A 126,536-nucleotide genomic window follows, 5' to 3' on the forward strand; every position below is an offset into this window, starting at 1 on the left:
TTAATTGGCGCAGTCGGTAGGATCGTCGAGTCAGTGCGCGTACCAAGTAATATACTCCGTAGATCGACTACGTAGAGTACGCGAACTAATAAACTTTCAAGTTTTAATCGACGATTCACAAGAACCGAGGACAGCGGACCACACACGGCGCATCCAGAAATCGATGACAAAAGGTGCCACCATCGTCGAAATGCATATGTAAGTTACACATTTCTTAACGATTGGTTGTTACATTCCTGTGTGTTCCCAAATCATCCAAAATTTTCCATCCTAGGAAAAACCGGGGAATCGAAGCCCCAAGAGTTGCCTCTCGCATCGAGCTGAGAGATCGCAATAGACATTTAGATTATTTAGAAGATATTTTAGAAGATAACATGGAGCGCGAAGCTTCCCTTGATAATTTTTCAATTGCACAAGATGCATTATTAGATAGGATTTTGAGAGCTTTAAAATTTGTGCCGAACTTCGACGGAAGTGCGTGTAACTTAACTAGATTTTTGAACTTATGTGACACTTTAGTAGTCACTTATGCCAAGCCAAGTCCGGGTAATGATGTTACAAATTTAGCATTAATTAATGGAATAATTAACAAAATAACTGGCGCTGCCGCCAGAGCCCTATCAACAAATGGGGCCCCTCAAAATTGGAGTGGCATAAGAAGCACTCTAATTAATAGCTTCTCAGATCACAGAGATGAGTCTACTCTTTATACTGATTTGTCACAATTAACGCAAGGATCAGATAGCCCACATATATTTTATGAGCGTATACAAAATTTATTGAGTACAATCATTACATATGTAGAAGTTCATGATAAAATTGAGACCACTATTCAGGCTAAACGTAATTTATACAATAGCCTCGCGTTAAAAACGTATCTAAAAGGTTTGGAGGAACCTCTGGGCTCACGCATACGATGTATGAGACCAGAAACATTAGAAGTGGCGTTGCAATATGCAAAAGACGAGATGAACATAATTTACTTGCAAAACAAAAATACGAAGAGACAAAATTTTACACCTCAAATATCTAGCTCGCCTACTCTAAAACCTTATAGATACGATATTAATCCACAGTATCAAAAACCTTTTAACTTGCCAAGATTAAATAATGGTAAAATTTTTAACAATAATTCATATAAGCCTCACATGTACCAGCAGCAAGGTCCTTCAAGGACCCAACAAATGTTTAAAGCTTTGCCAAGGTCGAATATGTCTACGGGATTTAGAATTCCACCCCATCAACCAATACCAATGAAAAATCACCCTCAACCCATGAGTGGTATTAGTCACCCTGCTGCTCGAGTTTTATCACCTACTCAGACTGGACATGACTGGAGGATTCACGGTAATCCACCCCCTAACAATTACTTTAAAACTCGACAGATTAATAATAACGAATTAAATGACCCTTATCTCTATAGTGACTATGACAATGACGAATATCCATGTGACTTTCAACAATATGACCCTAACTACTTACCATATGACTGTTCAACAGCCGACGAATATAATATAACGGAGTATACTGAACAACCGGAAACCATAAATTCTGAAAACAACGTGCCAGAATCTTCCAAACAGGATTTTCCAAAGGATCGAAAGATAGTTTTCCCCGAATAGAGTTAAATATACAAAATCAAAGACAATTACCATTTATTCAAGTTCTAATTCACCCAGATCTCCCACCATTAAAATTTCTAATCGATACAGGTGCGAATCAATCTTTTATAAGACCCGAAGCTATAGATACTTACTTTCCAAATTTTCCTTTAAACTTCGAACCATTTATTGTTTCAAACGTGCATGCTACTACCAAGAATGATTATACAATATATATACCGTGTTTCAAAGAATTCAAAGACAATGCATGGATAAAATTATTCGTGTATAAATTCCATAATTATTTCGATGGACTAATTGGTTGTGATCTTCTTCAAAAATGGTCGGCAAAAATTGATTTAGAATCTAAAAAATTAATTACGAGGTTTGCGTCTAACCCCCTTCATATGTACATGTCCCATAGTGTGAATTTATGTGAAGCTATAATTCCAGCTAATTCTTCGAAATTAATACGTGTGCCTACTTCTATATCCAACGGTGATATATGTATTCAAGATCAAAAAGTCGGGAAATGTTACATAAATGAATGCATAACTACGGCAAATAATCATCACGCAATTTTAGAAATCTCTAATCCCACCAACAGTGATATTATAATTTCTTTGACGGAACCCATTAAAGCTCATATATTTAATGAACAAGTGTCATATGATACTTTTAATAACAATGCCCGAGCTCGCGACGTCTTATCGCGTTTGCGCATAGATCATTTAAACGCAGAGGAGACAGCTAATATAAAAAATATTTGTAGACAGTATTCAGACATTTTTCATCTTGAACACGAACCTTTGACATTTACTAATAAAATCAAACACTGTATTAATACGACCGATGAATTGCCTGTTCATAGTAAAACCTATAGATATCCATATATACATCGTGAAGAGGTTCAAAATCAAATAAAAAACATGTTAGATCAAGGTATAATTAGACCTTCTACCTCCGCATGGAGTGCTCCTATATGGATAGTGCCAAAGGAAAGTGACGCATCTGGAAAAGTTAAGTGGCGATTAGTCATTGACTTTCGGAAGTTAAATGATAAAACGATTGACGACAAGTATCCGATTCCAAATATTACAGACATTCTAGATAAATTAGGTAAATGCCAATATTTCTGTACATTAGATTTGGCTAGTGGCTTCCATCAAGTGGAGATGTCATCCAAAGACATTCACAAAACTGCATTTAGTGTAGAACATGGTCATTACGAATTCCTTCGAATGCCCATGGGCCTAAAAAATTCTCCATCTACTTTTCAACGTGTTATGGACAATGTTCTTCAAGGTCTAGTTAATAGAATATGTGTAATTTATCTCGATGACATTTTGGTGTTTGGTACCTCCCTTCAGGAAATGATGACTAATCTTAAAGAAGTATTTCAACGCTTAAGAGATTCTAACTTTAAAATCCAAATGGATAAATCCGAATTCCTTAAACGAGAAACCCCTTATTTAGGTCATATAATTACGACCGAAGGTGTTAAACCTAACCCAGATAAGATCAAGGCCATAGCAAATTATCCCATACCAAAAACAATAAAGCAAATTAAAGGCTTTTTAGGACTGTTAGGTTACTATAGGAAATTTATTTCTGATTTCGCAAAAATCACTAAACCTCTTACATCATGCCTAAAAAAAGGCGCTACTATTACCTTATCTCCGGAATATATCAAATGTTTCGAACACTGCAAAACTTTATTAATGAATGATCCTATCCTACAGTACCCCGATTTTACAAAAGATTTTATACTAACGACAGACGCATCAAATATCGCATTAGGAGCCGTTTTATCCCAAGGTTCAATAGGTAGCGATAGACCCATAGCATACGCATCCAGGACTCTTAATACTAGTGAACAAAATTATTCAACGATAGAGAAAGAGTTATTAGCCATAGTTTGGGCTACTAAGTATTTCAGGCCATACCTTTTTGGGCGTAAGTTTCGAATTGTCACCGACCATAAGCCTTTGCAATGGCTTATGAATTTAAAGGAGCCAAATTCCCGTTTAACAAGGTGGAAACTAAAACTCGCAGAGTACGATTTTACTGTAATATATAAAAAGGGTAAGTGTAATACGAACGCTGACGCGCTATCGCGTATTGAAATACACAATGACGAAGCTATGTCCTTAATAGTTAATACGTCACGGGACCCGCGTCGTCATAGTACCTCATCGACACTTACAGCAGCCTCACAGAATAGCAAATCTTCCTCATCCACTCTGACAGCACCTGAAACACGCGAATTCCAATCACCACAGAGTTCGTCGCATACTGAAACCGCTCATACTAGCTCTGAAAATCCCATTCTTGAAATTCCTATTAGCGATGACCCTTTAAATAAATTCCGCAGACAGATATTAATTAATATAGTTAATCACTTACCTAGAGTGAAGCCCGTCATTAGTAAACCATTCGAAAAATTCTCTCTCATTTCAGTTCAAGTTCATGTAGACAACCTAGAACAAGGAACTATCGACCTCATTAAAAAATATGTTGATCCAAATATCCGTACAGCAATTTTAGTCCAGCCAATAGATAGAATGCTTCATATTGTTCCTATTATTCAAAGAACTTTTAGAAGTTCCTCTATGAAAATATTACTCGTCAAACGGCAAACTGAGAACGTATCAGATTATCTAAACCAACAGGATACTATTAGGAAATATCACGAAGGTAAAACCAACCACCGTGGTATCAATGAGACATATAACTCTTTGTCACAACGTTATTTTTGGCCTAATATGAAATCAGATATAACAGAATATATAAATCGATGTTCAGTATGTAATTGTGCGAAATACGATCGCAATCCAATACAGCAACAGTTTAAAATTGTACCTCCGCCATCAAAACCCTTTGACATGTTACATGTAGATGTATTAACTATAGAACAAGAAAAATATTTAACTTTAATAGACGCATTTTCCAGATATGCACAAGCGTATCGTATTAGCGACTGTACAGCCCCTAATATCGTAAAATCATTGCTAACGTTCATCACCCATCACGGTTCACCGATGTCCTTGACTACTGACCAAGGAACCGAGTTTACGAATCAAGTTGTAACTGAATTTTTACGTCTTCACAAAATACACCATCATAAGATCGCTGCACACACCCCAAATGAAAACGGCATGATAGAACGTTTCCATAGTACTCTCTTAGAACATCTCCGAATATTAAAATTAAAACATAAGAATGAATCTGCCACCAATTTAGTACCTTACGCAATTTTAGCATATAATAGTTCCATACATAGTTTAACTAAATGTAGACCCTATGACTTAATCACTGGACATTACGACCCAAGAGATCCCACTGATTTAAATTTATCCGAACGTTTATTACAACAATATATGCAAAACCATCATAGTAAAATGGAAACAGTATATCGACTTATACATGACTCATCGTTTGCCGAACGCGAAGCGATTATGACGCAACGAAATACTCACAGAGAACCCGAAGTACAGTATGAACCCGACCAAGAGATATATGTACGAAATCCGATGGCAGCTAGACAAAAGCTAGCCACGCGCTATACACAAGATAAAGTCATAGCTAACTTACCTATACATATATATACTTCACGCAGACGCGGACCGGTAGCGAAATCTAGATTAAAACGACAAAAGACACATAAAGATTCTACTTTGTTACAGGTACCTAATACTGACTCTGACAACCCTAGCCCAAGCGCAAGAAATTCGACTCGACAGCCTTGACAATGGACCTGGCTTATTTCCCTTTAAATTAGGAGATACTAAAATCATTTCTCACCATCATGTTTTCCTGAAAGACATTAACATAGACCTAATAGAACAACAAGTTCTTGACTTGCAGACAAAATTGACTGAAACTATACATAGACTACCGAATGGTTACTCATTACGTTTCAAGAGCCAAACCGATTTTATTAATAATAAATTAAATAAAGTTATGTTACAGTTAAAATCATTCGAACCCGACTCCAGGGTTAAACGAGGCATCATTAATCCATTGGGTACTCTTATCAAGTTTATTTCTGGGAATCTCGATCATAATGACGCTCTGAGATATGAGACAGCTATTCATATTTTAAAATCGAATAATAAAGAATTAACTTCTAGTTTTAATCAACATATTTCACTTTTTAAAGAATATAGCATACAACAAACTCACGTATTAAATAATTTAACAGATAATCAAATAAAATTAAGTAAAGCCCTTAACTATATAATAAACATGTCTAACTCGGACAATCAAAGCGTAATTCGATACTCCCGCCTGTCGCTAATATTCAACATTATAAGCGATAACGTGCAGGAATTATATAATGAGATAATTAGAATAGAAAATATATTAGCTTTTAGTCGCACTATGTCTTTGCACCATTCTATATTAAATATTAATGATTTAAAAATAATGTTAAGAAAATTAAAAAATCTGTATGGCACAGATCAAATTTTAGATTTGGAGATAAGAAACTTTTATGATATAATTAGCTTAGGTTCATATTATATAGACAGGAAAATAGTGGTTGTCCTTAGCTTTCCTATTACCTTACCTTCAATATTCCAACTTTATCGATTGTGTCCTGTACCTAATATACATTCTCAGGTAATTATCCCGTCCTATCCATATGTAGCAACTAATACTAAAGAATTTGTGTACATAGAGACAGAATGTCCGAAGATCAACAGGTGGCACATATGCGAGCAAAAACTACGTCATCAAATGAAGAGTAAAAAGGACTGCATCTACGAAATTATCCATTCTCAAGAAATAGACAAATCATGTTCCTCAACGCCTATTACTATGTATAAAGAAGCTCTTACGGAACTAGACAGTCAGCACTATATAATATCATTCCCAAAACCTACAAAAGTTCAACTCGTCTGTTCCCACGAAAAATATGAAATACTTCACGGCAGCTATTTCGCAACAATACCTAAATCATGTATGCTAAAATCCGCAGAAATTACGGCCACCAACATCGACGACCGAGTTAAAGGAAGCGGTGTCGAAATCATTAATTTTCCTCGAATGGACAACATCATTCAACAAAATCAACCAGGTGTCCAACTTAATTCAATCGATCTCACGAAGTTACACAATATGCAAAATGGAATTACAATGAAAGCACCGGCGGAAACATATGATTCATCAAACATAATATACCACACAACGATTCCTTTGTACTTCGCTATGACCACACTCCTGGGCGCAGCTGTACTTTTCTTCGTACTCCGATATCGCCGAAATACATCTTCGAAGCCGATTTCAAAAACGGATAATAAGAACATGTCTGCGCAAGAACTTCGAGCCGCAACTTTTGCTATAGACATCAATAGCAAATAGTTGCTCATCTTACGGGGGAGATGTTACATATTCATTGCACTCCCTTTGCCCCGCAAACCCAATACAAGTCACCTCTTACGAAACTACGCTATATAAGGAAAGGGACAAGAGAACCAACAGCTTTTTGATCGGATACCTCATATCGGACCGGTCAAGTCTCACCTAGTTAAGTTTATTATATAATATATTTATCGTGCACCTAATATCGGGCCGATTAAATAATTGTAACTAGTTAAGTTCATTATTTGTAAAAGTAATTAATTAAAGTAATTTTAATATATTTTGGTTTTTTTTGGAATCCACCGCTGGCCCTCACTTAATTAGTGTCAAAATATTCCTTTGGTCTTCATGACCTTCATGACGGCTACATCACTTATGTGGTCATTGTTTTTACTCAGTCTGGTTTGACAAGGAGGAGGATTTGGGGAGCTAAACTACAAAAGGTGTTTAGATTGTTGGCGTGTTTTAAAAAAAACTATCGTGAAATGAAAGAAATTTGGCGTCAGAAAATGTCTGCGTCTGCGCTCTGTGAGATGAGCATAACTGTGCTTCAACAAAATATATTCCAATGTCGCCAATAGGACATAAAAATACACATAACACATGTATAATTGAATCTCACTTCTAAAATATCAAGACATAAAAATGGTCAAATGATTGCATCCTAAATATAATTTTCTAAGAAAATTCATCTTAATAAATGTAATTGCAGACAGTAATCGTATTTAATAAAATAGCTATAATAAAACATATAAAATGTATTATGTCAAATGTTTATCGATAGTCGTGTGTCTTCAGGGGTCGTCTCTAGAAATGCCAAGCGCCAGTTTTACCAACAATAAGTGAGCAAAATTGATTGATGATTCCACAAAATGAAACTATTTTGAGAAATATTGATTTCTCTTATTTGACATATCTTAAATGTAAATATAGACAAGTTTAAGTTGTGACCGCAAACTAATAAAATAAATTAAACTAAATAGCTTCTACTTAAATAAAAAAATGATTTGACAGCACCTTTCATATCCGCAATATTGCTTGTACTACTCGAATCCAAAATGGTGGAAGTTTGTTGTGCTTGGTAATTTGTTTAAATTATTGTGTATTCGTAAGTAAATCCGATATAATTATTAACACATACGGTATTATAATATCTCTCCTGTGGTTAATTATTTTAATGTTAATGTATTGCACTTTGATTAACAATATGGAATGATACCAACAATGACAGCACCGCACTCAATCATAAAACTCTTAAAAATTCGTTTATTTATTTTAATTTATAAAGTTTAAAATTATAAACTTATCAAAAAAACATTTTTATCTCTAGTTATTAAATAGTTAAATTTCACATATAAATTTTTATATATGACCAATAAGCGCGGGATTTGTATCGTAAAATCAACAACAATCACAAATATATGCATTTGTATTAGAAGGTTTTCCTGTTACATCTAAAACAAAACATCTAATATATACAAATAAAATGCATTATCTTGTAAGCCTAAACAATAATTATATTCTTTTCAATTTTAACATAACCTACAAACCCGGCGGGTGCGGTACAGGAATAAATGTTTTATTTTTTTTGCAGATGCAGGAGATGTGGCATTGAGTAATATATGTCTATAATAGGTGTATAATGGATGAAAAGGAAGAAGTTGCCGAAAGTTCCTCTGAGGTGGAGAAGGATGCTTCTACAGAGGAAACACAAAAAGTAGATGACCTGAAAAAAGAAACAGATAAAGGACCTGAAAAAAGTGATGATAAAACTTATACTGTTAGTGATCTAGAAAATGATGAACCTTATAGCAAAAGTATTGAATCAAATGACAGTAATGATATTCAAAGTACTGTACACAATAAACATAATGAAGTTGTCAAAAGTGATGATATTCAGAGTACTGTGCCGAACACAGATGAGAAAGTTGTTGAGAGTGATGATATTTTAAGACCTGTTCCCAACAAATTTGACGAACTCATTGAGAGTGATGATTGTAGAAATGCTGTAGCTAACATATGTGATGAACACATCAAGAGTGATGATTTTCAAAATGTTGTAGCTAACAAATGTGATGGAAGCATCAAAAGTGATGATAGTCAAATTTCTGAACCAATTTGTACTGGTGATAGTCAAAGTTCTGACCCCATTGCTAGTGAAGGCCAAATTTCTGAACCGATCAGTAATAGTGAATCTAAACCTGATGAACCTAATGTTATTGTTGATAAAGGTGAAGACCCTATTCCTAAAGAAGAATCTATTCCTAGCGATGAACCCATTCCAATTGAAGGTGTTAATTCCCCCAGTATATGTGAAAATATACAAGATCAAGATTCAGAACCTGAAAAGAAAGTAAGTGAAGAGTCAAAAATTACTGATGAAAGTGACATTAATAAAGTTGAAAGTGAACAAAATGTAGAAGAAAATGATAAAGATGAATTAAAAGGTAAGCAAATATAATTATCATTTCCTTTAAGATATTCCAATTAAATTAGTGTGTAACAAATAATTTTACCACTATAAAATTTGTTCCATATATTTTACCCTTGTATTTTAAATAAAAAATATGCTGGATTCAAGCTCGAAATCATTTATCATATTATACAAAGTATATACAGAATCAATAAAATTGGTATTGATGTTAAAAATTGTTTATATATCAATTGTTTTGGCAACCTATGTACAGATATAAATCTATATAGATTGCTGTATGCATCATATATCTAATAAATATATTTGGTAATTTTATAGAAATAGTCAATGAAATATCAGAAAAAGATTTAGAGTCTGCTGGTCCAAGTACAGAAGATACTAATCAAGATATAGACGAGACTAATCTAGATTCACTAACAGAAGTGTCTGAAACCAGCCAAGATAAGGTCCAGAAACCACAATTTGAAACCGCACCAAATGTTTCCATAGATGACTCACAGGATGACCATACAGAGGTAAAATTTTATACTATTTCTGGCTTTGTTTAGAGTTGTAGTTAATTATGGTTTATAGCTCTGCTACAGTAACACAGATGACTTGTAGCAATTTCAACTGGAATTAAGATTAAATAGATGAACTGATTTTAAAGACCAACTTATATTTTTTTGTATCCTTTTCCTTTATTTTCTAACTTAATACTAAAAATAGGATATTAAAATGTTTCCATTTGAAAGTTACATAAGTAACTTAATTTGATCTAGTAAAAAAAATTAAAATACAGGATTGCATCTGTCCACTGTCCAAGTGAACACACAATTTTTTTTGCCTATTTTATCTTATACATATATCTTACATTGTAAAGAAATAACTTTTTTCAATAATAAAAAAATATGAGGCAAATAAAATTTTACAATAGTTATCGGGTTATTCAAAATATAGCTAAGCTAAAGTCAATGCTACCCTGGAGGACCAATTATTAATTGTTTATAATTTCAGGCACTAGATCCCTTTGATGCCTTGTTAAAGGACACCAATGACCCTCCAGCTGAAACAAGTACACAAACTGTTGACGCATCTGTAAACATTGATGATGATGATGATCACAATGTTGATAATCACATTGAGACTGTTGATGGTGAAGATGATCACCAACCTGGTGAGTTTAATTTTGCAGATTTTTATATTAACTCTTATAATCAAAGTCATAAAATCTGATATAAGCCAAGAGGCTGATTGCAGATGGTCAATCTTAGTTCATTAATTATTTTTTACTTGTTTTTAGATTAAATGCTTCTCAGTATATAAAGGTTGTCTTTTTCTTTTTAAATATTAGATGATTCAGATCATGCTGAACCAGGTGCGGATGAAGAGGTGTGCTTGCTGCCCGACACTGAGAGAGAAATCTCTGAAGCAGACAAACAGGAGGCAGAAAAGGCATTGGCAGAGAAGCGTAGGCAGGCTGAAGGTAATTTATAATAAAGAAAGAATTATGTGTTATTTCCGAATTATTTAATTTAATTTAAGAAAATCTTGTTAATTACATATACATTGTAGTAAACATGTACTTAATTTAATTTTTAATCTTTAAGCGGAAGCAATGGCCACTCAACCCAAAGAAGAAAGTGGTCCCGAAAGCCATCCTGAAACATGTGAAGAAACCTCGCAAAACAACGATACAACAAAAACAGCAGAAGCTACAGTTGATGGAAATGAAAATCATGCAGGTACTTACTCTTACATTATTGTTTGATTCACTATAAGCGAGACATTTAACCTTTATTTTTTGTTTTGAAAATTTCTAATTAAAATAAATACTTATTATAACTGCTATATTACCATTGAAATATATTTGTTACAGAAAAAGAAAATGAAGTTCAAGACGGCAGCCCAGATGGGCAAGCTCTGACCGTTCAAGAAGTATCTTGTCCGGTGGAGACCACCTGTAGTGTATGTGATGAACAGCACATGTGCAGTTATCTAGCAATAGTTGATGATAAACAACAATATTTCTGCTCGAAATCCTGTGTACGATCTTTTCAACAATCATTTAACGAATCTACCGTATGCATATTGCAGGACAAATTTCTCATAGATGAAATAGTCCCTAAAGAACACACTTGCTCAGAATGTGAAGAACAAAAAATTTGCTATTTCTACTACAAGTATGAAGGGGATGATACATACTATTGCTCCTTGGCATGCCTGCACAGTATGATGGCCGACGAAGTAGAAAAATATTCATTTAAGAGACAGAAAATATTGTTGGATGAGAAAAAAAATGAGAATGTCGAATGCATAAATTGTCAAAATGTTGGAACTTGCGAGTTTTCGGCGACTCGGTATGGGGAAGCGATGTATTTGTGTTCGTCACAATGCTTGAAAAACTTTAACAAACTTGAGAACGGACGATATTCCATTAATAAAACGGCACAAGTCACACGCGCTAACCCCCCCCTGTTAAAGTTAAAAGTTATCAGTAATGCAACGGACAAATATTTAGGTGAGGCATACAAGATACAGGCCAAAACTCCGGCTTCTTTACAGACCGCTAGAGAAGAGAGAGATAGAACATTCCTCAGAATATGCAGGAATTGTTTTAAAATACTAAACGACAAAATGTTGACTTGGGAAACGATGGACTTCTGTAATAAAGTGTGTTTAGGTCGACATCAGAATAAAATTGGCTCGAAATGTGCGTATTGTAAAAATTCGGTTCCTCACCCGAGTCTAGGGAAGTATTGTGTTAGGTTTGGTTATGATATACGTCAGTTTTGTAATTCACGATGCTTGGAAGAGTTTAAAAAAGGTTTAAAGATATGTTGCTACTGTCAGCGGGACATATCGGTGGGGCACGAAGGTTTTCTGGCTCCCGTGGGAGATAAGGGGCAATTTAAGGATTTCTGCAGTCAGCATTGTATGGAAAAGTTTGATCAGATGAGTAAAAATGTGTCGCCTCAACCGGTTTTTGCTAAATGTGCTGTGTGTTCGTTGGAAAAGGCGACCACAATAGAAGTCGAAGATACAAATAGTGCCTGTCAGAGATTGTGCTCTGATCCCTGTTTTGCAGCCTTCAAGTTTGTCAACAATTTTTTACCAGGTATTTTCTTATTCTTTTTATCTAATTTTGTATTGTATTTTTCTATAAAACACAATTAGGGTCTGTTTCACAATGTACGGATAAGTTCCACATAAGTTCCAAATTAGGTATTTATTACTTATTGGTAGGATAAACACTATTGTTGCGTTTCACGACTGTCTGATAGTGCTATTCGTCACATAAAGTCCATCATAAGTTATGAGTCCGATGAATATCAAATAGCACAATTTATCTTCCAAATAATTTATGTGTTGCATAGCTATTGGGTACTTTAATCATACATTGTGAAACAGACCCTTAATCTTATTAAAATGGTTATATTATAAGATAGCTTCAATAAATTGACTATATAAGACGCAAATAATTTTCCAATTAGAACCCTTTCTTGACATTGATTTAGAGTTATCGTCTTTAACTTATCAGGGTAGCTATCAAAAGGATTTTTTTGAAGTTATACTTTAGGCGCGTTATGAAAAATTGATGAAATTTTACGATGCGCGCGCACCGTGACTCAAAATTAACAGAATGATGTTGCCCACGGAAGATGCTACGGCATTGGACATAATTTAAAAAGAACATTCGAATAATAATAGAATTTATGTATAATAATAAATATTTATTTATTTAATTTTTCAAATGTAAACTGAACTTTATTGACTATAATGACTTGAATTATTTTTTTTTTAATCTGCACATTTTTCATGAATGCTCCTGTAACCTGTTACTAGCTGATAATGTTGTTTGTAATGAAAGCTTTTGAATTGGTTCAGTAGTTTAGGGTATATTCATTACAAACAAAATCAGTCCTCTTTTATATGGTAATGACAAAAAACATAAATATTAAATGTATTTTCAGATCAGTGCCGATGGTGTAAAAAGTACTTTGAGCGAAATGTAAATAAGAAATATTTCACAATATACGATGACAGTACACCCATCCCTTTCTGTTCGAAGTCTTGTATCAACATATATATTAGTAATTCCCGACATATAGTACCATGCAATTGGTGTAAAGTGAAGAAATATAATTTTGACATGATCCAATGGTCACACGACAACCAAACAATTATGATGTGCTCACTCAGCTGTTTGAATTTGTATGAGGTGTCTGTTAATGCGGTGTCTTCAAGGAGGTTTGTTTAATTTTTGATATATCCAAAAAGCATGGAAAAAATTGTTGTCAAAGTATTTACTTTAGAATAAGGGAAATTGGATCACTTCTGTTGCTATAAGAGGTTAATCGAACGCGGCGCAATCATGGGTCCAATTACCGACCTGACCCACGTGCGTATAAACATATATAATACTAGCAGACCGTCCAAGCGTTGCTGTGGCTAAGGTTTTTGTGATATTACATAGTAGGAAACTATTCAAGGAAAACGGTAGGAGAACTTATGTGAAACGTTAGTACTTTTAACACAGCGCCATCTGTTAGAATTGTATCAAATAATAAAAAATATATTTGCAATAAAATAATATTGCGGTTATAAATTGAGATGTTAGGTATCCTATCTTTTAAATAAGATCAAACTGCACACGGTGTGCAAATTTGATTGATATCGGTTCGGTAGTTTAGGAGTCCATAGCGGACAAACAACTTGACACGTAATTTATATATATTAAGATATTCCTTTAATGAGCTATTTCACGCCTGCGCAGAAATGTATCTGACTAGTTTGTTAATTACCAGTGTAGTATATATGTCGCAGCCAACTAGCATAAGTAGCCGTTCAATTAACAGCCTAGCCTTTTAACTAAACGGCGCCGTTTAACTAGCGGCCTGAAAGATGTTCAGCCAGTTGATCGGTGACGTTCATTACTTGCCTAGCCAGTTGACTGTTAATTTAAATTTAATTCCACTTTCTGCCACTCTCAAACTCGAGACGAAACTCTTCAGTGTCAATATATAAACCACAACTTTGATGGTGTTTTACAAAGTTTCATGAAAAACAACAAGTGCAATAGAAGAGTGTAATGACAATAATTGAATTTGACTCAAGCAATTTAATTTTAAAACACATATTTTTTATGTCATATGTTTTTTTTTTATTTCTGCCAATTAATGGCTCTATCGTATGGCCTAAGCATTAGCCAGCCAGTTTATTAAATGTTGTAACAAACGCAACGGCTCAATATCTTTTAGGCCGCTAGTTAAACGGCGAAGTTTAGTTAAAAGGCTAGACTGGTAATTGAACGGCTGATTAAGCTAGTTGGCTGCTACATATACATATGATTGATAATTAAATGATGGTAATGTAAAAAATGAATATCTTAGTGTTTTTTAATATATAATTTTAAATAAAGAATTATTTCAGGAAAAAGTGTGACATGTGCAAACGTGTCGCGCTAGCGCAGTATCACTTGACAATGTCCGATGCTACTGTTCGGAATTTCTGTACATACCAATGTGTTATAAGTTTCCAGGTAAGTTCCTTACAATTCCTGGATATTATTTCTTGTTGGAAAACAACTAAACTTATTAAGAAAAAACAGGGAAGCAAATGTGAAAATCAGTTTGTGTGTACCCATATACATTGTTACATATTGAGTTTATCGACTGTCTCTATGACAAATCTAGACTTAAAAGGCTATCTGTCTCGATAATAGAACTACTAGCTCAGGAAATTATTTAAAACGATGGGAATATTTGTTTCCGAAAATTACTTTAATAACCTAAGTAAAAATACTTAATTCTTATGTAAACTTGAATATTCTATGTTTAGTACATCGAACATTAATTACACACCTAAGAAATAGATAATGACGAGAAAATATTATTACGTCTAATTTAGGATTATTGCCATTAAATTAATAATTGTTTTCAAGGTTAGAAATATATTTTTCTCATTATAGTATATTGAAGATTAAAATAATATTACAGGGTCAATATAAGGAGGCTGTACCAATGATCAGTGAACATGGTGATGCACAAGCTGTTCCCACTGGTACACCGAGGCGGTCTTATTCAACTAAAGTTACCGGTATGTTCTACTCTTTATTCTATAATATATTTTTAAAACGAGCAGGAGGCTCTTGATTTTAAGTGACACCCATGGACACACTGCTAGTAGGCTCGTGAGTGCGTAGCCGGCCATTTGGGAATGGTCCGTATGGTCATTTTTTGAAGGACCCTAAGTTATACTGGTTCAGAAGTAGACGGACAGTTGGTGGTCTAATAACTAATAGTCATATATTGGTGGTGCGTCTAATAACTAGGGTTGCCTGAAAGAAATCGTTTGTTAGCGATAAGGCCGCCCGTTGCCTAATAACTTATGTAACCTACTTACTTTGTGGTATTTTTCTATATGTATAATTATGTGTATTATGGCAATGAAGTGTAAATAAATAAAAAATAAAACTGTTAATTTTGAATATCATAATGTAAGTAAACGGAAGTTATTTTTTTTAAATATTCGAGTTAATTTTACACTAAGACAGACACAATTTGTTTATTTACTACGATCTTAAAATTTACACCATTTTTTTATGGTACTAATTTTTAATAAATTTAAAGTAATTTTTACGTATGTTCCTCTTGTTATACGAATAATTTATATTTACCTTACAGCGCAAACGAAAGCCCAAACCCGTTCCACATCGGGCATGCCCGTAATTTCGAACGTACAATCTTTGGCCACCCCCCCACTTGTTCCCACATCAACAAGGGCGAAATCAAAACGTCTCCAACAAATACAGGCGCCAGAGCCGGAACCGCCTGCCATTCCTAAAACACCACCTCCGCCCCCCAAACCTCCTACTCCACCCCCTCCACCGCCCCCCAAAATATTCAATCATGTAATTGTCAAAACGTTGCCCCCCCACGAAGTAGCCAATAAAGGTACTATGGCAAAACCTATGATGGTTTCAAAGGGTATTTCCTGCCGCCCTCATCCCTGTACTAAAGAATGTCAAACAGATTCTAGTCTAGAACGAAAAGTACTCATTCCAGTCCCTGTCCCGATATACGTCCCTGTTCCATGTGTTATGTGGTCTTTACCATTCCCTGTCCCTGTACCCATTCCTCTACCCATACCCACTCCGGTATTTATACCAACGACGAGGAATTCGGCTAAGGGTATCATGAAAGAGATTAATAAGATTCACGATAAAATGCCAACTGATCCGTTTGAGGCCGAATTACTGATGATGGCGGAAATGGTGGCTGGTGATAAGAAAAAGGATCAGAGTGATTCGGATACAGATGAGGAGAACGGTGAGTTAATTACTAGATTAATTAGAGTTTGACGACTCATTGGTCTAGTGGTTAGTACCCCTGACTGCGAATCCATGGGTCCCGGGTTCGATTCCCGGCTGAGACGAACATCGATGTGATGAGCATTTGGAGTTGTGCTTAGGTCTTGAGTGTTTAAATATGTATTTATATGTCTATCTATAATATGCATGTATATCCGTTGCCTAGTACCCATAACACAAGCTTCACCAGCTTAGCATGGGACTAGGTCAATTGGTGTGAATTGTCTTTAAAAAAAAATATATATTAACTTAAGTAATTAAATTATTTATAGTTATTCGTAGAGATTACAAGAACAAAAATTAAGTTAAAAAGTTGAATGTTTCATGAATGTAGAAAAAACATAAAGCTATTTAATTTGTTTTCAGAAGGTTTTAGTCCAGTTGCTGGTATCGATGGGAACAACGCGTTCGGTGAAGACGTGCTTCAAATGGCGTTAAAAATGGCGACGGAGTATGAAGAACAACCCGTTGATCTAGAGTCCGCCATGACAGCTAATACTATCACACCGAGCTCACATCCCGGCATGCCAGGTAAAATACTTTTCAAAATTGTTATACATTTAAATTTATCAAGATATTACATTTTTATAAATGAAAATTTTCCAAAATAAATAAGTAAAACACTACTTAAAATTGTTATGCATTTAAATTTATCAAGATATTAAATTTTTATAAATGAAAATTTTCCAAAATAAATAAGTGAAACACTACTGAAAATTGTTATGCATTTAAATTTATCAAGATATTAAATTTTTATAAATGAAAATTTTCCAAAATAAATAAGTGAAACACTACTTAAAATTGTTATGCATTTAAATTTATCAAGATATTAAATTTTTATAAATGAAAATTTTCCAAAATAAATAAGTGAAACACTACTTAAAATTGTTATGCATTTAAATTTATCAAGATATTACATTTTTATAAATGAAAATTTTCCAAAATAAATAAGTGAAACACTACTTAAAATTGTTATGCATTTAAATTTATCAAGATATTAAATTTTTATAAATGAAAATTTTCCAAAATAAATAAGTGAAACACTACTTAAAATTGTTATGCATTTAAATTTATCAAGATATTAAATTTTTATAAATGAAAATTTTCCAAAATAAATAAGTAAAACACTACTTAAAATTGTTATGCATTTAAGTATATTAAGATATTAAATTTTTATAAATGAAAATTTTCCAAAATAAATGAGTAAAACACTACTTAAAATTGTTATGCATTTAAATTTATCAAGATATTAAATTTTTATAAATGAAAATTTTCCAAAATAAATAAGTAAAACACAACTTAAATTTATTAAAATACTAGCTGACCTGGCTAACTTCGTTCCGCCCTACAACCTTATAATATCGTTGTTACTTTAATTTAACTTATTTTAGGATTTCATTAATGTTAAGTATTACATTAATACAACTTTTTTGCAAATACAAAAATGTTTTATTGCTTGCCATTGCGAAAGAATAATGGCAGTTTTACACATAAGGCATCTTCTCTCTAGCGTCAATATGGCGATACTGCATGTTAAGCACTTTCTGATATCCAACATCTTTTGATCAGGATCAAAGCATGGTTATGCATCTCCTCATTCACCTCAAGATCGGAATTTCTTGAACTGACACGAATTCGACGTAAATTGATGCATAGTTTTGTCAACAGATGGCACCATATGGTTTTTGCATTCGTAAAATTAATTAATTAATTTATTGTTATTCGATAACTTATCCGATATTTTATTGCTTATTCTGCTATTCGGGACGGAAACAAATCCAACAAATCAAAAACCATGGCAATCGGTCCAGCCGTTCTCGAGTTATAAGTGTTGTAACAAACACGACTTTCTTTTATATATATAGATGTTATACATATATAAAAATTTGCAAAAATAAATAAACCCTTGAAATTATATATTTACTCAGTTTATTGCTCTTTATTATCAACTCGTAAAATGAATATAGAGATCGTGCTTCAATGGATGTTAAGTATTTTACTGACATTTTTAGTATCTGTTATAACCAGTGCTATATTGAGCCAGTACAGGCTCTTAATTAATTAATATGGATTATTGCTTGTGAAAATTATGATCTAATGGTATAAGAATTCGTATGTATTTTGCTTTGTCAATATAATTATACATTTTTATCTGTACTACAACATTCATACAACTGTTATAAAAGCCGTTTAGAATGTATAAGAAAATATAGATAAAAACTTTAAACCATTTTTTCAATAACGTGTAAATAGTTCAAAGTTTCACTAATACATACAATACGTTGTGAATACGAACCTAAATATTACTTTTTGATATACAAGTGTCATAATTAGCGCTAACTCACGATTCTATGTCTTTCCGTGAAAGGTATCATAAATTAATCAAATAAACACTTGTACTCAACATTTTGGTCTGATGCGCATTAAGTTGGAATATCTTATCTGGAATTCATCGTAGTATGGGTCGCACACTTTTGCGCTTAATAACTCTAAAATAACGGCGTATGTCACATTCTTCGTAAAAATCAGCCGCCACAATCAAGATGGCTTGGAAAACATTATCCGGCAACCCACAGGCTTGGAAGGCGAAGGCATGCACCACCATCACATGATGGTGTTGGAGCAGCAGCGAGCCGTGGCAGCCCTTAGGGCGTCGCAGCCGGCCCGCAAGCGAGCCCCGCCGGCCCCTCCTCCGCGGCCTTCGCGTTCTTCCAAACGGAGGAGGGAACCCGCCCCACCAGCACCAGAGCCCCCGAGGGAACCCGCGGAGAAGCCCGACGCTAATATGTGCCTTAAGGTATATCTTACACAATATTAAGTATTTATTTATTTGCTCGGAGTATTATAGTAACTACAGGTTTCCTTTTAGGGGGCGTCCATAAATTACGTGAGGTGTTTAAGGGGGGGAGGGGGTCGAGTCAAATCTCATTTAATCTTACGTTGGAGAGAGGGGGGGTTCACTCGGCAAATATCACGCAATTTTTTTTCTGATTGAAAATAAAAACTTTGATAGAAAAAAAAACTCTGCAACTTCCCGCTAACTCCATATCTAAACGCTCAACATTTCACTTATTTTGTTTTAGTCGTAAATAAAAGCACGAAGCAATTTTTTTTTCTTTTTACAATAACAATCCAACGCGTTTACGTTGTGATGTCGTGAGATTACAGAGGAGGATTACAGGATTACATAAATTACGTGAGGTGTTTTTTTTAATTTCTGTACAGGGAGGTACAGAAAATTTAAAAAAACACCTCACGTAATTTATGGACGCCCCCTTATAAATAGACTATTTAGCATATATTTTTCAATCCCTGAGAACAGTGAACTGAAAAAACAAACTAGTAAACAAATTTTTGTATCATATTTTAGTTATACTAACTATAACATAACTGTAAAGTATTTGTATGAAAAATCTTAGTTTAATAAATTTTTCTTTTCTGTCTTATAAAATTAGACAAACTCAAATTAATTTTCTTTCGAAATAAATAATTTATATGATGAATGGTTTCCACACACATGGTTATACACAAAATGTATATTTTTTAGTATACATTTGGCGTGAACGCGTGGAAACAATGGGTGATGACAAAGAACGCTGAAATCGAGAAAAGTTCTATTAGAAGAAAACCTTTTAAGTCTGAAATACTTCAACTGACGGCAGATGAACTTAACTATTCGTTATGTCTGTTCGTCAAGGAAGTCCGGAAACCCAATGGCAGCGAGTACGCACCTGACACTATATATTATTTGGTTTTAGGTGAGTTATATTGTATTTTGAGTTCACGATTATGCCCCGAGAAAGTAAAACGAAACGTTATTGTGCTGTTTTTTTTAGTGTTTTTTTTCGTTAAATGTTATATTTTTTTACAAAAATCCCTAAGAATTTTCATCAAACACTTACGTTACTACATATATAGCTCGCATTTGATTTAGTATTACTAGTATCTAGTCTAAATACATTGTTTGAATTTCACGTAGTATCATGTCTTTTCATTGTCAACTTATGGCTTTAGTCTTTGTATTACTTTTATAGAAACAAAACTTTAGCTTTACATAGCTATATTTTCTAATATGATTATATTGATTATATTATTATGAGTATAATTTATAATATAATTTATTTACAGGTATTCAACAATATTTGTTTGAAAACGGTAGGATAGACAATATATTCACGGACCCATATTATGAAAAGTTTACCGATTGTTTGGACGAAGTAGCGAGGAAGTTTTCTGTTTTATATAATGATTCACGTAAGTATGTTAACTTGTCCAATCAAAGCTTGAACAATGCAAAAATGTAAAAAAAAATTTTTAATTCAGAAATGTATTGACAATTTCTGCCTTAATTTTTTTTTAATTACTTAAAGCGTTGCTACTCATCGTAATATGCAAAATGAAGTTCTGTTTTAGAGAAAGCACTCTATAAACGTTTATTTATACTGAATTATTATTAATTCCACTTCTTTAAATATTTCAGAGTACATAGTAACGCGAGTAGAGGAGGAACATCTCTGGGAGAGCAAACAGTTGGGTGCACATTCACCGCACGTTTTACTCTCAACGCTTATGTTTTTCAATACTAAACATTTTAATTTAGTGGTAAGATTAGTTTAATAAATTCCAAAACTGACATTTTTTTTGATATCAACATGTGCGTTGTTTCCCTAGGAACTTATTTATATAAGTAGATTGACGCCGAACAATAAAAAGAATTATACAAAAATATCGCAAATAAGGGAAAAACTTACTTGCAATCTATAAAAGTTTCTCTTAAGAAACGTTAATAATAAAAAATTACGACACAACTACAAATTTGTATCTTTGGCTATATCTTTAGTATAAATAAATTATTGTTTATATAAGATTAAAATCTATTAAAGCAACAAATACAATTAATTGACATTTTTATATTTAACAACTGTTAAATTTCCCATTTCAGACAGTAGATGAGCACATGCAACTATCCTTTTCTCATATAATGAAGCATTGGAAACGCAATCCTAATCAGCCGGGTCAAGCTAAAATTCCAGGCGCAAGAAATGTGCTTTTACGATTTTACCCACCTCAATCTGCACTCGAAGCGAATTCTCGGAAGAAAAAGGTCTACGAACAACAGGAAAATGAGGAAAATCCTCTCAGATGTCCAGTTAAACTTTACGAATTTTATATATCTAAATGGTAAGACATCGCTTTTCAATTAGATACGAGATCTGGCCAAAAATGATCGTATTTTAAGTTTTTTTTTAAATATATTTATTCATCAAAATGTATTCGAAAAACAAGGCTTTATTAAACATTCCGTGTTATTAGTTCTAATTTAGTTTTCTGTTACATAAGTTACGTTGTCTAGTAATATAATATTCTGGACAATAAAAAACATATACCTTATGTCTCGTTCAGTCCCGAATCTGTGCGCACGCGCAACGACGTGTTCTACTTACAACCGGAGAGATCGTGCGTGCCCGACTCGCCCGTGTGGTACTCCACGCAGCCCCTCAGCAGACACGCTCTTGCCAAGATGCTGCATCGTGTCAAAATGGTCAAGGAGATCAACATTGCGTTGCTCACCAGCTAAGGTATTCTAATCAGCTAATAGTACTCTAAAATAACTCTTTTTTTTAATTATTTTACTGCAATGGAAACAGTAATATAATAATTAAAGCAAACAAAATTTCTCGCAGTTATAACCGGCAAAAATAAGTTCTTTCTATATTTTTAACAGTCGTAATTTTAATAGAAAAATCTACTAGAAGTTAAACTGGCAATTACCATGAAAAGCTTGGTTTGATTTGTATGTGTTTTTTATTTACTGACAAAAAAAGGATACCCGTGTACTAACGTACTAACTAGAAACTTAAAGAAATGTATAAATAGGTCTACAGATGGACTCACATAAATGGAATTAATATGAATAAATAGTATAACTAAGAATGTTTATTACTTGTTCCAGATTACACTTACGAGTGTTTTGAAGGAGAACATTCGTGATGATTTGTACAATGTTACGTTTCGGATTCACTGACTGTGTTGCCAGAATATTGTTGTGAAAATTACAATGTATATTTTTTTAACTTTGTATATCAGCCAGCAAAACGGACAGATTAATTTAAAAGAAATTGTTGCTATTTGATAATTTTAAAGCGTTATTATTCTATGCGGGCTAAATTTTGACTTTCATTTTATTCATGACATCATATGGTTCATTACTATTGAAGAAAATCATTTGATAATCGAGGTAAGTTTGATTCAATTTTGACTATACAGTTACGATAATACGCTAAGCGATAATACCAACTAAATAATTTGGTTTACCAAAATTCTTCATGTATGTAATATATATTACAAAAATGTAAGTTGTAGGTTTGTTATAAGTAACATTATTCCATATATAGCAAAAATAGCACACCTTGTAATAAAATCAATTAAATATAATGGGACAGATTTTTTATTGAATAGATTTTTAGATAAAGAGTCAAGATTTCATATTATAATAATTTTAAGTATAATGATAATTTACTGTAAGTTACATTAGTGCTTTGTAAAAAGAATACAGATTCTCGTAAAACAGTGTTTTATTTTTATATACCTATATTTTGGCATGAGAAAGTTATGTTTTAAGTTTTTAACCTACCCAAATAATATATAAGATATATTAAATAATATATAAGGTATATTAAATAATATATCTGGGTAGAAAATATGATTTTTTTTTTGATAAAAATTGTCATGTTTGTTTTTGTAGTATTTTAGAGTTCGATTATTGTCGTTTATCAGCAAATTGATACCAAGGGAAATAAATACAAAGAATACTAATAATCCTTTGAATGACTTTCTACGAAACATTCAATAAAGGGTTTAGTTAACTTAATTTCGTTTACTCCGCCTTTTATTTATGCGGGTGCGGGGCGGGGTGGACGCGAAACGTTTAATATTGGGTACAGAAAGACGTTACGGCGCGTTACATGGGGGGGGTCAATAATCTCCAAAAATTGCGTGACGTAATGCTTGAACGCTCCCTATAAATAAGATAAAAAATAAAATAATATTATAGTATCGGCAAACTTTTTAGCAAGAGCTTAGAAAAGCCAGAAATGAAACAAGTTATTATTGTAGAGACATTTTTAAACTTGCCGCGATTTGATAGGTTTAACTTTCGTTTGCCAGACTCAAAATGTACTTGATGTACATTCACTTTTAAAATCTTATTTATTCTATAATAGTGTTTTGTTTTTTTATGTCAACACCGACGTAAAATGTTATCATCTATAAAAATATAAATATAGGGGTCGTTCCATGGCTTAAAGGTCTAGATACCAGGCCATAAACTCAAAAAAAAAAAAGGGGTCGTTCTTCTTTTAAACCTACAATTTGGTAATATAAAACATTAGCTCAATTTAGAAAATAAAAATAGAAAGCTTTCTCGTCAGTATATATATATTCTTAGAAATCACAAACAATAAATAATAAAAGTAACAAAACACTCAACCTAGGAAGTTTTATTCCTTACAAAACAATTTTTAATTAACTAAAATACCACAATGAAAATTATACGCAACCAGAAGACAATCTTTTACACAACGCCACCATAAATAATAAAATACTCCCGCGTCTGTCACGTCCGCGCGCCAATCGCCACATTTCCGGTGTTCCCAGTTCCACTCCTCTCTGTTATCCCTCACTCGGTCCGACTTGCTCTGTGGAGATTGTTTTATAAGACGGCCGTTCCTGACAGTGCGGCGTCCTCGACCGCAGCATTACTTGCACCACTAGCATCAGAGCCATTTCTCTCTTCATTTGTTTCATCCCTTGCAACCTGCTCATTATTGTCTAATGCAGTCTCTGAAACATAGAAGGAACTTGTAAGTAATTTACCTAGTTTAGTGTTATAGCCTGAAGCATATATCCTGGATTAGAGGGATGAAAAATGACATTTATCTCAATTACCAGTACTATGTGCGCAAGCGTGCACTCAAGCGCACACAGATAAGGTCTATCAAAAAGCAAATATTACAGAATTAGATAGCTTCAGAGTTAACACGAATAAAAATAAAACTCAGTATCTTGCAATACACTGTCGTAACGATAGCGGCTTCTAGTGCTCTCTTAAGCGACAATTTGTTAAAACAGAGACCCATACATTTTGCATGTTCTCTAAGTGGTCTAAACACATTAGCACCAGAAAAATTTGTAACAGAGACCCATACCTTTGTATGTTCTCTAAGTGGCCTAAACACATTAGCACCACAAAAATTTGTAACAGAGACCCATACCTTTGTATGTTCTCTAAGTGGCCTAAACACATTAGCACCACAAAAATTTGTAACAGAGACCCATACCTTTGTATGTTCTCTAAGTGGCCTAAACACATTAGCACCACAAAAATTTGTAACAGAGACCCATACCTTTGTATGTTCTCTAAGTGGCCTAAACACATTAGCACCACTGACATCACTCACCAGTCTCAAAAAAAACTGAGCACGCATCCGGCGTCCACTCGCCTTGCCACAACATCATATTTTCAGCTGCAGCTTGGGTCTTTTTCCCATAGGAACCAGCTAGTAGCTCTAATTCGTAACGGTGGCACGGTAACGCGCGAATAACCTTGTAAGGCCCGCGCATGCTGGAGTCCAGTTTGCCGGTGATTTGTGCAGTCTTGCTCACAAACACAAAGTCTCCGACAGCAAAAGTGAGTGGCTGCCGTCGACCCTCGTTAACGTAGGCATCATGGCGCTATTGATTGGTTGCAAGGAGTGCCGAAGCTCGTTGTCTGCGAAGAGTTAAAAGAGCCTCCCGATTGGGATTAGAGTTAGTAAGTGCCACATCTCGCACTAACGATCTGATGACTGGAGTAACTGCGTTAATACCGACCAGTAACTGTAGTGGTGACGTCTGCGTGGTACTTTGCTTGGAGATATTCAAAGTGAGCTGCATCCTCCACAGCACATCGGACCATTGGGAACCTTTGTTGCCTACTTCAACACGTAGCATGTTGAGAACTGTCCTGCAGTACCGCTCCGCTTGCCCATTTTCGCGGTGCATACCAGGCGTGATGAAATGTATCGAGCATCCCAAATCACTGGAATGTAGCGCTTTCGAACATTCTAGCGCGGTCACATACTATTGTAGACGGCGTACCAAATAATGACACCGCATTTGAAAAAACGCGTTTTAGCTCGTCAGTGTTTTGTCTGTACAGAAAGTAGCCCTCGGAGCCCTGGGAACTTTTTTTTTTTACGTGCTAAACATACAAGACAATGACTTATGTACTTATTTACAAACTGTCGCAAACTAGGAAACCAAAAGTGTCTTAATATTAAGTCAGTTGTTCTGTCAGTCCCAATATGATCATGTTCATCGTGGAACACCTTCAACAAACTGAGTCTGTGACCCTTAGGGATGTAACACAAGAGTCGCGGGTCTTCCCCAGACTCGGCCTAACCTGACCATGACCAATCAATCGCCCCAAGTATTCAATTTCTGAGTCTAAAAAGGTATTTTTTTTTTAAATTAATAGAAAACGAAAACCCTGCTGTATTTAATGTCTGTCAAACTTCTTTCAACGTGTCAAGGCCTTACTCTACTGAATTTGACAGTAATAAAACGTCGTCTATATACGTAAGGGCTTTGCCAGCATCTATTAATGTTTTTAAAGTTTTGGAAATGATTCTCTGATGAACAATTGGTGCATTGGCCAACCCGTAGGGCATTTTCAAATATTCATAATGTCCTTCAGGTGTCACAAGTAATTTTGTTATTATCAAACCTAGATGCCTCGCGGTTTCGCGTGTAAGACGGACCTGAACTACTAAAAGAACGAACGGTATTGTTAGATTGGCGGTAATCGTATTTAGGTTTTATATAAACAGATAAAAATTCAATCAAACCTTTTGAGTGTAATTTAGCATTTGCGGCCGCGGCTTTTATTTGGGGATCACTAATGCCTCTAACAACAATAGCGGTTTTCAGCTCATCAGATAAACCTTTAACGATATTAAGACGTAGCAAAGATTTACGCGCGTATTCCGCATAAGTAGAAAACTTATTAGAGTTTGTACTCATTACCTCAAATAATACAGAAGCCATGTCAACGTTACGTGGACATAACGATCTAAATTCTAGTTTAAAATTACTCCACGATCGATCATTTGTCACCCAATCGTTTAACCACAACTTCGCATCTCCTTTCAAACAACTACCTATCCGTCCTAAACATTCGTGATCATCCCAATTATTTAGAAGCCGGGCACGGTCAACCTCGTTGCACCAAACATCAAAGTCGTGTACATTTGGATCAAAAGGCGATATATAAAAGTTGTGAGACTTTGCTTTGAACAATGCAGTCAATGCTTCAACAATACCGCTCCCCTCCTCCTTTGCTTCACTGGTATTCATATCCAGTGTGTGTGGAATACTACCCTCAATAACCTCTTCAGCCATGCCTGAGCCTGGCTTACTAGCAGAACTCTGTACAGCCAAAGAAGTAGAAACTAAATGGCTCCCGTTCACAGGACGCGACGAACTCACGCTTTCTACGGATACAGGTAGTCTAGCTTCGATCACTTCTAATCTACTAAGAATCCTATCAAAAGCTACATAGCGTGAACTATCGCGGCGTTTACGAGAGCTACGAGGGCCGTGCGATACATAGCGACGCCTGGAAGACCGATCCCGGCGGTTTGATGAACTACTATAGAGGCTTCTACCAGGCGGCGTATAACGGGAATCTACACTATCGCGACGTGCTTTGCGACAACTAGAACGCCGTTTTTCGCGACTATGCCTTTGTCCCTCGAGTCGAGACGAACGACCAGACATTTTGCTTTTATAAGAAATAAAACTTACGGCCGAGATTAGGTTCCTCCAATACTGAACACTAATAAGTACTAAATTTAGATAACAAACGGTCTAAACGCGTGGTAATCCCACTTCTGATCTTAGAAATCACAAACAATAAATAATAAAAGTAACAAAACACTCAACCTAGGAAGTTTTATTCCTTACAAAACAATTTTTAATTAACTAAAATACCACAATGAAAATTATACGCAACCAGAAGACAATCTTTTACACAACGCCACCATAAATAATAAAATACTCCCGCGTCTGTCACGTCCGCGCGCCAATCGCCACATTTCCGGTGTTCCCAGTTCCACTCCTCTCTGTTACCCCTCACTCGGTCCGACTTGCTCTGTGGAGATTGTTTTATAAGAATATATATATTCTGATAGCAGAATTTCCATTCCATCGGAAAATGTTGTTGGCCGAGAAGATTACAGTTTTGTGTACGATTTTCAAGACCTGAAAGATAGATTAGACAAAACAATTCCAAACCTCCGTCGCCAAATCTTTTATTTTATTCTTTCGTATATATGAACTTTTGTAATAGGTTTAGAAAACATTAAAATAATACATTTGTATTTATAAAATATGTTTTATTCATGACCTTATTCGATTTACGAAGAAAATTTACGTTTCTGTCACATTTTCTGCTAATATAAAGTATGTTTTTCTATAAATAAGTAAAAAAACTATTAAAATTGCTGTAAAAAACATTAATAATCAGACCAGATTCGTTTGAAATTATAAAGATTTATTCTAGTAAGTCACTAAGCATGATTATGATTTTTTAAATATATTATTAGGTATATTATTTTTGATAATTATATGAAAGTATTATGTTAGTATATTAATGGATGCGATAATTTTTAATTATGTATAGAATAAAATGAATAATTTAACTACAATGAGGGTTATTTTACACATAATGCTGAATTTTTATAGGCAAAACTTATCCTTTTAATTTATCTCTAAATCGAAGTAGCATCTTGAGTAGCATCTGAGGACTTCCGCATATGATTTACCTCAAAATTTTGTAGAAAACAGACACACTAATCTTCTGACTCTTCAATTTTACAAGTAATAGTCAATTTTGTAAATTTGTAACTTGCAAGTTGCAAGTGGCAAATATGGCAATGTTGTTTTTTAGGCCTATTCTATATCAAAATCAACTGAAGAAAAAAAGACTATTTACTTTCTTTAATCTGTGGGTTGTGATTGTCGCTTTTGAATTCTGTGTTGTCGTTGCCTATCCCTCGACGCCGTCCCTGGACGTGCATGTTTCTAGTTTCAACTTTTAAGGGCTTAAAAAAGCAAAATTAATAGTGATTTAATGAAATTAATTGTGTGACACGATTCATGTAGGCATGTGATAATGCATAGTGTATAGTTACGGACATGGATGGCATGAGATCGTGCTCAAATTACGAGGCCGGTTTTGACGCGTGTGATCCGTTGGATTCAGTTTTCGAGTGGTCTAGGAGAGGGCCGGCAAAGGTGTTGCGGCGGCGTTGCCGCAGCGAGGGCATCGATCGTTCTCCTTACGAGGATGCAGCGCGCGAGTGCTCGCGCTCTGCAGACTTCGCAAATCGCCATCGCGTCCTTCCTAATAAAAGCCATTTCACTTTAAACAACAGCCACGAACATCGTCAGCACAGATTCACTTACGAGTGTTCTTTACCTTCTGCTCAAAACGGAGATTTCATAATGGCTCACGATTATAATCGTCATGGGTAACGCTTTTATTACAAATAAAATAACTAACCACAAAATTGTTACCCTTAATTTTAAATATCTTAATTAAGAATTGGTTTTAGGTATCAACAAGGAAGATCAAAGTATCACAGATCAAGTCCAACAAGACCTATAGTGGTGACCACACTCTCTAACTCAAAAGTTGATGACCGTTTACCTAAAGTTGAAGAGTTGCTAGAGAAAGTTGATCACGAAATTATAGATGTTACATCAAAACAGCCACTAAAATCCATACTCAATCATTCATTGCCAAAATCACCGCCCCATAGTATTTTAAAGAAGCCAAAAACTAAAATGTATCAGGACAATAAAACTGAAGGGAGAAGACGACAAAGAGCCTCTAGTGAATCTGATAATTTTTATTGTAATTTTCATATAAGTTCACCAATGGCTGGCTATGACAGGTGTGTTTTTACTATAAATATTATGTGAAATAATTTTAAGGTTATTAACACATGCTATTTAAATATGATAATAGTATTTTTGTAAATGATAAGAAAGCATATACACTCTGACCCATATAAAAATATTGTTAGTGTAATACAATGTATCTATGTAATAATAATTATATCCTTTAAAAACAGTTCTATCTGTATATAGCTCTCATTAAATCTCATATAATGATTCCAATTGCCAATGACGTAATTAGTGATAAAGCTGATTACTTAATTGGCTTTTAAAGAAATAGTGAAAAAATAATGTGATCAATGTCCATTGAAGTATATACTTAAAGTTACGGGTACGTAACACATTGTGGGTTCCTTTTTTTGTTATAAGACTATCATTGTCTCTTTCAAATATTGTAAACATTAAATAATAACATCATATTTTTCAGTCAATTGTCATACTTATCAAATAATATGAAAAGAGCAAAAGATAACTCAGGAACTGGATACTCATATGGTTCTGCTGTGGCCGCACTTAGCTCAGTACCTACAAACAAAGGTTTAAATTTTAGCAAAGCTAGCAAGTGCTCCTGCAAGGACCATGTTATAGTAACTCCAAAGGATGATGTGTTTAAAATGCATCTGTTACGGACTTCTGCCATTAACAATGACACAGTAGATGATTTACCCCTTGTGCCAATTGTGAGTATCCTATAAATTTGAAAAATAAATTAATCTATAATTTATTTATATGTGACAAATAGCTTATTTGTATAAAAATAATTTAAAATGGCTAACAGATCATGAAATTGACTATCTACAGTATATGTAGTGTCCATTAGTACAAACGGTTCCTACATTTTGTTAGAAAAGTATCCACATATGTTCATTTTAAACATATACATTTATGGGTATAACAATACCAATGTAAAAGTTGATAAATAACATTTATTTTGTTCATGGTCAATGCATTAATATATAATTTGATACATGTTTAACATATTTACTTGGAATAGAATATTTGAATATTATTATACCAATATATTATATATATGTTACTGTAAAAGTTCGAACTACGGTTAATCTTAAGATTTAAGTGTAAGTCTTAGGATTTACCGACATGAGTTGGTAAATGTAAGTATTTCTGGAAATACTACGATTTTTTCGAGCTTTTACCATTCGAATTCAGTATATGCTAGGTTTCACCACTTTCAGCTGGTAGATGTTGGTTTTAGAAGTAAAACAATGAGTAATCCTTAATTATTTACTTAAATGTAGTATTGGACAAAACAGGTACATAGTATTATAAAGGTATCATATGATAGTAATAAGTACAAACTAATACCAACTTATTTAAATTATTTTGAAAAAACACATAACGTATATCTCTGAATATCTCAATCTCTATCATATCTATCTAACTTAATCAGTAGTTCTCTATTTGGAATTTCACAACAAAATACAAACATAATGCTTACATAAGCTAGTCTAACTGATTAATTATTTTTGTTTTTCAACATTTACCGTGCCATTAATGTAAATCCTAAGATTTACCAACGGAATGGTGGCAATAGTTCGAATCGCAAACTTTTTGGGACATTTACCATTAGGAAATGGTAGGTCTTAGGTTTTACTGGAACATCTTAGGATTTACTGCAGTTCGAGCTTTTACAGTAACATATACATTTGTTAAAAGTGTTTGATGCTTGATACTTTGAGTAATATAAACTAATTCCAATCAATGATATAGCAATAAGCTTCATAATTCCCTTTTCTAAACACCCACATAGAAACTTTGAACATAATATTATTAAGGCCCTATACCAGCACGAATTGCTGTGTCAGTGTCTCAGGGTGGACTGTGGGGCTCAGGAGCACTGAGGCGCGCCGGCCCGTAATAACAATTAGTTATGTAAAACATTAAATTAATGTAATTTTATAATTTTTTTTATGTTATGGATTACTTGGCTTGCGATAAAATATATCGTGTAAATTATAAATCATGTTCTATATATACATTTTTGTCATAAAATGAATTCAAAGTGTAAAAATTGGCTATTGGATTTTTTTTCTATCGAGCAAAGTTATTTAAATCGTCTATCGATCTTTCAAAATGGATACTTAAACTGCTCAACTCCACCATATATTTTTTCCATTCGCCCTACTTCAAGAAACGATGTACATTTTTAAAGTTTGGCGACCAGATAGATTCTTAAGGGATAGCTAAGATGTTTTTCGTGTAAAGAACAGTTTTATAAATGGTAAACAATTGCGCAAAAGCCCATTAGATATTATGTTAAAGTTTTTTCATAAATCTTCAACAATATCGCATGCAAATTAACTTTCCCATTTGCATGAATGTGATCTTCAATTATGTTGTGAACTAGTGACCTGATTACAAACATTAAGCTTTGTAATATGTAGTCCTATATTCACCCTTTACATAGCCTATACTAGATATTATTGCCTTCTCATTTATTTCTATCCATGATTTAAAAGAAGACTCTATAATATAAAAGAACATTTCTTACATGTAAAAAACATCTATATAAATCATTAAAAGCTATTAAGTATTTTTCTTTTGCAACTGTCATATTATGAACATAACATACGAAGATATGTCACTATTGTTATATATGTATCTTAATTTAAGCGGCGCAATATGTTTTGAATTAGGCACCATATATGTAATTTACGATTCCTATAAAACTTGTTTGTAACACTGAAATATTTTCAACTCGCACTGAAAACTTCTTCGATTTGCAATTTATAACTTTTGTTTTTAAGTCGATTTCACGGGTTTGCGCGTCCCGGCACGTCCCAGTACGGTTCTCGTTACAGAATGGGACGCGTCGTGCTAACATACGTCGTGTGTTTCGATCTTATCTAATAGATAATAGAGACTAAAGTGGGCTAACCGAGATTATGCATCGTACGTAATTATTGCGGAGCGAGATTTTACAGTAATTTATTGTTTACTCGCGGGCATGTATGAATTTTCGGAAGGTGGAAGTTTTATTGAGATATTTTCGTTCGAGTGCCGTGTAATAGCGTGTGAATGTTGAAATAGTGGCCGTGAATATTTCAGCGGTCTGGAATAAACTATTATTTTTTATGATATTAGTGATGCCGTCGTTAAAGAAGATTTTCTTAAAATTGTGTCACAGCGTAAGTTATTTAACTCTTATTGAGTTCTTAAAAAAATATCGAAACGTAATAATTTTGAAATATTTCGCACGGATCACAAGATAAATTATTTTTTGTACTTTAATATCTTATCTTAATATATATAAATTACGGGTCACGTTGTTTCCGCTATGGACTCCTAAACTACTAAACCGATTTCAATCAAATTTGCACACCGTGTGCAGTTTGATCTAACTTAAAAGAAAGAATAAGCTTACATCTTAATTTATACCCGCAATATTATTTTATTGAAAATTATTTGTATATTATTTGACAGTCACAATTCTAACAGGCGCTGTGTTGAAAGTACCAACGTTTCACATAAGCTACAATGTAATGGCATAACCACCAAAGAAGCATGGTGGTGCCCATGACAGGTGTTCTACCGTTTCCCTTGAATAGTTTACTACGTAATATCTATAACAAAAACCTTAGCCACAGCAACGCTTGGCCGGTCTGCTAGTAGAATATATAAAATAGCTAAATAATGAAATTTGTAAAAGATGAAAGTACATTAGTAGTATAGGTATTTAAATCTTAAGAGATGTAATAAACATCTCACATTATTACAATCGCCTTTGTAGCTCAGTTCTACACCAAGTAAAGTATTCAATGCGTGATATCTATGCAGACTAGCGTTCATTTCTATGACATCGCGAAAATTAGTTCGCAATTAATTAATTATCTAACAGATAATCTACTATCAGTGCAGTACATACTTAAGTATGTTGTACTCATATGTCTTCAATAGTCAATTTTAATTGAATATCCAATAGGAATACATTTTCTTTATAAGCCTCCCAATCTGATTAAAATATTTCCTAATTAGTCGGCTACGTTTCGTTTCATATTTAAACTAGGTCACAAATATCGCTTTTATTACAGAAGTTATTGAAACTTGAATCAACCCAACAAATTTGGATTTCATTCCCGAAATTCGTGAGTTGATCAGTGTTGGGCTAGTGGAGTTAGCGTGCGAATCTCTTCCCGAGGTCGTAGTTTCGATCACGGGCTATGCACCAATAGACTGTCTATGTGCGTATTTAACACCCGCTCGGTACAGCGTGTGTCGGGCACAGAAGACTGGTCTACTTGCCTATTAGAAAAAGCAAATGATAAGGAAACAGATTTACAGATCTGTGGGCCAGAACTAAAAGGTTTTAGCACCACTGGTTTTTACCATAGAAGAATGAATCTGTATGTTTATTGACATATCTAGATGGTACTTTGCGGGTAGTATGAATAAGCAGAATTATTTAGAATGATATGGCCGGTACTACGGGGCGAGAGAACTACGATTTGATAAAGAAAGATTAAAGATAATCATATTTTTATGGTATTATTATATTTGGCATATTGCTACATTTTGCCTAGTAAAGTGATTTATAGTATTAAAATAATAAATTTATTAGGTGTCTGTGATCGAAATCTCCAAGACAATGTATAAAAATATACTTTGTGAAAAAATATTTGTGTTGCATAGTTGTTAAAGAATAATAATAAAGTTTAAAGTAGATAACCTTCGAGCTTTATTAGAGTAGCTCAGTGTTAACAGCATACGAGGGTAATACAAATGTTAGGTAAGACACGTTTCTTATTAAATTAATTTTCCATTACGCTTGTTAGTTTTCAGCCGATAACACAGCTGAAAGAACCCCCAAAACAGATGTAAATTTGTAATTAATGAACCAACTCGATGACGTCAGGTTACTATCAAAAAACCGTCATAATCGGTCCATTCGTTTAAGCTTAGGTTTCCTAGAAAAGCGGTGCCGTGTTAATAACGGCCGTCTTTACTTTTTAACATAATGCAAAAAAAAACAATCATTTTCGCTCATGTCACGTTTCAACTCATTGTATTAATTAAATATGAGCACCCCTACACGCGAAAAACGTTGAAATAATGTTTATCACCGCTATGACGGCCGTCATGCAAATGACAGCACCGCTATTTGATGTTACGGTGAAACTCAACGTTCTCTAGGATGTTATTGTTATTTATAGAAAACGTATGGGTGACGTCACCCAACGCTACATTACGGCCGTTAGATATCGGCACCGCTTTTCTAGGAAACCTAAGCTGTAGGAACTGGGCTACGTTGCCACGCATCAAACGTATGACACGAGTTGTGCTATGTTGCGTCAGGAGATTAAAAATAAAATACACTGCATTAAAAGACTCACTGACTTTTAAAAATGTAAAATAAATATTGTATGATGTTAACAATTAAATGCGGCATAATCCTATTAAGTGTATCTTATTTGAAATAACTCACGTAAATAAAAGATATAAGATGTTACTTGTTTTTCGCTTATACTTCGAGTAAATTTTTAGAAGATAGGCTTATCTAATCTAAATGTAATTGATTATCTATTTACGTCAAAATATTTTACGACGCTCCAGTGATTTTTTGAGAACGTATATGGCGTATAAATAAAACAATCATCGTTCATGCTACATAAACCTATAATTACCCGTTTTTTTTAAGATTATTAATATAATTACTATTCCTTGAAAATAACTAACTCGTCTGCACGATACACAGTTTAACACTGAGCCGAATTTGCTATGTTTATCTTTTAATATGTAAATGACATGACGTGTTAAATACCAATATTACACATAAAGTGGTTTCCGGAGTATTATTTAGTGGGTCATAAAGTCTATTTTAGCCCACTAATCGTTTTAGACAATTGGGTGACGAAATTTTATTTAAAAACTCTGTATCGTGTTAGGATTTGTGGCCGCAATACACGGGCGTCATGCCAAGCAAATGAAATGTCAATACAATACAGTGCTTCCACTTCGCGAAGGTAGATATTATCAGATCAAAATTACAGTAGAAATTACAAAAATCAGTAGATATCGAATTAGATTATAAAATGAAAATCTTGATTAATATAATTGAATGTAAGACTTTTTGTGTATTAGTTATAATTACTTTATATTTGTTATTAACAAATTTCTTAGTACAATCCACACAACGTATCATTACAGTTATTCTACTGTAATTACGATGAGCTTGTAGCTACGGTGCAATAAACCAGCCACAAGCTTAATCGATTGAAGCGCGTCTTTAAAATCGCGTGCAGTTTAATTTAGTAAGCTAAGCGCCGCGCGATTGTAATTCTATATGTTTACCGAAATTAAAGTACACTTATATTTTCGTTTTATTCTATTCTTGTGCGTCTCGGATAACCTTGTATCAAATCCCACGTGGCAGGTGTAGTGAAAACATGTGGATATTGTAGTGATTTTAAGTGTTTCAAGCAGGATAAAATAAAATTATTTGAGTGAAATGGAACGCATGTTACAGTGACAATTTTCGTAATCGATGTGGATGGTTTTTGAAATTTTTTATCAGGCTAAAATTCAGGCCTTGAAATTTGTGTTGTATTTATATGGCTTTATCGGGATTAAGTGATGCTTAGCCGGTGTTACAATTTGTTAAAAAAATACAAAACACAGCCTACATTGTAGGTAGTCTTGGTAAGCTAATCGTGCATCATATTTCAATACCTTTGACTTTGATAAAAAAAAAATATATTTAATGTTACGTATATTTTTATAAGAAACTTATCCTAGTAATTTTACTATTTTGTCCACGTCTTATAAGATCCTAAAGACATAAAGTTACACCGTAGTTCCATATGATTCTTCTCATGTAATACTAATAATATTTGACAGTAGTCGGTAAATAAGATGTTTTACACGTTCCATATTTTTATACGCACGTGAGGTGCTCGAGAAAATATCAATCGAGTAAGCTTGTGACATTGTACACGTGGCTTCATAGATCTGAGTTCAGCTTGGTCATATTTAATGTCATTATGCATTAAATTTAAAATATGCAGAGATTTCTTGTGTAGACTCCGATATAAGATCGTCCAACAGTTTGTGTTAAGAGAATTTTAGTTCTAACTTTAATAATAATTTTGTCAAGCTTTTCAATACAAGTAAAATCAAGTTCTCTAATGTATCTCCAAGTATTGAAATATATCTTAATTTAAATGAAGTTATTGTAGTCACAAACTTACAAAAAATCTTATAAAGCGATTTAGTGTTTTGTCTTCATCACTTCTCTGTACAAATAAGACAGAGCATGACAAAATATTCTTTGTTTTTATTATTTCAGTATCTCTATTATATATTTATTTCAGCTATTGTCTATAAAAGTTGTTTTAAAATTTTGTCTATCGGTTGATCACGTTATTTTGCGGAGAAATAAAAGAGGAAAAAATAATAATTCCCTAACGTCAATAAAATACAAGGTACACACAATAAGGTTGTGTGAATACATTTGTATTCTTGTTCTTCATAGCGATAAACTCCAAACTTATATGGTATTCTATTTATAAGTGAGTTTTATAACTGTATTATAATTTACAAGCTATGGTGCAACGAACCGATCAGCGATATTCTTGTTCAGAGACTACCGCGTAACGTACGTAACGTCTCTCTGAAAAATAATTGATACAAAATACAAAAGGAAATGATATGTATTAAAATCTCCACGGACTGAATATTTAATGACGTATGCATGAGCGTGTTTCATGAATTACAGCATTATTTTTGCGTCCTTTTCATATTTTTTTTAAATGGCAGCACCCAAATTCTAAATAAATTATTTATCGACTAGGTGAATACTACTATTATTACTTATATTTTGGAAATAAAACCTGGTTATGAGAATATTGAAGTTACTGCTTATTTATAGTAAATGTTTCATTAGGTTCACATAAATATGTTCTATATTTAGTAATATCTTAAAATTTAATTATGATTATAGCGAAAATTATAAACGTATATATGTTTTTTTTTAAATAATCAGTTAATAATTCCAGCCACGTCAGGATACTCCAACGAGACCGGCAGTCAGCCCCGCATTACCTGTTAGTTCAGTGACGGCGATACCAGAAAAGAAATTGGTAAAAACCAAGAAAAAAACAAAGACGAAAAAGATGCGATCCAATAGTAAAGTGGACTGTAATATTATTGAAGGGGAGGGTGAAGAGTAAGTTTATTATTACATACATAACATATATTACATATATTTTTTTTAAATTGCCTTATGTTCCAAAACTTCACTAATTTTTTACGTTAATTTCGTTTAACTGATAGCGACTTGGGAGGCTGATCTTAATATATTTGCAGACCTGCGCATGCGCATACTAATTTTGTTTTTGATAAATTTATTGCATTTACTTGAATACCTGTTTTACTAATTATAGGTAAATGTTTAGAATTTAGTTTGGATACTAATATTTAAACATTCTCTAGTACATTTTTTTTTAAATATCTGAATTCTATCAAATTTTAGTGAATACTGACAATATTTATAACATTTTAATTTTTTTAGTTCTCACAGCCGATCGCCTTCCCCGGACCCAATAACTGAATCATGGCGGATGGAGACAGATACAACGAATATAGAAAAGGTTGAAAAGCCTCCGAGGACTCGGTCCCCTGCTCATATAGAACAAAATTCAGTCACTAAGATCACAAATAAACTTAATGGTACTGTTATGTCGCCGAAGAAAGTATTGTCTAAAGGTAAGGTAACACAATAGACCTTTAAGGGTTCTTTCACTTTTCTTACATTTGCTTGATTATTTTTCGTAAGCAAAGGTTTTTACATTTATATGTCTATCAACCCGAAAAACTTAATGCGCTGAGAATCGAATTAAGAACCTCCGGATTATACGCCATGTTTGTTAACAATTGTTTACGCGATTACATTAACCTATTTTGTATTTCGTGTGTCACCTCTTCCAAATATTACCTATATTCAGATGTTTGAAACACTAAATAAATCATTGCAATCCAAGTAAAATTTTTATATTTTTATAAAGAATTAGCTAAAAAATATGACCGGCGATGTCAAACAATAAAGAATATGATAATTAAACCAATGTCAAAAGCACGTGAAGAATGCGGAAATATATGAATCAGTAATTGACGATTCGTTATTCCGAAATAGCGCGTTTAAAAATACCCGTGTTGCTCAATAATGACGTTATGATTGATACGTCATACATTGCCAAATCGCGTGCTTGTAAATCGTATTACCCAGCACGTGTTGCATATATGGGTATGGCAAACGTGTACAATTGAATTGTTAAACATAAAATTCTGTATGGATAATTTGAGCAGAGCTAAATGGGTATATTTGAAAGTAAAAAAAGAATCGCGAATATACGAAGACTATGCCAAATATATGAAAGACGGTGTGCTTTATACCACACTTGAAAAAGCCATTTGAACACTATTAGTTTAGTGATACACGTGTAGTTTTCTATTCTAGTATAGAATTTCTTTGAAGTGTCTGCAATGTAGAACATCTGTCAAATTCTGGAGTCTTAAATTTAAATTTCTAAAGAGAGAATCCGCTAGAACTATCAGTTATGCGCCATGTGCGTGCAAGTATACCTTCAATAAAAAAACACGCTTACAGTTTAAAAGTTTTTACTTATTGACGATACGAACAGTTAAATACACATAATATACATCATGACTTACGTATTAGTACGTAGGCACATGTTTCGTAATGATATATTGACACGCAAAATAGAAATTGAAATTTCATTGGTGATTTGAGAAGTTGTCTTATAAATTTAATTTATCATTTATTTTTATTTTGAAAATAGTAGAAACGTTATTTTGAAAATACGTTATAATTTATTGGATATCAAACATTTGCGTTCCCCTATAAAAGCCTATAAAAATTGGTAATGCCACTTGTTAGATCTGCTAGTGCAAGCTGCTCACAAAATCGTAAAATTGTTGATTATTTCTTCACAGAAAAGACAAGCCAAGACACGTTCTTAACGGCTTTACACACGACGAATCCTTTCAAATCACTACCCACTCGCAAAGGTTAAAAATATGGTTATTTCTTATCGTGTACTTAAAATAGTTTTAGATTTTATGCTCGATATTACGTAGTTCCCTTGTAATTATGTAATGTATTTTGTTGCAAATTATCATGGATAGAAATAGATGCTAAATCATTATATCAAAAAAAAAATAGTTTATCATATTCTAGAAATATCTTCCTCTTTTCTAGAAATGAGTAAAATTTGTGTTGTAGCCATAAGAATCGTTCGTAGAATTGTCGTTTGTATTGTTATTTAGGCTATTAGTATTCTCAAAATATAAACAAATTCCGGTCATAGATCTACGTAGCTTTGTATTCCAGTATTAACTGTATTCTAACCCACCTTTTCAAACTTTCAAAACGAAAATGAAGTTTGGTATTTTTTAAAAAAATTTGGAACATAAACACTAGTCTCCTTAACCTTTTAATACTATTTTTGACGTGACAACGTCTTATAATTCGATGGAGCCGGCTGCACGCACGAAAAAACATGACTCATGCGGCGTTACCTCTGAGGCGTTCCATTTAAGGCTTGAAGTGCAAGCGAGAGCACTCGTTCCGCGCTCTCGCTTGCACACAAAAATTGACATAGTTGTATTTATGCGTACAAATAAATGCAACTTGATCAATTCAATTGTGATTTCCATTTACTTCCTTCTCTATATCCATACAAAATATCTATCTAACAAATAAAATTAAAATTTTCTTTTGAAGATTGCAACCATTCCATCAGTATTTTCTTATGACGTTGTCACGTTCAACTATCGTCAGTAAACCGACTTTACAGACAATCGATATTTTTTATACTAATTTAGTTGCTTTAAATAAGCTTTGTGTCACGAATTACTGTTTTCAATTACAGAATCGCCGCTTAATCTAACAGAATCGCTAGGAAACTGCCTTCGACCATCCCTATTCCCAAGAGTGCCACCATACTTAAAGTTCGTAGGCCACGAGGACACAATACCACTTAAAGTGCCGCCGGCTATACAGAAACATCTCAAATGGAAGCTCACGACAATAACGCCTATAGTTGTCAAGAAGACCCTGGTTAATTCTGGATTTAGACTGGTCAAGAGTGAGTGTGATACGTCGGAGTGTCCTCAAGAAGGTTTGTGTTTTTTTTAAATATGGGTTGATGACAAATTAGATTAGAATTAGCCCTTTCAAAACGAGTATGTCATAATTGTATACCGTTTTGCTAATTTCGTATAGGTCGGTTATCGAAAGCTGGCGCGTTCACAGTACTCACACTAATGCAATTTCACTATACAGTATGTTTAAAAATATGACTTTATTGTCAAGCTATATATTTTCGTCTACTCTGGTTTTAGTCAGGTTGGGTGGGTCTTAAATAAATAAAAATGTGTCAAATACATATAAATATTATGTGCATACGAGGGTGGATCCAAAAGTTCTAAGCCCGACCAAGAACGTAAAGGTAGTTTGTGTAAATCATTTTTCATTTTTCGACATAAGCTCCATCTAGCATCTATTTTTTTCAAAGTATTCTAACCTCCAACCAAATAAGTAAACAATCACAGACAAAATAATAATGAGAAAAAGGATCAACATGTACAGTAAAGATCAACATAAACAGTAGCAAAAGCAAAACAATAACTGTCTCTTTTATACTCATAAGCTTGACCGAGCGCGAGAGAGACGGACGGAGACGGTATTTTCATGATGCATATTCAGTGTGACATTACGCCTCGCGCCTATTCACAGACACTACACAAGCACAAAGTGTAAATGTGTTGAAGCCGTCAGCTTTAGATAACACACCACTAATGTCTATTAGTTTTTTACTTAACTTAAATACTAAATTCAGTCAAACATACCTACAATATTCTATAATTCACATAAGTATTATTTAATATTTAAGTATCTATAGCAAAAGTAATATAATAATCTTGTAAAAACTTCTAATTTCAGAAACGGTAGAGTGGGTAGGTATTTGGGGTAAACACATGAAATCCTTAATGTTCAGAGCAATCAAAGACGGCCAGAAGATGAATCATTTTCCTGGCACCTTTCAAATTGGCAGAAAAGACAGATTATGGAGAAATTTACAGAAATTATGCAATAGGTTTGGTGTAAATGAATTCGGTATAATGCCTAAGACATATGTGTTGCCTCACGATTTGAAGCTACTCAAACACGACTGGGAGAAATATGCTGCTAATAATGAGAGGTGGATTATAAAACCGGTTAGTATAGTGTTATCTGTATTTATAACTAATCTATGTTAAATTTAGGGTGTTATCTATGGAATCGTAGCTCTCAAATAGATATTCTGATTTGAAATTATTCTAATTAAAAAAAATTAAGTTAAGTTAAGATTCATAATTTTAAAGATAAATTTGGAAAGATACGCTGTTATTGAATATTCCTTTTATAAGTTTTTTTAACTCTAGTAATTATCTTTTCATATGTTAGTATGTTTGAAAAGTTTCGCTTTCCATAAATATAAATTTGGGATAAATGTATTTCGGCCTGGAGTGCACAAAAGTAGTTTTACGGTTGAAAAGCTTAGGTTTCCTAGAGCGGTGGCGTTAACTAACGGCCGTCATTACTTTTTAACATAATGCAAAAAAAACATCATTTTCGCTCGTCCAAGTCACGTTTCCAATCATTGTATTAATTAATTATGGGCACCGCGACACGCGAAAAACGTTGAACTAATGTTTATCACCGCTATGACGGCCGTCATGGAAACGACAGCACCGCTATTTGACATTACGGTGACACTCAACGTTCTAAAACCTCCGTTAAAACCTCCGTTGTTATATGTTATATTTTTAAAAACTCCGTTGTTATATGTTATATTTTCTAGACAACGTATGGGTGACGTCACCCAACGCTACATTACGGCCTTTAGATAACGGCACCGCTTTTCTAGGAAACCTAAGCTTTAGCCCATTATCTACATGTCATATAATTTAATTTCAGCCGGCATCAGCTCGCGGCACTGGTATAAAGGTGGTATCGCGTTGGGCCCAAATACCGAAAAAGCGTCCCGTTGTGGTACAGCGATATGTGTCCAAGCCATACCTAATCAATGGTAGCAAGTTCGATTTACGGTTATACGTCCTAGTAACATCCGTCCATCCACTACGGATATATTTGTATAAGGACGGCCTAGCGAGGTTCGCTTCAGGTGAGATTTTCAATATAGTTGGCGCTAAATTATTTTTCGTTATTACTATGTTAGACTGTATATCAGGGTAGATATTAGCCTAGTACTAGGTTTCATTTAACCATATAGGTAACACAATGTACACTTATGATCGTAAAAAAAAAGAACTGTATATGAAATGCTTCTAGCTTTACATTTAGTGCCAGTTCTTAAATCAATCAACTCTCCGCCACTCTTTTAAATCGCCATGTTCTTTTTCGTGATTGACGTCGTCGGTTTGAATACCGGTTGTGCACAAATAGACTTTCTGTCTATGTGCGTATTTAACACTCGTAGAGTGAAGAATAACATCGCCAGGAAACCGGCTGACCTTAGACTCAAAAAAAATTTGATGGCCAGTTTCAGGCCAAAAGGCTGATCACCAGTTTCTGAGAAAAAAAACTAAATTAATCATATTTTTACTAGACTTTTTTAAAAAATTGTTACGCCATTGTTTTTTAAAGTCTATTACAATATACAGATATTTGGTATAATTAGCGCACGATACCATCACAATTATTAGATTATAAAAGAAATAGTAGAAGTTTTTTAACGCATGTATTTTTTTTTCAGTTAAATACAATTCAGAATTAACGTCACTAAATGACAGGTATATGCATTTGACGAACTACTCAATAAACAGATTGTCAAAGCACTACACGCCCAATGAAGATTTTGCCGCCTGCGAGGGACATAAGTGGTGAGTTTAAATATTGCACCATTTCGATAGAAATACATTAGTAACAAATTTCCTGTTAGATTTTAAAACGCATAAAATGCCGTTAAAAACTTATTTGCTGATTATGTTTCTTATTCATAATGCATCTACTGTATGGTACTACTATATAATCAAAAATGTTTCGGCTATTTCATTTTCATAGTTCTTGCTATCGAAACATATATAGCAACGAGTATGTATGAGGATACCTGTTCTATCCTCCTAATTAAATCAAATCAAAGTACGTTTATTCAGTTTAGATGCGTCTTAGCGTATGCTTATGAATGTTAAAAACGTTTACAAAATTTGTGAAAGAGCAAGACTACGCCATTATAAAATGAATGCACCGGCCGCGTCTATCTGTTTGAAGGCGATAAACTCAAAAACTACTGAACAACTTTTTGTATTATCTATGGTTTTATGACCAAGTGACTGGTATATAACGACTATTGGTGATGAGGTCGCCAAAAATCTTTTAATACAAAACAGTTGATGCCGTCGCAGCTGTGAGCGAGAACTAGTTGGTCAAAACGAACCAATGAAATTAAATAAATGTACTATTATGAGGTAGCTCTATATTCCTTTTGGATGCTTTATATAAATCAAGTTTCAAGACCTGCCAAGCGAATTTTCATATTTGTAGTTTAAGATCTTGACCATGCTTAAGCGGAGGCTGTGACTTATGATAGCTTTTTTCAGGACACTACAAACCCTCTTCCAATATCTAAAGACTGACAAGGAGGTAGACACAGACGCACTATGGGCGTCCATTAAAGACCTGGTGATCAAGACAATAATATCCGGAGAAGGCAGCATCAGCTCATTGACGAAGGCCAATATTACTTCGAGATATAACTGTTATGAACTATTTGGGATTGATGTCCTGCTTGATGAGGATCTCAAGCCTTGGTTGTTGGAGGTATAGTATTGAATCAGATATGCTGTTGCGGGTCACTTCTACGTAGCCTGGAAGCGGGAGGACCTAGATTCGTTTTCCGTGAATTAGGGAGCGTTCAAGTATTACGTCACGCAATTTTTGGAGATTGATCCCCGCCCATTGATATACAAAAACCCAAGATGCACACTCAACGTCTAAAAAACGTCCTCAAAAAATGAGCGCAACATTCTAAATTGTGCGCTCATTTCAAATAGTCTCGCGTCTAATAAGTGGAGTCGATGTTATTTATTTGTGTTTTTTTTATAAATAAATTTATGTACTTTTGAACTTTTTTGTGTGTAGTTTTTGACAAATATATTTACGCTATATAAAGTGTAGGTCAGGAGGTAGCCAATTTAACATATTTTTTTAATTTAAAGAAAAAACTTTTTAACCGGATTAAAGTTATGTATTATTATAAATTTACAACTATTTAACATTCAATACCTTTTGTCTTCAGTCACCGTGACCACGCACGCTGTAAAGCACCCGAAAAGTAGGATAAATTTAAAATTATGTTAAATAGTTGTAAATAAAAAAGTCATGTTCGACTCCACTCAATACCTTGTCCTACCGACCACGGTCGGTCGTAAAATTTTATTGCTTTAAGTACGTATACACTGCGTTGTAATAACAACTTTAAGCAATTCGCGTAAGGTTGATTTTGTAATAATATATGCTTGTAACATATACTGTTATAGACATACTGTTATAGAAAGGGACAGAAAGAGTGTTTCGGGACACTTTCGAGCGTTACTTTTATTCGAGACTGTGTGCATCTTGGGTTTTTTGTATATCAATGTCCCCGCCCCATGTTACGCGCCGGAACGTTTTTCTGTACCCAATAGTAAAACGTTTCGTGACCTCCCAGTAATTCTTTATACTTAAAAGTTACCATTATGTGGTGTAAATAACTGGAAAGTCGAAAATAATACTAACTATAACGCGTTATTCTAACTGGAAATAATTTATAATGTCACATGTCTGTGTGTTAAACGTCGTAATTTCGAAACTTATACAGAAACATACATTTTTAAAAGTTTAATTTTTGACCCTTGAAATTTTCTTTTTTTAATGAGTTTTCAAAATCGCTAGACTATTATTTTTAACTTCCAGGTGAACATTTCGCCCAGTTTGCACAGCGCATCGCCGTTAGATATTCACGTAAAGGGTCCGCTGGTCTCTACAGTGCTCAATATAGCTCAGTTCCAAGTACCTATTAAGACAAATATCGAGATGCTTTCAAAGGATAAACCACATAAAATGGTATGTGTAATGTAGGAACAAAATGTTTAGTCTTGTCGCTCTGTGGTTTTTACTTACCTGATCCATTGGATCATTTTCAAAAGGTAATCGGCCTTCTGTGATATACGTAGATTTTGGAAAACATGTTGGTTTTCTTATTTTCCAAAAACTATATTGTTAATTCTGCTCATAGAAAATTTCAGTGTTAAATAATCGGTAAATTACTAGATACATTAATTATTTGCCCTTAGGTTGGTGTGCCATACGACAGCAGGTTGTACACAGTATATCTATCAAAGGAAGAAAGAGATAAACACATTATATATACAAACATGGAAGAACGGGATATGGTAAGTTTTTTATTTGTTTACTATCTAGTCTATTAAGTCTAAAAGGTTTTTTTGTTATACTGTATAAAAACCATTGTTTTTACTTTATTGTTTTTGTGTTAGAGAACAAAGGCAAGTGTTTAACAAGATAAATAAGTGATTTTATTTGTATTTGTTCAAACTAACAGTTGTTTCAAGTAAACAATTGTTATAGACTTTATGTGTAAATTATAACCAATTTAAATCTTTTTAAAAGCGCATGTATCAGTAAAAAGCTAACACTACATAAATTAACATAAAAGTATAGCTACTTGTAAAAAATTATGTAAAAAAAAAGTTCTAACATTAATTCCTTTAAAATGAAATTCCAGTACCTTCGAGACATTCTCTCAACATTGACGCCGGACGACGTACGTCATCTCATACAAGCCGAAGACGAGTTAACGCAAAGCGGGGATATGGAGCGTGTGTTCCCGAACAAAAACACACACAAGTACCTAGGGTTCCTGGCTGGACCTAGGTATTATAACCGCCTATTTGACGCTTGGGAGTCCCGGTATGGGGATAAGAGAGACTCGGGTGAGCATATTTTAAACTTATTAAACAAATAATGATTGTGCTAAATAACATTTGCAAATAACGCTGAGGTCCATACTATTATTGGATTCAGTTACAATCTCGCCTTGAGCGCTGTCAAATATGTCAATCTTTTATAGTCGTTGTTTTAATTAGACGAAGTCAACTGACGTTTACGGTGTTGTCAGTTTTTAATGAAATAAAAATAGTGTTGTGACAAAGTGAATGATTGAATAAACTTATGAATTAATGATCGGTGATGGCACTAGTCGCCGCGCTTTGTATTAAGCCGTCAAAAAATTGATTGTAGTTAAATACTACTAGTACCTAACTTATATCAGAGCACTTTTATACAACTTTAAAATATAAATAATATTATTTTATAGTTTGAAATGATTAATTATTCACACTCATTGTTCATTGATCTGATTGAATAAAAACTGAACGTATCACTATTACTTTAAATATGGCAACATTATTTTACAAAGTGACATTAGCTATCAGTTGGATTCGTCTAATTAAAAATACGACTGTAGATAAAAATAGTTTGACAGCTGTTCAAACTAGATTTAAGTTTGATTAATGTTCAGTCTTCGAATGAAAAATTGATGTTAATAGAGGTATTTAAATTTTACGAGACACAAAAATTCGTATGAAAAAGAAATCTGTGCCCTTAAAGCTTTCGTTATAATTTGATTAATATTAACTGACAACAAAATAAATTTCAGGCATCGAGCTCCTCCGTAACCTGTGCGACATAGGTTATCACCTAGAAGTGCCTCCAGTGCCTCTTAAGGTAAGCTCAAAGTCAACAGCAATCACAGCACTCACAGTATTCACAATATTTGCAGCATTTGCAGCACTTTTAGCATCATCAACACTAATACACGGGTTGAAATTTATGCACGCGATCCTAGCTTTTGTGTCCTCAAAGGTTTTACGTCGGTGATTGTATTTGCATTTATTTAGTTGCCATGGTAACCTGAATAATTTCCTAGTTATTTAAAACTATCGGCTCAATTAATTTATTTTATGACCACTTAATATATATACCCTTAGTAGTGTCTCTCGATAAATAAAATTGCAAATGTTAAATGCAAATATAACACCGTTTTTATTTCAGTATTTTTTTAAATATTTTTTATGTATGGTTTCTCTTTATAATGTACGTATACTTTGCGCCATAGCTCGAACCACATTTTAACTGTATTCACATAGCTTACTTTATATAAATATGGACTTGCTTTATAATTTTACTTTTATAATTTATTTTATGTATTGCTTTAATATATATTGGTTTGGTCTAAATATTTGCTATTCATTCATAAAAATTAGGCCGTTTAGGTGTTCAAAGGAAAAATCATCAAGCTATTTTCTATGTAATTTAATAATCAGAATCTTTTTTATTGTTTACCAGTTTGGCCATTTGGCGATTTGATACGATTTTTTTAGTTTGTATTTCGATTTGCAATCATTCGACAAATATCAATTAAGACGGATATAATTCATTTGTTTATTTCCATATAATGTATTTAATAAAATGTGACCCAAGCACGAATCGCTATCGTTAAAATGACATCAATTGATTAATTTAAAATAAATTGGCATACATAATATATAATATCTTATCAATTTTCTTATATTATTTTTTAAAAATATATAAAACTTCCAACAAGTCATCCAATTTGGGTGAGTACTAAACATGGTTGGCATTTTTGCTATACTAAGAAATTTATATATAATTATTAAATTACCCCTTCAAATTTATTGCATTTCATTTGTGACCCTTCAAAGTCAGTAGAAATGACGATAGTGAGTCGTTCTTAACCTTACATATGACTTTTGATTATGACTATCAGGGCAAAGTGAGCGGTGTCCTTAGGCGGACATACTTGAGTTGTAAACGCGTGGCTCACAGTAAGTCCGTAGACTGGAACCGGCTAAGGGTCTGGGCCAGACTTAGTGAGCGGCATACTGTCTTCCCGACAGAGTCTAGCATAGACAATAGACATAGACGTGGGTTTTATGGCTAGAGTTCTAGTGTTATCTGCGCTATTGTAGTACTGATCGAATGTTTTATTTGGCATTAAGTTCCTTGAATATTGACGAAAGGATTTCACGATTCAGATATTTTTTGAACATATGTATGACATGTTATGTGATCTTTACTCATTTGTTAACATTTTAAAATTTGATCAAAAAAAAACTAAATGAGAAAGAATATGTACGTAAAATATTGCATCTTATTTCTAAAAAAAATATTGTACAGTCAAAACCGTTTATAACGACATCGTTTACAACGACCTATCGGTTATTACAACCAGATTGTATGGTCCCGTCCGAATCCCTATTAAACTATTCAGTAAACAAACCGCTTATAACAACATCGGATACAGCGACATATCGCTTACAACGACGAAATTTTATCGATATTCATCGGCTATAACGACCAACCGCTTCTTGTCTCAGCAAAACAAAACAATACAACCGATTTTAAATCTTATTTATAAACATTGAATGAATATTTAGGCATATTATTACCTACGCACTTTATCCCAACGAACAGTTTCAGCCAACAACGATTTCCGAGGCTCTTAAAAAAATTTGTTGCCTTTAACGAACAGTTTGATACTGGTGATACTCATACCTTGAGGAGTATGAAACGTAAAATGCAAAAAATATTTGAGACTGGGCTAAAAAAAAAACAGAATGACTGATTACTTTTGTACCTAACTATTTCGTAATAAATATTTTTGTTTATTTTTTGACTCGTTTCCATATTATAATATTAACATACCATATAACCCATACCTACCTATTCTTGATCGATAACTATGATAATATAACTATGTACATACATATGTACTGTACTTGTGTATATGACATTGCTTATAACGACTATCGGATATAACGTCGGCAACTTACGGTCCCTTCAATGTCGTTATAACCGGTTTTGACTGTATTTATAAACTATTCTAAAAATAATTAAAATTAATATTCTTGGCAGTAAAAAAACAAGTCCTGATGTGGTAACAATTGTGGTACTTCATTTGTCAATAGCAATATGAAGTGGGATAATTGTTATCCGATATGCCCATATTTAAGTTACTTAGTGAAAAATAAAACATTTACGTGTGGTTATAACTGATAGGTATTGTGTTTTTAAGGATTAAGGTTTTTTTTCTGTGCTAGGAATGTTTTTCTTCGCATGATAAAGATGTTTTTTTAAATATTGTGTAACTGTAAGTGTTAGTATCTTGTCGCTAAAAGATAGTTCAGCGATAACTTTAAACCGTCTATTTGTGATAATATTGTAGTTATATAGTGTAAAATGTTAAACTCTAGCAACTTCCTTCAACAAAACAAATTAATAGATTAGTGAAATAATATTGTTAGTCTTAAATGTCTAGATTATTTTAAAAGTGAAGTATTATAGAACTATATTAAAAGTATTTTTATTATACATTGTAGATTATATAATGAAGAATAGTAGGTAAATATTGTAGTAGCTAAATTGTTGTGATTGTTTTAGTCAGCCAGGTTTTGGGAGATAGACAAAATATGTGAAATTACTCTTTTGTTATCTGCATCGTCATTCGAAGGTAATATATGTTAGAAATGTTTCCGATGACCAAATATGTTTTTTATATTATGTATAGTTTTTGTAATCCTATGTATATGTATTTAATGTGTGTATGTTCTTAAACGCTACACCGCTGATATACTAGTGTAGGTAACCATTTGTATACAGTTTCATTATCACCAACATTTTCCATTTGTAGCATTCAAATTTTTCAGTAGAGCCGTTAAATGGTAGTTTTTACATAGACTTGTTTTTTGGACGTCCTTTATTTCAATCAAAATAAAGATATAAAATATATGAAGTTTTACTTTCAGCCAAAAATTATTATTATTCCTATATATTGTGTGCTTATTATAACTGCTTGCAAATCACCTATGCTTTCATTGTACAATCACAGGGTAACAATGCATTAGTGTTAAGTGCAGACCACAGTACTTTTGTAAAATCCATTGTCTTAATTACAGCCACTACCATGATAGCATCTTAAATGTTTAGATTTAATTTTAGCTACATTTCATCATTCCCCATTGCACAGCACCCTAGAACACATTACACTAAAATAGTATCAATAGAATTTGCGTTCTCCCAGAGAATGTTGTTTATTACAATAGTTTTCACCATTTAGCCGAGTGTCGCTTTAAAAACCTTTGACTGTCTGGAAAATCGTTTTACAAGAAATAGTGATATTCTTAATATATATTTCAATCTCATTATTTTTTTCGATACTATATAACAAGACAAATATAATAAATAAATATAGTATATTTTGAGTAAAAAGCAGTCTCAGGGTTGTTAAGGCGGTAGTGAAGCGATAAGTAACGGTGCCCTCCCCTCCCCTCCCCTCCCGTCCCTTCCCTTGCGCCTGGCCCCGTGTTGTAGTGGCCGGCGGCTGAGCTGAGCGCGTTGGATTGCAGAATGATGTCGATGCGCCGTCTCCCGCGCCCTCCGAGCGGCCTTCAGTTCCGTCCGTTCCGTCGGGGCGCGGCTCCGCAGCAATGCTCCCGTCAGTGTCCTCGACCACAGTTCCGGCGGTCTGTTCAATTCCGCCAGCGTCAGTCTCGGCGTGCACCAGTTCGCCCGTCACCCGGCCCTGCGGCGACTCACTCGCCCCCCGAGCCCCGCCCGCACTCGAGCCGCGAGCCTAGCCCCCCCCACATCGATCTCAACATGAACAAGTGCCACATAGACGACGCCAGCGAGGAGTTGAAACAATACTAATACTGTTCTCCTGCACGCGTTTGTAAATTCAAGTTACTTGACCATACAAACCAAAGATCCTTTCAAATTTGACCGGTTTCAAATTGATTTTTTTAATTTCCTTAGTCACTACAAACATTTACACACTGTTAGAATTATATATAATTTACTTTAATTTTATATTTTACATAAAACTCACATGCAACAGTGAATGGAACTAAACGGTGTCGACTTTCCAAAATTGTACTTTTTTAGTATTATTAAATACCGAACGAAAAATGTCAACATTGCCTTGGAATAGATAAATTTTGGTTTGTTTGGTCGATCACATTCTACATTAAAACTTTGCTTGAAACATACAATTTAAATGTCAATAATTTACTAATAATACATAGGATATACAGTTTCTAAAAATAAATAAGATAATAAAAAATATTGTCTTGATATGTTGACTATTGTATATTTTTGGACTAGAATACACGACGAATTTAGACAATATTTTAAAAAGTCGATAAGTACTTGGTCTTGAGTTCTAGTTCAAGTTAGCTAAGAGCTTATAAATTGTTTGTTGTGAAAATACCCTACCTTATACAATAATTGACATTCCTGAGTGCAAAAAAATTGAAAATTCATTGTTATGAGACAAAATTAAGCTAAATGCGATTTAAAGAGTAAAAAAAGTAAAATCAAATCGCTGAGTTTTGACAATTTGTAAATTGGAATGTCGTTAGATATAAAGTCATTAAATCAATTTTCATTGCTTTAAAAATTTAATAATCCAAAACTAAACCTTTCATAAGGCCCACATAAGTTGATGGAATTATTTATAGTAGCAATTATTTTAAAATCGCCCTAGTCATGGAAATGAACAATATTAAAGTATTTAAATACTTATATTTAAATACATATACTGTTTTCCTCTGTAATCCAACAATTTAGGGGTACAAAATCAGCAACGAAAATTGATTTGGTTTAATAACATTGTGTTCAAGATACACCTAGTGTTGCTAGTGTACTTTGTTTTAGGGAGAAACGTCGGAGTATATACGTATGAAATTCTGAAGAAATTTATTACTAAACTATTACTTAATTTTAAATGGATTTCATATAAAGTATTTTTGAAAAAAAAATCTTCTGGGCAAGAAACTGGCAGTCAAATAAAACTCGCATTAATCGTGCTTGAAAAAATCTAATTATCACGAAATAATTTTCGGCTGGCAGTTATTTACTATTTTTTTTTAGTGTTTAACTTGTATTGTTATTAAATTTTGTCTCTTACACATCTTTAACTTCGTTTTGTATTTATGACATTCCTACATTTCTGTGGCATTTGTTTGGTTACATTTACCATTGTAAAGGATTTATTTGATTAAAGTTGAACAAAATAACCATTGATTTGGTTAAGAAAATTATCTTAAGTGTCTTGTCTAATTTTGATCTGATTTTATGAAATTATATGAAAGTGGAAACGAAAAATGCAGTGTTTTAATTAAAAAAAAAAGAAGACATGGAGATGCCGGGGATCGAACCCGGGGCCTTTCACATGCAAAGCGAACGCTCTACCACTGAGCTACATCCCCGTTGATGACCGAGTCGTAAACTTTGAACTAATATTAAATCTATTTGGTCTCGATTTTTAATTAGCAATTTGAAATTGCGACGCTTTCATAAAACAGTTTGATGACAAACGGAACCCTATACATTTTTTATATTCGTGCGCTTTTGTATCAAGGTGCCAAAAAGTACATACAATAAATATGCTTCTGAAAACAAAGCACAATTTGAAGGTCCAAGGATAATTAACAGATTTAATTTTTTCTTTCATGTCTATGAAATTATAAGTATCAAGAAGCTAACCCTTTTTATTGTTATAAATTTCATTTGATGTAATGGATATAGATCAAGTTATGTTTCATGAAGAAAAAATATTTGATAATAGAACACAAGAGCAGGTAGTAGGAAATAAAAAAATAAGTCAACAATTATATGTATAATTTTTTTACATATTTAAATAAAATAATTTAAGGTATCTATATGTATTGTAGGTTTAACTTGTCCTTCAAAAATATAATAGGAATTTTACAACAAAGATAATAATTTATTAATTAATATCTATTAAAGTGACTACATAATATTTGTCACTATAAAGTGGTCTAAATATTTCTACACTAAAAGTTTTCCACTATCTATTGGATAACAACATCCTGTGATGCTCTTAGCTTGATCGCTGGCAAGAAATGCTACTAATGCTGCTACTTCGTTAGCCTCAACTATTTTTTTCAGTGGGTTACTCTGTGCCATATTCTTAACAACCAAATCAATTTGATCTTCTGTCAGACCACTATCTTTTATAAGATTTGTCTTAACAAAGCCAGGGTTGACAGAGTTAACCCTTACCCCATCTGGTGCTAATTCTAAGGCAACACATTTTGTGAATTGATCTATGGCTGCCTTAGACATATTGTATGCAAGCATCATTGTATTCGGCCTGGTACTTACAATACTAGACATGTTAATAATGCATCCTTTACTTGCAATTAAATGCGGTGTAGCCAGCATAGTTAGCTGAAACACAGCACGAGTGTTAATAGACATAACTCTGTCAAAACTTTCCATGTCTGTTTTCTTAATTCCTCCCATGGCTAAAACTCCCGCATTGTTCACTAAGACATCTAATTTGCCGAATTCCTCAATTGTTTCATTTAAGATTCTTTCTAAATCACCTGCATCTGATACATCAGCTATAATAGTATGTGGTTTTATTCCTTTTGCTTTTTCACAGTATAGCGCAATCTTTTTTAAATTGGGCTCTTTTCTTCCAACTAGCACTAACTTTGCGGATAATTTTGATAGATGAATAGCAATAGAAGCACCTATCCCTGAACTGGCTCCAGTAATTAGTACAACTTTATCGTTAAAATCCATGTTTTGTTAATCAAAATAAATTGACGAAAACGAACGAAGGTAATATGACTCACTAAAGTGCTATATCTGTATTTGACGCACTAGTATACCAAGTATTCAGATTCACTTTAGCCGGTTTCAGCCTTCAGGTCACTATGTGCTTTGTGCAATGTACAAGAGTGCGCTATATTAATTATTATATTTTGTCATATTTTATAAATCGGTTCCTCATATGATTTAAATTGAATATGCCATAATGACAGCCACAGATCCAGTGACGATGCCAGCAACTTTTTTTATAAATAGTTACATGACTATGGGCTTGAGACAATATTGCATAATATAAATAGTGCGTTTCATGAGATAATTCCCTTCGCCGTTAAGTACTACTTATTATTATGTATTATGCTCGAATTACACGAGGCTAGTTTTACAAGCTAGGATAGCAAGCTAGTGTCAGTAAGCTAGCATGCTAGTACTTCTGGCTTCGTGTAAACTAGCTACATTTCTGAGCTAGTAAGGTAGTTTACAAGCCAGGATAGTTTTTAATAGGATGGACTATGGAGTTCTATTTTTGAGGATAGTAGCGCTCCCCACTACTGATTTTACTATCCTGGCTTGTGTATCTTGTAACTTCATGTGGCCGGCGAACGCGAAGCTAGTTTTCAGTTGGCTTGTAAGCAGGAACCACGCGTTTTGTTTATTGAAATATTGAAGACTAAAACTTCTTTAGGCGCGACTAGGGAGACTCAGACTTTTTTTCTGACGGAAGTAACGCTTGCTATAGTCTGTGTAGTTTCCGCTATTTAAAAATAACAACGATAGCGCGTTTTATAAGTCCGTCAGCGCATTCTAGTGGTGCATTATTTGAACTGATTTAAGTCAGTTTCTTGGTAGTGTTTATTTAGGATAGTATTCACTCGTTTTATTTGATACTTATTCTTGTAATTATGTTATTATTAGTATATTTATATTTAAAATGAAAATCCATACTAGTAACTTTCCAAATTCCACTAAAGAGGAATGGTTCCCAAGGTTTTTTCGCTAAATTTCGTATTTTACTATTTTGAAAGAAGTAAATTAATACCAAATTAATTATCCTAAAAATCTGGTCTATTTTATATAAAAATAACAAAGTTGTATAAGAGAACAAAAAAAATTCAATAGTTTTAAAAAAAATATTTTAAATTGCAATTTTTTTTGAAAATCTCTAAATACGCTTATTGATTTATTACTTTTTATATAAGTAAATTAATAATAAATTTTCTGACGATTACGACATTCTATAATATTCACAAGGTTATGTGCTGATCTAACCTTCGTATTTGAATAATCTTTGTAAAGCACATGAATAATAAATATAATTAAATTATAATATGTATTGTATTTATTATTTAAGAGACAAACAGTGGGGCCAAAATAACGACGAAAAATAATCCATTTTTATTTAAATCGATTATTATTTTCTTATAATCGATTTTCATAGTAATAATAATCAATTTAAATTACGTGTTTAAATCGATTTTCATAAACAGAGCTATTTGTTTCATCAAAAACGACGGTCGAAGGACAAGATTTATGGCAGGTTCATCACGAAAAAATAATGGCCTTGGCATCTAACCCATTAATGGTAAAAAATACCAAATTGGACCTATACGTTGCGGCACCACTATCGGATCTTATGATAGATAGATCTTCTCAATGCCTGGAAGAGCTCTGAAGGGACGTTTAAGCTAACCGAATTGGCTCGCAAGCATCGCTCTGTCATCGTCACTTCTGCTCCATCTGGAAGATTATATTTCAAAGCGGGAAATATAGTCACGAAAACACGAAACCGTATTTTAGGAAAGAGATTATCAAAATTATTATTTTTAAACTGCTTACCTGAAAATTTATTTAAATTTTAAGTAAAATTTTTGAAGATTTTGTGACAATACTTTAACGTTGTCGTTTAGCTTTTTTACTTATAGATTCATTTTATTTTAATGCTACTCATACGAAACGAGACTGAAAATTAGTGGCAAAAATTATTTTTCATCTTTTTATTGTTTAAACTTTTTTAAATTAACGAAAGATTTGTTTTATATTTTGCTTTTGAGACTACAACATAGTCGTTTAGTTTTTTAATTATATGTACTTTATTTTAAAACTAGTCAAATATAAATAAAAATAATGGACATTTATGGTAATTTTCTTTTTTGATTTGATTTATATTTTAGTTTTTGAGACAGTAAGGTTGTTATTTTGTTGGGATGCTTATCATTTCATTTTTATTATAATAAAATGTTAAACGGTACTGAAAATTTGTATCAATAATGATAAAATATTTGTTATTCTTGTACCTTCCTTCCTTCTATTCCTTATTTCTTATCTTGAAACTTTAAAGAAACTTTCGCTTTGAGTTTAAGTTTTGAATTGGTTATTTTTTTATTCATATCGTTTTATTTGATTTTTAACTTAATAAATTGATTATATGAATCTCTTAGGTTTATTATTAGAATATGAAAAGCATGCAGATTTAAAAAAAAAACAGAAAAATTAGATTTTTTCGCAGAAATCGATTATTTATTTCTAATAAAATCGATTTTAGGAAATCGATTAAAATTTAATAAAGAAAAAATGACTTTTATTTAATCGATTCTTTTCATTAATCTCACATCCATAGCCACCGCTTATTGCCGACGGGAAACCTGGAATGGAACTAAATTTGACAGCTCCGCCATCTTGTCGTTTGTGAAGGGTGCGTTCACAGAACACTATTACTTTTAGCGTTTGTGCGGGAATCAGAGTGATTATGGAGCCTAAAGTAGTGAAAATGCAGCTCGGGAGATGCTTTTGAAAGTGAAGGATTTTTGTGAGATGGAGAAGAGGAATAGAGCCGTTTTGATACTTTTGGAGTATGTTCAAACGAGAGTCGCTGCCATGACAGGTACATTTGAGGGTTGCTTAAGAATAGGTAAAATATGATTACAGTGTTGAATTCCACCAGCGCGATTATCAATATTTTTATTGTTTCAGACGTTTCTGTAAAAACGTATATAATATTACAAAAGAAGGAAAAGTTGCAGCAAGCACTTCAAAAATTGTTACTCCTGGGAAAATCCGCAATCCAGAAAAAAATATTTGAATTATATGGATTTATGTGCTATCCATCAGAAAATGAATTTCCTCTATGTTGTGAAGAAAGAGTTGCCTACTGTAAATAAACTGCACCTGGAACCAAAATGAGACATGGGTTTTTAAGGAAGCAATAATAAAATTACGATGGATATTAAAAAGAATAGGTGCAAGGTATATCGAAAGAATGAGAGACTATTGATTAGTGGACAAGAGTGTGGTATTCATGGATTAAACCTACATTCGTCCCACCATTACCATTACTCTAGTTGTTGGTTCTTGGTGTCTGAATCAGCTGGAAAACGTTTCATGATTGCACATTCTGAGCAGGGCCGCGCCGACCCCCGGCAGCGCCTGTGTGCGAAACCCATGAAGCACCTCCTATTTTTTTTATAGGGGGACAAACAAGCCAGCGGGACAGCCAAAACGGACAGTCATCGCAGCCCATAGACATTTTTAGTGGGTGTGTTGCCGGCCTTTGAGCCTAGTTTAAGGTTTTCGGCCTATTTTTACGAATCTTCAAGTTTCAATGTATATTTTATTTTTTGTTATTTTGACCGAAAGAAACATGTTCTTTGGTTTAATATAATTACTTAAATAATATTTTCTTAAGTAGGTCCGTCCGCTTGCTAAATGTCGTGAAAAATACCAAAAACGCGAATTAAATTGTTACATACTTTATTTATGATGTTATATCTAACTGATTTATGAGATATTTTTTTAATAAATCCCATCTTTTAGTAGAGGACGAAAACTATTTATATAATTCTTGCACAATATTAAAAAACCCAGTCGTGTGATGATTGAGGTTGGCAGAGTCGTTTACTATTAAATTAAACTATGGCTAGCGCACAGTAGGTAAAAAGAGCTGGGATTTAAATCCAGCAATATTCTTACCGCGCAAATTTGAGCCACTATCATAGCCTTGTAGGGGACAATTTGTTTATGTCCAAATTAATTTAGTTTTTCTATTATAAATGACGTTACTCCAGCGCCAGTTGCATCTATAATTGGACAGAAAGCAAGGAAATACTCTCTTATTTCCAACTTTATAGTTTCCATGTTAAAATTGACAAACCTTATTATCATACTAATTTGCTCTTCGTGTGAAACGTCAGGAGTACAATCCAGTATTATTGAAAAATATTTATTAATTCGACATAAATTTAAAACAAAATGTTGAATTTGTTTACCGAGTATAAAGATTAGTTCATTTTGGATTTTATTAAGGTATGTCGGCATATAATTGAAATTATAAGACAAACACACTCAAAAAACACGGCGCAGCGGCCTTTCTTTTGATTCGCTAATAAGCTCTGAGTAATTAACGTAAACTAAAACCCAAAGCGTAAAATGACACTTCAAACGTATGTAAGAATATTGTAGTGTAACATAAATAATTTCGGTGGCGGCGCCCTCATTGTCTTAGCGCCTGTGTGCACCGCACACTTCGCACACATGGGCGGCGCGGCCCTGATTCTGAGCAAGGGTTCGTTGATAATGCGCTTTTGATATTTTGTTCACAATCGCAATCAGCCGATTATCACGACGACATGAATACTCAAAAACTTTATGAATTGGATAGCTGAGAAGGCGTACCTAACCTGCCTGAAAAATCATTGGTGGACAATGCACCATGTCACTGCACCCAGATAAATAAACTACCTACAATGGTAAGCTTTAAAACAGAAATGCAGGACATTTATGATATATGATATCATTAAAATCAACAAAGAACAACGGTTTATACAGTCGATGAATTGTTGAAGTAACACAATTACGAAGTGGTAAAACTACCATTGCGACTTAAATCCGATCGAAACAATGGACTGATTGATGGGAAAATGGAGATATTCATAATATCAACAACGAGTGATGGCGACACTGATTCTGATAGTGAAATGTAAGATACACATGTTAGCGATTGCGATATTATGGAACTAAATCACGATGACCGATTTTTGGAATCACGATGAGGATTATTGTAAAATTATCTGATATTAATCATTGATGTAGAGTAGGTACATTGAATTTGTTTCATAAACTTTTATCTATGCCTAAGGGAAAAAAGCCAAGCTTAAAGAAGCCAAAGAAAAAGATCTGAATATATGGGCTTGTAAAATTTGATACCTGATCACTGTCACCGATATGCTCAGACAGACGTTGTCTTTTATATTAGTTAGAGACAGTGTGTACAAATAAAACCAATCCCCAGGCTGAGACAATTTAATACAAAAACAATTGAGATACTTATACTATTTTTGAATCATAACGATACCGCGATTCAAGGAACCACAGGCGACATCTATTGGTTCAACATAAAACTATAATAATTTAAACATACCGCGATTCAAGGAACCACAGGCGACATCTATTTGTTGAACATATAACTATAATTGTTTAAACATACCGCCCACCATGGACAGAATGTACATCACCTCCGCCCACCGTGAATAAACTGTAAACAAGTAATCGTAGTGGACTGTAATAGAGTTTAAAAAGTTCGTACAAGTCTTTCACAGTAGCTAGAAGTGACAACATACCTATTATATTATACAACAACAAAATAAAATAAAAAAACGATAACATCAGATTTACCCAAATATCTTACTTCGTCACAGGCAATACACATAATTTGGTTATAGGACGCTTAACGATAACATCCTTACATTTAAGACTAACAACCCTAGTAATATTGTCCGAACCTGCATGTTTATCCGTTATAATCCCTAATAACCATTTTGCTGGAGGAAGATTATCCTCTCGAACTAAAACAATATCACCAACATTCGGTTCTGGTTTTTGATGTGCCCATTTGTAACGTTGCATGAACTGCGTGAGATATTCATTTGACCACCTACGCCAAAAATGCTGCAGCAACTGTTGCGTTAGCTGCCAGCGCTTTAGTGAAGAAACCGATGAGGTTTCATAATTGCTGTCCGGCACCAAAACCAATGGCTCGCCGACAAGAAAATGTCCTGGGGTAAGAGGTGTAGGATCTTGTGAGTTCACACTTAATTGTGACAATGGTCTGGAATTGAGACAGGCTTCTATTTGGTACAGAAGAGTGCTCATCTCTTCAAAGGTCAACGTCTGAGTACCTATCACTCGTTTTAGGTGGTGTTTGGTGGATTTTATTCCAGCCTCCCATAATCCACCGAAATGTGGAGCATGAGGTGGAATAAAATGCCATGTTGTTCCATTTGTTGCCAAACTCTCAGCAATTTCTATTGCCAATGATGACTTCTCTTGGGACCACAATGTTTTGAGTTCGCGTGCGGCACCTACAAAATTTGTACCATTATCACTGTATAGGTCAGCACAATGCCCACGTCTGGCCACGAAACGCTTGAATGCGGCCAAAAATCCTTGCGCTGTAAGGTCGCTTGCAACCTCCAAATGTACTGCTCTAGTTGCCATACACACAAACAAACATACATATCCTTTGTATGCTCGATGGCCTCTACCTTTGGATGTTCTTATTAAAATAGGACCCGCATAATCCAGGCCGCTTCGATGAAAAGGACGAATTGGAGTTACACGTGAAGGAGGTAACTGTCCCATAAGTTGGTCTCTTGCTTGTGCAGCGTATCGTACACATCGAACACAATTTCGAACGAATAACTTTGTACGAGTTTTAATATCTAAAATCCAGTATTTGGACCGAATATAGTTTATCATTAATTGCGGCCCGCCATGCAAAGTTTTTTCATGGGCGTCCGCTATGATCAAGTCGGTAAGATGTGATTTTGACGGCAAAATCACTGGATGTTTTTTGTCTATGTTGAAGTCAGCTCTTTCAAGACGACCACCAACTCGCATGATACTTTCACGATCCAGAAAAGGAGTCAATACGGTAAGTTTACTTTTCTTATAAATTGGTTTATTATTTCTTAAATCATTGATTTCCAGAAAAAAGTACTCATTCTGACATGCTTTTATAATAATATGTAATGCTTGATTTAGTTCTTTATTAGTTAACCATATAGGAAAACTCTCTTCAGGTCGCTTTAATTTGTTTATAAACCTTCTACAGTAAGCAAATACTCTCAATGATTTCCTTAAAGTCGAAAAATTTGTCCAAAAAATGTTTTGACTACTATCCACCACATGGCATGCCTTCACACCTTTTTCTTCTAAATTAGTGTCTGGTATGGGTTTCCTTTCGTAATTGATAACTTTATTTTGTAGCCAGGGGGAACCAGTTCTCCACATTTCCATGTTTACTAAAGCTGATGGTGTCACTCCCCGAGAGGCACAATCTGCTGGATTGTCGGTAGATGAAACATGTGACCACTGAGTTGCGTCTAAAATGTCTAAAATCTCCGAAACACGATTAGCAATGAAAGTTTTCCATCGACTGGGATGGCTACTTAACCAAGCTAGCACAACCGTGGAATCAGTCCAAGCATGAAGTTTATCCTTTGGTACGTGCAGAACTTCTGCAACTTCTTGTAACAACTTGGCCAGTAAAACAGCTCCACACAGTTCGAGCCTTGGAATACTAACTTGTTTGATTGGTGCTACCCTTGTTTTAGACGTTATCAGATGGACATGAACATTTCCAGACCCATCAACTACCCGAACATAAATTACAGCAGCATAAGCTTCATTTGAAGCATCGCTAAACCCATGGAGCTCCAGTGTGACATCTGCTTTAGTACTTATCCAGCGTGGGAGTCGAAATTTGGTAAGTTCCAGGAGTTCCTCACGGTAAGTAATCCAATAATCAAGTAAATTATTTGGTAATTCTTGATCCCATCCGATGCCTGAAAGCCACAATTTTTGTATTAATATTTTTGCTTTCACAATTGCTGGAGCTATCCATCCCATTGGGTCGTATAGCCTTGCAATATCCGATATAACCTTTCTTTTTGTTACAGGTATGCTGATTGGAGGTAGTTGCACGGAGTATTCGAAGTCGTCGTTTCGTCGATTCCAGGTAAGTCCTAAAATTTTAACTATTTCATTTGATTTCAGTTCTACATTAATATCTAAGTCTAAACCTTCTTTATTTATTTCCTTTAACAGATTTTCATCATTGCTTGACCACTTTTGGAGTTCGAAGCCGCCTGTCTTTAGTAGGTTGGTAATATCGTTAAATAATTGCTTTCCTTCTGAAACTGATTCACACCCAGTAAGCAAATCATCCATGTAAAAATCCTTTAAGATTTTTTCAGATGCGACGGGATACTCTCCTCCTTCATCGTGTGCTACCTGCTGCAAAGTTCGAACTGCAAGGTAAGGAGCAGACGCAGTACCAAAAGTGACACGTAAAAGGCGAAGATGCTGTAAATCTTCTGTAGTGTCTGTGCGCCACACTAAACGTTGATAGTCTACATCTTCTCTTGTTACCCTCACTTGACGGTACATTTTGATTATGTCGGCAACCAGACAAATAGGATGTAGCCTCCATCTTAAAACAATGTGACGTAAGTCAGGCTGTAGCGCCGGTCCGACCATCAAATCACTATTCAGTGATACACCGTTCTGGTCTCGACAGGATGCATCGAAAACAACTCTGAGTTTAGTCGTCGATTTATCAGCTCTAACGACCGCGTGATGAGGTAAGTAAACCGTTTCTTTTTTGTCAATTTCTTCTATAGGTACTAACTCCATATGTCCCAACTTCAAATACTCTGATATTACATCTGTATATGATTTCTTTAAATCTGGTGATTTCAATAAACACTTTTCTAACATTAAGAATCGTTTAATTGCTATCTCACGTGAATTACCATATTTGCAGCTCGGATCGACATCTCTGAATGGGAGTTTAACGATATAACTTCCTGATGGATCTCGCTTCGTGGTTTCTTTATAGATGTCTTCACATCTTTGTTCTTCATGAGTGAGGTGAGTTCTTTTAAGGTTAAAGTTATCAGACTCAAGTTCCCAAAATTGTTTAAGGTTAAAATCATCATTGTTAATTTGAGTGTGCATTGTTAATATGTTTTCGCAACCCAAACCATGTTGGTCGTGATGATCGTTCTCAATTTTTCCAGATAAGATCCAACCTAGCCTAGTGTTCTGAGCTATTGGTGTTCCTGGTGGTCCTCTCATTAGACCCTCAGCTATGATTTGACAATAGACATCAGCACCAAGCAACATATCAATATGACTTGGTTTGTTAAAATTTGGATCTGCTAACTTCATCCTTGGTAGATTTGGCCACAGATGGACAACGAATTCCTTTACAGGGAGGAATGAAGTTAGTTTTTTAAGAACATGAGCTGTTACACAAATAGTAAATGATTCATCTTGAATTGATTGCAGATTAATCTGCACTACATATTTGGAATCAAGTGGGGCATTGCCGTCACCTCCAACTCCAGATATGACACTGTTGCTTTTGATTTTCTTTAGCCCCAGTAACTGGACTGCAGACTCCGTAATAAATGAAGCCTGTGAGCCCTGATCTAATAAGGCTCGCAGTGTCATACTTGATCCAGAATTATTGTTGGCCCTTACGAGGGCTGTTGCCAATAGAACTTGTTTTCTGGTATTAGTAAAACAAGTGGTAATATTTTCAATGTTGGTCTCGTCTGGTCTCGATGTTGTTGCCGTTGCAACAACATTGATATCTTCTGGTGATTGGTTGTTAGCTGATACATTATCTGTTGATACACTAGCGTTGTAATGCAAAAGTGAATGGTGTTTTCGTTTGCAAATCTTACACCTGGTGGGCAAACGACACGCCTCAACCGAATGATTAGCACCTAAACAGTTGAAGCATAAGGCGGAACTTTGAACAAACTCACGACGTGTTTTAAGGTTACCCTTAGCAAATTTCTTACAATTTCCTATTTTATGCGTACTATCTGAACAAAAGACACAATTTGATTTTTCCTTAAAAGTTACATGATGAGATTGAGTGCTTTTGACTGGTTTGTTTATTAAAAATTCAAGTGACCTAAACCTTTGCTCTAAAAATTCAAAAAACTGATTTAATGTTGGCAATTCATCTGTTAAATTACAAATTTTAGTTTCCCATAACTCTCTAGACTTAGTATCTAATTTTGAACTTAAAATATATAAAACAATAACATCCCAATTGTCAGTTACTATTCCTATATTTTTCAATGCATTTAAACATTCATTTGTGGTGTCTAGTAATTCTTTAACAGCATTTGAAGATTCGGAAACAATATTCTTTTGAGAAAAAAATCTTTTTAAAATACTATTTGTAATAAATTTCTTATTATTAAAACGTTGTTCTAACATACTCCAACATAGTTCATAATTTTCACTTGTAACCGGCAAATGTCGTAGTAACTGCTCGGCTTCACCGGTCAGGTAACTTTTTAGGTAATGCAACTTTTGCACTGCTTGCAACGATTTGTTGCTGTGTATCAATGACTTAAACAGGTCACGAAACGTGGTCCATTGTGAATAGTGGCCAGAAAAAGTAGGTATTGTTATTCTAGGTAATTTTACTTCACTGTTAATGTTGCTTACTACATCACTCGTAACTATAGGGCTATTTTTAAATTTAGTAAGTTTTTCCTTTATATCAATTTTGTATTCACTATATAAATCTTCCGTCTCTCCATATACATCTTTCAAGCTGTAATCCGATTCATCATAATCTTCCTCACCATAGTTACATATTAATTTATTGTGTGTCTCTTCAAATGTTGACCATTGTTTTTCTAATTGTTCCAATCTGGTTTCCAAATAACTTCCTGTAATTCTATCTTTTGGTGTTTTCTTAAAATTTGTATAAGCCCTTTTTAATGTTTTGTTAATATCTTTCTGTACTCTTACAAGTGATTCCATTGTGATTTTTCTAAGTTACACTTGTAAAATTTCCAAGTTCCAAATCGCAAATTTTTCTAAGTGTTTGGTGTACCTAATAATTTCGACTTAGGCAAAATCGGGCATGGATTCCCCGTGGTTAACCACTTTTGCCTTAATTTTTCTAAGTTATTTTACTTGCGTTATTAGACTTCCAATTTGTTAGGCAAAGTTTTAAAGTACTTACAGTTTTAGTCACCTTTACACTTACACACCACAATCACTTATTTTACACTTTTTATACACTAGGGTTTCCAATCACTGCTGTATCCGGCTACGAATGACCATGAACAAAATAAAACACCAATCCCAAGGCTGAGACTATTTAATACAAAAACAATTGAGATACTTATACTATTTTTGAATCATAACGATACCGCGATTCAAGGAACCACAGGCGACATCTATTGGTTCAACATAAAACTATAATAATTTAAACATACCGCGATTCAAGGAACCACAGGCGACATCTATTTGTTGAACATATAACTATAATTGTTTAAACACAGTGAAATATTATTTTATTAGTTATAAGATAAAACATCAACAGCAAATGTTGTAGCTAGTCGCGAATTTTATATTAGTTTATGTTACGTTGGGATAAATTACGCCTAGCACGAGCAACATATTAGTACACCGCGCTGGCGCCGCGTCTATCGGAATGCAGTGGTGTCGCAGACTCTAACGCCAGGCGAAATCTATCGTCAATTTAAAAAAAAGAAATACGTTAGCTTAGCTTACGCCTTGTCACCTGAACCACCCAAGTCTTATAGGCACCAGTCGGAATAATGGAGAACAAATTTAACATACTATGTAACCAGCGACAATAATATATTTAGCCTTCTTAGTCACTGAAAATTCTAAATAGGTTAACTAAAAGTTGTTGCGTAACTCGCGTTTATTAATACGCCATGGTACTACTGAGCTACTGTCACGCTAGCCGACAAATGACTTTGTCTCAAGCCCCAGAAGATAACTACTCACAGCATACGCAGAATAAAACAAAAGGACTACTAATAATGATCATCATTTAAAAATTAAGACTTCATATTACAAACAGCATGTATCATGTAGTACAGGAATTAAAGTTCCCATGTTAAATTAGGTGTTCATAATACGTCAATGTCAAAGGCGTCCATTCTGCGTAAAACGTAAACGTAAACGAGACAAAACATCTTGAACGTCTCAAACGTGCCCATTCTATTCTGAAAATCTCTATAATGAGATGAATAAAAAAACAATTTTAATATATTTATATTAAAAAAAAATTTTTAACGTTTAGTTTTAACGGCTTATTGTAATTAATATTGTAATAATATTACTTCCCAATTTAAATGTAGCAATTAAAGATAATAATAAGAAGCCTATATTTTAAGAATATACTTTGGTAGACAAAGCAAAAATTGACTTTCTTAAATATTATACATAATTTCAAACATTTGTAAAATCGTGTTTAGCGACCACAGTGACCTCTTGAACAGTTTACTGCTATGATTTACTGAACTTGTTTGATTTATACGATAAACGTGACCAATGTATGTTTCTCATTGTTTATAACTTTGGAATCTATTTTGTTCACCGATTTATTATAATGTTGACAATTCTGCATAGTACAATGAATACATTGTTTAACTGCTGCTGCTTATATTTTTCTTACTAAAAAATAAGTACTAAAGTATGAACTTAGTATTTCAGTTTATTTATCGACGCAAATTGTATGTTTAACTCGATAATGTTAAAAAGATAATTAAAAAAAATATATATAAATTTGTCCAAAATAATGTGTAACATTTATACAATCATTCATGAACTTATTTGATTTTAATAATATGATAGAACTTAAACAAAAGGTAAATTGTATCTAAATCATTTGATATCCGTTTGTGGGGCAGGACATTCATCCTAGATCACATTTACATATAAAACATACCGATATATCAATTCGGCCATGAATGCAATTTGTGAATGGCGCCCATAAATAACTATTTCCCGTTTGACACATGGCGACCCTTCACTGAGGCCTGCAACACCGTTCTGTTTTCCCGCCATTATTTGACAGATGTGTTCTGAATTCGAATACCGGAAGGATTTGGCTTCTTCCAAATCAAGTGTGAAATTCAATCGAGCAACTTAAATTGGACGGTTTGAAAAATGCTTTGGTTTTGCTTTTTCATTTCCGAGTTTATTTCGTGTGATTTTTTTCATTTACCTTGATATTTTGCAACGTAATTTTTGTAAAAAACATTGTTCATGGTATGGTACGTATGGTACGTTTTGAACATAATTTTAGTTTTTTTGGACAAACAAGTTTATGTTAGTAGATATTTACTGATTCAGTATACAAGCAATGTAAAAAAGCAGCTACAGCCTTTTTGTATCTAAAACCTCATCGGGGATGTAGCTCAGTGGTAGAGCGTTCGCTTTGCATGTGAAAGGCCCCGGGTTCGATCCCCGGCATCTCCAACCTTTTGTTTAATTTTTATTAATTGCTAAAAGACTAGAAAAGAAAAGAATGAAAACATAATGTTCTTATTTACACAACATATAAACAAGCAAGGTTAGAAAGATAAATTCATTGACAATGCGTATTACATATTAAAACTCTTTAAGAGTGGACAATGGATAGTTACATTTTAGAGTCAATAATAATTATTAATAGTTGAAGTAAATACAACTTAAATTATAATATTTCTTATTATCTTACTAGGCACAATTCGTCACACTAAAGGTAATCTAAGATTACGAATCGCGTAAGTTATAATTACAGAGTAACTAAATCATAATGACATAAACTACAGAGATATATTTGCCAGTCTTTAGTTTATGGGCAATTCGGTTGCAATCGTCAGATTACACGATACATCAGCGATTTGCCGCCATACATCGTTGGAACAGCCGCTATACTTTGCGAGCATTAAGGTGAATCTTTTATATTAAAGGCTCTAGGGTAATTTATGTACTAGTTTTTAACTGCACACTCTTTAAGAAGAAAAGGAAGGAAACATTAAGGAAGGCAATTTTGCATTAGTGAATTCTCTATGAAGCTAGGTCACAGAAAAAATAGTAATTATACTTTTTGTAATACTTATTAGTTACGATAAAATTTATTTTTATAATAAATTACAATTCTGGCTTAGTTTATTTTATACAAACGTTAAGCTTAGTCTCATTTTCCATAATACTTTATTTTCAATATCGTTTGTTGATTGTCAAAGGAGAATATAAAATTCCACCGCCAAGAACAAGCAGTTCGTCGTTTCGTCTTTGGCTTTGACTGGCTTTTTAAGAAATAAGCGTACTAATTATTTTCGTACTAAAGCTTTTTAGCTCACAGTCAAATTGTTTTGATCATGAATCGCATTTATTATGAACGACATTTAAGCCTATATTTAAATATACGGGCGGTATTTCCCGCATCAAATACATGCCTATCCAAAAAAAGTAACTACTATATTCGTAATTAAAACCGAGTGCCCGAATTTTTCTCAATTTCTACGCAATCCAATAAAGAAATGCAAATGAGGTGTGGCTAAGAGTTATTGCGTATGCTAGTGATGTGATGTTCACTTTTATCGATGAGATATATATTTCTGGAATTCACTGTATGATACAGCAGCATCGATGCTTCTAGAACTGTAATGATTTGATTTGGAATGTTTGGAGATGTTTAAATTATTTTTATAACGAGATTTCAGAGACGAGGATATATATTCACAATTTTTAAATTATTCACTAGGCTGGTGAAATTATGATTGGTTCTTTTTGTCTGAATCTCTTTAATTGATTTTACAGCTTAAAATATCCCTTGTTACTACTAGCATACTAGAATAATCCTAATTACATTATATGTACATTTTAATTAACATAATGACATAGTAAACAATAGAGGTCATTAAATTTTTAAAGATGAGTAGAACATTACGAGATCAGTGTTGCCTAGTTGTGTCTCAGAGTGCGACTCTCATCCCTGTGGTCGTAGGTTCGATAACCGGCTGTGCACCAATGGACTTTCTATGTGCGCATCTAACACTTGCTCGTATAGTGAAGGTCCGCATCGTAAAAAATTAGCATGTCTCAGATCCAAAAACCGCAGATGTACCCCACCCCATAAACAGTGGATGTATAAATAAGTACGGGATGTCTCCGAGACCTAAGGTAATACACGGAGTATCCAGCTATCGGGCAGGCTCAGCACGATAATTAAAGGCTTGAAGAGGTCTTCGCCAGGACAGGAAGCGAGAAATGAATCTGATTTTGTTATTAAACAATATACTGCTTACACCTATTCACACATACATAATATTATTCTTGTGTTGGTGTATCGCGCACCTTCAGCTGTTAAAATTTAGAACAACCACGTAAGCCGTGTCAGCATTTTGGTCAATCTAATAAAATATATAAATTTCTCGTGTCACGTTCGTTTCCATACCTACTCCTTCGAAACGGCTCGACCGATTCTTATAATTTTTTTATGCATATTCAGTAAGTCTGAGAATCGGAGAATAAGGGGTGTCCATTCCAAAAAAAAAAAGTTTATTATGTGGCATTAAACAAATACATATAACCCTTAATTTTTACCCACTTCGATCAACCTCTATTTTTTTTATTATAGTAGATAGTTATTGAACTAAAAAATGTTTCCTAGGTTTAATATACATGGCAAAACAACGTTTGCCGGGTCAGCTAGTGTTCAAATAAAATCTGAACATTGTCTATCAAAAAAGAATATGTACGTTGGGTTGTAGCGCTACTGGATTATTAGAACGTCACTAGTTCTCCCCCGCGTATCGTATAAAAGTTTTTATAGCTAATTCCCTGTGTCCTATTAACTGTGCCCGTCGATACTTGTAAATGAACTTTAGATGAGTTTGACATTTGTTTCACTGTTTGGTGAGATTATGTTTGTTTTTGAGTTTTACGAGTCGTTTCGTGTTTTATGTCGTATGGAGTTAAATTTCTGTTCACGAAAGTTATTTTATTGCGTTTCTACACTGAAGTCGAAAATGTAGCAGCAAGACACCGCAGTTTATGAGTAGCTGCTTAACAATTCGCTTATATATAAAAAATCTCAAGCAATTGGAGTGTTTAAAAAGGTTAAGAAGAAATAAACAGATCCATAAAAAAATGTTTAAAGAACTTTATTTCTCATTACAAAAAATGTATGTTTACTAACATGGGAAACATAATATATATACGAACGAGATACACGTCGCAATCAGCCGTCTTTTAGCCGAATTTTAGTCTACTAGGCTAATTCAGTTAGTTATCCTTAATGCCTTTTTGAATTGGTTAAACGCGCTAATGTTTCCAATTTTAGACGATAATTAAATTGATTAAATAATTGTACACCCTCATACTTAAAAGACTTCTTCAAATAATTTGTACGCGGCTTCGGCAAGATAAGCAAACTCGCTCGACGAGTATTGCGTGTAAAAAACAAACACATCACGTGTTTGTTTTTTTTAAATGATATTAAGTTTAGTTAAGTGAGTTATTTTTTTTTAAATCACGATTCAGGTGCTATAATCATATAGCTGTTTAATCGTAATTATTTTGGTTTCTTGGTAGATTTTGTTAGGCTAAAATATTGCAAAACAATTTAAGATTGACGAATTATTGTACGAATATCAACACAAATATAATTTTTAAAAGATTTCACTCTTATCTTATTGATTAATATTGTAAATTGTATAGAATGATACATTACATATGTGTTCTTTCATAATCATATTCTTTCACGAAAAAAATATGTTTGGAGATGCCGGGGATCGAACCCGGGGCCTTTCACATGCAAAGCGAACGCTCTACCACTGAGCTACATCCCCGATATGGAAAGTTATATAAACATAAGCCATAAATGTCATTATGTAAACCAGTTTTAAAAACAATAAAAGCGTAATGAACAAGTGGGTGTAATTAAATATCAATAGGCTTTGCTCACTTGCTGGCGTAATGTATCAAGTGCGGTAATGGGGACACATTTCCGCATCTGTTTCATTCATATTTTAACAGGCGTTTTGGTGGTCAGAGTTCTGTACCCAACCCACGTGGTTGTCTTTTTCTTCCAAGTCTCAGAGTCAGATAACAAATTCAATATGTATATTCTGCAATGAGTAAGTGCAACTCTTGTGTGTTAAAAACGTATTGGATTTGAGACACGGAAGTCATACTTAGCGCTAAATTTCGAGTTTGGGTCTCACACAAGAGATTCCTGTTTCTTCAAGTTATCATTCACCGTACTGTATAGTCTCAAATCATAAAAATAATTATCCGCAAAATCGTCTCGTTGCTAATTCTATTTATTGAGGTGATCACCCTTCTTTACCTTTGACTGTTTCCTTATGATTTAATATTAACCTTTCATATAAATAATTATTCATAGAAATAAAATACATTGGTGCACAGTGCGAAATTCAAGACCAAAAATCAAATAATATTTTTGGCAAAATTTCCAATTGTGTACCTATTCAAATGTTCTTGTAGTCGTAGATAATAATATTTAAATATAATAATAAATTAAATTGATATAAAATAGTCTATCAGCTGTATCTTACTGTTTTCTGACAAATAGTTTTCATCGAAATAACTACAGATTAAAAATATGTATAATAATACTAATATCTCTTAATAGAGTGAGCATTAAATCATGGAGTTGTCAAAGGGCGGCCAAAGACACCCTGATGACATTCCGCTCGCCCATAAAAATACTTTCACGCGCCCATTGAGGGATTTAACCCTAAATTAATACTGCATTACTATATTATTAAATTTTGCATATTTAATACCGTGCGCGGTTTTTAGGTACCATTAATTACAGGGAACAGAGTTAGCCCAGCCTTTACCGTGCTTTTTTTTCTAAGTATGCAAAAAAGTGTGAAGTTAACCTTAAGGACTTGTCCTATCGATAAACTCCAAAAAAGTACATTGTTTCTTTCCATTTTTCGTCATCGTTTCTTGAAGTAGGGCGAATGGAAAAAATATATGGTGGAGTTAAGTAGTTTATGTATCCATTTTGAAAGATCGATACACGATTTAAATAACTTCGCTCGATAGAAAAAAAATCCAAACATACCCAATTTTTAACACTTTGAATTCATTTTATGACGAAAATGTATATGGAACATTATTTTGAAATGTACACGATATATTTAATCGCAAGCCAAGTAATCCATTTCAGAAAAAAAAATGATAAAATTACATAAATTTAATGTTTTACATAACTAATTGTTATTACGGGCCGACGCGACGCGCCTCTCTGCGCACCGCAGTCCACCCCGAGACACTGACACAGCAATTCGTGCTGGGATAGGGCCTTAAGATGTTGGTTTCCTCGTGTACAGCTGTATCGAATATGAATCGTCAATTAAATGTTATGAATACCCAATATATTTGACAGGTGCAATATTTATTAAATGTTTATAAAAGCCAGCATTTCAAGTAGCAAGACAAACATTATTTGTATTTTGTGGATAAATATACGATTTAATTGAAAAGATGTTTTTCTTTTAAGTAACGTTGTTAAGGAGTTATAGTTGAGAATTGATCACTAATTGATTGAGGGTCTTGAAATTAAATAAACTGCAATAATAACACGTGCGAATCGTATGACACTTTTATTTTAACTAAGTAAGAGTAGTGGACTGTATATACATATTTGGACATGCCGCCCACCAAAGGACGCAGTCCTTTAAAAGAAATAACATAAAAGAAAAAATAAACACTTAACAAAATTACAAACTATAGTTCAATACAATTGTTTCACGAAAGACACAATAGTATGCATCAGACATTGTCTTTCATCATATTTAAATGGCTTATTGACTATTGTACATAAAAATAAGACAAACCGCCCACCGTAATATGTCTGCATACATAGTTGGATATAGCATTACACAACAATTCACATGTTATAGTCTATTAATATATGTATATTATAGCGTAGTATAGTAAGTACACAGGCATCTAACACAGTATATATAATAATTTTTAAAAACATACATAACAGGTAAGTATTACATAGTTTGTATATTTTGTTTATTACATATTTCCAAATAAGGTTTTTGTTAACAATAGTAAGTTGATATATAAATTGATTTTCACTTTTAAATGACTAATGAACATTTATAATAATAAAGTAACAATTAAAAATAGACTAATTATTTAGTTAAAATGCATATTTTTGATACAGGTCTTTTGAGCGTTCCGCTTCTACATTTGATCGATACTACCCGGGTCACATTGTCGGGACCGATATGCTTTTTAACTATTCTACCCATAATCCAGTTACCAGGAGGAACATTATCCTCCTGTATAACAACTACATCATCAATTTCCGGTTCTAAGTTATTTTTAACATTCCATTTGTACCTATTGTTTAGAATTACAAGATATTCTTTAGACCATCGGTTCCAGAAGTCAGTGACCATTTTTTTGTGTTAACCGCCAACGATCGCGATAACTGATGTCTACATAAGCATGACTTTGGTCAGCTACATTAAGCACAGGTTCGCCGATCAAAAAATGTCCAGGCGTCAGTGGGAGAGGATCATTAGGGTTGTCACTTAAGACAGTCAGAGGTCGTGAGTTAAGGCAGGCTTCTATTTGAGTCAGCATAGTTGTGAGCTCCTCGTAAGTTAGAGTGGTATCGCCAATAACCTTTTTAAGGTGTGTTTTTGTGCTACGTACGCCAGCCTCCCACAAACCTCCAAAATTAGGAGCGTGTGGGGGTATGAAATGCCATGTAGTACGCTCTAATGTTAACATTTCTGCTATTTCACTAGGCACTGAAGATTTGGCACTGTTAAACATTGTCGTTAATTGTTTTTCTGCTCCTACAAAGTTTGTGCCATTGTCACTATAGATATCTTGACAGTGGCCTCGTCTTGCTGTAAACCTTCTAAAAGCGGCGATGAATGCCTTCGAAGTCATGTCTGTGACAGCCTCCAAGTGTATAGCGCGTGTGGCCATGCAAATAAACAAGCAAATATATCCTTTAAAGGACTTTGCTCCTCTACCTGGGGAGAATCTGATGTTAATAGGTCCAGCATAGTCCACACCGACCGACTTAAATGGTCTATTGGGAGTTACACGCACCTCTGGTAATTGACCCATTAACTGTGATGATTTACGTTTCGAATATCTAATGCAAGTCACACACTCACGGTAACATTTCTTTGTTTGATCTTTAGCTCGTAGTATCCAGTATTTTGTTCTCAAATAATTTATCATCAGTTGTGGTCCTCCATGCATTGTTTTCTGATGAGCATCCATAATTATAAGTCTGCTAAGATAGTTTTTAGCAGGTAAAATTATAGGATGCTGTGTGTCGTACTCCACGTGTGACTGTTGTATTCTTCCGCTGACTCTTAGAATCCCATTTTCATCGATAATGGGCGTAAGACTTCGCAGTTTACTCTTTTTAGAAACATATCCCAGAGTCTTTAATTGTTTCATTTCATCCTTAAATTCAAACCCTTGAACTTGTTTAATGCAAATATCTAAGGATTCATTAATTTCTTTTGTTGAAATATAACTTGTATAACACCGACGCTTATCTTTAGTTGATTTTAAATTTAGCCATCTTCTACAGTATGAAATAACTCTCAATAACTTATTTAAATTAGAAAACTTAGACCATATAAATTCTTCTTCGGATGTACATAAAGCAGTTAAAGATTTAATCTTCTCTTCTTCTTGTGTATCTTCGATGTCGACCATACTCAAATTTACATCTAATAAAGATAGCCAGGCGGGTCCATTCCACCATAGCAAGTGATTTGATAGATCTAAAGCTTGTAGACCTCTTGACGCACAGTCCGCCGGGTTCATCTCAGAAGTAACGTGTCCCCATTGTTCGTAATTTAAAATATTTAGTATATCAGATACACGGTTACTTACGAACGTGTTCCAGCGACTAGGTCCTCCCCTTAGCCATGCCAGGACTATGGTTGAATCAGTCCATGCATGTAAGTATTCGTTAGATATGTTTAACACTTGTGATATTTCAGAAATTAGCTTGGCCGCCAACACAGCACCACATAATTCCAGTCGAGGTATTGAAATCTGTTTCGTAATTGGTGCAACCTTAGTTTTGGCTGATATTAAATTCACATAAACCTCATTGCCTTCAATGACTCGCATGTATACTGCTGCACCATATGCTGTCTGTGAAGCATCTGCAAAGACATGTAACTCTGCTTTAGATGTGGAAGAATAACGTAGCCACCTCGGTATATTAATGCATTTAATATGTATCAAATTTTCTCTAAATTGTAACCATTCCTTCAGTAAATCTCCTGTTATAGTGCTGTCCCAATCTAATCCAGTTAGCCATAACTTCTGGATTATTAACTTTGCTATAACAACAACAGGGGCTATCCATCCCAAAGGGTCATACAGTTTTGCTACTTCTGAGAGAATCTGCCGTTTAGTTATAGGTTCTTTTACTATAGGCACATTTAGAGTATATTCGAATTTGTCTATGTCTCTATTCCAACTCACTCCTAATACCTTAACTAGGTTATTTACCTTCAGAGGCAGTTCATGATCATCTCGTTTATTTTCACCAATATATTTTAGCACATTTTTACTATTACTGCTCCACTTTTGGAGCTCAAAACCTCCTAAATTCATTAATTTACTCATGTCATTATATATATTAATAGCATCAGCAACTGTCTCACATGACGTCATTAAATCATCGACGTAATAATCACGTTTAGTTATATGAGCAGCAACAGGGAACTTCGATTGTTCATCATCAGCTATTCTCTGGAGTGACTTCACAGCGAGATAAGGCGCACATGCTGTCCCAAATGTTAATCTTAAAAGCTTGTAATGTTTTATTGGCTCACTCGGATTAAATCTCCATAGAACTCTTTGGTAATTTGTATCATCTTCTGACACCCTCACCATTCTATACATTTTAATTATATCTGCAGTAAGGCAAATCTTATAAAGCCTCCATCTCACCAATATGTGGCGCAAATCTTGCTGCAACTTAGGACCAATATGTAAATCATCATTTAAAGAAACATTATTAACTCCTTTGCACGAAGCGTCAAAGACTATACGAAGTTTTGTCGTCTCCTTATCTTCGCGAAGTACCGTGTGGTGCGGGAGATAGACTGCAGTGGGACTATCAATTTCTGCATGTATAATTTCAACCATATGATTTAAATTTATATATTCGTTTATGACCTTGTGGTATTCTTCTTTAAGTTTCTGGTTTTTTAATAATTTTCTTTCTAATATTTCAAACCTCTTGGCAGCAATTTCTTTAAGATTTCCTTGCCTACATTGTGGATTTCCAGTCTTGAATGGTAGTTTAACCACAAATCTTCCTTCTTCATCTCTTATAGTTGTACTGTCATAAAAATGTTCACAAAATTCCTCTTCTTTTGATAGTCTCTTCTCTATAGTATTTGGTTCATTCTCGATTTCCCAAAATTTCTTGAGCATCTCGTCATCTTTAAGTTGAACATGCAAACTTGCAACATTTGTGTCCGAAGAACCTGTTTCTTGAGGCAGCTTTCCTGATAGCACCCAACCTAGGCATGTTCTCTGTGCTAGTAAGTTGCCCCTAGGATGTTTGATTATATCATCTAAAATAATGTTACTGTATACGTCTGCTCCCAAAAGAATGTCAATTTTTCCAGGTGTTTTGAAGGCTGAGTCAGCCAACTCTAAAGATTCTAGGTCTGACCATTCAGGAGCACTAAGTTTGGTAGTAGGCAGAAGTGTTGTTACCGAACGCAATACATATGCATTCACTCGTATTATTGTCTTAGGATCGTGGCGAGATTTCACGTTAAGTGAAACCATGTATTTGATTCTCATTTGCCCCTCTCCCACACCTGACACCCAACCACTTACTGATCGGCGCGTAAGATTAAGCAATTGTACTGTAGCTTCAGTTATAAACGATGCTTGCGACCCTTGGTCTAACAAAGCTCTAATAATATGTTTGCAACCATTCCTACTCTCTACTAATACCTCAGCAGTAGCTAATAGGACACTATTTTGACAATTTTCCTTGGAAAAGTTAGTTACAAAGTGTACATCGTTTGTTATAGTATTAAGCTTACCTTTAGTTTGCTCAGTCATGGTACCTGTCAACGTGGATTCCCCTCCACTCGTAGTCACCGTATTTCGATCTCTCTCGTAGTGTAGCAATGAATGATGACGACGCCCACATTTTCTGCAACACGTTGGCTGACGACATCTGATTACTGAATGTGATGGAGCAAGACAATTAAAACATAATTTATTCTGCTGGACGAACTCTTGCTTTTCTTTTGTAGACATGTCTACGAACTCTTTACAATAATATATGTAGTGTTTACCACTGCATAACACACATTTGACTTCCTGCTTTTTCACATCATTGTGTATACCTGAATGAAAGGACTTAGGTTTAGCAATAGGTGTAGCAACAGGCTTAGGGTATGGTGATTTCACTCTGTGACTGTCTATCATTTCTAACGATCGAAATCTAGCTTCTAGAAAATCCCGCAGTTCTGCCCAAGTAGGTAATTCGGTATTACTCAAACTAAGTTGTTGTTCCCATCTCTTTATCGATTCATTGTCCATCTTTGATATTACTAAATAATTAATAATCATATCCCAAGTGTCGGTTTTAACACCGAGATTTTGCAACGTTTTTAAACATACCGACGTAGTGTCTACCAATTGTTTGATTGAACTCGATGTCTCCGTACATATGCCCTTCTGTGAAAATAATGTTCTTAAAATTGCATAGCAATTCAACCGCTTATTATTATATCGTTTCACTAACTGGTTCCATGCCTCATCGTAGTTTGCGTCCGTAGTCGAAAAGTTGCGTATTAATAGTTCTGGGTCACCCGATAAATTACTTTTTAGATAATGTAGTTTTTGCACCGGCGTTAAAGACTTATTGTTATGAATCAAGGAGCAAAATAAGTCATAAAAAGTTGTCCATTCTTCATATTTACCTCCAAACTTCGGTATTTGTATTGACGGTAATTTAATATTATTTAATAACCTCTGTTCGTCGCCACCCGCTATTGAGGTATGTGATAAAGAAGACTGTTTGGTTAAGTTTTGAAAGTCCTCCTTCATAGTGGACTTGTACTGAATATATAGCTCATCAAAAATATCACTAAAGTTTCCTTTAAAATAGGTACTTTCCTTTTCTTCCTCTTTAGATATTTTTAAAATTAAACTTTTGTGTCCTTCCTTAAAGTCCCGCCATAATTGTTCTAACACTTCTAATCGAGTTTCTATATATGATATTTTTATTCTGTCTTTCGGTGATTTCCTATAATTCTTTTCTGCACTTCTTAATGTCTCCAACAACTTAAATTGATACTCAAAAAGACCCTCCATCGTACACTATGACTTTGAGCGTAGTTCGTAATTATCCGATTACTCAGACCCACTGAAAAAACTGAACACAGCCCAACGTAATAGTACTTCACAGTATGGTGTGTATATAACGTAATTTATTTCGTTTTTATAGGTTAATTTCACTTTTATAATGTTATTATAACACTGTAATGAAACACTGATCACACAAAAATCCTTCCAACTATTCCTTATCGCTTAGGAATGTGAGCATCTATTGTTCTCACTGTTCGCCAACTATTGAACAATAGCGATGTTATCCGGTTCGATTTTGGACCATATGTTAAGGAGTTATAGTTGAGAATTGATCACTAATTGATTGAGGGTCTTGAAATTAAATAAACTGCAATAATAACACGTGCGAATCGTATGACACTTTTATTTTAACTAAGTAAGAGTAGTGGACTGTATATACATATTTGGACAAACGTAGAGTTCTTTATAAATATGCAATGTTTCTACTCGTCGATAGATGGCACTTCGCGTCGCAATTCAAGTGACAAAAACCAACATGGTTAGGGAATTATAATTATATTTTCTATATATCTTCTTAAGATCCCGATATACAACGACCTTCACCGAGATGCTTATTTAATGAAACGTATTTTATATTTAATTTAATATGTCAATAAATATAATCCGTATGGGTTGCCTAGCAAATTTCAGTCCAGAGTATGTTTAATTAATGTTTAAAAAAAAAAATTTTTTTAAACCACTCAGACCATTAGTAAAAAAAGATTTTTAGTAACAATAAAATGTTTAAAATTTAAAAAGTTTTCCAATTTTCGTTGATGTTAAAGGACTGTCCCATACTAAATAAATATATCATAGTATGAGGTACCGGAGCTCCTGTATTCTCTAGGCGGGACAGATGGCTTCCAGAGTAGAAGACGAGCCTGTTCAGACTTGAGCAGCATTTAGTTAAGCTGCAGGTCTTCCAGCTTTGATCGCTCTAAAATGATGGATCCCTTGCAAGGGGGTTGCTCTTTAACTAGTATACATACCTAATCAGTCGAAATACGTCATAATACCGAAAGAATCCTAATTCTGGTCACGTTCGAGCCGCGAGTATTACGCGAAGCCTCCGCGGGTTTAACTGAACTCGTGAAAAAATAACGCACAAAATATGCTCTCAAATTACGTAATATAGAAAATATTGCTATTTTTACCCTACGTTCGTGGCAGATTTAACCGGAAGTTTAACTTTATTTATAAAAGAGAATTGGTTTTTGAGCTCGTAATTAATAAAAAATGTGTTGGCAACTGTTGTCTATACTATTATAAAAAAATGAAAGTGTATGTAAGGAAAAACAAATGTAACAATTTTTTTGAAGTTGTTTCGCCTTAAGAATGCGTCAGGGTCCAGGGACATAGGCTAAATTTATTTCCAGAATATTTAAAAATTAAATGCTAAGTCGCGAGAGGCCCTAGTAAAAAGCATTTATTTTTAACAACTTTAGTTTAACAATAGTTTAATAAAGTATTCTAGTGGTAGTAGACAGCAAAAATTTAATTGAATGTTTTAGTAAAATTTTAGAGCATTATTATCGTAAATAGATCGTGAGGGTTTTATTAAAACGATATTAAAATACCATAGTAATACCTAACTCGCATATTCAAACAACTGAAGCAAAATTCATTTAATAATCTCACGAATTGCAGAGTTTCCGTGAAAATTTTATTTCCGAAATAATTTTCCGAATTTCCATCTTGTTTTTCGTTTTACTTGTATCTGTGACCGGCTCATTCTAGTCACGTAGCTGCTACGTGCTTCACCCGGGCTATACCGGGTCCTATACGTAGTATATACAGCCTTCTAAGTCGATACTGCCTCCCTCCAGTAATGTTTTATTCTGTTAAAGCTATATTTTATAGTGTTATAAAGATGCCAAACGCTGTATACATCACTTGCAGTGTTCTACAACGATTTATAACACATGAAGTCATAAGAAATTTTACAAAGAATAACAGGTTACTTTCTTTATAATACTAATATTTTTTTTATAGAACAAGGCAGGAGGCTCACCTGATGTTATGTCTCACTGGCAGAAGGCTCGCAACAGCGTTGCGAATCTTTTAAGAATTGGCCCGCTTTTTTATTGAAGGACTCAGTCGAATTGTTTCGGTAATACTTTAGTGGGCAGCTGGTTCCACATTGTGGTGGCAAAAACTGCCTTAAATAACGCTCAGTTGTGGAACGACGGACGTCCAGGTGTTATGGGAGGAATTTCGTATTCTGCCGCAACGTCCGATTATGAAACTCAACAGCAGGTATGAATACGAAAAAATTATCGAAACACTCTCCACGGTAAGGCTGCCTACGCACCAGCGACCATGGTCGCGGCGGCCTGGCCGCGTCTATGGTCGCCAGTGCGTAGGCTGCCTTAATGTGGTAGAAGATTCAGAGAGACCCCACATCTCTATCCACTCATTATCTTCTTTTGCTTTTTAAATATGCAAATTAATCCTTTGAAGTACAAGAACTCCAATGTAATTTACAATTAATTTCACACTATCTTCTACTATTTTCGTTTCAGTAGTACCTTCGAAATGCAACTTTCTGTTATTGATTAAGTCTAAAAGTAATAATAAAAATTGATGTTATAAAAAATGTAACAAACAAATTGATTTTCGAAGGGACGCTGGCTACTTTTTCTAGAGATATTAAAAAAAGTAACCTAAGTATAATTCTATTGCAGACACGTGCCTGACCATTGCTTAGAGCCAGAAAACTAGCGATTTCACTCCGCTAAGCAGTTTTGTTCTAAGTGCTGGTGTTGCATAATTAATTATTGATTTCCAATAAATTAAGTGATTTAGAAACAATGTAGTATACACTTATTATATTCTAATTAATAAATACAAAGCAATAACAGATACAACAAAGTACTTTTTAGTCTGGTGTGTAATAAAACTTTACTTTTATTTGATGATTGTTGAAGAATTCTAAGTTCACTCCAAATTGACGTAGCACTATTATAAAAAAACATTACACTTTTACTTCCTTATTCATAATAACTTAATCAGTCTTTTTTTATATATAGGACTCCAAATAGGCTAAGATCAGCCTTGCAATTCTGTAACTCATAATGCCAAATCGTAAAATGACTGCTTCACGACTGATTTGAGCGCGACCGCCGAAAACCACTGTGAGAGTTCGAAAAGTGAGTTACAGAATCACAAGGCACTCTTAATGCAAAATAAATCCTTTAAGGTCTCTGCAGTGAGGCTATGTAATTCACTTCCCATCCCTATTCGCCTAACTCCTTCTCTATCTTCCTTTAAATATCTACTACAAATATTACCAGTCTACGTTGTTTCTAACTTTCGTACTAACTGATCTGAAACTGATTTAAAATTATCGTGATTCATAACGTGCACTTTCTCTTTTTTATGTGTCCTTTTTTATTATTGTCCTGATCACTGTTTACATAAGTTTTAATTGCTTAGTTTTGTTCTGTTAGTTTTGTTTATGTCTTATGTATTTTTATTTCTTGCTTACCATATCTAATTGTTTTTTTTCCCCACAATGGTGGTGAAGAGATCGCTCGAAAGCGATAAGGCCGCCAGTTGCCTTCCTTTTCATTTAATTATGTGAATTGTATTATATTTCTTTGGTAACAAATGAATGAATATAATAAAAGTGACGTCTTTTTCTCATTTTACAGAAAGACGTCTGAAATCGTTACATAACGTATTTATTGATTTATTATTGAGAAATTAGGTTATTAAAATGATAAAATATGATATTACGTTTTTATATAATCGAATCGTAAGTTCAAAGAGATAAGTAAGTAAGTTATAAGTTTAAGTAAGTTCGATTGAGTAAGATTCTTTAACTTAAATAATATTGGTTGCTCTCTATTTGATCATTAATTGAAAATAGCAATATAAACTAACTTTACTAACGGTTCTAGGTGAAACAAAATGTACTGTTAAAGGATTCTTCTAAAAGACTGCAGAAAAATCTAGCTATTTCGTATTTATTATGTTTCGTGGCCCTTACTAATGGACTCATAACGCGGGGGTCCGAAGCATTTGGCGACGCTCAATCGTAAATCATTGCTAAGCCGATTCCCAATGACGAATACATATTGCCATCATCGGGACACCTTACTATTACTATTGTGATTTATTGAACGCTTATTTGATTCAGAAAAAGTCTTTAATAAAGGCGAAATATCTAAATTCAGCAGGCGCCGTTAAAATGGTAAATAAAATAGAGCAGAAATCATCGCTTAAAATGATTATGAAATTATAATTAGCTCTAATAGTCTAAAAAGCGTTAAATTGTAAACCTCCTATTAAAAGTATTACTACTAACTCATATTTCAATATATGTACATTGTACATATTATGTAGATATTTACCACACATCAACCAAGTTACACCAAATAATTATCTCGAAGTTCACAATGAAACTTCTTTAAAGTGTGAGTTTGTGAATTTAAATATGGCAATTAAGACATAAAAACCGTTTCGTAAAGTCAGATTCTTCACACCTATCTCTTTTCGTTATCAAAGCAAAATATTGTTCGCAATATATTGTTCTACTTTTTACAACGAAAACATTCATCCAGGCATTCAACCTTCGATTCAGTATCGATTTAAAGGAATTTCTCCGGCTATGCAACGACACAATGTCACATACAAGTACTATAATTGTATATAATTGGTATTTCTCAAGAACAATGACTTGAAATTACCCTTTGAGTGAAATAATTATTGTTTTTTTTCGATCGAGTCGCTTTGACAAAACGCCGGTGTTGCTTCGGTTTATAGTCGATTGTGATTCGGTTTAATGAGTAGATCTTTTTATAAATTTATATTAAATTAACTTATAATTGTCGATGCTTTAAGTGCGTTTATATTAAGCCAAATATTTTGGGATGGCATTTTCTTTGTTCTTTTAATTACATACTATAATTTAAGCATACATGTATTCATATGTGCAAGATGCACACTTTGGAATATTCTTACGTAATATTAATTAAATTACGTGTAGATGTATACATATAGTATTCGTTCTCTAACTTAGAACTCGGCGTTAGTGTATCAAGATCGCAAAACATCAGTACCAAAGTCCATCCTGCAATTAACCAGTATTTCGGTAGACCACTACGCCCGATGAAAGTCAATTGAACTACAGGGCGGTCTCGTAATAAATAAAGCATATAAAAAGCCATGAGGTCGTTTACATTTTCACAATAACGCGGTTTAGAGATTCTACCGAACAGAAACTCCCAAGTCAATTGAGTTTTTGTAGCAGTTATGTTAAAATACGGAATGTCATTTTTTGCCGCCACGCTTTATGTCAGCCCCCCACTTGTCAGCTTTTTCCATTTTATTTAACGAATTAATGAATAATAAAGTATGAAAAAACGTATTGAATTGATTTTGAGATTGAAGATAGCGTTTACAACTACGATGTTTAGTTTACGTGTAGTAAGGAGCGTTTATGGTTGTGGTAATTATTTTTATGCTATAAACGAGTAGGCTTCATAATAAGCTTTTTATTCATAATTCTCAAGTCATTATTTATTGTAATATGTCATAAGAGGTTCTAATTTATACAGATAAGAAAAATATAGTCTATGATATATCTACTTCGTCAGAAGCTTTAAAATTTTGAGACTATGGATATTTGGTAATTTCAAAAATAGAACATGCAGACAGCTAGTATGGAAATGCGTTTGAAATTTAGACGAATTAGCGCATTATGGAAGCTTCAAAGTATATTTGCTACTTTTCATAAGCAAAATCGTATAAGGGTTGCTTTTTTTATTTATTCATTACGGATACTGAGTACCTACCTAACATCGTGATTCATTTTGTGGTTTTTTATTGTATAAGTCTACGTCTGTAATTTTATTGTTTAAATTGAATTATGCAGTATTTGCACTTTACCATGTATTTCTTGTAACATTTATCCTTACTAGGGTTGCCTGGAAGAGATTGTTAGCGATAAGGCCGCCAGTTGCGTCCTTAATTTATGTTAATTAAATGTTTTAAATATGTAATGCAACAAAGTGTTAATAAAACAAATAAATTAACAATTGTCATGGAAAAATGGTTGTTTTGTATAAAAAGGTACTAGGAGTTAATTATTCAAATAATAATTTAATCCAGAAATATTATATTAGTAATAACAACAAAAAGGTATCTTTCAATCAAAGTTATTGAAAAAATTATCTGTCTTTATTACTATAAGTTTGATATAGTAATTGTTATTACGTGAAATTATAAACGTTTTTATCCGTTTTCACCGATCGATCAATACACTAGTTAGTTCGGCATGCCGCCGACAGATGGCGTCATTGTCTTCGGTAATTATAATGTAATTAATGAAGGGTTTAATTAGAGCCATCAGATAGGCTCCGCTTATTGATGCACCAATTAATGTAATTGAGGGCTCGATATATCGATACATTGAATTCTTTGTGTTGTGTTTGTGTCTAATACGGTTATAACGGATTTAGAAATTCATTTCTTTTATTAGGGTTTATTGATAGATTGTTTACGGTCGCCCCATGAACTAGTATTTCTTTGAACTACCCTTTTTTTGTTAAAATTTGTTTTACATGTAATAAATATTCTAAAGTATTTAATACTCAATTTTATTATTATTGATGGCCGTAAATGCTCTTTTTACTAATATGTATTTTCGTTCGTAAATTTATTTGTACAAATGTGTCAAAATTAGTTTTGTACCCTCCTCCAATCTTTTTAACCATAAGAAACAAGAAATTATTCTTTCTTTTCCCGAATTAACGTTACGTAGTGTTTAATTTTTTTAATATATATTTTTCTAAGAAACATACACAATTGGCTTAGACTGTTCTAAGCCAATCCAATACTGTATGGCTATGTATAGAGCATCTAGGCGATTTTGTAAAAGCGCAGACCGCGAGGCTGCAGAGGTCCCGCGACGAAAAAGTCGCCTCGCCCCCTTGCATCGCGCGCTATTGACAAGACATTGACGGATTCGGTATGAGCATAGGGTTGTCTATTAAAATTAAAAAAAAAATATATCACCTTTGAATATCGCTTATTTTTGCCATATTCTTTTTTTTTGGGTCTAAAACAATTATTACTAACCTTGTACATAAGGCAATCGTCACAAATGTGTAGCTGTTTTAATATATACTTATATAGTTATATATCTGGTTTTATAGATTTTCTATTTCTCACAAATGAAACATCATTGAATACAATGTAAAAATTCAATAATACGTAAGAATACTAATTAACAAACAAATTTTAGAATGCTAATTTGTTAATTAGTATTCTATCTTTATCTATTTGTTAATTAGTATACAATACGTAATTTATTAATTAGTGTTCTTACGTATACGTGTTATTGTATTTTTTGCATTTATGATTATTAATAGAATAAAAAGACCAATAAAGAGAAAAGAGAGCACTCAAATATTCATAAAAAAAAGTTCAGGGATTAAGGAATCAGTCCTTTCAAAACTTTATTCTCTATATAATTTTCAATAAATATTATTATTATCCATCAATGTTTAAACAGCTGACTATGGTACGGTTTGCTATTTTATGTAGGTTATTTTCTTTCACACTTTCATAGGGGATGTAGCTCAGTGGTAGAGCGTTCGCTTTGCATGTGAAAGGCCCCGGGTTCGATCCCCGGCATCTCCATTTTTTAAATACACATTTTTATTTTTTTATATGTTTTCTACTTTTCTTTCTAGAAAATATTTAGATTTTTAGTTTCAGAAAGGTTTTTAAAATTATTCTCGTTTAAAAACCTTCATTACTTAATAATGAATATGTTGTTATTAAATATTGTATTAACAATACAATTTCAGGGTCTTATTTTTAATTGGACCAAATCAATGTAAGTCAAAATTTCTGAAAGTCTTCCTGGTCAAAAACAGGATCTATTAAGTTATCTGTGCCACCCCTAAGAGAATATACATGGCAGAAGATGCCGACTTGACATGTTTACGGGCCAATTATTTGTATGGATTCCGATGCAATAATGATTTCTTGTCGGTCCGTCCGTTCGCTTCATACGTCCGAAGGTTTTTCTCGCCTTATAACAAAATACTCGATTCTTATATTGACATTGGGTGCGAGATATCGATTAAGAATCGCTTTGATGCTTTATATGGCCGCGTATTATACATGAGTTACGAGTTCCGATTTCAAGTTTATTTTATCTTGGTTTGATAAATTTAAAAGGATATTAGACTGTTAACATTTTTTATTCTTGCAAGATTTCTTTTATAAAGTTAGATCATATGTGTCAGAGCAATGGCGTTACTGTCAGCTGTCATTGTCATTATGCCACAGAACTTATAAATTAACGTTAAAAGTCAGTTAATAAGTAGGTACTTTTAATAATAAAGATTTTGGTATCACTATCATCAACCATCAAATAGCCGTTAATTTCTAGCAATATTTGACGTTTTTAATTTATAAGCTCTGTGGCATAATGACGATGACAGCTGACAGTTACGTCATTGCTACGACATATATCATTTAGAGAAAAAAACCCACAGGACCCACAAGTTCTTAAGATGTATGAACAGTAATGTGCTCCTAATTAAATCAACATTCTTAATTTATTGAACCTGAAATGGATATGGAAAGTAAAAAAATAGTTAATTATATTTTTAGTTTACAAAATTTTGAAAGTATCTATAAATATTACACATATAAATTTTTTTATAGAAGAGGGGGAAAACGGGCAGGAGGCTCGCCTCATGTTAAGAGTGATACCGCTATCCATGGACACTCTTAATGCCAGAGAGCTAGCGAGTGCGTTCAGCGTTGACGGAAATATTCATATGAGTTTCAAGGCAAAGACTATAGATTAGATATAGGTTATAGATAACTAACTGCCCCCATTCGTTTCTCCTTAATATTGTGATTTTACTTAGCCTACCTTCTTAGTACATACCAACATGGAACATAATGCTATGCTACCCCAGAGACTGTTCGGTTTTCCGAAATGAATACTTTTTAGGGTTTTCTGTGAATTTTTCTCTATATAAAACTCAGAGTTCAAGTCTTTAATAACGAATAATAACTATGTTTTTAATTAACAAATAAGAAATAGGGATTGATCGTAGGGGTGGGGGGGGGGGAAGGGGAATTAAGGGCGGCATGTGTATGTGTTTTGTGATGTATCATACAAAAATAAAAACAAATAAATTTGTCTCAAATATAAAAAAAAATACCCTTAAGTTAAAGGGGGATAAAAATTATGAACATAGATTTTGTCTTATTCGCAGACCGATATGCACCCAAAATTTCACGAAAATCGGTCGAGCCATTTCGGAGGAGTTTAATTACAATCACCGTGAGACGAGAATTTTATACATTAGATTTTAAAGGTTGGCCTGGTTTAGTAGTTAACGCACATGCTGTAGTAATGTTCGATTTCCGAGTAAACAATAATTTTCGTGTTAAATCATATCCCTGCATTGTGTTTGCTTTATTGAAATAAGCACAACTATCTTAACGTATAAATTAAAGTATGTAATCGTGCAAAAAGTAATAAATCCTTAAATTCAATAACATTGTACTCTGATATTAAAAAAATAAATAAAAATAAAAATCATTAAATTCAGCCCTGCGATTCTGTAACTCACTTTTCGAAAATTAAACAATAAACTACAAGCTCCTACCTTATCAGAATGCCAAATCATAAAATGACTGCTTCACGACTGATTTGAGAGCGACCGCCGATGATAAAACCTCTGCGTGAGTTCGAAAAGTGAGTTACAGAATCGCAGGGCTTACCATTAAAAAATCCATATATTGTTAGTAAAGTAATACTTATAACTATGTTAGTAAAATTAAAATTATTATTAATGTTGCTTCTTTTGTTTTTAACTAGGCATCTGTTTGAATAGGTGAAAATTGATATTTACTCATGTGTAAATTAACACACAAAACATGGATGTTGTGGTACGTACAGCCTTTTTGTGGCTTAACACACATCGGGGATGTAGCTCAGTGGTAGAGCGTTCGCTTTGCATGTGAAAGGCCCCGGGTTCGATCCCCGGCATCTCCATTTTTGTAGGTAAAAGTTTTGATTTAGAATATAACTAGAAGTAAATACGATAATAATTATATATTTTTTTATATGTATAATTAACAAAATTTAATCAATTATTTAAATACAACAGTTTTAATTAAGAACAACTTGTGGCCAGGCTAAAGTCTTCTTGATTAGCTTGTCTCTTGTGACGGATATTATGATGACTCCATATGGCTATACCGCAGTGAGCTGGCCGAATGCGAAGGCGATTCGCCCTCTTCGATTCATTTTGGAATTGCCTCAAAGTGTTAGGTCCCACATTTCGTGCGGCAATGCGTAAATACATTTCCACTTTGTATAAATAGTGGTAAGTCAATTTGTGTAACAAAAACACCTAAATAGAATGCTAACGACATAGTTCATCGACCCCCCCCCCCCCCCATTTACCACCAATCCAATGATTCTAACTTTAACCAACATAAAAGTCTCTAAAAAGTTTCTATATAATATCGTTAACGCGGTGACTACACAAAAGGCTGGCTGGAAGTAAGTTCCGCTGCGGATCGATGGTGACGCGTGACTCGGGTGCTAACTGCTATCTGACAGGGTACTTACGTACGTTTTCTACCTTGGACGTGCTACACACATGTAATTTTACCAGCCAGTATTGATTTTAGACGGCCTTCTCAGATGTAACTAAAAGAGGCTTTTTCGGTTTTAAAACAGCAGTACGCACCGGCATCGCATTCAAGTGTATTTTAAAGAGATTGAGAAGATTAATTTACTTTGAATCCCGTAAAAGGTCTCTGGTTTTATTATAAATATTAGGTCCTTACAAATGAAATTGGCGTTTTGTATAGGAGGAACAAAAAGTATTTTTTTTAAATATAATATATTTAATTAATTAGGGTTTGTACCACTGCTACCTACTTATGCACTTTTGCCATCTTATAGTTAGTTAATTGATCCCTTTACTAAAAAAACATCCGGACGGGAATCAATACAATCTTTGAAGGCGGTTTCGACTGCCCCATCAGAGTTGTCAGTTGATTTTTTTACCTTGCAAGAAGTTATCCAAATTTAGAAAAAAAAATAGTAATCTGTCGGAGTAAGGTCAGGGGAGTACGGTGGATGTCTTAGACATTTGAAGCTCCTCTAATTTGGTAGCAGTCTGTTGTGCAGTGTGTGGTCTAGCGTTGTCGTGAAGCAGCAGTGGCCTAGATTGACCCGCCTTGGTTGTTTAGCAGCTAGCTTTTAGAATCATGCCTAGCAGTTGCTGATAATAGACATATGCCGTAATCGTCTGGCCAGATTTAGGAAAGTTATATTGAACGACCCCGGTATACTAGTAACTTTTTCAGAGTAAATTTTAACTTGGGGCACGATTTGGCTAGTTCGACTGGGTTCAGCCATTGCGATGAGCGGTTCCGATTATCGTACAGGATCCACTTTTCATCACAGTTAATGATTCGATTTAAAATCCCTTCATTATTGTGCCGGTTGAGTAATGTAACGCAGCAGTCGACGCGCGTTTGTTGATTTCGTGAGGTACTCACGTTTCAAGCTTATTCACCTTCCCAATTTGCTTCAAGTGGATTAATTGATACAGTTTTAATCAATAACACCGCAGCTTACGTAGTTTGCGATTCCACAATAGCCTTCAATTTTTCGTTATCAACACGGGGCTAACTCTGCAAGTCGAAATTTCCAGAACAAAACGTTGGAACCAAAAACACACTGTTTTCTTTTGCGACACCGCCGCCATACACATCATTAATCCTTTGAGCCTTTTCAGCATCACTGGTGCCATGGTGGAACTTGTACTCGTAAATAACTCAATATTTAATGTTTTCCATTTTATAAATAGAGTGACGCAAAGGAAAAAGTGAGTGCGTACAAAGTACACATGTCAGAAGTGAAACTTCTTTAGCAAACGAATTTTTAAGTCTTGTTCATATTTATACAAATCTAAAACTTCAGATTTCCGAGACTTACGAGGGAGGGAAAAAGGAAGATAATATGTTAGGAATTTAATGAATTCAATTATCATTAAAATATTAAAAGAAAGTTAAAAAAAAGAAAATTACTAAATTTTTAAATTTAATTTTTTAAAATATTTCTTCGATAATAAAAACACGTGGCATTTAATTTACAATTTGTCATTTGCGATTTCAATAAATTATTTTGCATAAAATATAAAATACTAATATTTAATAATTTAATAATTCTTTTTACGAAATTTTAATTTTAAAAATAGAATTTCTATAATGTAATTCCCCTTCTCGCTCTCTCTCCATCGCGTCGGTCTCAATCGCTCTCTCCCTTTTCTTTGACAAAAACGCTGCACATCTTCGTGACGGGTTCGTTAAAAATTACCCTCATGCGCCTAAAGAAGTTTCACTTCAAAAACGGAAAACTGAAATGAACCATGGTTTTCCAAAAAACAAATGCACGAGTAAATAGCTGTAAAAATTGAATTTGGAATTCCTAACCAAAGACTAGATATTTGAGTTAAAGTGGCCAGTAGGACAAAACGTCAATTTCATACTTTAAGGAGAATGGTTATTCATATTCATTTTATAAAGTTAGAAATATATCGGTGTCGGTTCATTACTTTTAAGGACGTTATTTAATTTTTCTTTCTAAAGCCTTATAACATTTTCATATGACTTAGAGACTCGACTTTTAATATTTCAGTCTAAAGCTCAGCTAGGTAAATCTCATTTCCTTAGACTTATCGATTGCGAACTACGCACCTTGAATAATAAACACCAATACTGAAAAATACTTTACACTTTATACCTTATAACATAAGAACCCGTTTCGCTTGGCCGGTTAAAGATTAAATTTGGTTTCAGTAACAAAGAAATTCTTACGTGTAATTTTGTCAATCTTATTTCGTTGTAATAAGATTGATATTCCTGTAGTATCATGTTTCAATTCGATTTTCATACTTTCGTGTCTGAAGATTTGGATCAAAATATTTAACATTTTCTGCTTTTAAATAATAGTACAATAATTTATTGAATATTAAAATTACAGCATTTGTTTATACAAATATAACAATGGTTGCTTACAATAGGTAATTAGTATTAAAAAAATATAGACTACATATTTTGATATGCAATTGATTTGAGTTTATATAAATAATGATGTTACCCAAGTTTTTTTATTTAATTAGTTGTGTACGTTACAATGTACTGATGTTATTAAATACTATTATTATAATAATAGTGCATTATTGGTATAGTAATGTACTGTTATATACAGTCAAAACCGTTTATAACGACATCGTTTACAACGACCTATCGGTTATTACAACCAGATTGTATGGTCCCGTCCGAATCCCTAGTAAACTATTCAGTAAACAAACCGCTTATAACAACATCGGATACAGCGACATATCGCTTACAACGACGAAATTTTATCGATATTCATCGGCTATAACGACCAACCGCTTCTTATCTCAGCAAAACAAACGATTTTAAATCTTATTTATAAGCATTGAATGAATATTTAGGCATATTATTACCTACGCACTTTCTCCCGACGAATAGTTTCAGCCAACAACGATTTCCGAGGCTCTTAAAAAAATTTGTTGCCTTTAACGAACAGTTTGATACTGGTGATACTCATACCTTGAGGAGTATGAAACGTAAAATGCAAAAAATATTTGAGACTGGGCTAAAAAAAAAACAGACCAAAATGACTGATTACTTTTGTACCTAATTATGTCGTAATAAATATTTTTGTTTCTTTTTTGACTCGTTTACATATTATAATATTAACATACCATATTATAACCCATACCTACCTATTCTAGATCGATAACTATGATAATATAACTATGTACAATGTACATACATATGTACTGTACTTGTGTATATGACATTGCTTATAACGACTATCGGATATAACGTCGGCAACTATACGGTCCCTTCAATGTCGTTATAACCGGTTTTGACTGTATATTAAATTTATACTCTTTATGAGTTTAAGCATTACGTGGGTAATCTACGATTAACGATAATAAAATAAAACATTTATCTATATATTTATTAATATCGTTTAATGAATATGGATTAATAATTTGTGTTGTGCACTTTGAATTTTGGGTTATCAATATTGATCACATTGACACATTCTGTTCGGTGTTATCAAAGTTTATTTTGAACAACACGATAATAAATGTTTAGTAACCGTGATCAGTGAGGCAGAAATTTTTTGCCTTGTTAAGAAAATTCTCATGTCACACTGTTATTAACACGATGGGACACGAACCCAGAACCTGCGGTAAATCCACGAGAACCACTAAGACACTACTAGTTGCTAATTAAAATCGCGTTTTTGTACAATAAAAATTACAAGATGCCAAAATTAAAATTTAATTCATTTGGGCATATGATATAAATTCCCCCCAACTTCGGATAGGAATAAAAAAGGACGCTACGGCGTAGCATCGTACTACGGTGTGATGTAGTTATATTGTAGCGATTAAATTATCGCTATCACTGACCTAGTATTAGCGCTATGGAGACACGCCCAGTTAGCCACGCGTCACGCCTTCCCGACGCGGCCGTGGCCAATCACACGCTATTCCAATTTTAAATCGTCAGTGAGGTGATATAGCTGTGCCGCTCGAACGATTATTTGGAATTCGAATATTTGAATTTAGAATTTTTTGATCTGTTCGAAAGTAGGATTTATCTTGCATACAACCATTTTGTTTTCATTATGCGTTTTACATCTTGGTACATAATTAAATTTAATTAGTATAATCATATAGGCTTTATACATATCTCCCAGCAATTTATGTATAAAATAATACACCACGTCCCGATTCTCATACTCTCCAATTACGAACACATACCGTTACCTGTTAGTCATACACTGTCATTGGCTTAGCAATTATTTTATATCTAATGCAACATGATCTCTCGTCCCCAAAACTCTATTTGGAGTTGCTTAAGACTCTGCAGCTCAAGTTATGATGGTTGTGCTTAACTCAAAATTACTGTGACAGTTACCTTCAAATCGTCAAGGTTAGGTCACGTAGATATGTCGTGAGAAATTATGTTATTATGCAGTTACTTTTTAACTCATGTTTAATTTGTTAATTCCAGCTTTAATAAATAGAGTTACTTGGTTTTTCTTTATAAAAGATGTTGATATTGTCTACTGTGTATGGAAATTATTATATTTTGTAATGACTATAAAAAAAAAAATTCAAAATTTAAAATGTTTCTAGTTGTTCTAACGTATATAAATAACCGTATTAAATTAGGTTGAAAATAGTAGTCATCACTAAGCTAGACTTATATGTCAATTATATCAGTATCGTACGTGACGGGCGCTCGCGTCACGTAAAGGTAACCCAATTATAGCGCGTGACGTTCAACAGCACGCCCCGAGAGCGGAGCCTGTTTCGTATGCCGGCCGGTTCCGAGCTACACTTGATCCTCAATGACCGCTGGACTCACTGCCACTCCACACGTGTTGCATATGCGCGGCGACGTTATGCGCGCGCGATTTGACATTTGACGTTATCTGTGTTGTGACTAGTGATGTGTTTAATGTGAATCTGGTGATATTTTTTTTAAAGAGTAAACATCGTAAATGTTAACGAAAACTCTCGCTCAGCTGTTATTGCTTTACAAACACAAAAAACCCGTAATTTCTTGAGGTTAACACAACATTAGCGCAATAAACGCTTAAGCTGTGGGCAAATAGAACCACTAATAGTACCCGTGGTAGAACAATCGATTGCGCTGGCGCTTTGTAAATATATCAAATGTTCGAACCTTTTTGTTTACATAAACGTGTGTTAACCTTAACAGTGTTAAAGAGCATTAAAATGTGTTGAGTATTAAAGGAAAGCTTAATTAAACAAAAACTTGTAGGTCCTGTTATCTGTTTATTTTTAAAATACACGGATGCACGCTGGCGTATAATATGGATAAAATGCAGTTTATATAAATCTTATTAATGGATCAGAATTAAAAAGTAAAGTAAATAGCTTACATCTTAATTCTTCTATTAATTAGAGCAATAGAAAAGTAAGTTTTCATTCAGGAAAATATTTCAATATAAAACAAAAACTATTTTAAAACTAAATTTTATTTTGTAATCATAATATACATAAAGCTATGAATATATAACAGATACCTTTTCAAACCAGTCGGTACCAGGCCTAGTTAAAATTAATCTAATCTCGAACATATCTTGATGTGTTTTAGGATAAAAGGTTTATCTAACCGATTAAACCAGCCTGCATTATCACCCTAATCAGATTTACATTAAATAATGTAAATCATGTGTTGTGCATTTTAAACTGAGTGATAAAAACCTGAGAATACCTGTGTATGTGTGAAATACTTGTTCCTGATGTGATTTCAAATTAAGAGTTCAAAAATGGAACACCCGGGCGGGTTTGCGGCGTCGCCCTGGGCCGCCATGCTGGGGCATGGCATGCATGGAATGATGCAGCATGAATATGCCCACGGCCATGCACATACGTCTATGCCGATGGACCTCCATGTTCCCCAGGCATTTCCGTATTATCGGTGAGTAATGGCTTAATACGACTTTTCTGGTAGATTTTTTGTCTGTGCAACTTTGTTAATTGTATCTTTATTATTCATGATTAAATGTATTGAGAAACTTAATAAAGTGCCATTGTCAAGTCCTAAATTGTTATTATACATAGTTTTTAAACCATTAAGGTTTATTCTTATTCCACATTGCATAAGAATTCAATCCTTTAATTATTTTTAAATGTACTAAAACTGTTACAATTTGTTGTCGAAGTTGCAAGTTGAAATTATGTAAGGAGTTTAAGAATTTCTTAAGTCTTCTATCAAAATTGGTATAACACTTCAAGCGTAACGAAGAGAAACTAAATGAGTGGTTGAGTGGCCTGCTAATATCGTAATAACTGCGCCAAAATTATGTATAAGAATTATTTTCACTTGAAATACAAAACCTTAAAAAAAGTTGTTACTAGATTTTGTTAAAATTGTTCAACCCGCCGACATGGCTGGAAGTACCGCGTTCGTTTCTTGGCGCAATAGATCTATGGGTTTGGATATAAGCTCAAGAGTTCTAATATCACCATAACTCTTTTGTAGCTCGCAAGATTGCGGATGACTTAAATAAGTGCTATTTTAAATATTTTTCTTTAATTTATATTGTATTTTTATATTTGCAAATTATATATATAATAATTAAGAAACTGATGCCAAATACATTTGCAATAAAACGTTTTAGCAATTTGGAACACGGGCTACACATAATGTGTTTAGAGATAATAATAATAAGGAAAGCTCGGTTTGTTAGCAATTACAAACCTAACGTAATGATTTAACGCTCAAAAGCCCAAATATGACTCAGTCGATTTTGATGTATTTACTGTTATGGAGTAAACACAAAACATGTAGACATTACAACTGCCAACATTCAAACAAATTGTCATGCCAACTGCGAGAACAATATTTAGCAAAACGAAAATATATATGACCGTCATTTCTTACGGTAAAGGCTTTCATAAAAGTATAAAAATATATGAAAATGTCTGTAAATTACATACTACAATAATAAAATAGAAAGATTGTGACAAACAAAAGCCTTCGAATATTAATGTTACTTATTCTTTATTTTAATTTTTAACTAACATGTAACAAAAAAGTATATATTTTTCTAAAAACCACGAATAAGAAATAAAAATAGTTGTTTTACAAAAGAAGCACCCATTTCATTTCCTAAATTGTTAGCTTAGAAACCTTTTATATTTACTAATAATAGTCCTTGTTTTTTTATCTTCCTTAAATTAAAAATAACTGGTATATTCATATATTTTGTTATTTAAATATTGAGATAGGTCATCCTTCAGACCAGTTAACCTTGTACAGGCTTAAAAGCGCTTATATTCGGTTTGTTTTTAAATTTATCTCGTCACTACATGGAATGTTTATTTAATACTACTTTCTGCAAGTTCATCTGCGTAGAATATTTTATTAAGATAGTACCTATCTCGAAACTAAAATTCATCCTAATTGGTGCACTTCTTAAAACATAAAGGTACGGAACGTATTAACTTTCGACCAATATTAAAAGGAACTATAAAATTATTAATAAAAGACACAGTTCTTTTTTGTTACCATATAGGAAAAAGTGCCCATAAAATACCTTGTGTTATTATTTAATTTTGCAAGGATTGTAAGCTTGGCTGTTCCCTTTGGTAAAGCCTAGTGTGAGAGTTGTTAATTTTTTTAGGAATATAAAAATCGTCGGCAATACTTTGAAATAACTTTGTTAAATTTTTAAACATTTTTACAACTTTGTATTGGATATAAAATTGTATCGGATGCTATAATAAGAATCGATTCTCATATATTATGAATGTGATCGAACCTCGGACATTTTGACATGTAATTAGGTTATTTCGTCTGTCAAATGACACGTTTCCCGCCCGTTCGGGATCTGGACCACAGATTATAGGCTGTGTTTTGAAGACATCAAAATATAACAGAATGGAAAAATACATACAATTGCTGCCTGGGATAATATTGTATTCTTAACGTTACATTTAATTCATATCAAAATGTTCCTCTATAGAACCACTGAAATTTTTTATTAATAGTGTTGTCTTTTATTAACATAACTATTACACATTTAAAGAAAACATTTTTTTTTACCGGATTGAAGTTATGTATTATTATAAACTAATAATTATCAATTGTCACCTTGACCACGCACGCTGTAAAGCACGCGAAATGTCGTAAAAAAATTAATTATGTAAAATAATTATAAGTTTATAATAATACAAAATTTCAATCCGGTAAAAAAGTGTTTTCTTTAAATTCTTATTAACTTTACTATAATTATATGTATTCATATGTATGACCATTTCAATAAATACCGATATAATAAACTATTGGTGTTTAGTGTAATTTAATAATTTGTATTTAAAGGTTATTTAAAAACTATTAAATACTATCATACAATTAATAAAAGCATGTGACAAAGGTCAGATCTTGTGTCTACCACCGGGAAGTAATTTTTGTTTCACCATGCGTCCGATTAAGCTTTATTACGAATTACCTAAATGGATTACAAACGAATAATAAACAATACAATACCTTTCGACCAATAAGATGTGTAAAAGAATGTCTATGTTCTGACCATGAACCATTCGTTCATTGTAAAGAAAAATAATCTGAAGAATGATCTCATAAAACATCACTAATAAACATTTATAGCTATAATGGTCTTAACATAACGTAAATGAGTAAAAATCATCGAGTACCTTGTAGATATCTTGGTGAACTACGCGATGTAACTTATGCTGTTGAGCAAAAACGATTCGTCGGGACGTCTCCAGCTAATAACGAACCATATCGGCTGGACCAGGTTTTTGTTCAATACAATCGGATAACCTCGGCCCGTAATAGACATTAAGAAACTAACCCGAAATGCCAACAAGACAATATGATGTTGAAAAAGGCTCTTTCTTTTAATGACATAGTCATTTTTAAGGTATCAAATAGGATTTCTTTAATACTTTATACAAAGTATTGTCTTTTATTTTCTTTTACACGTTTAAAGAAAACACTTTTTTACCGGATTGAAGTTATGTATTATTATAAATTTACAATTATTTTACATAATTTTAAATTTTTCCGACGTTTCGCGTGCTTTACAGCGTGCGTGGTCACGGTATATATACATAACTTCAATCCGGTAAAAAAGTGTTTTCTTTAAATACTATATACAAGTTGACAGACAGTCAAAAACAATAGGAAGTAACAATATAGTACATAGATATTGCCATAGGGTGAATGTCTTTTAATTTAATTATTATATATATTTATTAGTGTTATAATTATTATATTTATTAATTAGTATTGAAATAAATTAAATTAAAAGGAACTTCGAAGGAACTACTACTAACTAGGAACTTCCTGAAAGGTAAAAGATAGGAGAAGAAGGTAAAGATAATTTAAGTTGAGCGACTTGAATTTGATTGGGAATGCAGAAATATGTCTTACTCATGGGAGTATATCAAAAATTTAATCGTTTAACTGTAGTGAATTTTTCTTTGTAATGACCAAGACTAAATCACTTATTATTGTTACTTAAGATCATATAATGTGTCATAAAATCGAAATCGTTTCCAGAATGATTGAATGCGAGTAAATCGAGCAAATTTTTGAAGTGAAACTTCTTGAAATTCTATTTTTAAAATTAAAATTTCGTAAAGAGAATTAATGAAATATTAGTATTTATATTTTAGAAAAATAATTTATTGAAATTTCCAATGATGAATTGTAAAATAAATGCCACGTGTTTTTACTATCGAAAAAAAAATTAATTTTCGATACTTTTAATATTTTAATGAAAATTGAATTCAATTAATTCCTAACATATCTTCCTTTTTCCCTCCCTCTAAGTCTCGGAAATCTAAAGTTTTAGATTTGTATAAATATGAACAATAAATTAGTTTGCCAAAGTTTTACTTCTGACATGTGTACTACAAAGTACACAAGTAAACGCACGCACTTTTTATTTATTGTTTGATTGGTACAGAAACAATTAACTTCATATCCCATTGAGGCGTTATGGTATATTGGTTAAACTATGTAACTTTAATTAAAGATGCAAGAAGTCTTTATTGCCGATTGGAAGGAAATCTCGAAATCGTTTTTCTACAAATAAATCGACTTTTTAACAGACTAATTACGATCAATGGAACGGGAATTAAAAGAGAATTGTGCATAGTATTGTTTTTTGAACCACTCCGATTTATAGCGGCCATTTTGCCCCTTAAGTGGTCAATGTTGGCATATAAAAAAAATAATTACCCAACTTACTGCAATATATACTGAGGATTTATAGAAAATGCCATTCTGTCGTAAAAATTAATGTATCGACTTTTTAATCACCGTTTTTTACTTCAAGAATGATGAGAAGACATGATTAATTACTATTGTGCGTGTTTAACGGCTGCTGGTGAGTTTATTTGTTTGTCTACCTCCATGGCTTAGTGGTTAACGCACACGGAGTATCACACGGAGATCCTGGGTTCGACGCAACGCAAACAATTATTAATGATATTAGTTTAAAACATTTTTTTTCTTCAATAAGTAATCAATATTTGACTTATTACGTACATATTGTACTTAACGGAATTGATTGTAATGCGTAGTATTTCTTCTTCATCCATGTTTAATGTTGATAAATATTAATGGTTAATCGAAGGTAAGCCATTGGCTAATTGACATCGGGTAATGAAGCGGTCCAGACTACAGATTCTAAAAAATATTTTAAAAGTATAATTACGTAGATGTATTATTCAATAATAGGTCAATGACCGTAGTGATGGGTGGTTCAACATTTTTGCTAATCTAAATGGTCAGTCGCCTAACTATACAATATGAATAAAGATAACTTCTCTTTCAACTGTTTTGTCTTTTGGGGCATGGATATAATTGTACTGGCGAAAAAAGATTATTTTTGTTTTAGTATATTACTATTAGATTCTATTAAACTATCATATTTTATTTCTACAAGATTCAATCACACACAATATTTCTACTGGTATCACACCACTAGAAATATTGTTTGTACGGAAAGAAAACGTTCACACTTAGTTTGAACGACCTTTAAACGATTTCTGCGCTGATAGTAAAACACTGTCACTAAACAACTTATTATCAATAATAATAATAATAAAAACTTTATTTATGACAAAAGGGTTGTCACAGAATTCATATAACGCTAGTCCCCGCACTAGGGAGGCCCTGTTTTGTGGGTAACTAGAAAACAATTATTATGTGGTAGGTACATGTTTAAAACAGTTAAAAAAAAATAGTATTACAAATTAAGAGTGAGTGAATGAGTGAGTGTGTGTATGCTCATGTATTTGAGAGTGTAGCTGAAAGTTGTTATGATCGTGCACTATCTGTGTTAGTTTGAAACCTCAAAGTCATACCAAGATATGTAATAATGCCTCTATTTGCTGAACAGTTAGGATAAGATTTACAGTCCAGACTTAGCGATAATTGGTGTAAACTAGAAATCCTGTTTGTCAAACATATTTAATATTTACGACACCCAGTGACTCCCACAGTCATACTTAGGTGTTAACTTCGACCCCTGTTGGTTTTTGGGTTCTTATATTACTAAGAAGGAAAATATAAGGCGCACACATTAATGGGATATCGGAAAGTAGTGTTTTTATTTCGTATTCAAGGCAGACGAAGTCGCAAGCTCCAGCTGGTTTTATATAAATATTTGATGCTCTCTATACTAATAGATACAAAAAGTTAATAAAGCCGTAACGTATAAAAGGCATCTCTCCAATATTTTAACATTCCATCAACGTCGTGTACATTAATTCTTCATTAACTGTATCGAAATTAAAATAAATAATCACCCAGGACAAAAACCTTTGTTCTCATAAGGCTGTGTGCTTTTTATGCACTTTTTACTGATGAACAGTAGGAATTTATGTTCGATTCGACGCAAAAAATATCGTATAAAACAGTCCCTGACAGTAGTGTCGCAAATTTATACGTATTGGCACTGTGTCGGGCACCGAATGGCTTGACGGAGTTATCACTCTATTGTGAATGTTCTGCTTGCTGCAGGGTACATAGGAATTGTAGCTTAAGAACTTTCAAAGTAATATTATCCGTACAAATTTAAATGATTTGAATAGCTACAGTAGTCTGTGAAATATCCTGTTAATTTAATGTTAAATACTTTAATCACGATATTTCTAATATAAAAATGTATATAGGTTTGTTATAAGGAGTTCTTTTAATTATAACCCTCTCCCCTAACCCCTAATCCCTCTAACATCTCTGGAATTTGGGCAGACTAGACAAACAGACAAACTTCTTCGTCTGATTTAATAAACGTCTGATTGTGGAATATGGGACATTGCATTGAACAAGTGTTATTTGGTCAGTCGGGGTTTAAAGGCTTTTTTTATGTAACACGAAACAAACGGGCAGGAGGCTCACCTGATTTTAAGTGATACCGCCTTGGACACTCACATTGCCACAATGCTCACAAGTGAGTTGCCGGCCTTTGAAGAATTGGTACGCTCTTTTTTTGAAGGACACTAAGTCGAACTGGTTTGGAAATACCTCAGTAGGCAGCTGGTTCCTCATAGTGGTGGTGACTCAAACATAGTTGAACTAAATTAACTGTATTTACCTTATTCTTTTTTTCTATAAAGCTTTGATTAACCCTTTCTCATTAAAGGCTAAAATCGAATTAAACAATCAAAAACGTAGCTTATTTAAAGTTAAATAATGTAACTTTAGAACATGAGAGATTACATTATATTTTTAGCAAACATATCGGCTAGTAATAAGGTACAAACAAAAAAGCGTGTCATCTGTATAAATACACGACTTTTTTTAAACATATTAACATCATTGCAGGATGTTTTATTAAGTTACACTTCACGGCCTTTTTACCCTGGGCTGAGTTAAATTTTCACCATACTAGGCGAATAATTTGCGTTACTTCGCAATTACTGCCATAAAATTGTTGATTTTTTCCACCTTTTTGCTTCAACGGTGAGATGGGTTTTTTTATTTTAGTGCGGTTGACATTTTGTCTGGAAGTGAAGGGTCCTTAAGTTTATTGCCGATTGTAATTATATGGAATAATAATGTAATAGGCTATTGGAAAAGTGGTCTACTTTACTTTCCTGTACTTTTTAATATATTGGATGCAATTATTCCATTAATTATTTATTGGTTTGGATCAATCGAATTGATGTTGATAATATATATATTACGGTTTCACTTCGATAGATTACAATCTACCGAATAGTAATACGTAAAGTCGTAAGCAGTACGTTGAGGTTCACAATCTTTCGACAGTTCACAATCTCGGGAGATAGATTACAATCTAACGGTGTTTACAATTTTACATATACACCAAGTAATACTACTTACACATATAACACTACTCTCTAGTGTTGGCACAGTAAGCGTACGACCAACCAGGCTCCAAAAGATAAACCACTCCTTATATGGAAATTGTATTCGTTTTTACAACTCCTAAACGAAATTAGAAATTTTTTACTAAATAAAATCAAAGCTTTCGTTAATCGTAAATCAATATATATTAATATATTGCGAACTGGTAGTAATTATAATTGATTTAACTTCTTTTCTGACGTTCATAAATGAACTTGTTTACCTATATGAATAAAGTTATTGTGAGTTTGGCCTAGTGGTATTACCCTGCGACTCTCTCCCTGGACCGTAGGTTCGATTCCCGGCTGTGCATCAATAGACTTTCTATGTGCGCATTTAACACTCGTGTGTGTCTGGCACAGAAAGCTAATTACCTGCATGTCAGTTAGAAAAAACAAATAATCACGAAACAGATACCTACTCTAAAAGGTTGTAGCGCCATGATATACCTACTGTGATGCTTTTTAAAGCTACCACAAATCTGTAAATAAAAAATGGTTATAAACTAACCGATTTCGGATATAAATCACTAATTATTGATATTATGATGTTTTGCAATGTTCGTTCAATATTTAATTAGAACTTCAGTTATTACCCCCGTTAAAACTTTAGTAAATAACCTAACACGTGTGTTTAAATATGTTAAAACAGTCTTGACGTCTAAGAAGTCATAAAATCAAGTGAGATAAGTGAACGACGATTATTAAAACGATTTTGTGTAAATATAATTTCGTCTACCCTTATCTTGTCATTTTGATGTCAAAATGTCCAACCGACAAATTACCGCGTATTCAATTCAAAAATTTAATTGCTCCATAGAAATTAATTCGAAAGCGAGTTGTCGCATCGGGGATTGCCAGTTCAATGGTGAGAATAAACTAGATAATACTAATCGGTCTATTCATTTGAATCGATTTAGCGATTTAGGAACATTTCACGTAGGTGACAAGGAGAGTCACCTACCATCTGATAGCGATATGGCGGTAATAGATGAAGTATTAAAATTACTGTTTCTGGGCTATGACTGTATGTGATGTTAAAGGTCTATCTTTTAGTATCGCATAGGAACCGATTATTTTTATATTGGTATTTAGTGAAGAGCAGTGTTGGCCTAGTGGCTTCAGCGTGCGACTCTCATTCCTGATGTCGTAGGTTCGATCCCCGGCTGTGCACCAATGACTTTCTTTATGCGCATTTAACATTTGCTCGAACGGTGAAGGAAAACATAGTGAGGAAAACGACATGTCTTAGACCCAAAAAGTCGACGGCGTGTGTCAGGCACTGGAGGCTAATCACCTACTTGCCTATTAGATTTAAAAAATGATCATGAAATCTGAAGCCAAGACCTAAAGAGGTTGTAGCGCCCCTGTTTGAATCTAAAAATAAAAAAATTGTATAGAATCTCTTTGTATTATACCAAAATGATAACTAGTAACACGCTTTGATGTTAACCCATAAATGAAGTTTAGTGTATGATAAAAACAGCACCAGTAATATTTTGATGACATTGTGTGAATATATTGAAACATAGTAGGAAATTGCTTGTTGTACAGTAAACTTGTATTTGTTGCACATTTTGCAGGCAAGGGTAAATTCGATATTTTTTTTATAAATCGAACCCTCAGGCTAACTATTTCGCTACATTGTTGCATTTCTAAAGGAATGACCAGGAATGAATGAGACATTCAATTGACTTCTTCATATAAAACCAATTATAACTAGCAACAAGTCGAATATCATAGACATAATTAGCCAACGGTAAGTAATGACAGGCGGTCGACATCTTGTTTGTATAACCAGTGAACCGGGTAATTTGATAAGTTTATTTAAGCCTTTCCCACAATGTAGGTAGTGTAATTGAGTTTTAGCTTAACGTATTTTCATTACATAACGAAATATTAGCTTATTATTTAATTTTTGCCAAGATTTCATAAGTTTAATAATATAGGATGGGTAAAATATATTCCAATATTGTAAAAACCCAATCGAAGTTTTATGTTTGACTTAAATAAGCAACAAAGTATTCGTCGTTATTAAAATTGTAACGATGAAAGTTTTTCCTCTAAAATAGCTTTTATATGAAAAAGTTAATTCTATTTGCCTGCAATTGATTTTGTATAGGATATGCTGGCTTGGATAAAAAGATGTGTTTATAAGTAGATATGCAATGTGTTTTATTTGGGAACCCTTTTAAGTAAATATCTGTGTCAGGGTTCCCAGCTTCAGCATAAGTTTGTACTTAATTCCTTACTTAATTTTTTTTAATAACCAGCATTACTTGACGCGTAACTCGCGTGTTGCATGAGTGAGTGTGTGGGTGCATGTAAGTGAATAAGTGAGTGTAATGTGTATGAATGTGTAACTAAGTGTTAGGTCTCAGTAGCATCTCCATATGAAACCATCTATAATCTGAATAATTATGGTAACTGTCAAATTCAAGAATTAAATGAGATTACAGTTGGTAATAGCTGCATTTAATAAACTATTCAGAATTTTGAAGTACTTTTTATTGATCAGTTTTTTTTATACAACTGGGTGATAGGATATTAGGTGATACCGCCGCCCATGGACACTCTCAATGCCAAAGGGCTCGCGAGTGCGTTGCCGGCCTTTTAATAAAAAAGAACGTTAATGTAGTTGAGATACAATTTATTCCTTCTATTTCTAGGATAAGGCTCATTTGGTCTTTTTAGTTTTCACGAAAAGTCATCATAAAAGTATCTAAAATACGATAAAATTCATTCACAATAAGTTAATTATTACAACGTTTGAAAACATTTTATTTTATTTTTGAAACTGCGAAATACAATTTACGTTAAATAAATTGAAAAACGCCAGCGAGTCCCCTCAAAGAATAAATTTTCTTTTCATAATTAGTTGAGAGGAGTCTCTAATCGTCACATTCTTTGAAAGGGGAAAAATAAAAGTGCGAAAAGAAACGTAACGGGTGTGAAGAAAGGGGCGCCGGACTAAGGATAGAATTAGGAAAACATAGGGAATAAGATGGGAATAGAGCTATTTTTTATCTTGGAATTATAATGTGGTAACGTAATAATGAACGAAGTAAAACTCTTATCGCTTTTTAGAACTAATAAATCATTTTAAAATATATTGTTAAATAAATTAAGAATCAAGTTTCCGAACGGTCTGATCAACAACAAAATTAGTAGGAAAAGTAGAATGTTATATTTTTCATGTCTATTACTTTTTCTGGAAATTCTCTTCTTTATTTGGCTTAAGTTAAAAAAACTACTACGTTGTGGATTTAGCGTGTGATTCTCATCCTTGAGGACGTAGTCCTGGCTGTGCACCAATGGTTTTTCTGTCTATGAGCACATTGTGAAGGAAAACATCGAGAGGAAACCGGCATGCCTTAGAACCAAAATTTCAACGGCGTTTGGTACTAATTGCCTACTAGAAAAAACAAGTTATCACGATACACAGAAATATGAGGCCCAGTCCCTAAAAGGTTGTAGTGCCACGGTTTTTTTTAAAGAAACTTAGAATCTAAAAATAGAATCTACTCCATACCCTTCGATGTTCCACAATGGGTGAATGCACATTGTAGCATCAAGTCAAATGGGCTGTGAGAATTAAAAGTCGCTCAGAGTTCTGTCTCAACTTTTATTAGCCGTTCTGATTATTGTCGGACCTTAAACGCTGTTAGGGAAACGTGGAAATTATGTTTTCCGGGGTTTAGGCGGGGTATTTTTTATAATTGTCACTTTGTACTTAATGGAAGCAATGTTGGAATAAAATTCAGAATATATACGTTAAAAACGCTTCGTTTAAGATGTTTGTAAATAGTGTAAATATGTTTGTGGTGACAAATCGTTTTACATATAGTGTTTATAATAAACACAGTCTACTTACCATGCTTTTTTAACTTGATCTAATTTTAAGGAAGTAGAAATGTTCAAAAACACCTTTAATAATGTTTTAATTTGAATATTTTTTTATTAATTCACCTTTATAAACATGAATGTTATATAAATTCTTAATATATCCTATATTTCTAGCATTAGCATCTAGCTATTTATTACGCTATAATTTAAAAAGGTTTTAAATAATATTGCCAGATCCTTGTTGAATTATGGGTGAAACAAAACAGTCACTTTAAAATGTTTCATAGTTTATTTCTCATACTATTGATCCTTTTATGCAGGTTTTTTTCCGTTCGATGGATAATTCCAAGCTAAGTTGTTTATAAGACTTTTCAACTTAATCAAAGTGCAGTTATCACACAAACCTAAAACAATGGATGGCATCCGATCAAGAACTACAAACTAATAATATTCAAAATCTTAAAACTCCCATAGAATTCTAGTCACTTGAATTAAACACATTTGCAAGGTCAACATTTTATTTATTTGCACCATTACTCCTTACATGGCTACAGCGAGAAAAGTCACACTTTACACTATTTGTTTTATTGAATAAATAATTTTATTATCTGTGGCTAGGGTTGTCAAACATGTTTTAATTTGTTTATACTTATCTTAAAATAAGGAGGAAACCAGCAAACCCAAAAAGACGGAGTATGTCAGGCACAGAAGGATGATCACATACTTGCCTATTAGGAACAATGACAGAACAGATACAGATATCTGAGGGCACAGACCTGAAATGTGGTATCGCCATTAGTAAATCATAAAATAAAGCTTAAAACTTTATTTCTATTATGTTTGGTATTTATAGCCGTCACTTTATATATATATAGGATAGTAAATTATAGTTAAACTCTTTACTACCCGAACGGCCAATGTCCATATACCATTGAAATGTTTTTTTAATTCAATTTGATGAGTGATCTTACCTACCATTAAAACCAAATTTATGTTTACACAAAGAACACAGTGGATGTAATTTAATTACAGCAGTATTAAAACATAAGCAATATTTTATAAATGAATAGTAAAGAGGTTTTGCTAGAGAAAGATATTAAAATGAAAATGTATGTTTAAGGGGTAAATATAAAATACACTATTTTGCAGCTAATACGTGGTAAATGATCCCGAGATTTTGTTTATTTTCCTAAGTTTACAACACCATTTAGTCCTGGTTAATGTGATTTTATTGACTTGGACTTCATTTCCATCATCACACTTAAAATGTCGGATGAAGTCAAATTCAAGTGCTAAAAAAAATAAATGGCGGTAAAACTCTATAGCAGGTTATGCCACAGATTAATAAATGTTTCAAAACGAACCTCTTTATTCATAAAAAAACGAAATTAGTCCGATTTCAATGTTTATATAAAGTTTCCTTCTCTTTTTTTACAACAAAAATACTATTAGACACAATAAAATGACAATACTTTGGTTGAATAAGAGCAATTAGACTTGAATTGAGTGACAAGTTATGAATTTTTTTTTATAGAAGATTCGGTATTGCTTTAATATTGTAATTCGATTAAATAGTAGATATAATACTGCTATGCTGGTAACCCTAGAAGCGTCCGAGAGCATTCATGGGGTGTGAAGACAAATCGCTTGACCGTGGGGGGTGATGTTTTTGCTATGGATGTAGGCTAGCTTTAAGTACACGTGACTTATTGAAATACTGGCGACATTGTAGCTGCCAAAGACAATATTAAGATAAATCGCTCTATCCATAGAGGAATTTGTAAGTCGAAATAAATAAGCTAACAAATTGAATCTTTTTTTAAGTAACCTTTTTTGTTTTAAGGACGGTATTAATTAACTTCATATTTTTTTAGATTTTTATAGTATTTTATTGTTTTTTGTAGATCTTAGAGCAGGTAATTAATTACGGATATAGACAGAATTAAAGCAGTTCTCTGAGTATTTTCTTAATTATTATAAGGTATCGTGAATTTGTACTAATGTCCATCAAAAATGCGTGTACCATTTTTAAGGATAGCAATTAAGTCTTAAACACAGAGTTACGTCTTAAATTAGGTGTTCTTAATTCCTGCTTATATTCAAGATAAACAATTCTACTATTTTACAGTATAAAGTCTTGTTGTTATTTTCTAAACCTACTTTCTAGTTTAAAAAGTTAATTATCATACAGTCTTAAATCCTTTAAAAGCTTTACGGTGGTTGCTATCTTATTTACGACTAAAATATTGGTCCTTTTACAACACCTGTATTGATACGGAGAGGAATTATCACAGGACCATAAAGAATTCGTGGTATCGGAACAGATTAAATATAATTACGTTTTAATGCAGTTTAAAATTCGAATTAGCTAAATTCAATTTTTGAATATAATGTTACAGATAGTAATTAAAAATATTGAGTAAGGTTAAGAAGAAGAAGAAGAATATTAATTGCTTAAGTTACCGTCACGTAAAATATTGTACGTGATTTGTTTTTTAATTGTTTAATTGTTGTTTGAGAATTTATTTATATTCTCACACCTTCTTCCCGAAGGGGTAGGCAGTGACCACGGATCTCTTGCTACAGTCCTCATATACCTCTCTCGCTTCATGACATTCCCCATGCATGGTCGTCGGTTGTGGGTACTTGTCCCTTCTCTTTGTCGTCCTTTGGTCCAGGGATGTACGACTAGGCCTACCTAACCCGATCTCCATCTGATGTTGTTTGAGAAGTAGGATTTTTATACTATACAATTTCATATGTTTCATAAAATACCTTCCGAACTTCAATATTAAAATATTATATGTTGTAGTAGTAGATGAATTGTTTAGACACTCCATAAAAGTAATTCAACGAAAGTAATTTTAATGTTATCAGTCAAAGTATTTGAGTAATTGCGCATGCGCCGCCTGCCGGCAGAATACGAGTGACTATAAGTTTCGTTCGGGTTCACGCTGGGAGTGTCGCGGCGCGCGTTCTTTATTTGTCTTAATATCGAGTTACTGATTTCTATATTTATCATTACATAAATACGGTTATTTAGGCCTTTGACACGACTAAACATTACTTAACAGATAAAATTCATTATAACCAAGGCATGAGTTAGATCTTTCCTCAATTTCATTAGATAAGCGGAAATATGACAGTTGTATACCATAGACAAGTAATAATAGATAATCCATAGATAATCAGGACCTTTAAAGTAATTATTGATACTACATTAGTAGCTTTTGAGCATATTCTAATAAAATTGTTCATTGTACCTCTGTGTTTTGGTCTCCTCCATATATAATATTGTAAAACATAATACGAAAAATGTTTATATTTATGAAATGTTTCAATAAAATGTCACATGTGTTACTGAAATAGTTGTACTATTACGAAGTGTCAAATGAGATGCGCGCGCGTTGAATAGCATTTTTAATTAATTCATTTATTTTCCTTATTTCCTATATTTACAGTTACTGAATACTAATACAATAGAAAACGAAACTAAAAACATAATATAAACAAGTAAAAACTTAAAACCTAAACCTTTTTATAACTAACTAGCTGGCCTGGCGAACATCGTACCGCCTAACAGTCGATTCTTTATTTTTTTTAAATACTTATTCTGCTATTCGGGACACCGGTCTAGCTAGTAAGATAAAAAAAAGAAAGTTGATAAGACAACAAATACATTATGTCAAAAAATTAAAATTTACCTTCCCGGAACCCCTCCATTAACACTTGAACTTTATGTATATATGTAGTATTATTACGAATATTTTGTATGGGAAAATAGAAAAGTGTTGTTTTTAGACTTTTTCACTCAATTATTTTTATATTTTCTCTCCGTAAGAACCATCCTCGTACTTCAAGGAATATTATAAAAAATGTATTGGCCAAATTGGTCCAGGCGTTGTTGAGTTATGCGCTTACCAACACATTTTGCGATTTATTTTTATATTATAGATTATAAATATGGCAATTCTTGTGAATTCAGCCAGTGTGAATGTGCCAAAAAGAATGTGTCAGGGACAGAAGGCAGATCAAGCTGAGGCCCAGACCTAAAAGGTTGTAGGTCAACTGGTTGCTATACCAGAAGAAACAATACTGCTTCTGAACTTAGTCATATCTGGGCTTACCTATATATAAGCTAGCAATACTAGCTACTATCTGTCCAGCTCCAAAGCATGTGATAAGCAATTACTAACCTGCCAATGGATAATTCTTTGCTGTAACTTCTAGACGTTCTCGGACTCAGAAAATTTGACCCGTGTTGGGCACAGGACCTCACTTAACGGCGTGACATGTATTAATAGAATAAAATACATATTATTAGTAAAATCTATCTCTGTCCGTATATAGGATCCGAAATAGTAATAAATATCGATATAATTCAAACAAATTCCATATGTATCTGATTTCGCCGTATTTACTATCTTGTTCGTTATCTTATAGATAACAAGAGATAGGCTATATTTAATTAATCCAATCTTAACTTTATGCGTTCAGATTGTGATGTTAATTAGCTGTTAGCTCTTAGCCGACTAAGTGGCATTTTCGTCGATTTGTTATTGATAAAACGATTTAAATATTAAAAATCCATTTAGGTGTGATGTATGCAGCTTCTGGTTTTTGTATTTGTTTTATGTTCATTTTGTATTTATTGGTGCGATGTTTTTTGTTTATAATACAAAGTTTTGTTATGGTAGCATTTTGCTATAAGCGCTCATTCGACCCTGAAATCAACTCTTCGGGTTCAGATTCTGTTGTAGTACGATATGGATTCTTTATCTGCAGCTAGTAAAAACAAATCAACAGTTATTGGAGGATAAAGAAGAATATCATTTTGCCTCTGGAAAGACTATTATTAGTATAAGTTAATTGTAATTAGGCAAAGTTATTCATATATAAAAGTGATGAATAAATTATTTGTAAAGACCAATTAATACATGACCTAAAATGAGATGATGTACTTACTTACTACATACTTTGTGACATAAAAAAATATTTAAACCTAATCCGTTAATTATGCTATTAATTTTAATTCAACAACAAACAAACAAAACATTTCAACAACAAACATACAAAGTTTTATATATAAACGTGATGGATAAAATATATGTAAAAACTAATTAATAATGTTATTATTCATCATCCTCATCATATGATTAAAATGATATGAATGAAATTATAGCCTAGTTTGTTGCATTCCCATACTTTTCGATATATTTAGAAGCGATAACTGCAGTAACCAATCTTGATCTATTATAGCTAAATAGCTTTAAATTGTCAGTGACATAGAGCTGCTGGTTCGATGTTCAAATCGATTTCATTTCGATTGAAAATAATCCCATCGAATTCTAAATTCAAAAATAATCTGTCATCGGAATGAATCGAATAATCATCGGACAATTTCGCCACCCGCAGCCAATCAAACGATGCGATGAGATACGAAACATATGTGTAGTACAGGTTTGTAGCTGGTAGCGATTTGATACATCTTTTGGTCTCTTTTGTTGTTACCAAAGTATTGGAATACATTAAAAGTTTTAACATATTTTAACAGTAAAAGTAATTGTGTTGTTTTAAAAATGCGATACCTAAGCCAGAAGTAGTAATTATATTCTATTAATTTGCTATTTATTATAAAAAACCCGTATAAAAGTTGAAATATCATCAAATAACTTACATTTTATGTAAAACACTGTTTTGACCGGATTGAAGTTATGTATTATTATAAATTTACAACTATTTAACATAATTTTAAATTTATCCGACGTTTCGCGTGCTTTACAGCGTGCGTGGTCACGGTGACTGAAGACAAAAGATGTTGAATGTCAAAAAGTATCACAGCTGCAGAGAAAGTTGAATTATCTGTATTTATTTCCCCGGAGTTGGTATCGACTAAAAGATGGAGGGTTTTGGCAAAAATGGCTCACGGTGTCCTCTATTTTCGCGGATTGTGTTTCTTTTTGAGATTTTAATTTGGATATTATTGGATCCCAGGTGTTTGACAATTTTAGGCCGTCTTCTCTATTGAAATTGGGGTGTTTTTTGATTTCAATGGCTTCGCGTACCAATCTTGGGAAGAATCTTTTCTCTTTCGCAAGTACTTTCGGTTGGTCAAAGCGTATGTAGTGATTAGGCCTATCTAGTATGTGTTCACAGACTGCTGATTTTGTGTGTCGTCTATGTCTTATGTCTGCAATGTGTCACATTTTATGTCTAGGAAAATCATACTATGTAAGTCGCTGAATCTGCGTATAGCGATTTAAGTCTCTCATAACTTATACCACAACCAATATGGCGGCCGAGAACGCCGCCCTGTAATTCGAATACTTACGAACATTACCCAGGATGGCGACTATTATAATGTATTATGGAATATTATTTTACGACTATGGCCCCGGTGCGCATTATGGCATCGCATCTAAAAATACCGACGTATATATTTATGATATTATTGGGGTAGTTGGGAATCGATTATCGATACACCTGCTAAATCGTGACATCGATACCTACTCGAATGACTTAATACTGTGACGTTTTTTTTATAATTGACGCCTGTGAATTTTTTCAAGAAGAATTCAATGAATATAATATAGTTTCCTAAAGTTTTAGTTCAGTTTTTATTTTTATATAAAAAAAAAACATTTAAGGCCTGAGATTTCTGTACCAGCCTTGCGATTCTATAACTCACTTTTCGAACTCTCACAGCGGTTTTCTGCAGCGGCGCGGCGGTCGCGCTCAAATCAGTGGTGAAGCAGTCATATTACGATTTGGCATTCTGATAAGAAGGGAGCTTGTAGTTTATTGTTTATCAGAATATCAAATCGTAAAATGACTGCTTTACGACTGATTTGAGCGCGACCGCCGCTGTGAAAACCGCTGTGAGAGTTCGAAAAGTGAGTTACAGAATCGCAAGGCTGTTTCGGATCCCTTGTTTTTTCTAATACGCAAGTATTAAAAGAAGGTAGGCCAAAAAGGTTCTCTGATATGCAAGACTAGAAAGGTCAGTTCAAACTGAGCCTGACCCGAAAGTCGAAACAATTATAGTTGTACCGGGAACTACGACAGTAATTCACGGAAGAATTATTTATTTTTTAAAAGCAACTTGTGCAACTAAATATGAGGTCAAGTGGGTTTGCTGCAAATACATTTCTATGGCACTTAGCCTTATAAACAAACTTGGTCGAAAAATAATTCTAGTATTCTTGGTTTGTTCTTCTGAAATATTCATAGTTCCCATACACAATCCAGCATATTTATAATGAATCAACTACTTTTCTGTCTCTTTCTTTCAAATTGTCGTTACACTATGATAAATAGAGATAAATATCATATCAATTCTAGCTGTTTTACACATATGTTCGGATTCGACATTTAACGCATATAATAAACCTTAATTTCTTCAACTCATACAGAACGAGATGTAGAAGATAATATTTTTGATACTTATTAATATGGTGAAGTTTATTCAAGTAAACATTTTAAAATATTTTAATTATTACCGGCATGTAATTTTATAGTAACTATGGAAAATAATTTTTAACAATCTAAGAATTAAATTTTATATAAAAAAAACTCATACAAAATCTCATAAATTGGGAAATATCTTATATAAATGTATATGCAAATCTCGAAGACGGCTGGACAAATTCGAATATTTTTTTTATTTATTCCTTGAACTCTGAGCAATGTTTTATAGAGAAAAATTGGAAAATTTAAATAAAATAATTTAGTTTTATTTAGTTCTTCAGTTTTTATTACGGAAAAGCGAACATTCCCTTTGAGGTTGCATAAAACTAAATAGGTATACTAAGTAAAAAAAACTAAGGCGAAAGGAAGGTCGCCCGGGCAGATACTACAGCGCAAATATTACAGCCACTTTGTTACAAAAATCTAGATTTATACGTAATTTAAGTGTAGCAATAAAACTAAAGCAATTAACATAAATGTAAAACAAAGCCGAAATGTTCTTAGAAGTGTAAATGTTTGTTACCGTTACACAACACCGTAACAAAATTGTGTTCTCATGGTCATAGATCTCGGAAATGACTATGTAGAAGTGAGACTCGTGTTTACTAGGACGGATATATTTATATGTCAGCCTCAAAGACTGTACTATAGGTAGCACTCAGAGTCGAGACTTACCTTCAGATGAGATTAGCGCTAAATCTGACTTTTGTACGTAGATTTTTTATTATCTTAATACGTTGTTTGTCCGCTATGGACTCCTAAACTACCGAATCAATCCATTAAATTTGCACACCGTGTGCAGTTTGATCTAACTTAAAAGATAGGATAGCTTACATATATATATAATTATATTGTACGTGTGTATGTCACTGAACTCCTCTTAAACGGCACCGATTTGAATGATTTTTTTTGTATGCATTTGGGTGGAGCCCTGGATGGTTTTAGATTCACAAATCAGGTTTTTTCGGTTCTATCACACTTTGTTTGATATCCTAATCGCTTGAAATATCATACAGGACAGCGTTTGTCGGGTCCGCTAGTTTTTTTTATATGATACAAGCGATAAAAGGCAGATACCGCAGCCTATGGTCAAGTGGGTCCGTTGCTGGCTGTCGTATATCCCAGGACCTCCACTTGAAGTCGATTCAGCTCCCCGGTTATTATGAATCTCTCTAGAGTCAAAACTAAGTCTCCTGTATTTCAAAATCTTGGATTTGAATCATACCCGTAACTTGGATTATTAATCAAATGTAGAGAAATAATAAAAAAAAACTGTATAGTCTATTTTGCAGTAACTGTAATCTGGTTAGAATGCCACTGAATGCATCATAAAAGTGAAAACTATGAAATTATATGCCATATATAACATAACAATGACTAAGAATTTATTTTTCTATCTTTATATGACTGTTAATATTCGGATGACAAAAGCAAATTCTTTAAAACGCTAAACATCGAAATCGGTCCACGGACGGAGCTATGTGTGGACATACATAAAACATATGACACTTATTGTAAACCTCCTGTGTATTTTGAAGTCGTTTTACAAAAATATATAGGTATAGATTGCTAAACTATTGACGCTTCCTGGGCTAAGTTGTCACATAACTTGGGAGTCTTAAATTCACACCCACCGAAACAATAGTTGTTTTTGGATAGTAGTACGGAAAGGTAGTTTCCAATTATGAACAAGTAGTTAGTGAGATTTGTCACTCACTGCAACAAGAACGTAGCAGAGGTGAGACGGGCCTCCACTAGCCCATGAATATAAAATATAAATATGTAGTAATATATGTATTTGTATGTATGGATGATATATTAGGAAATTTCTTAATGTATGTATGTATATATATGTTTGTACCAAATATATGTATAAAATAAGGTCCCGCACCACAAGAGTCGGGGATATTGGGAAATTTATATATTAAAAAAAAAAGATAATCTTCAATTCTCTGTTGTTCAACACAACTATTGAAATTTTTTAAAATTAAGCCATATATATTCTTATAATAAGGGGTATGAAATAGTTAAGAATCATTAAAAAAAATCTGCCAAATCATATCGGAGGAGTATGGTTCCAAACATAGTGACACGAATTTTATATACTTTTACGACATTTAATAAACGTTCACTACTTATTACTATTAACTGTACTGTAATAGGCTTACAAATGGATATTAGGATGATACCAATAAGTACAGTCGTGTAGCAATGTACAATCGCATTGTTAGGTGTGAAGTGTGAAAGGTTATAGCGCTGTGAATTATGGGAATTATTACTTCGACTATGATTTCACTCTTCGAATCAATACTTTGTTCGTGTAGAATTGTATGGATGTGCTCGTATAATAATCTATAAACAACATCGTTTTTTCTACGATTAAATTATTTTGTATGTAGGTACGAAGGTTCCAAACTTACCAGTTCACTGTATGTACTAGGTCTTAGAAGTTTGTTTTTCTTAGAGGTCCTGGTACTAGAGAAAAGATTTTTCCATTATACCTTTTCTCTAACACCGAAGAGACTTTATCTTGGAATCAATACGCCTGTATAATGAAAATCCTGTATGAGTACGGTGTATGAAGCTTTAGTCGTTTTAACCTTTGGTCTACTAAGACACTATGGGATGCCGTACCACCTAATGCCGCATCAAGAATGTTTTTATTAGAATGCCCAGAACACGGGCTATATGTATTTTCAAAGTATTTTAGAAAATTATCCAGCTGTGTGAAGACGTGACAGGCCGCGATTAATGCCTGATCTCCTACTTCTCCAAAACATCAGTGTAATATGCAAGTTACTTAGTTAGTAGTTAGTGTAGTGGGACTACACATATAAATTTATTGATATGGACTAACTAATATGTAACTATACAAATATGTTAATGAATTTTGATATAGAGCGCGATAGGAGAATGCTACTTTTTGTAATCGTAGTCTCGAGTTAAATTTATAAGAAACTATGTTATCTAATCGATCTATCTATTGTATTTTATATGGAAACTTAAACGCAGGTGTTTTGTGAAAATGGACATTGTCAATATTCAGTGTCTAATTTTCATAAAAATATGGCTACGAAGATACAAATCTATGACCAAAATGGTTTCAAGGTGTATTTATTCTATGGCATCATGAAACCTAATTGGCCTATCAATTGAATGATTTAATGTCGGAATTAAAAATTAATACCCCGTTTCACCCGTAATGTATGCGATGTTACAAAATATTATTCTACTATTTAAATTGTTTTTATGTGTAAAGCGGTTAAATGTAGTGCCTTTAAGGTAAATTTAATGGTTCTAGAGTACACCATTAACATAGGTTTATAAGATAGATCATGGAGTGAACTTAAAGCAAAATAATTACAAAGACATGTGATCCATTATTGAATTATTAAAGGCCATATTATTTGGGTTTATTACATTTGACCGATACTCCAGTTTGGATAAAACAAAATTGAAATTGCCTATATTCGAGTACTATAAGGATGAATATGTATGTATATTAAATATTAGTATACGACCCCCGGCGGAGTGGAGGTCTCCTCCAAATTCTTCCATTTGTCTCTCATCTTCTCACCTTCATCTTCCCAGGTTTCTGGTAGGCGTCCTCTCGTTTTTCTTCCCATTGGGTCATTCAAAAAAGTCTTTTTACCCACCTGTCCTCATAAACGCGGGCAATGTGGCCCATTATCACTTAAACTTTTTTGTGTCTGTCAGTTATTAGCTTTATAGTTTACCCATCGGTAATGTACATTCGTGAGTCTGTTTCGTATATCTTCTTTGCAGACCAGCGCCAGTATTCGTTAACTCCTTTTAGCTATAGTCGATTGCTGCGACATCACCTCTCCGGATATTGAGGGAACTAGCTGTTGAAAGTTAGTGTACTATAACGTGCGTTATTGAACCATGAATGCGTTAATATGTATTAAAAACGTACGTAACTCATTCGTAATGTCCGCAATAACACCGTCATAACAGGGATTATAATCTCAGTCGTAGTGATTGTTTTTTACTAATAAGAGGTTGTCGGTGTGAGCGGTCGCCGATAGAAAATTATTGATTGTGTATAATGGCGATCGAATCGCACGCCTCGATAATATTGCCTAATAACAATAAGATTGTGAGCTCATAAGGCTTTTGAATTTAGCCGATAATTTGTTTATACTAGCCGAAGTCTGCGTAGTATAGGATTAGTCATACATAGGTTTATTCATCTATTTCGAAATATATATTAATAATTAAATGTATCGCAAAATATATTGCTAAGCATAAAACACGAAGACGGCTGAGGAAGGTTTTTATAGAGAGAAAAATTGAATTTTTTTTTGGGAGAACCTAAAAAGTGGTTTTTATTCCGAAAAAAACGATCAATCTCTATTGGATAGCATTGCATAATGTTACAAGAGTGGATTTTTGTAATCTCTTCAAGTTTAAGGTTGTAAACCTCAAATTTAAACTATAACTATCTATCTATCATATTCAATTACACTTAAATAGCTAGTAATAAAATTAACATAAATTCTAAAAAGCCTTTCTACGAAATACTAACTAGGAGTGAAAATACTAACCGCTCGTTAACAAAACAAATAAGCGAGTGTTTGAGTACTGGCATATTATTACATAGGAAAGCAATTAGCAAATTATCTACAGATAACAGATACCCGACACCTTGTTAGCTGACTGGATAGCTGTGCCTGAGTCAATGCTTCTTTTATTTTAGTAGACTTAGATTTGTTTAATACTGCTTGCGCTGCCGACTTCCACTGCGTATTAGACATTACATAGTTTTATACAAAATTTATATGTATATTGAATTGGTTTAATTTCTTTTATTATATATAATAAAACGGTATTTGCAATGAAGACAAAGAGATTGAAAGAGATTCAAAGATCTCGATGTATATTAATATAAAGATTCGTATTACAACAAAAAAACTAAAAAAGGCAATTTGATATATTGTGCTAAGAATAATATATAATAACTCTGTGAGTTTATAATGATAATAATATATGACCTTATTACTGTTTTATTATATATGTATGTCAATGTATAAAGATACTTGACCCTTACATGTTTGTTTATAAATATTGATTAAAACACTAAACTTTAAAATTTGCACGATAGCGAGTCAGATAATTTGTTTAAAATATATTTATATTTAAAGAATATCGCAAAATTTATAAAGTATAATGAAACGGAGATTTCTATAGACAAAAATGATACGAGATTTCGCGAGAATGAGTTAACGGCGGTGAGGACAAATATAACTAACTTTGAGGTGAGCGCAACTGGTTTTAATGGTTTTTAGGTTTTAAAACTTTTATAAAACGTATAACGTATACATGTGAATAAACTTAAAAATTAAAAAAAAACTGAGTTATTATGTATGTGCGCAAACAATTCATTATAAAACATTGTGAAAAACTAGCGTCTAACAACTCTTGACTTTGTATTTTGGATCCTATTCAACCTACCAAGAAAAATGATCATGAAAATCTAAGTCTCTAGACTCTCTGAAGACTACTAGAAGGTATAGCGCCTCTTCACTTAGTGTACTCTGTTTTGTTCTTACTTTAAATATACATTTTAATACACGCGGTCTGTATGACTAGATCAATTTTATAAGAGGATTCCGTAAATCCGTAAGATATTTGGCGCTACAACCCTATATGGGTCTTGCCCTCGACTTGCATCCGTGTCTTTGATCTTTTAATTGTTTTATTGACAAGTAAATGTCACCTGTGTGTACGGCGTATCGTAAATTTTTGTCGTATCATCTTCGTAAGAAGAAGTATTAATTGCGCATAAAGAAAAGATTGCACAGCCGTGATTCGAACACACGACCACAGGTTTATGTGTTGCATGTTTAAGCTACTAGGTTGCACAAATTTCTCTTGAATAATTTTAGACATTCAATAACGTGAACACATATTTCACACCCTGTGTTTAATAAAACACGAAACAGGGTGATAAAAGATGAAATTTGTGGAACAATACGATGTCTGATCGGTGATAGCAGCGTAAATTTGTTTACGTGAAATACACGTTATGAGTGAAAAAGCCTTATTACATGTATATAACTTTTAATACGATAATTATTAGTATGTATACTCTATGTATATAAAATAAACTGTATAAAAGTATAATCAAATGTTGACAAAAGCACCTTTTGGTTGCGTTGTATTTTTTTTCACGCGGTCGATTTTTTGGGGTTTAAGGTATGCCGGTTTCCTCACGATGTTTTCCTTCGCAGTAAGCGCACAGTGACTGAAACTCCATTCGTGCACGGCCGGAGATTGAATCTACGACCTTAGGGATAAGAGTCGCACACTGACACCACTAGGCCAAAAAAGAACTTATGCAAATTTTGACGAAGGACAATATAAATTGAGAATAAATTGTTTTATAAGTTTTTTTACCTAGATGTGAAATACCTAAATTGATAAACTATCAAATCATTAATTAAAAGTACTTTTTATTACCTACTAGTTACTGTATTTAACATTCATATTTTTTTTGACCTACAAGCAATCGTCAGCGAGGAATACGTTTAAGCGTTCATAGAAGACTAAGTTGCTTTTAGGCAATATACAGAAATATATAGAAATAATTTTTAAGAAAAATGAATGCGTTCACTTCCGTTATAATGTGTTTGAAAATCGAACGGTAATCGAATTCAGTTCAGCAACTTTGACAATTGACAACACTTGTGACACGTTTTGCATTTGTCTCTGAACGTTATGTTATCCGTAATGTGGCCATTAATTTTAAAATGCGAACACCCGTTTATTAAGGTACGATTAATGGATTTTCCTTAGAGGGCTTTATGCTATGTCTTGATTTTATTTAGGAACTTTACCGTATGTTGGATTATTATGTATCTAATCTTATGTAAATATTTTTGTAAAATTCGGTTTACTATAGCTGTTATAGTACATATTACGGTGGGTCTAATTTTTCAAATGTGTGATATTCTTAGCTTAAGAAATGGGTTTCGGGTACATTATAAGACACGTAGAAACATATTTATTAATTTATTGCTGTTATTAATCGCTTTTATTTAATAAAGTCAATGACCAATAAATTAAGTAATTATGGTATACCTTGATCATATTAATAATATTTTCACTAATTAATGTACGCTATGTCGTGAATGTAAATTCGGCAATTGAACGCACTTGACGTGCCTTATGTGAGAATCACGCATAAAATTACAATTTCACACACCCTTACTTTAATATAACTGCTATACTTCCAACAATATGTCAAAGCTGTTAACCATTTTTAAACTGTTAAACCTTCTATAGGTACATCACGCACAGCGTGCGACTCTCATTCCTGAGGTCGTAGGTTCGATCCCCGGCTGTGCACCAATGGACTTTCTATGTGCGCATTTAACATTCGCTCGAACGGTGAAGGAAAACATCGTGAGGAAACCGACATGTCTTAGACCCAAAAAGTTGACGGCGTGTATCAGGCACAGGACCACCTACTTGCCTATTAGATTGAAAAATGATCAAGAAACAGAATCAGTAATCTGAGGCCCAGACCTAAAAAGAGGTTGTAGCGCCACTGATTTTTTAAAAATAGCAAATGCATGCGTTGCTACAAAATAGATCTTAACCCATTCTATATGCAATAGTTTGTGATCTACATTAAGTTCAATACTTAAGACGCGGCGTATAAGAAAAATATCATGCCCACAAATAGTTCCGTTCGCGTGATGTCCACCGATACCTCTAATAGCCGTCTTAATGTTGTCAACATAGGTCAGCGGGGTCAATTACTAATAGTAAAAATAGTGTTAAGTAATTTCTTATTAAACATTCTGCTCTTTGTCTCCTTAAAACATTTCTCTTTTGGTCGCAGCGAAGCATCGATCCAAAGAGATATCTTAAGTGAGACAAATTACGAGAAGTGTTATTAAGGTTCTCGCTTATCCAACACTAGTATGAATTATTCATTAGACGTCTGGGAGGCCGCGTAATCAAACGATCCAGGCATATAGATCTTGATAATCTAGATTTAGATTAAAGTTACAAGCTGGCAGTTTGTAGTTTTCTTTTGATCTCTTATAGTAAGTAAATGTTGTGATTAAGATGTAGTCGGTGAGAATTAATTACTAGTGAATTAGAAACCTATTGGGCTAACATTAAAAGCATTGCACACCAAATCATTTATTTCATATGTTTATGCATGTTAAAATGTGGCCTAAATTAAAATAGGAATGAAACCAAAATTATTATACCTAGGTTTGAAGCCAGAGGAATAAACATATAAAACGATGGTCGTCCCTTATTCAAGGTTTAAAATAAGCAGAATTTTATAAATTCCGTCTGTAAATAATAATAAATTTATCTACTAGTAAACATAAAATTGGAAATGTAATATTTTTACTGTGCTTTTATTATTTATTGTAACTTATATTATTGAAAACGCATTATATGTGATGTGGTCTACCTAAATAAATAAAACTGATAGCGATACCGAACAGTGCAAGCTCATCAAGATGAAATAGATATTTAGGTTTAAGCTTAGACTTAGGCTTAAAAAACCCTTAAATAAACATAATTACCAGTTCCTAAATTTAGACCGTAGATCAGACAAGAAAATGATAGAAAGCGCTTTCCAGTTTTTAATTTACTAAGCATCTCATTTTACAAGATGCAGAACTATACCAGAAATAGAATACAAGTAAACGAACAAAAACTGTACTAAATTCCATGAAAACTAAATTATGTACAGAAATACGCTTGATTTATTAATGCATTGTGTTTCAGGTATCGAGATGAAGCTTTATGCTGGTCAGAGAGGTGAGTGTCATTAAGCCTCGAAATTAATAAATTAAAGTGACTAATAACATTCTAATTATTTAGTTATTCGGATATGAAAAAAAGATGTCTTCACATATAATTATTTAACAAATGTAAACAAAATATTGTAAACCTATTTTAAAAGAGTAAGTGTGGAGTTTCTTGCCCATTCTTCTCCGCACGAAACTACCTTTTGGAAGGGGCAACTAGAATCTTCTTTGTATTTTGTTTGACGTTCAAAAGTGCCATTTTAGGTGGTCTAATTGAAACAAATGATTTGACTTTGACTTTGAGACTTACAGATTTTGTGCAAGTATTAGAATATCAATATTAGTGTTAAGGTTTAAGATAAGCTGCAACCGAAATTTATCTGCATTGTTTACTCATACCACGCGCGCCTGTTAGCGACAACGAACTGACCACTCTACTGTCATACAGTTTTAACTAGTGCGGAGGGTAGTTATTAAAGTTCTGCGTCACAAGATACGTAATAAACATCTTGTGCACATTTTTTTTAAATTTTTATGTAATTGGACGGGCAGAAGGCTCGCCTGATGTAAAGTGATACCGCCGCCCATAGACAATGACATTGCCAGAAAGTTCGCAAGTACGTTGACGGTTTTTAAATTACTTATGAAGAAATAAAGATAAAGAAAGTCAATATCGATAGGGTCAGATAAAAATAACTGTGAAAACCTTACATCTGTTAATAAGTACATTTCCATTAATTCGAATTAAAATTATACAGCATTGAGTTTTATTACTTATAAGTGACCCGACCGGTCTTCGAATATATAATTTGTTGTGTATCTTTCATAGACAAAACATTTATGGGAAATAAATCTTTCAAACTGTTTAAATGTAATGAAGACTACTTGAAACATATTAGTATTAGTTGGGATACTTACGGCTGAATTCTATCATCAGACGTCGAGGCAGAATGTAAAATTCCATCCTTTCCATCTCGACGCCTGGTGCTCTACAACACAGCGCTTTTAAGGCACTTTCTGCTGCGCACAACCTCTTTTTGGTACAAAGTACCAAAGTCTTGACGGCTCATTGGTCAAGTGGTTAGTACCCCTGACTGTGAATCCTTGGGTCCCGGGTTCAATCCCCGGCTGAGACAAACATCGATGTGATGAACATTTGGTGTTGTGCTTAGGTCTTGGGTGTTTAAATATGTATTTATGTGTCTATCTATATGTATGTATATCCGTTGCCTAGTACCCATAACACAAGCTTCAGCAGCTTAGCATGGGATTAGGTCAATTCGTGTGAATTGTCCAATCAAAAAAAAAAACGTGCCAGTATGGCAAACCAATACGACTTAGGGGTTTTCAAGAAAAGAGCGTACTACACATATTAATCCTTAATATTTATTATATGTTTAGAAATCGGTCAAGTAATTTATGAGTCAAGATATTTCAACAAGTTAACCCAAACACTGCTAAATAAAACAAACAGACTGACCACGCTAACATAATCAGGGGATTGCAATGCAAATATTTGACATTCGCGTTTAATCCAATATTGTTCTAAGTCTTTTCTGGCTTTGACTATTAAACTTTTATTATTCTGTTTGCTTTAGACATACATAGTGCTCTTCAGCCAAATAGTTTTGTCAAAATGATAGCTTCGAAAAAGAAAATATTACCACAAAAATCTCATAGAATTAGGATTTGAGCAACCCGTTGTCAAAACAGTTTTTTTTTTCATTGTCAAAATTAATATTAATTTGTCCTAAATGTATCAACGTTGAGTTTCTCAAACTCATCTTAAATAGATCTAGAAATGCTTTTACTCAATTTCTGTCCATCTAAGTGTTATGTTGTACATAAACATCACTATATTATGCTACTAGCGGACCCAACGAACGTTGTGTACACACGTCTTAAATAAAATATGTTTTTAATTTTTTTTAAGTAAGCCGACCGTTTTCATAAAAAAAACGATCTAACTGTTAGTCTAAACCATTCTCGAATGCACTAAAACACACAGAAAATTTCATAAAAATCGGTCCAGCATTTAGTCCGTCCAGTGTTTATTTACAAACACACGCACAGAAGACTTCAGACTTCAGAATCAGCATTTTCCGTTTGTTTTCTTTAAAAAAAAGTAGGCCATTTTCACTGCTTAATTTCTGATAAACTGGATGGAACTGAACTTCTTTGAAAAATATAGAAATAACTAACTCACTTTAATTATAGACATTAAAAACCTGAACACAAAAAACTAACCAGTCTCTGATGTAAGCCTAAATTAAAGTAACACTTCAATCCTTATAATACAATATTGTTTCAACCGATATCAATGTGTTGTGGCTATCATAATTGTGGTTTAGGTATCGACAGCCCTAATTCAAGGGTCGGTCAGCGAAAGGCTTATTTTGTGGCTTAGATAACAATGGGAAAGTGTTTAGGGTTGACACTTACAATGTTACTAAGAGTATTAAGATTCTCACTCCGCTGTTAATTGAAATGTGTCTTGGCATGGCTTGTGTATGAGTAAATTCAGTCTCTGCTGGAATTGATGTTTTACTATGTATTTCTTATACGATCATTATTCATACAAAATTATGATAATTATTAGGTTTATTTATCTACAAGGCATAATCAGTATAATTACATTATTTCTCAGGATCCATAATTTAAACTAAATAACAATACTAGCGTGGTTTTCCTTAAAGAATAAATATTTTGAATTACGAAAACAATTTTGTTATTACATTAAAATCTTATGAGTTTTATTATAGAAGTATTGCAATAAATAAATAGATACAATTTGCCTTTGCGAATCTATCATTATTTCATTTTGAATGAAATTTTGTGGCAACCCTAAAATAGGATCAGTAAGCATTAAAACAAGGGTTATGTACGGCCGCCAATTATGGTTTCGGCGACGGCGCAGCCTGCCCGGATTGCTGTTTAATTGTTTTTATTGCGATACCTCATGCTTCTGATGTTGTTGTGACAATTGTTGTGTCCCTTTTATATGTTGCTACAGGCCTATCGGTCAACCATTACAATCACGCAGCGCAAATGAGCATTATATGAAAGAGGAAAGCTGATATTGTCTATTGACGTATAAAAAGGAAATTGACTTTACAGTTGACAGATGACAGCTGACAAAACTGCTATTCTAGAATTTTCTTGATATAAAAGACTTCCGACAGCTTAAGTTTTCTTAAAAGAAAATATTCTTTAAAAAGTAAGATTACGTTTTGATAATACTTTTAGCAATATTCTAATGTAACTAATTCTGAGTTCTAAGGGTTGATACATTTTTGTCAGACTGTTCCTATTAATATTACCTCAAAGTCTATCTACTTATTCAGGAACCACTAACCTTTAATCACGAAGGGGTACCGTACGCAATCTTTAAATAATAATATAAATACGAGAGCAAATTATCTGTCTTGTACCGATCAAATACCGCTAAATATTACCTCGTAAACCTCACATATTTGTATTACGCCAAACCAGTGTTTAATTATTAAATCGATAAAAAATTCGAGTTATAAAGGTGATTTTGATCGCGATTTTCGCATTTTTACTCCATTTTCTGAATCGAGTTGCGAGCGGGTTATTAAGTTAAACGCCCAATTTGCTGAGGACTGAGTAAGCTATAAATCATGTAT

At 33.4% G+C, this 126,536-nt stretch overlaps 4 protein-coding genes, 1 long non-coding RNA gene and 5 other non-coding genes across 24 annotated transcripts; 6 read left to right on the top strand and 4 right to left on the bottom strand.

The window, feature by feature from the left end:
• The first annotated feature begins 7,813 nt into the window (after positions 1-7,813).
• Positions 7,814-23,318, top strand: LOC125051600 (zinc finger MYM-type protein 4). Of its 7 annotated transcripts, none has more exons than XM_047652030.1 (19): positions 7,814-8,073; positions 8,560-9,412; positions 9,718-9,914; positions 10,396-10,555; positions 10,733-10,864; positions 10,989-11,123; positions 11,258-12,496; positions 13,353-13,629; positions 14,812-14,920; positions 15,378-15,477; positions 16,065-16,709; positions 17,117-17,281; positions 19,327-19,547; positions 20,298-20,508; positions 20,879-21,004; positions 21,231-21,352; positions 21,693-21,931; positions 22,154-22,329; positions 22,704-23,318. In XM_047652030.1, the coding sequence occupies exons 2-18, from the start codon at positions 8,608-8,610 to the stop codon at positions 22,326-22,328; spliced, it is 5,058 nt and encodes a 1,685-aa protein (XP_047507986.1). In that variant the 5' UTR covers positions 7,814-8,073; positions 8,560-8,607; the 3' UTR covers position 22,329; positions 22,704-23,318. The 7 variants fall into 7 exon arrangements, with proteins under 7 accessions (XP_047507986.1, XP_047507992.1, XP_047507993.1 ...); XM_047652036.1 differs by having other exon boundaries at positions 17,120-17,281; XM_047652037.1 differs by having other exon boundaries at positions 10,742-10,864.
• Positions 23,319-24,217: 899 nt separating this feature from the next.
• LOC125051905 lies at positions 24,218-27,971 on the bottom strand. 2 transcript variants are annotated; one of them, XM_047652530.1, is made up of 2 exons: positions 25,355-27,971; positions 24,218-24,592 (listed from the first exon to the last, which is right to left on the bottom strand). In XM_047652530.1, the coding sequence occupies exon 1, from the start codon at positions 27,566-27,568 to the stop codon at positions 26,483-26,485; it is 1,086 nt and encodes a 361-aa protein (XP_047508486.1). In that variant the 5' UTR covers positions 27,569-27,971; the 3' UTR covers positions 24,218-24,592; positions 25,355-26,482. The 2 variants fall into 2 exon arrangements, with proteins under 2 accessions (XP_047508486.1, XP_047508485.1); XM_047652529.1 differs by having other exon boundaries at positions 25,210-27,971.
• Positions 27,972-28,815: 844 nt separating this feature from the next.
• LOC125051515 (tubulin monoglutamylase TTLL4-like) lies at positions 28,816-51,817 on the top strand. 8 transcript variants are annotated; one of them, XM_047651876.1, is made up of 17 exons: positions 28,817-29,322; positions 29,395-29,748; positions 30,180-30,432; positions 37,762-37,931; positions 38,277-38,470; positions 39,719-39,793; positions 40,657-40,905; positions 41,730-42,004; positions 42,747-42,954; positions 43,546-43,672; positions 44,390-44,609; positions 45,744-45,893; positions 46,124-46,222; positions 46,573-46,780; positions 47,506-47,573; positions 48,637-48,694; positions 51,275-51,294. In XM_047651876.1, the coding sequence occupies exons 1-17, from the start codon at positions 28,988-28,990 to the stop codon at positions 51,277-51,279; spliced, it is 3,048 nt and encodes a 1,015-aa protein (XP_047507832.1). In that variant the 5' UTR covers positions 28,817-28,987; the 3' UTR covers positions 51,280-51,294. The 8 variants fall into 8 exon arrangements, with proteins under 8 accessions (XP_047507825.1, XP_047507830.1, XP_047507827.1 ...); XM_047651869.1 differs by lacking the exon at positions 48,637-48,694 and having other exon boundaries at positions 28,816-29,322; positions 51,240-51,817; XM_047651874.1 differs by lacking the exon at positions 48,637-48,694 and having other exon boundaries at positions 28,816-29,322; positions 30,303-30,432; positions 51,240-51,817.
• A 1,248-nt stretch (positions 51,818-53,065) lies between these two features.
• Positions 53,066-53,137, bottom strand: Trnaa-ugc. Its single transcript has one exon. It is a non-coding gene; the product is annotated as a tRNA-Ala (tRNA).
• Positions 53,138-53,532: 395 nt separating this feature from the next.
• LOC125051516 (3-oxoacyl-[acyl-carrier-protein] reductase FabG-like) lies at positions 53,533-54,666 on the bottom strand. The gene has a single exon (XM_047651878.1). The coding sequence runs from the start codon at positions 54,480-54,482 to the stop codon at positions 53,721-53,723; it is 762 nt and encodes a 253-aa protein (XP_047507834.1). The 5' UTR covers positions 54,483-54,666; the 3' UTR covers positions 53,533-53,720.
• Positions 54,667-67,766: 13,100 nt separating this feature from the next.
• On the top strand, positions 67,767-67,838 carry Trnaa-ugc. Its single transcript has one exon. It is a non-coding gene; the product is annotated as a tRNA-Ala (tRNA).
• A 3,290-nt stretch (positions 67,839-71,128) lies between these two features.
• Trnaa-ugc lies at positions 71,129-71,200 on the bottom strand. Its single transcript has one exon. It is a non-coding gene; the product is annotated as a tRNA-Ala (tRNA).
• Positions 71,201-86,351: 15,151 nt separating this feature from the next.
• Trnaa-ugc lies at positions 86,352-86,423 on the top strand. Its single transcript has one exon. It is a non-coding gene; the product is annotated as a tRNA-Ala (tRNA).
• A 2,314-nt stretch (positions 86,424-88,737) lies between these two features.
• Positions 88,738-88,809, top strand: Trnaa-ugc. The gene has a single exon. It is a non-coding gene; the product is annotated as a tRNA-Ala (tRNA).
• A 5,445-nt stretch (positions 88,810-94,254) lies between these two features.
• On the top strand, positions 94,255-122,900 carry LOC125051747. Its single transcript, XR_007117346.1, has 3 exons — positions 94,255-94,832; positions 95,013-95,339; positions 122,867-122,900. It is a non-coding gene; the product is annotated as an uncharacterized LOC125051747 (long non-coding RNA).
• The last annotated feature ends 3,636 nt before the right edge of the window (positions 122,901-126,536 follow it).

The sequence above is a fragment of the Pieris napi genome, chromosome 8, assembly GCF_905475465.1.
Source record: "Pieris napi chromosome 8, ilPieNapi1.2, whole genome shotgun sequence".
Lineage (NCBI taxonomy): Eukaryota > Metazoa > Arthropoda > Insecta > Lepidoptera > Pieridae > Pieris > Pieris napi.

Excerpts from the sequence above, each read along its gene's own strand:
- LOC125051515 (XM_047651869.1), top strand. The coding sequence starts at position 28,988 with ATGGATGGCATGAGATCGTGCTCAAATTACGAGGCCGGTTTTGACGCG. Across the intron at positions 42,005-42,746 it reads AGAGGTGGATTATAAAACCG|CCGGCATCAGCTCGCGGCAC; the intron begins GTTAGTATAGTG and ends ATTTAATTTCAG. Across the intron at positions 42,955-43,545 it reads CCTAGCGAGGTTCGCTTCAG|TTAAATACAATTCAGAATTA; the intron begins GTGAGATTTTCA and ends TTTTTTTTTCAG.
- LOC125051600 (XM_047652030.1), top strand. The coding sequence starts at position 8,608 with ATGGATGAAAAGGAAGAAGTTGCCGAAAGTTCCTCTGAGGTGGAGAAG. Across the intron at positions 10,556-10,732 it reads TGAAGATGATCACCAACCTG|ATGATTCAGATCATGCTGAA; the intron begins GTGAGTTTAATT and ends TTTAAATATTAG. Across the intron at positions 11,124-11,257 it reads TGGAAATGAAAATCATGCAG|AAAAAGAAAATGAAGTTCAA; the intron begins GTACTTACTCTT and ends TATTTGTTACAG.
- LOC125051905 (XM_047652530.1), bottom strand. The coding sequence starts at position 27,568 with ATGTCTGGTCGTTCGTCTCGACTCGAGGGACAAAGGCATAGTCGCGAA.
- LOC125051516 (XM_047651878.1), bottom strand. The coding sequence starts at position 54,482 with ATGGATTTTAACGATAAAGTTGTACTAATTACTGGAGCCAGTTCAGGG.